The sequence below is a fragment of the Oncorhynchus tshawytscha genome, linkage group LG14 (genome assembly GCF_018296145.1).
Source record: "Oncorhynchus tshawytscha isolate Ot180627B linkage group LG14, Otsh_v2.0, whole genome shotgun sequence".
Classification (NCBI taxonomy): domain Eukaryota; kingdom Metazoa; phylum Chordata; class Actinopteri; order Salmoniformes; family Salmonidae; genus Oncorhynchus; species Oncorhynchus tshawytscha.
In genome coordinates, this window is record NC_056442.1 from 47,448,438 (window position 1) to 47,592,616 (window position 144,179).

Genomic DNA, 144,179 nt, shown 5'->3' on the forward strand with positions numbered 1-144,179 from the left:
CGTCTACAGGGCTCCTCTGTCTCTCTACGTGTAGGCCGTCTACAGGGCTCCTCTGTCTCTCTACGTGTAGGCCGTCTACAGGGCTCCTCTGTCTCTCTGTCTACAGGGCTCCTCTGTCTCTCTACGTGTAGGCTGTCTACAGGGCTCCTCTGTCTCTCTACGTGTAGGCTGTCTACAGTGCTCCTCTGTCTCTCTACGTGTAGGCTGTCTACAGTGGTCCTCTGTCTCTCTACGTGTAGGCTGTCTACAGTGCTCCTCTGTCTCTCTACGTGTAGGCTGTCTACAGTGCTCCTCTGTCTCTCTATGTGTAGGCCGTCTACAGGGCTCCTCTGTCTCTCTACGTGTAGGCTGTCTACAGTGCTCCTCTGTCTCTCTATGTGTAGGCCATCTTCAAGGCTCCTCTGTCTCTCTACGTGTAGGCCGTCTACAGGGCTCCTCTGTCTCTCTACGTGTAGGCTGTCTACAGGGCTCCTCTGTCTCTCTACGTGTAGGCTGTCTACAGGGCTCCTCTGTCTCTCTACGTGTAGGCTGTCTACAGGGCTCCTCTGTCTCTCTACGTGTAGGCTGTCAACAGGGCTCCTCTGTCTCTCGTGTAGGCTGTCTACAGGGCTCCTCTGTCTCTCTACGTGTAGGCTGTCTACAGGGCTCCTCTGTCTCTCTACGTGTAGGCTGTCTACAGGGCTCCTCTGTCTCTACGTGTAGGCCGTCTACAGGGCTCCTCTGTCTCTCTACGTGTAGGCCGTCTACAGGGCTCCTCTGTCTCTCTACGTGTAGGCCGTCTACAGGGCTCCTCTGTCTCTCTACGTGTAGGCCGTCTACAGGGCTCCTCTGTCTCTCTACGTGTAGGCTGTCTACAGGGCTCCTCTGTCTCTCTACGTGTAGGCTGTCTACAGGGCTCCTCTGTCTCTCTACGTGTAGGCTGTACAGGGCTCCTCTGTCTCTCTACGTGTAGGCCGTCTACAGGGCTCCTCTGTCTACGTGTAGGCCGTCTACAGGGCTCCTCTGTCTCTCTACGTGTAGGCCGTCTACAGGGCTCCTCTGTCCTCTACTGTAGGCTGTCTACAGGGCTCCTCTGTCTCTCTACGTGTAGGCCATCTACAGGGCTCCTCTGTCTCTCTACGTGTAGTCTACAGGGCTCCTCTGTCTCTCTACGTGTAGGCTGTCTACAGGGCTCCTCTGTCTCTCTACGTGTAGGCCGTCTACAGGGCTCCTCTGTCTCTACGTGTAGGCTGTCTACAGGGCTCCTCTGTCTCTCTACGTGTAGGCTGTCTACAGGGCTCCTCTGTCTCTCTACGTGTAGGCCTCTACAGGGCTCCTCTGTCTCTCTACGTGTAGGCTGTCTACAGGGCTCCTCTGTCTCTCTACGTGTAGGCCGTCTACAGGGCTCCTCTGTCTCTCTACGTGTAGGCCGTCTACAGGGCTCCTCTGTCTCTCTACGTGTAGGCCGTCTACAGGGCTCCTCTGTCTCTCTACGTGTAGGCCGTCTACAGGGCTCCTCTGTCTCTCTACGTGTAGGCCGTCTACAGGGCTCCTCTGTCTCTCTACGTGTAGGCCGTCTACAGGGCTCCTCTGTCTACAGGGTCTCCTCTGTCTCTCTACGTGTAGGCTGTCTACAGGGTCTCTCCTCTGTCTCCTCTACGTGTAGGCTGTCTACAGGGCTCCTCTGTCTCTCTACGTGTAGGCTGTCTACAGGGCTCCTTGTCTCTACGTGTAGGCTGTCTACAGGGCTCCTCTGTCTCTCTACGTGTAGGCTGTCTACAGGGCTCCTCTGTCTCTCTACGTGTAGGCTGTCTACAGGGCTCCTCTGTCTCTCTACGTGTAGGCCGTCTACAGGGCTCCTCTGTCTCTCTACGTGTAGGCCGTCTACAGGGCTCCTCTGTCTCTCTACGTGTAGGCTGTCTACAGGGCTCCTCTGTCTCTGTCTCTCTACGCTCCTCTGTCTCTCTACGTGTAGGCTGTCTACAGGGCTCCTCTGTCTCTCTACGTGTACAGGCTGTCTACAGTGGCTCCTCTGTCTCTCTACGTGTAGGCCGTCTACAGGGCTCCTCTGTCTCTCTACGTGTAGGCTGTCTACAGGGCTCCTCTGTCTCTCTACGTGTAGGCTGTCTACAGGGCTCCTCTGTCTCTCTACGTGTAGGCTGTCTACAGTGGCTCCTCTGTCTCTCTACGTGTAGGCCGTCTACAGGGCTCCTCTGTCTCTCTACGTGTAGGCTGTCTACAGGGCTCCTCTGTCTCTCTACGTGTAGGCCGTCTACAGGGCTCCTCTGTCTCTCACGTGTAGGGTCTACAGGGCTCCTCTGTCTCTCTACGTGTAGGCTGTCTACAGGGCTCCTCTGTCTCTCTACGTGTAGGCTGTCTACAGGGCTCCTCTGTCTCTCTACGTGTAGGCTGTCTACAGGGCTCCTCTGTCTCTCTACGTGTAGGCTGTCTACAGGGCTCCTCTGTCTCTCTACGTGTAGGCTGTCTACAGGGCTCCTCTGTCTCTACGTGTAGGCCGTCTACAGGGCTCCTCTGTCTCTCTACGTGTAGGCTGTCTACAGGGCTCCTCTGTCTCTCTACGTGTAGGCTGTCTACAGTCTACAGGGCTCCTCTGTCTCTCTACGTGTAGGCTGTCTACAGGGCTCCTCTGTCTCTCTACGTGTAGGCTGTCTACAGGGCTCCTCTGTCTCTCTACGTGTAGGCTGTCTACAGGGCTCCTCTGTCTCTCTACGTGTAGGCTGTCTACAGGGCTCCTCTGTCTCTCTACGTGTAGGCCGTCTACAGGGCTCCTCTGTCTCTCTACGTGTAGGCTGTCTACAGGGCTCCTCTGTCTCTCTACGTGGGCTCCGTCACAGGGCTCCTCTGTCTCTCTACGTGTAGGCCGTCTACAGGGCTCCTCTGTCTCTCTACGTGTAGGCTGTCTACAGGGCTCCTCTGTCTCTCTACGTGTAGGCTGTCTACAGGGCTCCTCTGTCTCTCTACGTGTAGGCTGTCTACAGGGCTCCTCTGTCTCTCGTGTAGGCTGTCTACAGGGCTCCTCTGCGTGTAGGCTGTCTACAGGGCTCCTCTGTCTCTCTACGTGTAGGCTGTCTACAGGGCTCCTCTGTCTCTCTACGTGTAGGCTGTCTACAGGGCTCCTCTGTCTCTCTACGTGTAGGCCGTCTACAGGGCTCCTCTGTCTCTCTACGTGTAGGCCGTCTACAGGGCTCCTCTGTCTCTCTACGTGTAGGCTGTCTACAGGGCTCCTCTGTCTCTCTACGTGTAGGCTGTCTACAGGGCTCCTCTGTCTCTCTACGTGTAGGCTGTCTACAGGGCTCCTCTGTCTCTCTACGTGTAGGCCGTCTACAGGGCTCCTCTGTCTCTCTACGTGTAGGCTGTCTACAGTGCTCCTCTGTCTCTCTACGTGTAGGCTGTCTACAGTGGTCCTCTGTCTCTCTACGTGTAGGCCGTCTACAGGGCTCCTCTGTCTCTCTACGTGTAGGCCGTCTACAGTGGTCCTCTGTCTCTCTACGTGTAGGCTGTCTACAGGGCTCCTCTGTCTCTCTACGTGTACGCTGTCTACAGGGCCTTCAGAAAGTATTCAGATGTCTTAACTTCCACGTTTTGTTCGGTTACAGCCTGAGTTTCTCCCATTCCTCTCTGCACATCCTCTCAAACTCTGTCAGCTTGGATGGGTAGTGTTGACTCACAGCTATTTATTTAAGTGGAGGAGCGAGAGTGGAGAGTTTTTTGTTTGTAGGGGGATTTATTAGTTGTGGCAATTAGACTACCTCTCCGTGTCTCTGCTCCTCCCAGATAAGCTGTTAGGCTGCACACCACAGATGTGTTGTTCCACTGAGAACCTTCTGACATTCTATTTCTATACTCCCCAGTTCTTAGAACCTGTCGCTCACCTACCTAGCAAACTTCATGTGGATTGTTTTGCTCCTGAACAAGGTGTCACTCTTAATTAGGCTAGTGGGATAATAAAAGTGAGGCCCCATTCCTTCACATGCAGACCACAGTTAATTAGATTTTGTGAGACGTTGGATAGTGTGTCATGAAGATGATACATGTGTAGGAGTGTGTCGACTGAAGACAGCCAGTGAAAGGCAGAAGGTTTGGGGCTCTTTTGCACCCCCTTCAACTCTCCCCTACCTACACACATCCCCAACGTACACACACACAAACGCTCACTCACTACACACACACACACACACACACACACACACACACACACACACACACACACACACACACACACACACACACACACACACACACACACACACACACACACACACACACACACACACACACACACACACACACACACACACACACACACACATACACACACACACACACACACACACACACACACACACACACACACACACACACACACACACACACACACACACACACACACACACACACACCTCGGTGGGTTTTAAATGAAGGGGTCTGTTACAGGCCTCGGGGTGGGGGTCGGTCTTCTTGTGGGCTGAGGTGTGTGACCCTTAAACCCTTAAGCCCCCTTGGAGCAGGCAGATCAGTGGTGCCCCATGCTATTGTGTGCTGCTACTCTGACTGGCATAGCTGTCAGCTGACTAGGACCTGAGAGGGGCCGGGCTGCCTCACCCAGTGCCTGAGAACAAAGCACCTCCCCTGGCCTGTAATCAAATCCCTGGGAAATAACAGCCATCACACCCACCTTGTCCTGGATACAGAACACACCTTTTAGTGTGTGGGTGTATGCATGTGTTATTATGTGTCTCTGTATGTATGCATGTGTTAGTATGTGTCTCTGTATGTATTCATGTGTTAGTATGTGCCTCTGTATGTATGCATGTGTTAGTATGTGTCTCTGTATGTATGCATGTGTTAGTATGTGTCTCTGTATGTATGCATGTGTTATTATGTGTCTCTGTATGTATGCATGTGTTAGTATGTGTCTCTGTATGTATGCATGTGTTAGTATGTGTCTCTGTATGTATGCATGTGTTAGTATGTGTCTCTGTATGTATGCATGTGTTGTATGTGTCTCTGTATTCATGTGTTAGTATGTGTCTCTGTATGTATGCATGTGTTAGTATGTGTCTCTGTATGTATTCATGTGTTATTATGTGTCTCTGTATGTATGCATGTGTTAGTATGTGTCTCTGTATGTATGCATGTGTTATTATGTGTCTCTGTATGTATGCATGTGTTAGTATGTGTCTCTGTATGTATTCATGTGTTAGTATGTGTCTCTGTATGTATGCATGTGTTAGTATGTGTCTCTGTATGTATGCATGAGAAAATACCCAGGTAAAAGCTCCGTTTTCTTCTTCTCAGTACGGTTGGGGAGATTGCTGGAAGTAATTTGTGTCTGGAGTAATGCTTCCCCTCTTCCCTGCCTCAGGTGCTCCCTCAGGGAGCTGTGCCTTTCTAGGTTTGGGGAAGGGATGTTTGGCCAGGCAAGCCCTGAGCAGGAACAGACTGTCTGATAAAGCCGTACAAGCCACAGGTTGAATGAGAATAGCATAGAATGGTTGGATAGGTACCGCAGTTAGTACAGTAGTACAGTACTTTGGCTTTCTATCACTGGGACCTCAGGACATACATGGCTCACTAAGATTAATTTGTGAGTTTATACTCCCATCACAACATGACAGATGGAGTTTTTTTAAACACTGAATTCCTTTGGTCATGGTTTTGTGAAGACTCATAACTTCATGGGTGAGGAAATACAGCGCTTTTATACTGAGAGAATGTTTTGCAATGTTAGGCGTGTAGTTTTGTCCTCTCAAGCTCTGACCCTTTCTCTCGTTCCTCAGATCCGGGGAGGAAAGCTGATGATAACCAATGCCAGAAAAGGTGACGCTGGGAAGTATGTGTGTGTCGGGACCATATGGTGGGAGATGGTGGAGAGAGCTCACTGTGGAGAGTCTCTGAGATCGCTGAGCTCACTGTGCTCTGTCTCTGTCTCTGCCTCTGCCTCTTGCTCTCTAACCTTTCTCTCTCGCTCTCTGTCACTGTCACTGCCTCTGTCTCTGTCTCTGTCTCTGCCTCTGCCTCTTGCTCTCTCCCTCTCTTTCTCTCTCTCGCTCTCTGTCACTGTCACTGCCTCTGTCTCTGTCTCTGTCTCTGCCTCTGCCTCTTGCTCTCTCCCTCTCTTCTCTCTCTCTCGCTCTCTGTCACTGTCACTGCCTCTGTCTCTGTCTCTGTCTCTGCCTCTGCCTCTGCTCTCTCTCCCCTCTTTCTCTCTCTCGCTCTCTGTCACTGTCACTGTCACTGCCTCTGTCTCTGTCTCTGTCTCTGTCTCTGTCTCTGTCTCTGTCTCTGTCTCTTGCTCTCTCTCTCTCTCTCTCTCTCTCTCTGTCTCTGCCTCTCTCTGTCTCTCTCTGTCTCTCTCTGTCTCTCTCTCTCTCTCCCTCTCTCTCTCTGTGTGTTTGTGTACAGTGAAGAGCGTCCAGATGTTTTGTTTTGTGTGTGTCTCCAAGGAGACTAAAGGGTGTCATCGACCCATTCAAGAGGAGTGTGACATAGCCTTCAGTTTACCATGAACTGCCCCAGGAGCCCCCTGACCCCCTTTTCTCCCCCAGGAGCCCCACACCTCTCTAATGACCCCCCTTTTCCCCTCTACTGACCCCCCCCACCTGACCTCAGCACCTCTCCTCTGGCCAGCTGTGCCACATTCCACCATGACTGACCTTTGACCCCACAGCTCTCCGTTGTGTCAGTTTATAGTCTCAGTATAGTACTCTGTATTAACTTCTTCAGTCGGCTGAACTTCTGACTGTCCTCTCCACTTCCTCTACTTCCTGTCCGACTAGGCCTCTCATCATCCCCTCCAACAGGGCCCACGCTATCATACACATATTCTTCTTTCCCACGTAAGATACATTATTATATATGGAAATGACTTCAAAGAGTTCAGACCATACCTATGGCTTTGCCTATTTGAGTAAACAACACAACAGAAAAACTCACGACAGCCCCAGAAACTTACTGAGGACTTTTTCAAGCCAAAACTGAAGGGGATGTGAGGAGAGAGGGGAGGGAGAGAGGGGGGGAGGGAGAGAGGGAGGGAGGGACATGAGGAGGGGGAATGTGAGGAGGGAGGGGAGGGAGAGAGCAGAGAGGAGGAAGGAGGGCGGGGAGAGAGAACAAATAGGAGAAAGGGGAGAGAGAGGAAAGAGAAGAAAGGGTAGAGAGTTGAGAAAAGGGAGGTCAAACTATTGAGCTGCAATTGTTGAGCCTTGGGACATATTAAAAAACAAATGTTGGAGGAGAAGGTGATTAAAGGTATTAGGAAATCTGCTACATGTTCCCCATGGAGAAGCTCTGTGTGTTGATTTGTGTCTCTGCTGAGGGGATAGAGGCTGGGGAGGGAGAGGGAGAGGTAGCTGAACTGGACCTGAGGGGGCAGGGGTGGTTAGATGGCTATCTGTTTTCATTTCAGAAGCTTTTTCCAACATTCATTTTTATTTCAATCCCTGCTGGAAGGTTAGGGTAATTGACTGCAACAGCAGGATTTTACAGGACCTCTCAGATAATCAGGACAAAGGGCAACGAGGGTAGCTGTGATTACTAAAACACACTGCTAATGTTAGCACTGAGACTCTGCTACAATATGACTGATCGGCAGGATAGTTCAATCACCATAAAGTGCTAAAGATACAGTCACATACTATAATATGCTATACAATTATATACTATGCAATACTGTGCTATTTGTTTTTACCTTTATTTAACTAGGCAAGTCAGTCAAGACCAAATACTTATTTTCAATGATGGCCTAGGAACAGTGGGTTAACTGCCTGTTCAGGGGTAGAACAACAGATTTGTACCTTGTCAGCTCGGGGGTTTGAACTTGCAACCTTCCAGTTACTAGTCCGACGCTCTAACCACTAGGCTACGCTGCCGCCCCATGCTATGCTATACTATACTATGCTATAATATACTATGATATACTGTACTATGATATACTATGCTACGATATACTATGATATGGTATACTATATTAAACTATGCTATGATATACTATATGATATACTAAGCTATGATATACTATGATATAATATACTATGATATACTATAATATAATATACTAAGATATGTTTACTATGATATACTATGATATGATATACTATACTACAATATACTATACTTCAATATACTATTATATACTATGCTATGCTATACTATGCTATGATATGATATACTATGATATACTGTGCTGTGATATACTATGCTATGCTATACTATGATATGGTGTGATATACTATGCTATGCTATGATATATTATACTATACTATGCTATGATATACTATGATATGCTATGATATACTATACCGTGATATCCTATGCTAAGCTATACTATGCTTTGATATAGCATGCTATACTATGCTATGCTATGCTATACTATGCTATGATATACTATAGTATGTTGAACTATGCTATGCTATACTATGTTATGATATACTATACTATGCTATATTATGTAATGATATAATATGCTATTATATGCTATGATATACTATGCTATGATATGATATACCATGCTATGATATACTATGCGATACTATTCTGTGCTATACTATACTATGCTATGCTCTACTATGCTATGGTATACTATAATATGCTGAACTATCCTATGCTATACTATGCTATGCTGTGATGTGATATACTATGCAATGCAATGATATGTTATGCTATACTACGCTATGCTATACTATGCTATGATATGATAGACTATGCTATGATATACTGTGCTATGACATACTATGCTATGATATACTATGCTATGATATACTACGCTATACTATTCTATGCTATAATATGATATACTGATATGATATGATATGATATACTATGCTATGATATACTATGCTATACTATTCTATGCTATAATATGATATACTGATATGATATGATATACTGTGCTATGATATACTATGCTATACTATTCTATGCTATAATATGATATACTGATATGATATGATATACTGTGCTATGATATACTATGCTATACTATTCTATGCTATAATATGATATACTGATATGATATGATATACTATGCTATGATATACTATGCTATACTATTCTATGCTATAATATGATATACTGATATGATATACTATGCTATGATATACTATGCTATACTATTCTATGCTATAATATGATATACTGATATGATATGATATACTGTGCTATGATATACTATGCTATACTATTCTATGCTATAATATGATATACTGATATGATACGATATACTGTGCTATGATATACTATGCTATACTATTCTATGCTATAATATGATATACTGATATGATATGATATACTGTGCTATGATATACTATGCTATACTATTCTATCCTGTATAAATGCAGATACAGTGTACTGACATGCTGTAGACTTTTTACTGAATAGTCCTGTGCTATGTCTTCTCTCTCTGCAGAGCGACCCAGCTTTATGAAGCGTCCCGGCAGCCAGGTGGTGCTGGTGGACCAGAGCGTGGAGTTCAGGTGTGAGGCCCGGGGCGACCCAGTTCCCACCGTCCGCTGGAGGAAAGAGGACGGAGACCTGCCCAAGGGAAGGTACTGTATGACTCATCTTCTGACCCCCTTTAACACAATTCCTTTCTCTCTTTCTATTTGATGCCTTGCTCCCTTTTGTCTGTCTGATGATCAGCACATACTGTAAGGTATGTGGTGTGTGTGCGCGTGCGTGTTTGACCGATTCCCTGTGAATATTCCAGATATGAGATCCGGGAGGACCACACCCTGAAGATCCGTCGTCTGACCTCTGCAGACGTGGGTTCTTACACCTGCATGGCAGAGAACATGGTGGGCAGGGCGGAGGCGTCGGCCACCCTCACCGTCCACGGTAAGACCACACAACTCTGAAGGTCAACGCACCAGTTAACTTGCACAGTCCTGTACATTGTTCGGTATGGTGGTCCTGTTGTCGAGCCTCTATTGCTGAAAGATATGCTGATTCTTCCAGATGTTTCAGTCTCTCTAGTTATATGGGTTAAGGTGAGTTTTGGCACCTTAGACGTAATTTAGCTCAACCTCAATGCAATTATAACACTCAATTCTAGAGCCTGAAAAGTTATTACTTTCACCCATTCTTTCTCAATTAGCTTATTGATTTGTAATAAAGGCCATCTGAAAATCCATAGAGGATCTTACACTTTACACATGGGAGCTCAATGATAATCAATTCCATTCACGGCATCCATAGGAGCGAGGACATTCCTTTAGAGGCAGCTCTCTGGTCATGTTTAAGATGCTATATCAGTGGTAGGCCTGTGGGGAGCTTCTGTGTGTCTCTCTCCATTGTACATCCTACTAACACAGTGAGAACAGAAAGCAGCTGGTCACAGAGTAGAAAGGAGTCATTCAGTAGAACAAGGGGGCCTGGATCCCCCCAACCTGTAAACTTCCTGGGAGCCACGCAGGTGGAACACTGGGGTCATTTAGCAGCAGGTTAATGTGAATATTGGGGAGCAGAGGGAGGAGGGGGATAGAAGGTGGTTCAGTACACAGGGGATGGGGTTAGCAGGGTAGGGAGGTGTATATTGAGGGGTTGAAGTGAGTCACCACTGGAGCAGAACGAGATGGGAATTGAGCTAGGACGAGCTGGATGGGAGGAGAGTGGGGGGGTTGGGTAGTAGAGGTTTGTGTTGTGAGGTCAGAGTGTAAAATTGTATTCCCAGCAGTCCTCGAGAGCTATGAAGAGATGGGACAGAAAATCCCCCATCACCCCGACACCACCACCCCCTCTCAGTACTAATACAGAACCCAATCTTCACATGTTTGTTCTCTGCAATTATTTATTCCTGCACTACACAGGCCAGTGATGTGTTGATTACTTTGAGGAGCATGATTAGACCCTCCTGTCAATAACTTCATCAATATATCCAGTAATAACTTAATCAACATCCACCAATAACTTCATCAAGAAAAAAAATACAAATACAAATTGCCAATGAGAGATACAGTAGACCTTTATTCAAACAAGCCATTTACCACACAGACCTGCCATAATTCACTTTGAACTGGACTGTGTGTTTACAGGCAGTAGGCCCTGCCATAATTCACTTTGAACTGGACTGTGTGTTTACAGGCAGTAGGCCCTGCCATAATTCACTTTGAACTGGACTGTGTGTTTACAGGCAGTAGGCCCTGCCATAATTCACTTTGAACTGGACTGTGTGTTTACAGGCAGTAGGCCCTGCCATAATTCACTTTGAACTGGACTGTGTGTTTACAGGCAGTAGGCCCTGCCATAATTCACTTTGAACTGGACTGTGTGTTTACAGGCAGTAGGCCCTGCCATAATTCACTTTGAACTGGACCTTGTGTTTACAGGCAGTAGGCCCTGCCATAATTCACTTTGAACTGGACTGTGTGTTTACAGGCAGTAGGCCCTGCCATAATTCACTTTGAACTGGACTGTGTGTTTACAGGCAGTAGGCCCTGCCATAATTCACTTTGAACTGGACTGTGTGTTTACAGGCAGTAGGCCCTGCCATAATTCACTTTGAACTGGACTGTGTGTTTACAGGCAGTAGGCCCTGCCATAATTCACTTTGAACTGGACTGTGTGTTTACAGGCAGTAGGCCCTGCCATAATTCACTTTGAACTGGACCTTGTGTTTACAGGCAGTAGGCCCTGCCATCACTCACTTTGAACTGGACTGTGTGTTTACAGGCAGTAGGCCCTGCCATCACTCACTTTGAACAGGACCTTGTGTTTACAGGCAGTAGGCCCTGCCATCACTCACTTTGAACTGGACCTTGTGTTTACAGGCAGTAGGCCCTGCCATCACTCACTTTGAACTGGACCTTGTGATTACAGGCAGTAGGCCCTGCCATCACTCACTTTGAACTGGACCTTGTGATTACAGGCTGTTGCAACAGTGCGCCTCTAGATCACTAGAACGCATTTGCCAAAAGCCACAAAATACACCTGATTGGATTTCTACAAATATGTAAACACCACAGGAGTCCTCTTACATTTGGGAACTTTACAGTCCTATTGATCAAACAACCATGAAATGGTAGGCTCTCTCTCACTCAGTTATACACATCAACAACAACAAGATCAACAACTGATGCTAACCAGAGCAAGATGAGCTAAAATCTAATGAAGGAACATTAGATAAACCCACTCAGACTTTTTCAGCTTGTTGGCTGTCAAAATTGCACAGATAAAACAATAGGGAATTATAGGCCCCTCATCCTTCTGCAGGTTGTCTGCCAATGCATGCTTGTCCAAACCAAGCACCCAAGCTAACTGGCTAAAGTTGGCTAGCTTGCTAGCTAGCTAATTCCAAACATTCCAAACATTTTGCTTGCCGTAGCAGAGCTGGTTAGGCTGTTTGCATGTTATCTTGAGTGATCTTGAATAACTATTTTTTTTTTGGAATTGTTGCGAATGCAAGAGATATGCTAACTGGATAACAGTCGTTCAAGTCCTTGCTAACAAACCAAATGACACCTGCTAGCTGTGTATAGCCACCAAAAAAAATGATAAAAGGGGAAAAAGTCAGTCATTCACCCAGTCCTTCAATGGCATGACATCGTCCTAGCAGCTAGCTAGCTAGGTATCTAGCTAATGTTAGGCTCTGCGTTTTTAGTTTGCTACATAAAAACATATGCTTGCCTATTAGCCACGTTATGACTGATTTGTGATCATTGCCTTGGTTAGTCTGATTATATTGACAATCCCAGCCTTATTTACATTCATCTGTTTTTGTCCAGAATATTGAGTCATTGAAACTGAAATTGGGATTTACAACCTGATGGCAATATTTTTTGGAATACCAAGAAATGTATTGGTGAATTATATTATTCATGCATTGAACTGTATCCATATTTTATTTATTTTTATTTATTTAACCTTTATTTAACTAGGCAAGTCATGGAACAAAATCTTATTTACAATGACGGCCTACCCCGGTGTCACGGCTTCCACCGAAGGTGGTTCCTCTCCTTGTTCGGGCGGTGCTCGGCAGTCGGCGTCGCCGGCCTACTAGCCATCACCGATCCATTTTTCCTTTTCTGTTTGTTTTCTCTTTGGGTCTTTCACACCTGGTTTTCGTTTGCTTTAATTTCTGTGTGTATATTTAAACCTGTTTCGACGCTTAGGTTTGTGCGGGATTATTTTTCATGTTGCTCGTTGAGGTTTTTTTCCTCAGTTTATTCACATGTACCGTGTGTTAAGTATAGTAAGGAGCGTTGTTTCTTCTCCTTCCGTGAGTAACTGTGTGTTCCCATGGTCTTGAATTGGACTCGCATTGTTCTGGTATCGGTCTTGACTTGGTCTCATACGTCCTGTCCCCCTCCCAGTCTCGATCTTGACTCGGTCTAAGATGCCTTGTCCCCCTCCCGGTGTCCAACCCCCTCTCGGTCTTGACTTGGTCCCGCCCCCCTCTGGTCCCGGTCTAGACACGGACCCAATTTGCTCCGGTCTTGCTCTTGAATCGGTCTCGCTTTACCTGGTCTCGAACACAACACTGACATCCATCAATAACTTCATCAATACATCCACCTTTCTGGTTGACTTTCCTGCTTGCACTGCCTCTCTGATGAAGGCCTAGCTAATTAAAGAGAACAGCATTGATGTTTGTTAATGTTCCTACCAGGAACTGTACCTGTGACTTAACAGCAGGGTTAAAAGTAAGAACCACAATACACTCTGTCCCAAACACACCATTCAGAATTACAGGATCAGGCTAGAGAAAACCAGGATGTTACTGAATTTGACCCATTTTCCCAAAACAATGTATTAATGAACAGCAGTGTCTCATCACCCATGCTATGCCTGTATTAGAGGAAGCATGAGGGATGAGGTGAGACCCTGTATTAGAGGAAGCATGAGGGATGATGTGAGACCCTGTATTAGAGGAAGCATGAGGGATGAGGTGAGGCCCTGTATTAGAGGAAGCATGAGGGATGAGGTGAGACCTGTATTAGAGGAAGCATGCAGGATGAGGTGAGACCCTGTATTAGAGGAAGCATGCAGGATGAGGTGAGACCCTGTATTAGAGGAAGCATGAAGGATGAGGTGGGGCATCTCACAGTATATAGAGTGCATCATCAAAGACTTTGTGCCACTTAATAACTAAAGGAAGTGTTTACCTCCTCTAGCTAGGGAGGTAGAGGAGGAGGGGGATGGGGAGAGGGAGAAGGAGAGAGGATTTTGTCATGTCATATTTGTTTCCGGTCTGATGCTGGTCAGGAGAGCAAGCACATTAAATGACTGATCTGTCACATGTGTTATCGATTTAAAAATGATTATGAGTGTCTTGTCAGATCACAGGGGATGACAGGAAGGAGGGAAGGAACCCAAAGGGAGAGATTAAGGCACAAATAACATGTTTATTTACAAAAACATTCAGGACAGGAAGGCTGCTAATGTGTTGAGTAAGATTTCTTAGACACTTGCCACTGGTTTAATGTAACTTCAGTGGTAGTGAATTGTTGGCTCAGACGGTGTATTACACTGGAGTAAATTAGATATTCTGCTCCTATTTGGAATTAATGTCAACATTCTGAGAATTCAAAGCTCTGCCAGTAACTCCCAGATGAGGGTACTGAAGCCCCATTTAAGTTCTTGGATCTGGCTTGGATCGGGTTTAGATCGGGCTTGGATCGGGTTTAGATCGGGCTTGGATCAGGTTTAGATCGGGCTTGGATCGGGTTTAGATCGGGCTTGGATCGGGTTTAGATCGGGCTTGGATCGGGTTTTCAGGCTTGGATCGGGTTTAGATCGGGCTTGGATCGGGTTTAGATCGGGCTTGGATCGAGAAGGAAAGTTTACAGCGTCACAGTATTATCGACCTGTAGCTGGAAACATGATTCAATATTTTATTGATTACAATATGTTATGTGAACAGTATATTCATTTGAATTGTTTTTGGTTGAATCAAAAGTATTATACTCATTTATCATGACTCCAAAGTGAAATCTTAAAATCGTGATATGCTGGTTTGTTTGGCTCATTCATTCCAGATGGGACAGATAGTGTTTTTGTTCTTCACAACTCTCATGGCCAGATCCTCAGTGAACAATGTCAGCATTGTACCGTGTGCCAGGGGATATTTTTCTTTCTCACTGCTCTGCTCTCATTACTAACTTAATCAGTGAATTAATGTTTTCACATGTGTTTGCCTGTCTGTAACACCTCCTCTGAACTTATAAACACGTAAAGACAAATATTCAATTTATTGACGTAAGAAACACATGAATGGCCACACCATGGGCTTGGTTAAATAAAGGTGATATAAAACTACAGACATCCTGGGAATATATATTAGGAATATATTGGGAATATATTAATAACCAGTAAAATAATGCAGGTCATTTTGCCATAACTTGTGATTTATTTGTGGAGTGGAAGCCCCTAGAGTGGTTTGACTAACAACCCATGGATAGGGACTGGAAAGGAGTGGAAGCCCCTAGAGTGGTTTGACTAACAACCCATGGAAAGGGACTGGAAAGGAGTGGAAGCCCCTAGAGTGGTTTGACTAACAACCCATGGAAAGGGACTGGAAAGGAGTGGAAGCCCCTAGAGTGGTTTGACTAATAACCCATGGATAGGGACTGGAATGGAGTGGAAGCCCCTAGAGTGGTTTGACTAACAACCCATGGAAAGGGACTGGAAAGGAGTGGAAGCCCCTAGAGTGGTTTGACTAACAACCCATGGATAGGGACTGGAAAGGAGTGGAAGCCCCTAGAGTGGTTTGACTAATAACCCATGGATAGGGACTGGAATGGAGTAGAAGCCCCTAGAGTGGTTTGACTAATAACCCATGGATAGGGACTGGAAAGGAGTGGAAGCCCCTAGAGTGGTTTGACTAATAACCCATGGATAGGGACTGGAGTGGAAGCCCCTAGAGTGGTTTGACTAATAACCCATGGATAGGGACTGGAGTGGAAGCCCCTAGAGTGGTTTGACTAACAACCCATGGAAAGGGACTGGAATGAGAAATACAAGCGCTGCCTAAACAACTGGAGAGAGTTAGCAAGGGAACCTACATCATCTAGCCACTCCAATGTGCACAGCAGAGCCTTCTCTTCATTAGCTGTTGTCATATTAATCAAGGAAACCCTCTGTAGTCAGTCATGAAGGGTACTATTACATTAGACCCAGAATAAGCTGTTAGAAGCCAGGCCACACACATTCAGGACTTGTATTGCCGCTTTCCACATCTCCTACATATAAATATCAACAGCATATCAATCTTTATCATGTTACAAATGTAACCAAATAGAAGGATTCATTTATGTTTTCCATAATAATCCTGTACAGCCTTGTGATGGTTACAGCCTGCCAATGTACATACAGCCTGCCAATGTACATACAGCCTACCAATGTACATACAACCTGCCAATGTACATACAGCCTACCAATATACATACAGCCTGCCAATGTACATACAACCTGCCAATGTACATACAGCCTACCAATGTACATACAGCCTACCAATGTACATACAGCCTACCAATGTACATACAGCCTACAAATGTACATACAGCCTACCAATGTACATACAGCCGACCAATGTACAAACAGCCTACCAATGTACATACAGCCTACCAATGTACATACAGCCCGCCAATGTACATACAGCCTACCAATGTACATACAGCCTACCAATGTACATACAGCCTACCAATGTACATACAGCCTACCAATGTACATACAGCCTACCAATGTACATACAGCCCGCCAATGTACATACAGCCTACCAATGTACATACAGCCTACCAATGTACATACAGCCCACCAATGTACATACAGCCTGCCAATGTACATACAGCCTACCAATGTACATGCAGCATGCCAATACACATACAGAATGCCAATGTACATACAGCATGCTTATGGCCTTGTTGTGGAGGATTAGGACAGGTCTAATCGGCTAGTGAAAAAGTGTTTACAGATCTACACACACCTAACACAGACACACACACACACACACACACACACACACACACACACACACACACACACACACACACACACACACACACACACACACACACACACACACACACACACACACACACATATATATATCTGGGACCTGTTGGATCTGACGGTGAGGGCTAGGGCCATTCCCCCCAGAAATTTCTGGGAACTTGCAGGTGCCTTGGTGGAAGAGTGGGGTAACATCTCACAGCAAGAACTGGCAAGTCTGGTGCAGTCCATGAGGAGGAGATGCACTGCAGTACTTAATGCAGCTGGTGGCCACACCAGATACTGACTGTTACTTTTGATTTAGAATCCCCCTTTGTTCAGGGACACATTATTCCATTTCTGTTAGTCACATGTCTGTGGAACTTGTTCAGTTTATGCCTCAGTTGTTGAATCTTGTTATGTTCATACCAATATTTACACATGTTAAGTTTGCTGAAAATAAACGCAGCGGACAGTGAGAGGTCTTTTTTTTTTGCTGAGTTTATAACACACGCTAACAGACACAATGGGAGCTCCGATTAACCAGACTAAAGCCTTAGCATGCATTTCTCTCCCAGTGCTAATATGATCTTATGAACGGCAGCAGCCTTGCTCCAGTCCCTATGAACCACTCTACAGGGGCCCTGGCACACAGAAGACCCCCTCAGTGGGCAGAGGGCTACATGGTCCCCCCACTCCCTCTGATAAGATCACAAATAGAGGCTGACACAGACACAAACACACATACACTCCAGCCCCAGCGCTACGTGCCATTTTAGCCCCCACATAGTTTTGACCCCGACCTCTCCCCAGGTTCCAGACAGGTTTAGAGCTGACCTCTCCCCAGGTTCCAGACAGGTTGACAGCTGACCTCTCCCCCAGGTTCCAGACAGGTTTAGAGCTGACCACTCCCCAGGTTCCAAGGTCCACCACTGTGATCACAGCAGCATGTCAGAGGTAGGGTTGCCTCGTTAAAGGCTTAAATACACATGAATGGAAGTGTGTATGTAGGTAGGTGTGTGTAGGGAGGTGTCTGTAAGGAGGTGTCTGTAGGGAGTTGTCTATAGGGAGGTGTCTTTAGAGATGTGTCCGTAGGGAGATGTCTGTAGGGAGCTTGGTGTAGGGAGAGGTCTGTAGGGAGGTTGAGGTAGGGATATGTCTGTAGAGAGGTATCTGTAGGGAGGTGTCTGTAGGGAGGTGTCTATAGGGAGATGTCTGTAGAAAGGTGTTTGTAGGGAGGTGTCTTTAGGGAGATGTCTGTAGAGAGGTGTCTGTAGGGAGATGTCTGTAGGGAGGTTGGTGTAGGGAGATGTCTATAGGGAGATGTCTGTAGGGAGGTGTCTATAGGGAGGTGTCTGTAGAGAGGTGTTTGTAGGGAGGTGTCTGTAGGGAGGTGTCTGTAGGGAGGTGTCTGTAGGGAGGTGTTTGTAGGGAGGGGTGTCTGTAGGGAGATGTCTGTAGGGAGGTGTTTGTAGGGAGGTGTCTGTAGGGAGGTGTTTGTAGGGAGGTGTCTGTAGGGAGGTTGGTGTAGGGAGATGTCTGTAGGGAGGTTGGTGTAGGGAGTTGTCTATAAGGAGATTGGTGTAGGGAGATGTCTGTAAGGAGTTGTCTGTAGGGAGTTTGGTGTAGGGAGGTGTCTATAGAGAGGTATCTGTAGGGAGCTGTCTGTAGGGAGGTGTGTCTGTAGGGAGGTGTGTCTGTAGGGAGGTGTGTCTGTAGGGAGGTGTGTCTGTAGGGAGGTGTCTGTAAGGAGGTGTCTGTAGGGAGGTGTCTGTAGGGAGGTGGCTGTAGAGAGGTGTCTGTAGAGAGGTGTCTGTAGGGAGGGGTCTGTAGGGAGATGTGTCTGTAGGGAGATGTCTGTAGAGAGGTGTCTATGGGGATGGGTCTGTAGGGATGTTGGTGTAGGTAGGTGTCTGTAGTGGCGTTGGTGTGGGCAGGTGTCTGTAGGGAGGTGTGTGTGTGGGGAGGTGTGTGTGTGGGGAGTTGTGTGTGTGCGTGTGTGTGTGTGTGTTTGTGCGTGTGTGTGAGAGAGAGAGAGAGAGAGAGAGAGATTTCTTCTTGGTACGACACACAGATACACACCTTTTGAAGTGAGCCTTATCTGCATTTAAAGTCTGTGATAAGTGGGGGGAGGGGCGAGGGGAGGGTCATTACTCTGAGTGACAGCGTTTATGTTTCTGTGGGAGCCGTTGAGGCAGACAGATTAGATAAGGTGACTGATTGGCTGGGGAAGATTTATGGTCAGAGAGTGACAGTTAACATTCACCTTGTGGTTTTATGGCATGGTGGTCCATATGCAAGGCTGTACCCTTAGAGGTTGGAGAGGGGCTGGTCCTCAGGAGACTAAAACCTCATTAGTCAAGAGGAGAGGAGAGGAGAGGAGAGGAGAGGAGAGGAGAGGAGAGGAGAGGAGAGGAGAGGAGAGGAGAGGAGAGGAGAGGAGAGGAGAGGAGAGGAGAGGAGAGAGGAGAGGAGAGGAGAGGAGAGGAGAGGAGAGGAGAGGAGAGGAGAGGCTCACCTTCATCTTCTTTCAACCTGGTTGGAGAATAAACACTTTTCAACCTCTGTTTTGTTTTTCTTAAAATGATGTATTTCTTTAGTTGTTGATGTTTCTTTTAATATGTGCTCTTGAGGAAACATGGGTAAACACAGAGTCTTGGAACAACGTCATGCAGAGAATACTGTTGGAAGTGTATGGATGTACTACGTGCTTGTTGTTGCTATTCATTGGTTTTCTGCATGATTTGGACATATGTAATGAGTCATCAATGTGCTTCAGTTCCTGCTGGACTGGCCCCACATGTCTCATATTCATTCAGTAACAATGACATGATTCTTTTTACCCATGGGAAATCCTATTGTTGCCTTCCTTCCTAATCATGTTATTGTATTTCATGGTGTTGTTTATGATTTATTTATTCATCTTTTGCCTTGTGTGTTGTTCTGTTGTCTTTCTGTTTCCTTTTAGTTATGTCTGGTAAGTTGAAATGTTACCTGTCACCTATTCACCCTGACGCCATGACAGAAACAGGAAGCTGTCACAGCACCACCCCCTCCATCCTCCTCCCATCACCCTCCTCCCACCAATCAGCACTCATGTTTCAGTTGTCATGGGCAACAGTGACAAAAGGACATTAATGGGTAACAATCTGCTCTATGGTCTGAGTAATCCAAGGTAAAACCAAATCATTTCATTATACTACCCCCCTTGTTGTGTTGCTTTATGCATTACCAAATATCCCATCTTACCTGTGGACAAATTGTGTCTGTATGCGGAGTGACAGGCTGCAGATTGCTTTTATGTATGTGATACCTGGCCCGTATCAGCGTTAAGATGTCTGGGGCGTAGTAATACTGTATTCTCCAGGCGTACGCACCCGCTGTCCTCTGAGATGAAGGTGTAAATCGCCCAGCCGGTGGCCCTCAGCATTCAGGCTGTGTCCCTCCACACAGGCCTATTAGCACAGTGAGGCCCGGTGTCACTGCAGGGCTCTGTGTGTGACATTGGGCGGTGACATAGCGCTTCACTCTGAAACAGTTTGTCATTAAGATGCATGGATATGCATCCTGGCTGGGCCTGGTCCTGGATGCTCCTATTGGAGGGTGTCAGCTTGGACAGATGGCTCATTTATCCCCCATTTCCATGTAAATGTTTTTGGTCTGTGTCCTTGCCCATGCTAATGCAGACACCCACAGGGGTTCACACTCCTGTTTTCTCTATTCATTAAACTGTTAATATATACACTACACAGCCTGCATTATGGAATGGCCTGACTTTCAGTTTTGAATAATCTTCTGTCCACGCACCAGCAACGCCCAAAGTCTACTCTAAACAGAGACCGCCTGAATCCTTATCCAAGGCTCATTTAAATACAGAGATCATAACTGTTACGTTCAAATTCCTTTGTTTTCCATTCAAATGAAACTGTAATGTCTAATATCACTGTCTGATGTTATTATGCGATGCTGTGTCAGTGTGTTAGTTAACAGCCCGCTGCCTGTCCCCTAGTGCCCCCTGTGTTTGTGGTGCGGCCCAGGAACCAGGTGGTGGCGGTGGGGAGGACCGTCACCTTCCAGTGTGAGGCAACAGGAAACCCTCAACCTGCTATCTTCTGGCAGAGAGAGGGCAGTCAGGTGAGAGGCTCTGGGGGACCTACAGTACACCAGGAACCCAACATGAGCACATGTTGAGGAATGCTTATGGAACAAAAATGAAATACAAATAAGTAGTAAATCATAGTCATATCATAGTCTTCATTATTTTTTTTATGATAGTCCTATATGATTTATATACATTCTATGATTACACCTATAAAACCAGCCATAAAATCAGTGAACATCACTGACCTTCAAACTGATGCTCCAATTGGACCATTCCATTCTACTACCCTTATGGTCTTCCCTACTGTCTATATCTGATCCGTCTATATCTGTCCTGTCTTCTCTCTTTATATCTGCCCTGTCTTCTCTCTTCTCTGTCTATATCTGATCTGTCTGTATCTGCCCTGTCTTCTCTGTCTATATCTGATCTGTCTATATCTGCCCTGTCTCCTCTCTTCTCTGTCTATATCTGATCTGTCTATATCTGCCCTGTCTCCTCTCTTCTCTGTCTATATCTGATCTGTCTATATCTGTCCTGTCTCCTCTCTTCTCTGTCTTCTCTCTTCTCTGTCTATATCTGATCTGTCTGTATCTGCCCTGTCTTCTCTGTCTATATCTGATCTGTCTATATCTGCCCTGTCTCCTCTCTTCTCTGTCTATATCTGATCTGTCTATATCTGCCCTGTCTTCTCTCTTCTCTGTCTATATCTGCCCCGTCTTCTCTCTTCTCTGTCTATATCTGCCCTGTCTTCTCTCTTCTCTGTCTTCTCTCTTCTCTGTCTATATCTGCCCCGTCTTCTCTCTTCTCTGTCTATATCTGATCTGTCTATATCTGTCCTGTCTCCTCTCTTCTCTGTCTATATCTGATCTGTCTATATCTGCCCTGTCTCCTCTCTTCTCTGTCTATATCTGATCTGTCTATATCTGTCCTGTCTCCTCTCTTCTCTGTCTTCTCTCTTCTCTGTCTATATCTGCCGTCTTCTCTATTTTCTCTTTTCTGTCTATATATGTCCTGTCTTCTGTCTTCTCTCTTTATCTGCCATTTCTTCTCTCTTCTCTGTCTATATATGCCCTGTCTTCTCTCTTCTCTGTCTATATCTGCCCTGTCTTTCTATTTTCTCTCTCTGTCTATATCTGCCCTGTCTCCTCTCTTCTCTGTCTATATATGCCCTGTCTTATCTCTTCACTGTCTATATATGCGCTGTCTTCTCTCTTCTCTGTCTATATATGCCCTGTCTTCTCTCTTCTAAGTCTATATATGCCCTGGACGATTCCATTCTACTACCCTAATGGTCTTCCATAGCCTACTGTCTATATCTGATCGGTCTATATCTGCTCTGTCTCCTCTCTTTATATCTGCCCTGTCTTCTCTCTTCTCTGTCTATATCGGATCTGTCTATATCTGCCCTGTCTTCTCTGTCTATATATGCTCTGTCTTCTCTCTTCTCTGTCTATATCTGCCCTGTCTTCTCTCTTTATATCTGCCCTGTCTTCTCTCTTCTCTGTCTATATCTGCCCTGTCTTCTCTCTTCTCTGTCTATATCTGATCTGTCTATATCTGCCCTGTCTTCTCTCTTCTCTGTCTATATATGCCCTGTCTTGTCTCTTCTCTGTCTATCTGCCCTGTCTTCTCACTTCTCTGTCTATATCTGCCCTGTCTTCTCACTTTATATCTGCCCTGTCTTCTCTCTTCTCTGTCTATATCTGCCCTGTCTTCTCTCTTCTCTGACTATATATGCCCTGTCTTCTCTCTTATCTGACTATATATGCCCTGTCTTCTCTCTTATCTGTCTATATCTGCCCTATCTTCTCTCTTCTCTGTCTATATCTGCCCTGTCTTCTCTATTTTCTCTTTTCTGTCTATATATGTCCTGTCTTCTGTCTTCTCTCTTTATCTGCCATTTCTTCTCTCTTCTCTCTCTATATCTGCCCTGTCTTCTCTCTTCTCTGTCTATATCTGCCCTGTCTTCTCACTTTATATCTGCCCTGTCTTCTCTCTTCTCTGTCTATATCTGCCCTGTCTTCTCTCTTCTCTGTCTATATATGCCCTGTCTTCTCTCTTCTCTGACTATATATGCCCTGTCTTCTCTCTTCTCTGACTATATATGCCCTGTCTTCTCTCTTCTCTGACTATATATATGCTGTCTTCTCTCTTCTCTCTCTATATCTGCCCTGTCTTCTCTCTTCTCTGTCTATATCTGATCTGTCTATATCTGCCCTGTCTTCTCTCTTCTCTGTCTATATCTGATCTGTCTATATCTGTCCTGTCTCCTCTCTTCTCTGTCTATATCTGATCTGTCTATATCTGCCCTGTCTCCTCTCTTCTCTGTCTATATCTGATCTGTCTATATCTGTCCTGTCTCCTCTCTTCTCTGTCTTCTCTCTTCTCTGTCTATATCTGCTGTCTCTCTATTTTCTCTTTTCTGTCTATATATGTCCTGTCTTCTGTCTTCTCTCATTATCTGCCATTTCTTCTCTCTTCTCTGTCTATATATGCCCTGTCTTCTCTCTTCTCTGTCTATATCTGCCCTGTCTTCTATTTTCTCTTCTCTGTCTATATCTGCCCTGTCTCCTCTCTTCTCTGTCTATATATGCCCTGTCTTATCTCTTCACTGTCTATATATGCGCTGTCTTCTCTCTTCTCTGTCTATATATGCCCTGTCTTCTCTCTTCTAAGTCTATATATGCCCTGGACGATTCCATTCTACTACCCTAATGGTCTTCCATAGCCTACTGTCTATATCTGATCGGTCTATATCTGCTCTGTCTCCTCTCTTTATATCTGCCCTGTCTTCTCTCTTCTCTGTCTATATCGGATCTGTCTATATCTGCCCTGTCTTCTCTGTCTATATATGCTCTGTCTTCTCTCTTCTCTGTCTATATCTGCCCTGTCTCCTCTCTTCTCTGTCTATATCTGCCCTGTCTTCTCTATTTTCTCTTCTCTGTCTATATATGCTCTGTCTTCTCTCTTCTCTGTCTATATCTGCCCTGTCTTCTCTCTTCTCTGTCTATATCTGCTCTGTCTATATCTGCCCTGTCTTCTCTCTTCTCTGTCTATATCTGATATGTCTATATCTGCCCTGTCTTCTCTCTTTAAATCTGCCCTGTCTTCTCTATTCTCTGTCTATAAATGCCCTGTCTTATCTCTTCACTGTCTATATATGAGCTGTCTTCTCTCTTCTCTGTCTATATATGCCCTGTCTTCTCTCTTCTAAGTCTATATATGCCCTGGACGATTCCATTCTACTACCCTAATGGTCTTCCATAGCCTACTGTCTTTATCTGATCGGTCTATATCTGCCCTGTCTCCTCTCTTTATATCTGCCCTGTCTTCTCTCTTCTCTGTCTCTATCGGATCTGTCTATATCTGCCCTGTCTTCTCTGTCTATATATGCTCTGTCTTCTCTCTTCTCTGTCTATATCTGCCCTGTCTTTCTCTTTATATCTGCCCTGTCTTCTCTCTTCTCTGTCTATATCTGCCCTGTCTTCTCTCTTCTCTGTCTATATCTGATCTGTCTATATCTGCCCTGTCTTCTCTCTTCTCTGTCTATATATGCCCTGTCTTGTCTCTCTCTGTCTATCTGCCCTGTCTTCTCACTTCTCTGTCTATATCTGCCCTGTCTTCTCACTTTATATCTGCCCTGTCTTCTCTCTTCTCTGTCTATATCTGCCCTGTCTTCTCTCTTCTCTGACTATATATGCCCTGTCTTCTCTCTTATCTGACTATATATGCCCTGTCTCTCTCTTATCTGTCTATATCTGCCCTATCTTCTCTCTTCTCTGTCTATATCTGCCCTGTCTTCTATTTTCTCTTTTCTGTCTATATATGTCCTGTCTTCTGTCTTCTCTTTATCTGCCATTTCTTCTCTCTTCTCTCTCTATATCTGCCCTGTCTTCTCTCTTCTCTGTCTATATCTGCCCTGTCTTCTCACTTTATATCTGCCCTGTCTTCTCTTCTCTGTCTATATCTGCCCTGTCTTCTCTCTTCTCTGTCTATATATGCCCTGTCTTCTCTCTTCTCTGACTATATATGCCCTGTCTTCTCTCTTCTCTGACTATATATGCCCTGTCTTCTCTCTTCTCTGACTATATATATGCTGTCTTCTCTCTTCTCTCTCTATATCTGCCCTGTCTTCTCTCTTCTCTGTCTATATCTGATCTGTCTATATCTGCCCTGTCTCCTCTCTTCTCTGTCTATATCTGATCTGTCTATATCTGTCCTGTCTCCTCTCTTCTCTGTCTTCTCTCTTCTCTGTCTATATCTGATCTGTCTGTATCTGCCCTGTCTTCTCTGTCTATATCTGATCTGTCTATATCTGCCCTGTCTCCTCTCTTCTCTGTCTATATCTGATCTGTCTATATCTGCCCTGTCTTCTCTCTTCTCTGTCTATATCTGCCCCTGTCTTCTCTCTTCTCTGTCTATATCTGCCCTGTCTTCTCTCTTCTCTGTCTTCTCTCTTCTCTGTCTTCTCTCTTCTCTGTCTATATCTGCCCCGTCTTCTCTCTTCTCTGTCTATATCTGATCTGTCTATATCTGTCCTGTCTCCTCTCTTCTCTGTCTATCTGATCTGTCTATATCTGCCCTGTCTCCTCTCTTCTCTGTCTATATCTGATCTGTCTATATCTGTCCTGTCTCCTCTCTTCTCTGTCTTCTCTCTTCTCTGTCTATATCTGCCGTCTTCTCTATTTTCTCTTTTCTGTCTATATATGTCCTGTCTTCTGTCTTCTCTCTTTATCTGCCATTTCTTCTCTCTTCTCTGTCTATATATGCCCTGTCTTCTCTCTTCTCTGTCTATATCTGCCCTGTCTTCTCTATTTTCTCTTCTCTGTCTATATCTGCCCTGTCTCCTCTCTTCTCTGTCTATATATGCCCTGTCTTATCTCTTCACTGTCTATATATGCGCTGTCTTCTCTCTTCTCTGTCTATATATGCCCTGTCTTCTCTCTTCTAAGTCTATATATGCCCTGGACGATTCCATTCTACTACCCTAATGGTCTTCCATAGCCTACTGTCTATATCTGATCGGTCTATATCTGCTCTGTCTCCTCTCTTTATATCTGCCCTGTCTTCTCTCTTCTCTGTCTATATCGGATCTGTCTATATCTGCCCTGTCTTCTCTGTCTATATATGCTCTGTCTTCTCTCTTCTCTGTCTATATCTGCCCTGTCTCCTCTCTTCTCTGTCTATATCTGCCCTGTCTTCTCTATTTTCTCTTCTCTGTCTATATATGCTCTGTCTTCTCTTCTCTGTCTATATCTGCCCTGTCTTCTCTCTTCTCTGTCTATATCTCTGTCTTCTCTATTTTCTCTTCTCTGTCTATATCTGCCCTGTCTCCTCTCTTCTCTGTCTATATCTGCCCTGTCTTCTCTCTTTAAATCTTCCCTGTCTTCTCTATTCTCTGTCTATAAATGCCCTGTCTTATCTCTTCACTGTCTATATATGAGCTGTCTTCTCTCTTCTCTGTCTATATATGCCCTGTCTTCTCTCTTCTAAGTCTATATATGCCCTGGACGATTCCATTCTACTACCCTAATGGTCTTCCATAGCCTACTGTCTTTATCTGATCGGTCTATATCTGCCCTGTCTCCTCTCTTTATATCTGCCCTGTCTTCTCTCTTCTCTGTCTCTATCGGATCTGTCTATATCTGCCCTGTCTTCTCTGTCTATATATGCTCTGTCTTCTCTCTTCTCTGTCTATATCTGCCCTGTCTTCTCTCTTTATATCTGCCCTGTCTTCTCTCTTCTCTGTCTATATCTGCCCTGTCTTCTCTCTTCTCTGTCTATATCTGATCTGTCTATATCTGCCCTGTCTTCTCTCTTCTCTGTCTATATATGCCCTGTCTTGTCTCTTCTCTGTCTATCTGCCCTGTCTTCTCACTTCTCTGTCTATATCTGCCCTGTCTTCTCACTTTATATCTGCCCTGTCTCTCTTCTCTGTCTATATCTGCCCTGTCTTCTCTCTTCTCTGACTATATATGCCCTGTCTTCTCTCTTATCTGACTATATATGCCCTGTCTTCTCTCTTATCTGTCTATATCTGCCCTATCTTCTCTCTTCTCTGTCTATATCTGCCCTGTCTTCTCTATTTTCTCTTTTCTGTCTATATATGTCCTGTCTTCTGTCTTCTCTCTTTATCTGCCATTTCTTCTCTCTTCTCTGTCTATATCTGCCCTGTCTTCTCTCTTCTCTGTCTATATCTGCCCTGTCTTCTCACTTTATATCTGCCCTGTCTTCTCTCTTCTCTGTCTATATCTGCCCTGTCTTCTCTCTTCTCTGTCTATATATGCCCTGTCTTCTCTCTTCTCTGACTATATATGCCCTGTCTTCTCTCTTCTCTGACTATATATGCCCTGTCTTCTCTCTTCTCTGACTATATATATGCTGTCTTCTCTCTTCTCTCTCTATATCTGCCCTGTCTTCTCTCTTCTCTGTCTATATCTGCCCTGTCTTCTCACTTTATATCTGCCCTGTCTTCTGTCTTCTCTCTTTATCTGCCATCTCTTCTCTCTTTGTCTATATCTGCCCTGTCTTCTCTCTTCTCTGTCTATATCTGCCCTGTCTTCTCTCTTCTCTGACTATATATGCCCTGTGTTCTCTCTTCTCTGACTATATAAGCCCTGTCTTCTCTCTTCTCTGACTATATATGCCCTGTCTTCTCTCTTCTCTGTCGATATCTGCCCTGTCTTCTCTCTTGATAGCTGTCCTGTCTTCTCTCTTCTCTGTCTACATCTGCCCTGTCTTCTCTCTTCTCTGTCTATATCTGCCCTGTCTTCTCTCTTCTCTGTCTATATCTGCCCCGTCTTCTTTCTTCTCAGTCTATATCTGCCCTGTCTTCTCTCTTCTCTGTCTATATCTGCCCCGTCTTCTTTCTTCTCAGTCTACATCTGCCCTGTCTTCTCTCTTCTCTGTCTATATATGCCCTGTCTTCTCTCTTCTCTGTCGATATCTGCCCTGTCTTCTCTCTTGATAGCTGTCCTGTCTTCTCTCTTCTCTGTCTATATCTGCCCTGTCTTCTCTCTTCTCTGTCTATATCTGCCCCGTCTTCTTTCTTCTCAGTCTATATCTGCCCTGTCTTCTCTCTTCTCTGTCTATATCTGCCCCGTCTTCTTTCTTCTCTGTCTATATCTGCCCTGTCTTCTCTATTTTCTCTTTTCTGTCTATATATGTCCTGTCTTCCGTCTTCTCTCTTTATCTGCCATTTATTCTCTCTTCTCTGTCTATATATGCCCTGTCTTCTCTCATCTCTGTCTATATCTGCCCTGTCTTCTCTACTTTCTCTTCTCTGTCTATATCTGCCCTGTCATCTCTCTTCTCTGTCGATATCTGCCCTGTCTTCTCTCTTGATCGCTGTCCTGTCTTCTCTCTTCTCTGTCGATATCTGCCCTGTCTTCTCTCTTGATATCTGTCCTGTCTTCTCTCTTCTCTGTCTATATCTGCCCTGTCTTCTCTCTTCTCTCTTTATCTGCCCTGTCTTCTCTCTTCTCTGTCAATATCTGTCCTGTCTTCTCTCTTCTCTGTCTATACCTGCCTTCTCTCTTCTCTGTCTATATGTCTTCTCTCTTCTCTGTCTATATATGTCTTCCCTCTTCTCTGTCTATATCTGTCTTCTCTCTTCTCTGTCTATATCTGTCTTCTCTGTCTACCTGTCTTCTCTCTTCTCTGGCTAATCAAATCAAATCAAATCAAATGTATATCGTCCTTCGTACATCAGCTGATATCTCAAAGTGCTGTACAGAAACCCAGCCTAAAACCCCATACAGCAAGCAATGCAGGTGTAGAAGCACGGTTGCTAGGAAAAACTCCCTAGAAAGGCCAAAACCTAGGAAGAAACCTAGAGAGGAACCAGGCTATGAGGGGTGGCCAGTCCTCGTCTGGTTGTGCTGGGTGGAGATTATAACAGAACATAGCCAAGATGTTTAAATGTTCATAAATGACCAGCATGGTCAAATAATTATAATCACAGTAGTTGTCGAGGGTGCAGCAAGTCAGCACCTCAGGAGTAAATGTCAGTTGGCTTTTCATAGCCGATCATTAAGAGTATCTCTACCGCACCTGCTGTCTCTAGAGAGTTGAAAACAGCTGGTCTGGGACAGGTAGCACGTCCAGTGAACAGGTCAGGATTCCATAGCCGCATGCAGAACAGTTGAAACTGGAGCAGCAGCACGGTCAGGTGGACTGGGGACAGCAAGGAGTCATCATGCCAGGTAGTCCCGAGGCATGGTCCTAGGGCTCGGGTCCTCAGAGAAAGAGAGAGAGAGAGAATTAGAGAGAGCATACTTAAATTCACACAGGATACTGGATAAGACAGGAGAAGTACTCCAGATATAACAGACTGACCCTCGCCCCCCGACACATAAACTACTGCAGCATAAATACTGGAGGCTGAGTCAGGAGGGGTCAGGAGACACTGTGACCCCATCCGATGATACCCCCGGACAGGGCCAAACAGGAAGGATATAACCCCACCCACTTTGCCAAAGTACAGCCCCCACACCACTAGAGGGATAACTTCAACCACCAACTTACCATCCTGAGACAAGGCCGAGTATAGCCCACAAAGATCTCCACGGCACAACCCAAGGGGGGGCGCCAACCCTATATATGTCTATATATGTCTATATATGTCTATATATGTCTATATATGTCTGCTCTCTTCTCTGTATTCATCTGTCCTGTCTTCACTCCTCTCCACCCTCTAGAACCTGCTCTTCTCCTACCAGCCCCCCCAGCCCTCTAGCCGCGTCTCTGTCTCCCAGACGGGGGACCTTACTATCACAGATGCAGAGCGCTCAGACGTGGGCTACTACAGCTGCCAGGCCCTCAACATCGCTGGCTCTGTCATCACCAAGGCCCTGCTGGAGGTCACTGACGGTGAGTGACCCTAGAGAGCCAATCACAGAGAACAAAAAATTGCAGTGAAAGAAATGTGGTTTTGATTATCATGGAGTATTCTTGAGACAAGTTGTGAAAATAATTGTTACAAAATTAATGGCCTAGTCTTCAGTAGGAGGGGTTCCGCCAATCAGGGACTCCCAGAATTAGATCTTGGAGACATATTGGTGGTATTGTCACACCATGGCACATAGACATGTAGGGATTTGAATAAATACATAATAATATACTTGTGCTATATTTAAGCGTCTAATGTAAGTATTGAGGTCTGTAGAGTTTTGGCCAGACTGTGCTCCTGTCAGAGGTGGAGACTGTGTGGTGCCTCGTCTTCTCCAGGAGCCTGGCTTGCATCTTGGCTCTGGGCTGTTGGCTCCTGGCAATGTAACATTCACGTTGGCTGGTGCCTCCTCTGGGAGTCTCCTCTCATTAACAGACTAGCCTGCTGGTGGAGGGATCTGACTTTGTGGTGAGACCTGGTTCAGACCTCTAATCACTCAGTCAATGCAGCCAGCCTGGTAGTGTAGTGACCTTGGCTCTAGTGACCTTGGCTCTAGTCCCAGAGTGACTTAGAGACTTACTCAGTCTCTCCGGTGACTACAATTTTGTTTAACTCTCACCTAGGTTCAATCTCTCTAACCAGAATCCTCTCACCTAGATTCAACTCTCTCTAACCAGACACCTCTCAACTAGGTTCAATCTTCTCTCTCCAGACAGGCCTCTTTATTTAGCACCTCCTCCCTTGACCTTTGTGGCTGGGCCTGCTCTCGCTCTCATCCCCCCTCTCCCTCTCCCCCTCTCTCTCTCCCCCCTCTCTCTCCTTTGCACTCCATCCCCCCCCTCTCTCTCTCTCTCTCTCCCCCTCTCCCCCCTCTCTCTCTCCCCCTCGCCATCTCTCTGTGGTTTGGCAGGGCCTGTTAGATGGTAGAAGGAGTTATTAAAGGAGCAGGCCTCTTCTTCTCCCCGGGCAGATCTGGTAATTACAGGTCACAGTGGCAATGTTTTAGTAATTACACCAGCACCAGCACCAGCACCAAAGAGCCAGTCTCCCATGTAATATACTACACTGCATGTGTGTGTAAATATACAGGCTTGTGTCCTACACTCTGTATGTGTATCCCATTTTATAATGGATTGCTATTCCTTTAAGTGCCTGTCGTTGAACTAAACAACCTCATGCTTCTGACTAAATCAGCAGCGCTGGCAAAATTGATTATCAATAGCAGTATTAACATCATTAATGATAACAGCTTCAGTGGTAATCTACATAATGGAGATTTAATGAAGCACATTTAATTAAATCGGTGTGTGTCGACTGGTGAACGCCCAGAGAGAAGGATGAGGGGGAGGATGAGGAGGAGGGAGGGAAAATTCTCCATGGTAAGAACTTTGTCTGCTAGGTATTTAAACGTTTTTTTCCCATGTTCTGGGGGGGCTGTAGGTGTCCATGTCTCCACTGGCAGCCAGGAGTCTGGAGCTGCAGGAAGAGGACTTGTTTCGTAGCCTGTTTTATTTTAATTACACCACATTTGTTTGGCTAAGGTCAACTCCTGCTGCTGAATGATTAGAAAATCACTTCCAGTTGTGGAAATTGGATTTCATTGTCTCTGTCTCTCTCTCTCCATCTACCTTCGCTACCTTCACTCTCTTCAAATACCACATAGCTGCCTTGTGTTTGTGACTTTCTCGCTCTTCTCTGCCTTTTGTGTGTTACTCTGCACACCTCTTTTTCTTCTCTTTTCTTCAATTTCACTCAATATTATTCATTTTTATGTGCTTTCGCTCTTTCTATATTCAACCTCATACAGAACCAGTCAAAAGTTTGGACACACTACTCATTCAACAGTTTTTCTTTATTTTTATTATGTTCTACATTGAAGAATAATAGTGAAGACATCAACACTATGAGATGACACGTAATCATGTAATAACCAAGTGTTAAACAAATCAAAATATATTTTATATTTGAGATTCTTCAAAGTAGCCACCCTTTGCCTTGATGACAGCTTTGCACACTCTTGGCATTCTCTCAACCAGCTTCACCTGGAATGCTTTTCCAACAGTCTTGAAGGAGTTCTCACATATGCTGAGCACTTGTTGGCTGCTTTTCCTTCACTCTGCAGTCCAACTCATCCCAAATATCTCAATTATATTCTCTCCCTCTTATTCACACAGTCTCTAACTCCCCCTGTCTCCATGTCTCTCTCTCTCTCTCTCCCTCTCCCCTCCCTCTCCCTCTCCCTCCTCCCTCTCCCTCTCCCTCTCCCTCTCCTCTCCCTCTCCCTCTCCCTCTCTCCCTCTCTCTCTCTCTCTCTCTCTCTCTCTCTCTCACTCTTGCTCTCTCTCTCGCTCTCTCTTGCTCTCTCTTTTTCTCTCTCTAGTTGTGTCGGATCGCCCACCTCCAGTTGTCCGCCAGGGTCCAACCAATCAGACAGTGTCTGTGGACGGGACAGTGGTCCTGAGTTGCCTAGCAACGGGTAACCCCACCCCCACCCTCCTGTGGAGGAAGGACGGTGTGTTGGTGTCCACTCATGACTCCCGGGTCAAACAGCTGGACACGGGCGCACTGCAGATCCGCTACGCCAAGGTAACACACACACACACACACTGGCACACACACACACACACATTTAAAGACACTCAAACATACACAGACACACACACACTGACACACACACATGCATTTAAAGACACTCAAACATACACATACACACACACTGACACATACACACATATTTAAAGGCACTCAAACATATACACACACACACCCACATTTAAACACACTCAAACATATACACACACACACACTGACACACACACACATTTAAACACACTCAAACATATACACACACACTGACACACACACACATATAAACACACTCAAACATATACACACACATACACACACACTGACACACACACACATTTAAACACACTCAAACATATACACCCACACTCAAAGATATACACACACACACACACACACACACACACATTTAAACACACTCAAACATATACACACATACACACACACACACACACACACATTTAAACACACTCAAACATATACACCCACACTCAAAGATATACACACACACACACACACACACACACACACATTTAAATACACTCAAACATATACACACACACACACACACACACACACAAATAAACTCTAATTTTCACTGTATAAACACATGGGAGCTTTTCTCTCCAAACTTTTCAAAGCATAAACATAAAACAATGTATTAATTTATTGTTTGGTTCAGAGTACTAGTTTTGAGAAAATACATCAAACTGCAGGCTGACTGTGTATGAAGCCTTTATACTACAGGACTGTCTGATCTACAGGGCAACATGTAGGTCTACTGTAGTGTACCAGCTCACATGGAATATCTTACTGAGGCAGTTGGCTGTCAAATCATATCCCCCATTATCCTAATATATGGAAATAAAAACATCATTTCATGGAATTCTCTTTCTATTTGGAGGACAGTTTGACTATTCGAAGACTTCCAAATTGACCTCCGTCACATGTTTACATTTCCAATTAAAGCTCTTCCATTAGCCGAGACATTAATAACGCATTCCCCCAAATCAACTTCACAGCTGTCCTGTATACCCGTCTATACGGCTGGCTGGCTGGCAGGATAACTCCCGCTGCTCGATCAGTAAATAAAGCATGTGATCAGTTCCCTCCTAGCGCCCAGCCAGCCCTCTCCTCTCCTCAGTGAGCTGTCAATCAGCTGTCAGGGATTTTGAAGTGGAGTCTTCTAGGTCACATACACTCTTGTCCTGTCACTCAACCCTCTGAGTGTGACAGGGAGTTGAGTGTAGCAGAACACACTCTCAGGGAGAGACGAGGGGGGTGCCGACGCGTTCTCCAGATGGAGGCGTCAAGGGGTCCGAGTTCTCGTCAGACTGTTGCGATGTCTGTGTGTGTGTTGTGATGACTGCAGGCGTGCTTTGTGTGGTGACAGGGCTGTGGTGAATGGACAACAGTGTGATGTGTTTTCGACCCAAACCTTACCTAAAGCAATTTACATGACCATGTCATTTATGTTTTACAGTGTCTTTGACGTGTGAGGTTTTTTCTTCTCATTGATTTAACATTAGTATAGCAATTAGTATACCTATTAGTATAGCTATTACTTTAGCTATTAGTTTAGCTATTAGCTTAGCTATTAGTATAGTTATTAGCTTAGCTATTAGTATAGCTATTAGCTTAGCTATTAGTATAGCTAGTAGGAAAGATATTAGTATAGCTATTAGTTTAGCTATTAGTTTAGCTATTAGTTTAGCTATTAGTATAGCTATTAGTATAGCTATTAGTATAGCTATTAGTATAGCTATTAGTTTAGCTATTAGTATAGCTATTAGTATAGCTATTAGTATAGCTATTAGTTTAGCTATTAGTATAGCTATTAGTTTAGCTATTAGTATAGCTATTAGTATAGCTATTAGTTTTGTGATGAGGATTTAATGTATTTTTAAGGAGTTTGGTCTGTCTTACCTGTCAGGTTGAACTTAAGATGGACCCTACCTGGAGGCATTTTACAGGACACCCACACTCCCTCTCTCACACACTGAGACACACACTCCCTCTCTCACACACTGAGACACACACTCCCTCTCTCACACACTGAGACCCACACTCCCTCTCTCACACACTGAGACCCACACTCCCTCTCTCACACACTGAGACCCACACTCCCTCTCTCACACACTGAGACCCACACTCCCTCTCTCACACACTGAGACACACACTCCCTCTCACACACTCACACACTGAGACCCACACTCCCTCTCTCACACACTGAGACCCACACTCCCTCTCTCACACACTGAGACCCACACTCCCTCTCTCACACACTGAGACCCACACTCCCTCTCTCACACACTGAGACCCACACTCCCTCTCTCACACACTGAGACCCACACTCCCTCTCTCACACTGAGACACACACTCCCTCTCTCACACACTGAGACACACACTCCCTCTCTCACACACTGAGACCCACACTCCCTCTCTCACACACTGAGACACACACTCCCTCTCTCACACACTGAGACACACACTCCCTCTCTCACACACTGAGACACACACTCCCTCTCTCACACACTGAGACACACACTCCCTCTCTCACACACTCCCTCTCTCACACACTGAGACACACACTCCCTCTCTCACACACTGAGACACACACTCCCTCTCTCACACACTGAGACACACACTCCCTCTCTCACACACTGAGACACACACTCCCTCTCTCACACACTGAGACACACACTCCCTCTCTCACACACTGAGACACACACTCCCTCTCTCACACACTGAGACACACACTCCCTCTCTCACACACTGAGACACACACTCCCCCTCTCTCACACACTGAGACACACACTCCCTCTCTCACACACTGAGACACACACTCCCTCTCTCACACACTGAGACACACACTCCCTCTCTCACACACTGAGACACACACTCCCTCTCTCACACACTGAGACACACACACACCCTCTCTCACACACTGAGACACACACTCCCTCTCTCACACACTGAGACCCACACTCCCTCTCTCACACACTGAGACACACACTCCCCTCTCTCACACACTGAGACCCACACTCCCTCTCTCACACACTGAGACACACACTCCCTCTCTCACACACTGAGACACACACTCCCTCTCACACACATTGAGACACACACTCCCTCTCTCACACACTGAGACACACACTCCCTCTCTCACACACTGAGACACACACTCCCTCTCTCACACACTGAGACACACACTCCCTCTCTCACACACTGAGACACACACTCCCTCTCTCACACACTGACACACACACTCCCTCTCTCACACACTGAGACCACACTCCCTCTCTCACACACTGAGACACACACTCCCTCTCACACACTGAGACACACACTCCCTCTCTCACACACTGAGACACACACTCCCTCTCTCACACACTGAGACACACACTCCCTCTCTCACACATTGAGACACACACTCCCTCTCTCACACACTGAGACACACACTCCCTCTCTCACACACTGAGACCCACACTCCCTCTCTCACACACTGAGACACACACTCCCTCTCTCACACACTGAGACACACACTCCCTCTCTCACACACTGAGACACACACTCCCTCTCTCACACACTGAGACACACACTCCCTCTCTCACACACTGAGACCCACACTCCCTCTCTCACACACTGAGACCCACACTCCCTCTCTCACACACTGAGACCCACACTCCCTCTCTCACACATTGAGACACACACTCCCTCTCTCACACACTGAGACACACACTCCCTCTCTCACACACTGAGACACACACTCCCTCTCTCACACACTGAGACACACACTCCCTCTCTCACACACTGAGACACACACTCCCTCTCTCACACATTGAGACACACACTCCCTCTCTCACACACTGAGACACACACTCCCTCTCTCACACACTGAGACACACACTCCCTCTCTCACACACTGAGACACACACTCCCTCTCTCACACACTGAGACACACACTCCCTCTCTCACACACTGAGACACACACTCCCTCTCTCACACACTGAGACACACACTCCCTCTCTCACACACTGAGACACACACTCCCTCTCTCACACACTGAGACCCACACTCCCTCTCTCACACACTGAGACCCACACTCCCTCTCTCACACACTGAGACCCACACTCCTTCTCTCACACACTGAGACACACACTCCCTCTCTCACACACTGAGACACACACTCCCTCTCTCACACACTGAGACACACACTCCCTCTCTCACACACTGAGACCCACACTCCCTCTCTCACACACTGAGACCCACACTCCCTCTCTCACACACTGAGACCCACACTCCCTCTCTCACACACTGAGACACACACTCCCTCTCTCACACACTGAGACACACACTCCCTCTCTCACACACTGAGACCCACACTCCCTCTCTCACACACTGAGACACACACTGAGACCCCTCCCTCTCACACACTGAGACCCACACTCCCTCTCTCACACACTGAGAGACACACACTCCCTCTCTCACACACTGAGACACACACTCCCTCTCTCACACACTGAGACCACACTCCCTCTCTCACACACTGAGACCCACACTCCCTCTCTCACACACTGAGACCACACTCCCTCTCACACACTGAGACACACACTCCCTCTCTCACACACTGAGACCCACACTCCCTCTCTCACACACTGAGACCCACACTCCCTCTCTCACACACTGAGACACACACTCCCTCTCTCACACACTGAGACACACACTCCCTCTCTCACACACTGAGACCCACACTCCCTCTCTCACACACTGAGACCCACACTCCCTCTCTCACACACTGAGACACACACTCCCTCTCTCACACACTGAGACCCACACTCCCTCTCTCACACACTGAGACACACACTCCCTCTCTCACACACTGAGACCCACACTCCCTCTCTCACACACTGAGACACACACTCCCTCTCTCACACACTGAGACCCACACTCCCTCTCTCACACACTGAGACACACACTCCCTCTCTCACACACTGAGACACACACTCCCTCTCTCACACACTGAGACACACACTCCCTCTCTCACACACTGAGACACACACTCCCTCTCTCACACACTGAGACACACACTCCCTCTCTCTCACACACTGAGACACACACTCCCTCTCTCACACACTGAGACACACACTGAGACCCACCTCCCTCTCTCACACTGAGACCCACACTCCCTCTCTCACACACTGAGACCCACACTCCCTCTCTCACACACTGAGACCCACACTCCCTCTCTCACACACTGAGACACACACTCCCTCTCTCACACACTGAGACACACACTCCCTCTCTCACACACTGAGACCCACACTCCCTCTCTCACACACTGAGACCCACACTCCCTCTCTCACACACTGAGACCCACACTCCCTCTCTCACACACTGAGACACACACTCCCTCTCTCACACACTGAGACACACACTCCCTCTCTCACACACTGAGACCCACACTCCCTCTCTCACACATTGAGACACACACTCCCTCTCTCACACATTGAGACACACACTCCCTCTCTCACACATTGAGACACACACTCCCTCTCTCACACACTGAGACACACACTCCCTCTCTCACACATTGAGACACACACTCGCTCTCTCACACACTGAGACACACACTCCCTCTCTCACACACTGAGACCCACACTCCCTCTCTCACACACTGAGACCCACACTCCCTCTCTCACACATTGAGACACACACTCCCTCTCTCACACACTGAGACACACACTCCCTCTCTCACACACTGAGACCCACACTCCCTCTCTCACACATTGAGACACACACTCCCTCTCTCACACATTGAGACACACTCCCTCTCTCACACTCCCTCTCTCACACACTGAGACACACACTCCCTCTCTCACACACTGAGACACACACTCCCTCTCTCACACATTGAGACACACACTCCCTCTCTCACACACTGAGACACACACTCCCTCTCTCACACACTGAGACCCACACTCCCTCTCTCACACATTGAGACACACACTCCCTCTCTCACACACTGAGACACACACTCCCTCTCTCACACACTGAGACACACACTCCCTCTCTCACACACTGAGACACACACTCCCTCTCTCACACATTGAGACACACACTCCCTCTCTCACACACTGAGACACACACTCCCTCTCTCACACACTGAGACACACACTCCCTCTCTCACACACTGAGACCCACACTCCCTCTCTCACACACTGAGACCCACACTCCCTCTCTCACACACTGAGACCCACACTCCCTCTCTCACACACTGAGACCCACACTCCCTCTCTCACACACTGAGACACACATTCCCTCTCTCACACACTGAGACACACACTCCCTCTCTCACACACTGAGACACACACTCCCTCTCTCACACACTGAGACACACACTCCCTCTCTCACACACTGAGACCCACACTCCCTCTCTCACACACTGAGACCCACATTCCCTCTCTCACACACTGAGACACACACTCCCTCTCACACATTGAGACCCACACTCCCTCTCTCACACACTGAGACCCACACTCCCTCTCTCACACACTGAGACCACACTCCCTCTCTCACACACTGAGACCCACACTCCCTCTCTCACACACTGAGACCCACACTCCCTCTCTCACACACTGAGACCCACACTCCCTCTCTCACACACTGAGACCCACACTCCCTCTCTCACACACTGAGACCACACTCCCTCTCTCACACACTGAGACACACACTCCCTCTCTCACACACTGAGACCCACACTCCCTCTCTCACACACTGAGACCCACACTCCCTCTCTCACACACTGAGACCCACACTCCCTCTCTCACACACTGAGACCCACACTCCCTCTCTCACACACTGAGACCCACACTCCCTCTCTCACACACTGAGACCCACATTCCCTCTCTCACACACTGAGACACACACTCCCTCTCTCACACACTGAGACACACACTCCCTCTCTCACACACTGAGACACACACTCCCTCTCTCACACACTGAGACCCACACTCCCTCTCTCACACACTGAGACCCACATTCCCTCTCTCACACACTGAGACACACACTCCCTCTCTCACACATTGAGACCCACACTCCCTCTCTCACACACTGAGACCCACACTCCCTCTCTCACACACTGAGACACACACTCCCTCTCTCACACACTGAGACCCACACTCCCTCTCTCACACACTGAGACACACACTCCCTCTCTCACACACTGAGACCCACACTCCCTCTCTCACACACTGAGACACACACTCCCTCTCTCACACACTGAGACACACACTCCCTCTCTCACACACTGAGACCCACACTCCCTCTCTCACACACTGAGACCCACACTCCCTCTCTCACACACTGAGACCCACACTCCCTCTCTCACACACCACTAGAGAGTGTCACCGCATCTGTTCTGTAAAGCAGTCCTGTCCCTGGGGGGACGGGGAGATGAGGGGAGGGGGATACGGAGGGGGAGAGGAGAGGAGGTCTCCAATTAGTCTGTGCTCTTGTGGAAATCTTTCCAATTTGACTGGTACAATCCTGCCACTTGGCCATCCCAGCTGCTTTTCCACTTTCTAGAGGGAGAGGTAATAGTGAGATAACCAGGCACTGACGGCTGGCTGCTAGGGACCACACCAGCATGTCAATGAGCAGAGAGAAGCGGAGAGAGAGAGAGAGAGAGAGAGAGAGAGAGAGAGAGAGAGAGGCCTGTGGTGTTGATGGTATCCTCAATGAAATTATCAAATATACAGACAACAAATTCCAATTGGCTATACTAAAACTCTTTAACATCATCCTTAGCTCTGGCATCTTCCCCAATATTTGGAACCAAGGACTGATCAGCCCAATCCACAAAAGTGGAGACAAATTTGACCCCAATAACTACCGTGGAATATGCGTCAACAGTAACCTTGGGAAAATCCTCTGCATTATCATTAACAGCAGACTCGTACATTTCCTCAATGAAAACAATGTACTGAGCAAATGTCAAATTGGCTTTTACCAAATTACCATACAACAGACCATGTATTCACCCTGCACACCCTAATTGACAACCAAACAAACCAAAACAAAGGCAAAGTCTTCTCATGCTTTGTTGATTTCAAAAAAGCCTTCGACTCAATTTGGCATGAGGGTCTGCTATACAAACTGATGGAAAGTGGTGTTGGGGGTAAAACATACGACATTATAAAATCCATGTACACAAACAACAAGTGTGCGGTTAAAATGGGCAAAAAACACACATTTCTTCACACAGGGTCGTTGGGTGAGACAGGGATGCAGCTTAAGCCCCACCCTCTTCAACATATATATCAACGAATTGGCGCGGGCACTAGAAAAGTCTGCAGCACCCGGCCTCACCCTACTAGAATCCAAAGTCAAATGTCTGCTGTTTGCTGATGATCTGGTGCTTCTGACACCAACCAAGGAGGGCCTAGAGCAGCACCTAGATCTTATGCACAGATTCTGTCAGACCTGGGCCCTAACTGTAAATCTAAGTAAGACCAAAATAATGATGTTCCAAAAAAGGTCCAGTCACCAGGACCACAAATACAAATTCCATCTAGACACTGTTGCTCTAGAGCACACAAAAAACTATACATACCTTGGCCTAAACATCAGCGCCACAGGTAACTTCCACAAAGCTGTGAACGATCTGAGAGACAAGGCAAGAAGGGCATTCTATGCCATCAAAAGGAACATCAATTTCAACATACCAATTAGGATTTGGCTAAAAATACTTGAATCAGTCATAGCGCCCATTGCCCTTTATGGTTGTGAGGTCTGGGGTCCGCTCACCAACCAAGACTTCACAAAATGGGACAAACACCAAATTGAGACTCTGCACGCAGAATTCTGCAAAAATATCCTCCGTGTACAACGTAGAACACCAAATAATGCATGCAGAGCAGAATTAGGCCGATACCCACTAATTATCAAAATCCAGAAAAGAGCTATAACCACTTAAAAGGAAGTGATTCCCAAACCTTCCACAACAAAGCCATCACCTACAGAGAGATGAACCTGGAGAAGAGTCCCCTAAGCAAGCTGGTCCTGGGGCTCTGTTCATAAACACAAACACACCCTCCAGGACAGCAGCACAATTAGACCCAACCAAATCATGAGAAAACAAAAAAAAAGAATTAACAAAAAAAACAGAGCAAACTAGAATGCTATTTGGCCCTAAACAGAGAGTACACAGCGGCAGAATACCTGACCACTGTGACTGACCCAAAATTAAGGAAAGCTTTGACTATGTACAGACTCAGTGAGCATAGCCTTGCTATTGAGAAAGGCCGCCGTAGGCAGACATGGCTCTCAAGAGAAGACAGGCTATGTGCTCACTGCCCACAAAATGAGGTGGAAACTGAGCTGCACTTCCTAACCTCCTGCCCAATGTATGACCATATTAGAGAGACATATTTCCCTCAGATTACACAGATCCACAAAGAATTTGAAAATAAATCAAATTTTGATAAACTCCCATATCTACTGGGTGAAATTCCACAGTGTGCCATCACAGCGGCTAGATTTGTGACCTGTTGCCACGAGAAAAGGGCAACCAGTGAAGAACACACACCATTGTAAATACAACCCATATTTATGCTTATTTATTTTATCTTGTGTCCTTTACTATTTGTACATTGTTAAAACACTGTATATATATAATATGACATTTGTAATGTCTTTATTGTTTTGAAACTTCTGTATGTGTAATGTTTGCTGTTCATTTTTATTGTTTATTTCACTTTATATACTCACTTTATATATTATCTACCTCACTTGCTTTGGCAATCCCATGCCAATAAAGCCCTTGAATTGAATTGAGAGAGAGAGAGAGAGAGAGAGAGAGAGAGAGAGGGGGGATGGGGAGGAAGCAGCACTATTTTAGTCCTATTTCACTGATGACAGACCATGACCAGATAGAACCCAGAGCGATCACTAATCTAGTCCCGCTCTCCTCTCTATTTCCTGTCCTCTTTTCTTCTGTCTTACAGATGGGTGACACAGGCATCTACACATGCATCGCCTCCACTCCCAGTGGCGAGGCCTCGTGGAAAGCCTACCTGGAGGTTCAAGGTAAGCCAGTGGGCTGCTGCCTACTGTCACTGTGGCTTCATTCCATAATGACATTGAATTAAACACATTCAGAATGTAATTTTTTGTTGTTGTGTTTGGAATTTCACAATATGGGCACCACCACAGGGAGTGTGCGTGTGAAGGTGTGCGCGAGTCTGTGTGTTTGTGAATGTGCTTAGTATGCCTTCATGTGAGAGACATTTCCATAGTCAGGCATTACTGATAAAGTATTCATTTAGATTTAAACATCTCATGATACTCTCCTCTCTCCTCATTTTCAGAGTTTGGTGTTCCAGTGCTGCCGGCCAGACCCACTGACCCCAACCTGATCCCCAGTGCCCCTTCCAAACCTGAGGTCACTGACGTCACCCGCACCTCTGTCACCCTGTCTTGGAAGCCCAACCTCACAGGAGCCACGCCCACCTCCTACATCATAGAGGCCTTCAGGTAAGAGGATAGGACCAAAGTAAATAAAGTGATGTCACAGAGTATTTGCAATTATTAAGGATCTCCATTAGTTCCTGCCAAGGCAGCAGCTACTCTTCCTGGGGTTTATTATAGATCTCCATTAGTTCCTGCCAAGGCAGCAGCTACTTTTCCTGGGGTTTATTATAGATCCCCATTAGTTCCTGCCAAGGCAGCAGCTACTCTTCCTGGGGTTTATTATAGATCCCCATTTTTCCTGCCAAGGCAGCAGCTACTCTTCCTGGGGTTTATTATAGATCCCCAGTTCCTGCCAAGGCAGCAGCTACTCTTCCTGGGGTTTATTATAGATCTCCATTAGTTCCTGCCAAGGCAGCAGCTATGCTTCCTGGGGTTTATTATAGATCCCCATTAGTTCCTGCCAAGGCAGCAGCTACTCTTCCTGGGGTTTATTATAGATCTCCATTAGTTCCTGCCAAGGCAGCAGCTACTCTTCCTGGGGTTTATTATAGATCTCCATTAGTTCCTGCCAAGGCAGCAGCTACTCTTCCTGGGGTTTATTATAGATCCCCATTAGTTCCTGCCAAGGCAGCAGCTACTCTTCCTGGGGTTTATTATAGATCTCCATTAGTTCCTGCCAAGGCAGCAGCTACTCTTCCTGGGGTTTATTATAGATCTCCATTAGTTCCTGCCAAGGCAGCAGCTACTCTTCCTGGGGTTTATTATAGATCCCCATTAGTTCCTGCCAAGGCAGCAGCTACTCTTCCTGGGGTTTATTATAGATCTCCATTAGTTCCTGCCAAGGCAGCAGCTATGCTTCCTGGGGTTTATTATAGATCCCCATTAGTTCCTGCCAAGGCAGCTACTCTTCCTGGGGTTTATTATAGATCCCCATTAGTTCCTGCCAGGCAGTTATATACAATTAAAAACATTACATACATTTTCACAACAGATTTCACAACACATTAAGTGTGTGCCCTTAGACCACTAATTTATTACCGCATATCTACAATGCCTACAGTCTGAGTGTGTGTATGAACTTTAAACCTGATGTGTCACATCCTGTTCTGTCTTCTCTCCTAGTCATGCGTCAGGCAGCAGCTGGCAGACCCTGGCAGAACATGTGAAGACTGAGTCGTATGTACTGAAGGGCCTGAAGGCCAGTGCTGTCTATCTCTTCCTGGTCCGAGCTGCTAACGCCTACGGCCTGAGTGACCCCAGCCCCATCACTGACACCGTCAAAACACAAGGTGGGTCTCTGCTCTCTCTTAATGCCTTCAAATGGGCCTCTTTAAGCTTCTGTCTAGACCTTGTCCTGTCTAGACCTTGTCCCTGTCTAGACGTTGTCCCTGTCTAGACCTTGTCCTGTCTGGACGTTGTCCCTGTCTAGACTTTGTCCCTGTCTAGACCTTGTCCTGTCTGGACGTTGTCCCTGTCTAGACTTTGTCCCTGTCTAGACCTTGTCCTGTCTAGACCTTGTCCCTGTCTAGACCTTGTCCCTGTCTGGACCCTCTGCTGTTCTTACTGTGTGTATGTGTGTGTGTGCAGATATCCCCCCCACCAGTCAGGGAGTGGACCACCGTCAGATCCAGAGGGAGTTAGGAGAGGTGGTCATCCACCTTCACAACCCCACCATCCTCTCCTCCTCCTCTGTCAGAGTGCAGTGGACGGTGAGTGGTTATCTCTGCTTCAAAACAGGGCTTTAGGGATTACAATCCCAATGAGTGCCTCTTGTAAACTCATGTACTGTATGCATATGGTTTATGTATTCATTTGATACCTATTGTGTATTTTGTATGTTTTAGCATAGATTTTCTTTGCTCCAAAGTCACCATGTGGAGTGGCAAGGTCTGGAGCGCTCTGGGCTCACGGTCAATTTGTTTGGCCACTCAGCAGTGCTAATGACGGACACTGCACTGCAGAGACAGAAAACAGAGAACAGACTGAAACCCTGTCAAAATTCTGTCCATCTGGTCAGGGCCAGTCACACTGGCCAGCACTGCTGCTGTAGGTCCTGTCTGCCTGTCAGTCTACCTGTCTGTCTGCCTGTCTGTCTGTCTGACTACCTGTCTGTCTGTCTCTCTGTCTCTCTGTCTGTCTTCAGTCAGAGCTACACCAACCCACCACGGTCCACTCAAAACACTCCACAACACACAGTCCACTGCATAAGCCGCCCAGCAGCGCAGCTAGCAAGCCTGTGCCCTCCCAGATTGAAAACACCTGACTGCTGTTAAATTAATACAAGTGAGAAGGAAGAGGCGGCCAACTAGTGCTCTCAGGATGAAGTAGATTGTAGATGTGGTAGGAGGGGGTTGTAGATGTGGTAGGAGGGGGTTGTAGATGTGGTAGGAGGGGGTTGTAGATGTGGTAGGAGGGGGGTTGTAGATGTGGTAGGAGGGGGTTGTAGATGTGGTAGGAGGGGGTTGTAGATGTGGTAGGAGGGGGTTGTAGATGTGGTAGGAGAGGGGGTTGTAGGTGTGGTAGGAGGGGGGTTGTAGATGTGGTAGGAGGGGGTTGTAGATGTGGTAGGAGGGGGTTGTAGATGTGGTAGGAGGGGGTTGTAGATGTGGTAGGAGGGGGTTGTAGATGTGGTAGGAGGGGGGTTGTAGATGTGGTAGGAGGGGGTTGTAGATGTGGGGAGGGGGGTTGTAGATGTGGTAGGAGGGGGGTTGTAGATGTGGTAGGAGAGGGGGTTGTAGGTGTGGTAGGAGGGGGTTGTAGATGTGGTAGGAGGGGGGTTGTAGATGTGGTAGGGAGGGGGTTGTAGATGTGGTAGGAGAGGGGGAGGTTGTAGATTTGGTAGGAGGGGGGTTGTAGATGTGGTAGGAGGGGGTTGTAGATGTGGTAGGAGGGGGTTGTAGATGTGGTAGGAGGGGGGGTTGTAGATGTGGTAGGAGGGGGTTGTAGATGTGGTAGGAGAGGGGGAGGTTGTAGATTTGGTAGGAGGGGGGGGTTGTAGATGTGGTAGGAGAGGGGAGGTTGTAGATTTGGTAGGAGGGGGTTGTAGATGTGGTAGGAGGGGGTTGTAGATGTGGTAGGAGAGGGGGGGTTGTAGATGTGGTAGGAGAGGGGGAGGTTGTAGATTTGGTAGGAGGGGGTTGTAGATGTGGTAGGAGGGGGGTTGTAGATGTGGTAGGAGGGGGTTGTAGATGTGGTAGGGGGGGGTTGTAGATGTGGTAGGAGATGGGGGGGTTGTAGATGTGGTAGGAGGGGGGGATTGTAGATGTGGTGGTAGGGGGGTTGTAGATGTGGTAGGAGGGAGGGTTGGAGATGTGGTAGGAGAGGGGGAGGTTGTAGATTTGGTAGGAGGGGGCGGTGTAGATGTGGTAGGAGGGGGTTGTAGATTTGGTAGGAGGGGGTTGTAGATGTGGTAGGAGAGGGGGAGGTTGAATATGTGGTAGGAGAGGGGGGAGGTTGCAGATGTGGTAGGAGAGGGGAGGTTGCAGATGTGGTAGGAGAGGGGGCGGTGTAGATGTGGTAGGAGGGGGGTTGTAGATTTGGTAGGAGGTTGCAGATGTGGTAGGAGAGAGGGGGAGGTTGAATATGTGGTAGGAGAGGGGGAGGTTGCAGATGTGGTAGGAGATGGGGGAGGTTGTAGATGTGGTAGGAGAGGGGGAGGTTGTAGATGTGGTAGGAGATGGGGGAGGTTGTAGATGTGGTAGGAGAGGGGGAGGTTGAATATGTGGTAGGAGAGGGGGAGGTTGCAGATGTGGTAGGAGATGGGGGAGGTTGCAGATGTGGTAGGAGATGGGGGAGGTTGTAGATGTGGTAGGAGAGGGGGAGGTTGCAGATGTGGTAGGAGAGGGGGGAGGTTGCAGATGTGGTAGGAGATGGGGGGAGGTTGTAGATGTGGTAGGAGAGGTGGAGGAGAAGGAGAAAAGACGAGAATAAGGGCAGCTTGAAGAGGTATTAGGAAGTCTCTGCTGTAAGATAGTGGATATCTTATTAAACACTGGCTCCATCTCTATCTATTCTATATTCTGTTGGGCTGAAGAGAAGAACAGTATAATGTACACCTCACTAGTTGCATTAGACATACTGTATTCTATAAACGGGCGTCTCCCAGTTACCATGTCTGACAGCCCGTCTCCCAGTTACCATGTCTGACAGCCGTCTCCCAGTTACCATGTCTGACAGCCGTCTCCCAGTTACCATGTCTGACAGCCGTCTCCCAGTTACCATGTCTGACAGCCGTCTCCCAGTTACCATGTCTGACAGCCGTCTCCCAGTTATCATGTCTGACAGCCCGTCTCCCAGTTACCATGTCTGACAGCCCGTCTCCCAGTTACCATGTCTGACAGCCCGTCTCCATTTCTGACAGCCCGTCTCCATGTCTGACAGCCCGTCTCCATGTCTGACAGCCCGTCTCCCAGTTACCATGTCTGACAGCCGTCTCCCAGTTACCATGTCTGACAGCTGTCTCCCTGTTAGCATGTCTGACAGCCGTCTCCCAGTTACCATATCTGACAGCCGTCTCCCAGTTACCATGTCTGACAGCCGTCTCCCAGTTACCATGTCTGACAGCCCGTCTCCCAGATACCCTGTCTGACAGCCGTCTCCCAGTTACCATGTCTGACAGCCGTCTCCCAGTTACCATGTCTGACAGTCGTCTCCCAGTTACCATGTCTGACAGCCGTCTCCCAGTTACCCTGTCTGACAGCCGTCTCCCAGTTACCATGTCTGACAGCCCGTCTCCCAGTTACCATGTCTGACAGCCGTCTCCCAGTTACCATGTCTGACAGCCCGTCTCCCAGATACCATGTCTGACAGCCCGTCTCCCAGTTACCATGTCTGACAGCCGTCTCCCAGTTACCATGTCTGACAGCCCGTCTCCCAGTTACCATGTCTGACAGCCCGTCTCCATGTCTGACAGCCCGTCTCCATTTCTGACAGCCCGTCTCCATGTCTGACAGCCGTCTCCCAGTTACCATGTCTAACAGCCCGTCTCCCAGTTACCCTGTCTGACAGCCCGTCTCCCAGATACCCTGTCTGACAGCCGTCTCCCAGTTACCATGTCTGACAGCCGTCTCCCAGTTACCCTGCCTGACGGCCTGGTGCACAGCTACCCTGTCTGACAGCCCGTCTCCCAGTTACCATGTCTGACAGCCCGTCTCCCAGTTACCATGTCTGACAGCCCGTCTCCATGTCTGACAGCCGTCTCCCAGTTACCCTGTCTGACGGCCTGGTGCACAGCTACCCTGTCTGACAGCCCGTCTCCCAGTTACCATGTCTGACAGCCCGTCTCCCAGTTACCATGTCTGACAGCCCGTCTCCATGTCTGATAGCCCGTCTCCATGTCTGACAGCCCGTCTCCATGTCTGACAGCCGTCTCCCAGTTACCATGTCTGACAGCCCGTCTCTCAGTTACCATGTTTGACAGCCGTCTCCCAGTTACCATGTCTGACAGCCCGTCTCCATGTCTGACAGCCGTCTCCCAGTTACCATGTCTGACAGCCGTCTCCCAGTTACCATGTCTGACAGCCGTCTCCCAGTTACCATGTCTGACAGCCGTCTCCCAGTTACCATGTCTGACAGCCCGTCTCCCAGTTACCATGTCTGACAGCCCGTTTCCCAGTTACCATGTCTGACAGCCCGTCTCCATGTCTGACAGCCCGTCTCCATGTCTGACAGTCGTCACCCAGTTACCCTGTCTGACAGCCTGGTGCATAGCTACCCTGTCTGACAGCCCGTCTCCCAGTTACCATGTCTGACAGCCCGTCTCCCAGTTACCATGTCTGACAGCCCGTCTCCCAGTTACCCTGTCTGACAGCCCGTCTCCCAGTTACCATGTCTGACAGCCCGTCTCCCAGTTACCATGTCTGACAGCCGTCTCCCAGTTACCATGTCTGACAGCCCGTCTCCCAGTTACCATGTCTGACAGCCGTCTCCCAGTTACCATGTCTGACAGCCCGTCTCCCAGTTACCATGTCTGACAGCCCGTCTCCCAGTTACCATGTCTGACAGCCCGTCTCCCAGTTACCATGTCTGACAGCCCGTCTCCCAGTTACCATGTCTGACAGCCGTCTCCCAGTTACCATGTCTGACAGCCCGTCTCCCAGTTACCATGTCTGACAGCCGTCTCCCAGTTACCATGTCTGACAGCCCGTCTCCCAGTTACCATGTCTGACAGCCCGTCTCCCAGTTACCATGTCTGACAGCCGTCTCCCAGTTACCATGTCTGACAGCCGTCTCCCAGTTACCATGTCTGACAGCCCGTCTCCCAGTTACCATGTCTGACAGCCGTCTCCCAGTTACCATGTCTGACAGCCCGTCTCCCAGTTACCATGTCTGACAGCCCGTCTCCCAGTTACCATGTCTGACAGCCCGTCTCCCAGTTACCATGTCTGACAGCCCGTCTCCCAGTTACCATGTCTGACAGCCGTCTCCCAGTTACCATGTCTGACAGCCGTCTCCCAGTTACCATGTCTGACAGCCGTCTCCCAGTTACCATGTCTGACAGCCCGTCTCCCAGTTACCATGTCTGACAGCCGTCTCCCAGTTACCATGTCTGACAGCCGTCTCCCAGTTACCACGTCTGACAGCCGTCTCCCAGTTACCCTGTGTGACGGCCTGGTGCACAGCTACCCTGTCTTACGGCCTGGTGCCCAGTTACCCTGTCTGACGGCCTGTTGCACAGCTACCCTGTCTGACGGCCTGATGCCCAGTTACCCTGTCTGACGGCCTAATGCCAGTTACCAACTAGGTTTTCCACCATTAGTCACTAACAACTTTACATGCACTCTTTACATGGCCGTGGTTTGATCGTTTTGGGGGGTTAAATCCTATCTCATGGCAGTTTCTGGCTTGTTTGTTGTTCTTATGTGTTTCTGCTTAACGCTTGCACATTTCTGAGCCTAATGAAGACCACCTGAGCTGACAGCACATTTTATAGGAGGGATAAAAAATAAATATCTAAAACTTTATAAGCCAGTTCTGCCTGCCTTACACAGGGATGATAATACACTACACTACACTAGAGTACACTACAGTACACTAGAGTACACTACAGTACAGTGCACTGGAGTACAGTACAGTAAAATACGCTAGAGGACAGTACACTACACTAAGTTACAGTGCACTAGAGTACAGCACACTACAGTACAGTAAACTATGGTACAGTACAGTACACTACAGTATAATACAGTGCACTAGAGTACAGTACACTACAGTACAGTAAACTACAGTACAGTACACTACAGTATAGTACAGTACACTAGAGTACATTACAGTAAAGTACATTACAGTACACAACAAATCAAATCAAATCAAATCAAATTTTATTTGTCACATACACATGGTTAGCAGATGTTAATGCGAGTGTAGCGAAATGCTTGTGCTTCTAGTTCCGACAATGCAGTAATAACGAACAAGTAATCTAACTAACAATTCCAAAAAAAACTACTGTCTTATACACAGTGTAAGGGGATAAAGAATATGTACATAAGGATATATGAATGAGTGATGGTACAGAGCAGCATAGGCAAGATACAGTAGATGATATCGAGTACAGTATATACATATGAGATAAGTATGTAAACCATGTGGCATAGTTAAAGTGGCTAGTGATACATGTATTACATAAGGATGCAGTCGATGATATAGAGTACAGTATCAACGTATGCATATGAGATGAATAATGTAGGGTAAGTAACATTATATAAGGTAGCATTGTTTAAAGTGGCTAGTGATATATTTACATCATTTCCCATCAATTCCCATGATTAAAGTGGCTGGAGTAGAGTCAGTGTCATTGACAGTGTGTTGGCAGTAGCCACTCAATGTTAGTGGTGGCTGTTTAACAGTCTGATGGCCTTGAGATAGAAGCTGTTTTTCAGTCTCTCGGTCTCAGCTTTGATGCACCTGTACTGACCTCGCCTTCTGGATGACAGCGGGGTGAACAGGCAGTGGCTCGGGTGGTTGATGTCCTTGATGATCTTTATGGCCTTCCTGTAGCATCGGGTGGTGTAGGTGTCCTGGAGGGCAGGTAGTTTGCCCCGGTGATGCGTTGTGCAGACCTCACTACCCTCTGGAGAGCCTTACGGTTGAGGGCGGTGCAGTTGCCATACCAGGCGGTGATACAGCCCGCCAGGATGCTCTCGATTGTGCATCTGTAGAAATTTGTGAGTGCTTTTGGTGACAAGCCGAATTTCCTCAGCCTCCTGAGGTTGAAGAGGCGCTGCTGCGCCTTCCTCACGATGCTGTCTGTGTGAGTGGACCAATTCAGTTTGTCTGTGATGTGTATGCCGAGGAACTTAAAACTTGCTACCCTCTCCACTACTGTTCCATCGATGTGGATGGGGGGTGTTCCCTCTGCTGTTTCCTGAAGTCCACAATCATCTCCTTAGTTTTGTTGACGTTGAGTGTGAGGTTATTTTCCTGACACCACACTCCGAGGGCCCTCACCTCCTCCCTGTAGGCCTTCTCGTCGTTGTTGGTAATCAAGCCTACCACTGTTGTGTCGTCCGCAAACTTGATGATTGAGTTGGAGGCGTGCATGGCCACGCAGTCGTGGGTGAACAGGGAGTACAGGAGAGGGCTCAGAACGCACCCTTGTGGGGCCCCAGTGTTGAGGATCAGCGGGGAGGAGATGTTGTTGCCTACCCTCACCACCTGGGGGCGGCCCATCAGGAAGTCCAGAACCCAGTTGCACAGGGCGGGGTCGAGACCCAGGGTCTCGAGCTTGATGACGAGCTTGGAGGGTACTATGGTGTTGAATGCCGAGCTGTAGTCGATGAACAGCATTCTCACATAGGTATTCCTCTTGTCCAGATGGGTTAGGGCAGTGTGCAGTGTGGTTGAGATTGCATCGTCTGTGGACCTATTTGGGCGGTAAGCAAATTGGAGTGGGTCAAGGGTGTCAGGTAGGGTGGAGGTGATGTGGTCCTTGACTAGTCTCTCAAAGCACTTCATGATGACGGATGTGAGTGCTACGGGCGGTAGTCGTTTAGCTCAGTTACCTTAGCTTTCTTGGGAACAGGAACAATGGTGGCCCTTGAAGCATGTGGGAACAGCAGACTGGTATAGGGATTGATTGAATATGTCCGTAAACACACCGGCCAGCTGGTCTGCGCATGCTCTGAGGGCGCGGCTGGGGATGCCGTCTGGGCCTGCAGCCTTGCGAGGGTTAACACGTTTAAATGTCTTACTCACTTCGGCTGCAGTGAAGGAGAGACCGCATGTTTCCGTTGCAGGCCGTGTCAGTGGCACTGTATTGTCCTCAAAGCGGGCAAAAAGTTATTTAGTCTGCCTGGGAGCAAGACATCCTGGTCCGTGACTGGGCTGGGTTTCTTCCTGTAGTCCGTGATTGACTGTAGACCCTGCCACATGCCTCTTGTGTCTGAGCCGTTGAATTGAGATTCTACTTTGTCTCTGTACTGGCGCTTAGCTTGTTTGATAGCCTTGCGGAGGGAATAGCTGCACTGTTTGTATTCAGTCATGTTACCAGACACCTTGCCCTGATTAAAAGCAGTGGTTCGTGCCTTCAGTTTCACACGAATGCTGCCATCAATCCACGGTTTCTGGTTAGGGAATGTTTTAATCGTTGCTATGGGAACGACATCTTCAACGCACGTTCTAATGAACTCGCACACCGTATCAGCGTATTCGTCAATGTTGTTGTCTGACGCAATACGAAACATCTCCCAGTCCACGTGATGGAAGCAGTCTTGGAGTGTGGAGTCAGCTTGGTCGGACCAGCGTTGGACAGACCTCAGCGTGGGAGCTTCTTGTTTTAGTTTCTGTCTGTAGGCAGGGATCAACAAAATGGAGTCGTGGTCAGCTTTTCCGAAAGGGGGCGGGGCAGGGCCTTATATGCGTCGCGGAAGTTAGAGTAACAATGATCCAGGGTCTTTCCACCCCTGGTTGCGCAATCGATATGCTGATAAAATTTAGGGAGTCTTGTTTTCAGATTAGCCTTGTTAAAATCCCCAGCTACAATGAATGCAGCCTCCGGATAAATCGTTTCCAGTTTGCAGAGAGTTAAATAGAGTACAGTACACTACAGTACATTTGTTGAAGGAATTTATTTCCTCTGTTTTAATTCCCAATCAAAATGAAACACTCTGTCAATTCATAAGACTTTGTAAGACCCTTATTGTATAGGAATGGACAGAGCCCGGTCTTAAAAGTCAAGTAACAGCCTTTAATCAAGAGAGTACTGCCACAATACAGGTTACCACAGGTTATAAACTGAAAATGACGTCCTTAGTTCCAGCCCCAATCCGTGCCACAGCCGTTCCAGTACAAAGGCTGTCTCTCCAGCCTTCCCACATCCACCTCCCTACCAATTTAATATAATTTATGACTCAAGGCCTTTTCGAGTAGATAAGCATTCAAATAGCAGTCTGAAGATTTGAACCAAGGAACAGACAGTCATTGTTCTAACTTTTGCCCACGTTCACACACATTATTTTCAGTACTGGGATCAAGAAAGAAAACTCATACATATACAGTAACATTTAGTATTCTGATGAGTACCTATACAGTAACATAATAGTATTCGGATTAGACAGTCCTGATTGAAATGTATACATAATTAGTCATCATTGATAAAAATTCCCTTAACAACATTACAGTACAGTACACTACAGTACACTACACTAAAGTATAGTACAGTACACTACAGTACATTACATTGCAGTCCACTACAGTACAGTACACTACAGTATAGTACAGTACACTAGAGTACATTACAGTACAGTACACTACAGTATAGTACAGTACACTAGAGTACATTACAGTACAGTACACTACAGTACAGTACAGTACACTACAGTATAGTACAGTACACTAGAGTACATTACAGTACACTACAGTACACTACAGTACAGTATAGTACACTACAGTGCAGCACATTACAGTATAGTACAGTACATTACAGTACACTACAGTATAGTACAGTACACTCGAGTACATTACAGTACAGTACATTACAGTACACTACAGTACAGTACACTGCAGTATAGTACAGTACACTAGAGTACATTACAGTACAGTACAAATACAGTACCTTACACTACAGTATAGTACAGTACACTAGAGTACATTACAGTACATTACAGTACACTACACTATAGTACAGTACACTACAGTATCCTTCTAGTTCACACCGATAGGTTGTTTTGTAAAATTCATACATTCAATAGAAGCAAATGAATTGATGATGTCAAGTTCGCTAACACGTCATCAGCAATAACTGACTTTAACTGACTGTAAGTGACTGTAACTGGCTATAACTGACTTTAATTAACTGACTTTGACTGACTGTGACTGACTATAACTGACTGTAACTGACAATGACTGTCTGTGACTGACTATAACTGACTATAACTGACTGTAACTGACTATGACTGACTATGACTGACTGTAACTGACTGTAACTGACTATGACTGACTATAACTGACTATGACTGACTGTAACTGACTGTAACTGACTGTGACTGACTTTAACTGACTGTGACTGACTATAACTGACTGTGACTGACTATAACTGACTGTGACTGACTGTGACTGACTGTGACTGACTGTGACTGACTGTAACTGACTGTGACTGACTGTGACTGACTATAACTGACTATGACTGACTATAACTGACTATAACTGACTATGACTGACTATAACTGACTGTAACTGACTATGACTGACTATGACTGACTATGACTGACTATGACTGACTATAACTGACTATAACTGACTGACTGACTGTGACTGACTGTAACTGACTGTAACTGCCTGTGACTGACTGTGACTGACTATGACTGACTGACTGACTGTGACTGACTATGACTGACTGACTGACTGTGACTGACTGTGACTGACTATAACTGGCTATGACTGACTATGACTGACTGTGACTGACTGTGACTGACTATAACTGACTGTGACTGACTATGACTGACTGTGACTGACTGTGACTGACTATAAGTGACTGTGACTGACTATAACTGGCTATAACTGACTGACTGACTACAACTGACTGTGACTGACTATAACTGACTGTAACTGACAATGACTGCCTGTGACTGACTATAACTGACTATAACTGACTGTAACTGACTATGACTGACTATGACTGACTGTAACTGACTGTAACTGACTATGACTGACTATGACTGACTATAACTGACTGTAACTGACAATGACTGGCTATAACTGACTATGACTGACTATAACTGACTATAACTGACTATGACTGACTATAACTGACTGTAACTGCCTGTGACTGACTATGACTGACTGACTGACTGTGACTGACTATGACTGTGACTGACTGTGACTGACTATAACTGACTATAACTGACTATGACTGACTGTGACTGACTGTGACTGACTATAACTGACTATGACTGACTATGACTGACTTTAACTGACTGTGATTGTGACTGACAGTGACTGACTGTGACTGACTATAACTGACTGTGACTGACTATGACTGACTGTGACTGACTGTGACTTACTATAAGTGACTGTGACTGACTATAACTGGCTATAACAGTTATAGTACAGTTATAGTACTATGACGGACTATAACTGACTGTGACTGACTATAACTGACTGTGACTGACTGTGACTGACTGACTGACTATGACTGACTGTGACTGACTGTGACTGACTATGACTGACTATGACTGACTGTGACTGACTATGACTGACTTTAACTGACTGTGACTGACTGTGACTGACTGTGACTGACTTTGACTGACTATGACTGGCGGCAGGGTAGCCTAGTGGTTAGAGCGTTGGACTAGTAACCGGAAGGTTACAAGTTCAAACCCCCGAGCTGACAAGGTACAAATCTGTCGTTCTGCCCCTGAACAGGCAGATAACCCACTGTTCCTAGGCCGTCATTGAAAATAAGAATTTGTTCTTAACTGACTTGCCTAAATAAAGGTAAAATAAAACAATAAATAACTGACTATGAATGACTGTGACTGACTTTAAATGACTAACTGACTGTGACTGACTGTAACTGACTTTAAATGACTAACTGACTGTGACTGACTGTCCAGAACATTTCTAAATATATATCCACCTTTACCAATATACAATATGATGTTTGCCATCAAGGCTCTCTCTGTACCATCAGCCTGATGTGTGTATGTCAGTTAGTATGAGAGGCTGCACTGTCCCCCTGATTCTAGACTACAGTTCTCAGTAAGTCAGGAGGAGACTGGCCGGGCTGTTCTGGGTGCCCTTTTCTAGCCCCCTCTAACCAGGACCAGACTCTCAGGAACCTCTGGGCTATGATCTCATGGTGCATTGCGGGTTCCACACATCGCTGACGCTCCAAACGGATCCGCTCCACTGGCCACACACAGACGGAGGGATGGAGGGATAGATGGGTGGATGGGCCATTTGATGAGTTAGCACTCCTGTCCCCACTAGCCAGCCAGCCAGCCAGCCAGCCAGCCAGACAGCCAGGGACGGCCACGTTAGTTAAACTGGCCTAAAGCAACAACTGAACTGTCTATTGATAATGAGTTCCAGAACGATGAAGAGAGACTTTCCACTGTAGAGTCACTCAGAGCACCTAAATAGAGTCAAGCTGACCTGTGTGTCTGTGTGTGTGTATATGTGTGTGTGTTGTCTTCTCCCCTGGCCACTAGGTGGAGCAGCAGTCTCAGTACATCCAGGGTTATAAGGTGATGTACCGAACCTCTCCAGAGGGGCATCAGAGGAGTGACTGGACTGTGTTTGAGGTGAGAACCCCAGGGGAGGACAGTACTGTGGTAACCCAGCTCAGGAAGGGAGTCACCTACGAGTTCAAAGTTCGCCCCTTCTTCAACGAGTTCCAGGGAACAGACAGTGAGGTCAAGATAGCCAAGACCCTGGAGGAAGGTGGGTGGACATGTCTGTCTGTCTGTCTGTCTGTCTGTCTGTCTGTCTGTCTGTCTGTCTGTCTGTCTGTCTGTCTGTCTGTCTGTATGTCTGTCTGTGTTTGTCTATGGAGAGCAGCTCTGTGTTTGTGAAGGATTGCCAGTCCATGTGATTAGTGGTAGGACTCATTAGCATCTGGGTTTCCTAGAAGTTCACCACCAGACCACTCTCTCACTGGACATATACAGGACCACTCTCTCACTGGACCTATACAGGACCACTCTCTCACTGGACCTATACAGGACCACTCTCTCACTGGACCTATACAGAACCACTCTCTTACTGGACCTATACAGGACCACTCTGTCACTGGACCTATACAGGACCACTCTGTCACTGGACATATACAGGACCACTCTCTCACTGGACCTATACAGAACCACTCTCACTCTCACTGGACCTATACTACCACAGAACAGAACCACTCTCTTACTGGACCTATACAGGACCACTCTGTCACTGGACCTATACAGGACCACTCTCTCACTGGACCTATACAGGACCACTCTCTCACTGGACCTATACAGGACCACTCTCTCACTGGACCTATACAGAACCACTCTCTCACTGGACCTATACAGGACCACTCTCTTACTGGACCTATACAGGACCACTCTCTCACTGGACCTATACAGAACCACTCTCTTACTGGACCTATACAGGACCACTCTGTCACTGGACATATACAGGACCACTCTCTTACTGGACCTATACAGGACCACTCTCTCACTGGACCTATACAGAACCACTCTCTCACTGGACCTATACAGAACCACTCTCTCACACTACAGGACATATACAGGACCTATACAGAACCACTCTCTCTCACTGGACCTATACAGAACCACTCTCTCTCACTGAACCTATACAGAACCACTCTCTCACTGGACCTACAGGACCACCTATACAGAACCACTCTCTTACTGGACCTATACAGAACCACTCTCTCACTGGACCTATACAGGACCACTCTCTCACTGGACCTATACAGAACCACTCTCTCACTGGACCTATACAGAACCACTCTCTTACTGGACATATACAGGACCGCTCTCTCACTGGACCTATACAGAACCGCTCTCTCACTGAACCTATACAGGACCACTCTCTCACTGGACCTATACAGAACCACTCTCTCACTGGACCTATACAGGACCAGTGGCAAACAGGCAACCACTTGTAACTTAACAACAAACACTCCCAAACCAAACAACCTGTCCTGTGTCCCGAGTTTGTCGGTGACCTTTGCGACTCTGCATGTGTGTGAGAACAACAGCTGTTCCCAGCAGACGTTGCGATTAAAGGATCATATTATGTCCTGTGGTGTTTTCTGCGTGTTAGGGCCAGATGTTGTACTGTTTGAAAACGTCCTGTGATACCCAGAGGTTGATGAACCCAAATGCTATGTTCACATCTGTGCTAATCAAATCAAATCAAATTGTATTGGTCACATACATGTGATTAGCAGACACACAGTTATTGCGAGTGTAGCGAAAATGTTTGTGCTTCTAGCTCCGGCTGTGCAGTAACATCTACCAAGAAATATCTAACAAATATCTTTGTTGATAGGTTGTGATTGTTTGATTGTGGAAATCTTCCAGGGTTATGGGTGCATCCCAGAGTGAAGCATCATGATAGTCATGTGGAATGAATGAGAGAGGAGCTGACTGAAATAAAGATCGTTTGCCAAAATGTGTGTGTGGGTGTGTGTTTTCATTTCTCCCTGTTGCTTTTGTGGCTAATTCTGTTGCTAATTGTTTTCAGAGTTCAAACACGATGCCCTCACTCTCAGAAATGCGTGATTTCATTACAGTGAATCAGAACGAGATTAAGAGTGTTATGCTGTATGTTGTCATGATTAAATCACTTTAGTTATGCTCATTAGTGTAGAATCAACACACACCCCCTCTAAGCGTAAACATTGCAATCATCGTTCTCCTTGTTTGAAAAAACAGTGATTTTCTTTCATTTCCCCAAATACTTTCTCTGAACAAAGAAAAACAGTCATTTTAGTACCGACACCGAGTGAAGAGAGACAGTCCGTGCCTCTGTTATTTCTGTTCTCTTCTGGATAGGATCCATTTATGAGAGCAGTAGAAGTGAGGAGAGAGCAGACAGTGTGTGTTACTGTTGATGGTGTATTACATTAACGTGTTATTGTGTCCGTCTCCAGCTCCCAGTGCAGCCCCTCGTGGGGTTACCGTCTCAGAGAGCGGGGACAATGGGACCGCCATTGTGGTCTCCTGGCAACCGCCTCCAGAGGAGGAGCAGAATGGGGTGGTCCAGGAGTACAAGGTGAGAACACTGGCAGGGACTCCCAAATTCCCCCTACATACTCTGAGAGTGGTCAAAGGTAGTGTACTGGGGTACAGTAGTGTACTAAGGTAGTGTAGGTAGGATATATCTACTATAACAACATGTTGATCTACAGGATATATCTACTATAACAACATGTTGATCTATAGGATATATCTACTATAACAACATGTTGGTCTGTAGGATATATCTACTATAACAACATGTTGATCTATAGGATATATCTACTATAACAACTTGTTGATCTGTAGGATATATCTACTATAACAACATGTTGGTCTGTAGGATATATCTACTATAACAACATGTTGGTCTGTAGGATATATCTACTATAACAACATGTTGGTCTATAGGATATATCTACTATAACAACATGTTGGTCTATAGGATATATCTACTATAACAACATGTTGGTCTGTAGGATATATCTACTATAACAACATGTTGGTCTGTAGGATATATCTACTGTAGCACCATGTAAATATTTGTATCACAGAGTGAGACAAAGGAGATACAGACGGTATGATAATGGTATGATAATAATATGTAATGGTATGACACATAGGTAGAGGTTATCTTCTTCCTTTGTGCCTAGTGATCCCAGGTGTAGAAGAGACAGTAGGATGTTACTGTGTGTTGGCGGTTGGAAATGGTTGTGAAACAGTGTCATCTTGTGGACTAGATAGTTGTATACAATGTCTGAGTTGTCCTGGAAGGCTCTCTCTGTTCCTTAGTGCAGGGGAATTCAACTCTTACCCTACGAGGTCCAGAGCCTGCTGGTGTTCTGAAGAATGGGAGCGGGGGGGAATTGCCCACTGGTCACAGATGTAACTTCCAGATTGATTCAACATAATTTCATTGAAATTATGTGGAAACAGCATTGATTTCAATTTGAGGGCCTTAGTGGATTATTATTATTCACTAGTAGGCTACTCAAGGTCTAGACTACCTGATGTATTATCTATACAGCCATACATTATAGCCCTATATTATAGCCATACGTTATACCCATACATTATAGCCATACATTATGCCCATGTATAGTATCCATACATTATAGCCATACATTTTATCCATACATTATAGACACACATTCTAACCATACATTGTATCCATACATTAAAGCCCTACATTATAGCCATACATTGTATCAATACATTATAGCGATACATTATGTACATCATTATAGCCCTACATTATAGCCACACATTATATCCATGCATTGTATCCATACATTTTAGCCCTGCATTACAGCCATACATTATATCCATGCATTGCATCCATTATATCCGTACATTATATCCAGTCATTGTATCCATACATTATATCCTCACATTATATCCATACATCGGATCCATACATTATAGCCAAAGATTGTATCCATACATTATAGCCCTACATTATAGCCAAAGATTGTATCCATACATTATAGCCCTACATTAAAGCCATACATTATAGACATACAGTATAGCCATACATTAAATCAATATGTTAAAGCCATAAACTGATCCATACATTATTGGCATACATTATATCCAGTCATTGTATCCATGCATTATAGTCATACATTGTAGCCCTACATTATATCCTAACATTATATACATACATTGGATCCATACATTATAGCCCTACATTATAGCCAAAGATTGTATCCATACATTATATCCCTGTATTAAAGCTACACATTATATCCATACATCATAGACATACAGTATAGCCATACATTAAATCCATACGTTACATCCATCCATTATATCCATGCATTACATACCTACATTATAGCCTTACATTATAGCCATAAACTCTATCCATACATTATAGGCATACAGTATAGCCATACATTATATCCATACATTATAGCCATAAACGGATCCATACATTATTGGCATATAATATATCCATACATTATATCCTTACACTATATCCATACATTGTATCCATACATCTCTCTGCCCTCTCCTCCACACCCTCCTCTCTCTGCCCTCTCCTCCACACACCCCTCTCTTTGCCCTCTCCTCCATACACCCCTCTCTCTGCCATCTCCTCCATACACCCTCCTCTCTCTGCACTCTCCTCCACACCCTCCTCTCTCTGCACTCTCCTCCACACCCTCCTCTCTCTGCCCTCTCCTCCTCTCTCTGCCCTCTCCTCCACACCCTCCTCTCTCTGCCATCTCCTCCTCTCTCTTCCCTCACCTCCACACACCCTCCTCTCTCTGCCTTCTCCTTCACACCCTCCTCTCTCTGCCTTCTCCTCCACACCGTCCTCTCTCTGCCCTCTCCTCCTCTCTCTGCCCTCTCCTCCACACACCCTCCTCTCTCTGCCCTCTCCTCCTCTCTCTGCCCTCTCCTCCACACACTCTCCTCTCTCTGCCCTCTCCTCCTCTCTCTGCCCTCTCCTCCACACCCTCCTCTCTGTGTCCACACATCAGTATGTTTTTTATTGCCCCCTCTCTGCGGCCAGCACACTCCTCATATAACATGCTGTGTGAGTACGGCCATTTTAATTGGAAAGGGTTTTTTTGTCACAGGGAATGTAGTTTAGTGATGGAAGGGGAGATACTGCACAGTCTGTTTAAAAGTTAAGCCACTGTTCATTTTCCAGGTAAATGTTTTCTGGCGATACGGTTTAGAGTAATTTCATGGTTGTTAAATCCGACGCGGGGAGCGTTCCTCGGTCATTACTGCGTCTCGTCCCTAGCGGCACTTCTTCCAACCGCAATTCCTCAAACAGCCACACAGGCTTCTGGGGCTTTCCAATACCTACTTACTTACTTACTTACTTACACACACACACACACACACACACACACACACACACACACACACACACACACACACACACACACACACACACACACACACACACAAACCTCAAAATCAGGTCTGTGTGTGAGGGTTGTTATCTTATGGGAGGGGGTGTTGGATGTTGGGGTTAGCCAGGTTCAAGATGTTGGGGTTAGCCAGGTTAAAGATGTTGGGGTTAGCCAGGTTAAAGATGTTGGGGTTAGCCAGGTTAAAGATGTTGAGGTTAGCCAGGTTAAAGATGTTGGGGTTAGCCAGGTTCATGATGTTGAGGTTAGCCAGGTTAAAGATGTTGGGGTTAGCCAGGTTCATGATGTTGGGGTTAGCCAGGTTAAAGATGTTGAGGTTAGCCAGGTTCAGGTTGTTGGGGTTAGCCAGGTTAGAGATGTTGGGGTTAGCCACCCTCACGCTGAGGTGAATGTATGAAGCTCTGTGTGACCCTGGATTGAGTTAGCCTGAGAGAGCCCTGGGTTGAGTTAGCTAGAGAAATCCCTGGATTGAGTTAGCCTGATAGAGCCCTGGGTTGAGTTAACCTGAGAGAGCCCTGGGTTGAGTTAACCTGAGAGAGCCCTGGGTTGAGTTAACCTGAGAGAGCCCTGGGTTGAGTTAGCCTGATAGAGCCCTGGGTTGAGTTAACCTGAGAGAGCCCTGGGTTGAGTTAACCTGAGAGAGCCCTGGGTTGAGTTAGCCTGATAGAGCCCTGGGTTGAGTTAACCTGAGAGAGCCCTGGGTTGAGTTAACCTGAGAGAGCCCTGGGTTGAGTTAACCTGAGAGAGCCCTGGGTTGAATTAACCTGAGAGAGCCCTGGGTTGAGTTAACCTGAGAGAGCCCTGGGTTGAGTTAACCTGAGAGAGCCCTGGGTTGAGTTAACCTGAGAGAGCCCTGGGTTGAGTTAACCTGAGAGAGCCCTCTCTCCTCCCTGTGAGTGGCTGCCAGCCCTGAGCTGCTGCTGCAGTAGGATTATGGAGGTGATTACTAATCCACACTTAGTTTTTCATGGGGTTAGGGTTCACTCACTGAGGCAGAGGGTTATGGCTACCACAGATAATACTGACTCTGTGTGGAACACACCCCAAAAAAACAGAAAAATGTGTCCCAGTATTTTTATATGTGGAATACTAGGGTGGAATAGTTCAATCTGCACTGTGTGCTGAAATGTTGCTTTAGCATCAACCAGCAACTTGACATACTTGTCACACCACCATCAGAACACAGTTATAAGGTCTTCTCTCCCTCTGTCCTTTCAGATCTGGTGTTTGGGGAATGAGAGCAGATACCATATCAACCGTACGGTGGACGGCTCTACCTTCTCCTTGCTGATCCCCATCCTGGCTCCAGGGATCCGTTACAGTGTGGAGGTCGCAGCCAGCACTGGGGCAGGCCAAGGGGTCAAGTCTGACGTCACCTTCTTCCAGATAGGTGAGTGGAGGAGAACTCTGGTCTGCAGTTCTCTACAGGAGTTTCAAGTACGATTATGCTCCCTCAGGTGGAAGAGGAGGAAGAGGAGGGACATGTCCTTCTTCTATGTGTCCTCACTTGTTAACTTCGTACAGCGTGGATTCCAAGGCTTACTGCCTAATAACTTCCCCACCTTCTTCAACCGCAACGGCTGGAATATAGTCAATGGACATTTTGTAGTATTGACTTCCCTTTGATCTCAGTCTGAAGAGCACACTAATCCATGTTTTCAGTTGTCATATGAATGTTAAAGGAGTATTATGTCATTGTTCCATTCCTTCGTGCCCCTGCCTGCTCTCCTGTTCTGTCTAGAACAGTGGTTAGATGTGTAATTGAAATGATTACCGTACCAATTATATCCACGTCAGCCCTCATAAACAATCCTTGATGAGCATGACTGACAGTGACACTCATAATGATCATCTCTTTTAATGCCGTGTTTACCACTCTGTCAGTGTACAGCCTCTACGGTTTCCACCTGACTGACAGTGACACTCATAATGATCATCTCTTTTAATGCCGTGTTTACCACTCTGTCAGTGTACAGCCTCTACGGTTTTCACCTGATTGACATTGTGATGAAACGTTACATGAGATTCCTGCTTGGCCGCCCCACCCTGCTGTGATCTGCTCTGCTCCGTTCTGTTCTCCAATCAAGGAGGCAATGTTCTAGTGTTTAACAAGAGCAATAAAACCAGGAACTTTAGCACAAGTGTGTGTTTTGTGATGGCATGTTTTTATTTAACCCTTTATTAACTTGCCTGTCAAGATCACGGTACTGGAGGGGCTGGAAGATCCAATGTAGCACGTCAGTCCTGCCTTTACGTCCTTACACAGGATCCATTATAGCTACATGGGATGAATACAATTCAGTCTTCCCTCTTATAGCCCAGGCTATTTAAGATCCTACGTTAGAATAATCCACAGATCTGAGCTGCCACAAATCTGCTCACGGTAAAGGAGGAATAAATGATAACAACATGAAACAGCAGTGCAGAGTGCTTGGTAGAGGGGCAGCTGTGTGTCTGTGTTGTGTTAAAGTGGGCTGTGATGGGAGAAGCAGGAAGCTGTGTGCTTGGTAGAGGGGCAGCTGTGTGTCTGTGTGTGTTAAATGGGCTGTGATGGGCATGGAGAAGCAGGAAGCTGTGACTGATACCATTTCTTTCACTTGAGGACTTCCATCGGCGCCTGTTGAGTGTAGAAACGCGCCTGCGGGACCAGCGCTTCACCCTAATGCATTTGTCACACTTTGGGCTTGTTTGTGTCATGGCACAGCAGCCCAGATACCTGTAAAGTCCCTGAGGATTGTTTAGTCACATTCGTACTCTGCTTCCCTCCTCAGAGAAACAGGCATGAAATCCACATAGTAGTGGGGGAGGAGAGACAAGAGAGAGAGGGGGGAGAGAGAGAGAGGGAGGAGAGGCAAGAGAGAGAGAGAGGAGGGAGGGAGGGGGAGGGAGGGAGGGAGGGAGGGAGGGAGGGAGAGAGAGAGAGAGAGAGAGAGAGAGAGAGAGAGAGAGAGAGAGAGAGAGAGAGAGAGAGAGAGAGAGAGAGAGAGAGAGAGAGAGAGAGAGAGAGGGGGGGAGGGAGGGAGGGAGGGAGGGAGGGAGGGAGGGAGGGAGGGAGGGAGGGAGGGAGGGAGGGAGGGAGGGAGGGAGGGAGGGAGGGAGGGAGGGAGGGAGGGAGGGACTTTGGGAGATCCATTTGCCTCTGACAGAGTGAGTCTGTAAATATTAAAGTGGTTGCAACATAAAACAAGAGAGAGAGAAAAAAGAGATGAAGAAAGTTAGAAACCAAGTTGAACATGAAGAAATTGCTTAGGGGAGACAAATGAGCACTCTTTCATGTGAGGCATGGGAGAGAAACACAGAGAGACTAGACACATGAAGAAAACAGGCCTTTGTAGTGTGATCTCTTGTTCTGACGGCTCATTTTGAGTAGTAGAGAAGTAGCAACAGAAAGACATACCCAAGTTGCACATTCAAGTGCTATAGTGTGCTAATGACTAGTACTATGTTTATATTAATACTACTGTGACCTCATTCGGTGTAATAATAACTCATAGAATATTACTCAGTGTGTTGTCATACTTCTTTAAGTCTTCCTGGGTGTGTGGAACATTCCAGGTAGTGTGCTTCCTGGTTCAACTCTGATACGAATAGCTCATGTTTAAATCTCCTGGGTTGAGACCTTTTGTCTATTGATCTGCTATTGTTGACTGGGCTCCGTTCTGGGCTCCGTTCTGAAAGCCTTTTATAATGCAGCGAGCCCGCTCCATCTCTGCAGCTCCACAGCCCAAGCCCAGCCGTACCCTCATCTGCAGAGAAGAAAGACGTCTTTTGTGTGTCCGAAGAAAAGAGAACGTTCATATTTCTGCCCTTCGCTGACTTCATTTAGCTTTTTCTACCCCCTCCTTCATATCTTTCCCCGTTTCAGGCTTTTCCACTCGTTCTGAAGTTTTGCAGCGGTCTAAGGCACTGCATCTCAGTGCTAGAGGTGTCACTGCAGACCCTGGTTTGATCCCAGGGTGTATCACAACCGGCAGTGATTGGGAGTCCCATAGGGTGGCGTCGTCCGGGTTTGGCCAGGGGTAGGCTGTTATTGTAAATAAGAAGTTGCTCTTAACGGACTTGCCTAGTTAAATAAAGGTTAAATAAACATTTTAAAATGATCATGTTAAGAATAACATGCCCTTTCTTGTCTTTCTCCTTTCTTTACTGCTTCCCATTTCCTCCCTTCCTTTTTCCTCCCTTGTTCTTTCCTTTCCTTGTTCTTTCCGTCTCTGACACTCGACCTGCTCTCGCCCTCTGTCATTCCTGACCGTCTCCCTTCACTCCTCCTTTCCGCTTCTGACACTCGACCTGCTCTCGCCCTCTGTCATTCCTGACCGTCTCCCTTCATTCCTCCTAATCCATTCTTTGCATCTTCACCATCTCTTACTGTCCCCTCTCTGCCTTTTAATCCCCATTCCATCACTGTCTCTTTCCTCTTCCTCTCATCTCCTTACCCTGCACCCCTCTCCTTACCCTGTACCCCTCTCCTCACCCTGTACCCCTCTCCTCACCCTGTACCCCTCTCCTCACCCTGTACCCCTCTCCTCACCCTGTACCCCTCTCCTCACTCTGTTCCCCTCTCCTTACCCTGTACCCTGTACCCCTCTCCTTACCCTGTACCCCTCTCCTCACTCTGTACCCCTCTCCTCACCCTTCTCTCCCCCTCTTTTTCTCTTACCCTTTCCTATTCCTGCCCTCTCTCCTCTCACCTCCTCACCCTCCACCATCCCATCCTCTCTACCCCTCTCCTCTCACCTACTCACTCTCCACCATCCTCTCCTCTCCTCTCCTCTCCTCTCCTCTCCTCTCCTCTCCTCTCCTCTCCTCCTCTCCTCTCCTCTCCTCTCCTCTCCTCTCCTCTCCTCTCCTCTCCTCTCCTCTCCTCTCCTCTCCTCTCCTCTCCTCTCCTCACTTCCTCATCCTCCACTTCTATTTCACCCTTCTCAAATTCCATCCTCTCTCCCCCTGTAGACTCATCGGGGCGTATGACAGAGGGTGTGTTGGAGCCAGAGAACACCCTGTCCCAGCAGATCAGTGAGGTGGTGAAGCAGCCGGCCTTCATAGCAGGGATAGGAGCGGCCTGTTGGATCATCCTCATGGTGTTCAGTATCTGGCTCTACCGACAGCGTAAGAAGAGGAATGGCCTCAGCACTAACTACGCAGGCATCCGCAAGGGTCAGTACAACATGCCTCATCTAATGGCAGCACACTGGAATCACGTGCTCAAAGTGTCCTCAAGCACTGATCTAGAATCGGGCTAACAAACACCAAATGGAATAGTTAATAGGATGAAGAATAGAATAGCTTGTCTTGTATCAGTGATTAAGGGGCATTATGTGATTCCTACTACTACTCCATCCATGTAGGGACTCTCATCTGAGCTCTCAATTGCAGCCCTCCATCCCCTCCGTCTCCCCAGCAATCCCTCCGTCCCACCCAGCAATCCATCCATCTCCTCCGTCCCCCCAGCAATCCCTCCATCCCGCCCAGCAATCCATCCATCTCCTCCGTCCCCCCAGCAATCCCTCCGTCCCACCCAGCAATCCATCCATCTCCTCCGTCCCCCCAGCAATCCCTCCATCCCGCCCAGCAATCCATCCATCTCCTCCGTCCCCCAGCAATCCCTCCGTCCCGCCCAGCAATCCATCCATCCCCTCTGTCCCCTCCATCCCCTCCGTCCCCTCCATCTCCTCTGTCCCCCAGCAATCCATCCCCTCCGTCCCCTCCATCCCCTCCGTCCCCTCCATCTCCTCTGTCCCCCAGCAATCCCTCCGTCCCACCCAGCAATCCATCCATCTCCTCCGTCCCCCCAGCAATCCCTCAGTCCCCTCCATCCTCCCATCAATTCCCTCAGTCCCCTCCATCCCCTCAGGAATCCCTCCGTCCCCCCAGCAATCCCTCCGTCCCCCAGCAATCCCTCCATCCCACCCAGCAATCCATCCATCCCCTCCGTCCCCTCCATCCCCTCCGTTCCCCCAGCATTCCCTCAGTCCCCTCCACCCCCTCCATCCTCCCAGCAATTCCCTCAGTCCCCTCCATCCCCTCAGGAATCCCTCCTCTCATATGAAAGTCTTGCATCATACAGTGCCATTTCAGTTGAGGTGAGGTCTATCATCTGAAAATAGTCCCTAGTACTTTGAGAAAGTTTAAAGCCCTTGAACATCTGCAGGTGAAAAATGGACCTGTCTCCTGCAGTGGTGTCTCTCTATTCTGTTTCATATTTCTCTCTCTCTGATCCTGCCAGGGTGTTTTTGTGTGTGTAGTTCTTCTTTTGAAGTGCGTCTTCCGGTCCCACCAGTTTCTGTTAGCAGTTCCCATCGGAATGTGTCTGGGAAGACAGAACAACCTGCTACGACGAGCATAAATCAAGGAGAAACTAAAAAATGTTAAGCTTGAAGTATACTTTTATAATAGTTTTCAGTGAAAGCCTTTGATGCAAATGACTGTTAGAGTTTGAAACATTGTGTCATACTGTTGCAAGAGATTCCTTACCATACCACTGTGTTTTTCATTCTCTATCCAGATGCTCTGTGCTCTCTAGGAGAGGACACTGCTTACCTCACCTGCAGTGGGTTTACCTGTTTACCTGACAGGGTTCAGTACATGCCAAACCTCTGCCCACAATAGTTTAAGGATTTAAAGGCTCTCATTTCTGTGCTGCCTGGTTTAATATGTGGCTAGCTGCAGGCGATGCAGCTGCTGCCTGCCCCATACCCTCCCCAAACCCCTACCTCCTTCTGCTGGGCTCAGGTACACTGTTGACTGCCAGGGTCAGGAGATGTACGCCATTCAACATAGAGACACGGACAATATACTGGTTTAAGTCTGAATCGACCTCTGTCATCCTGATACTCTGACTATTGGGAGTAATGGAAACCTGGACTCATCTAGAAACTCTGTCCTTGCTTTGGAAAACCTTTGTTTCTGGCCTTGGTGGTTCATACCTTGGAGCTCTATCATAGTTGAACATTAATATGGGTTTATAGTGAACATACTGGAGTTTGGTATCTCTACAGACTTACATAACTTACAGCAGAGGCCTTGATTTGCATAAGGAATAAGGTCTCTGTGTATATCTTGGATGCTGACTGCATTGTGTGCTACAGTAGTGTGATTAAGTTCTGCTCTGTGTTGCTATGGTGAGACAGATGAAGAGGTCCCAGGTTGGTCATCTTCATGGGAAAGGATTGTGTGGTATGTTAAAAATAAATCAGTGCCCACATGTTATGCCCACATACAAGGCTTTTAATACAAGAACAGCCTGGCCTCAAGGGTCATCAGTTTCAGCCAATGAGCAGTCATTTTGACTGCAACGTTCTGACAGTGTAATACATATATTCAATATATGCTTTCACAAAAATAATATTTTGGTTGTTAGAATTAGAATATAAAGATGCCTTTTTTCAAAGAAAACAATAGCATTTTCATTAGTTTATGTTACTGTAGAATATCTGCTGCCGGGTACTCAGGTGTAAAGTCAGTGATATCAAAGGGCAGTCAGAGCAGAACTTGTAGCCACACAGTAGGACCTCTGAAGACTTGGTGAGAACAGTAATCTGCTGTGCCCGGAGGCTGGAGAGAGAGAGGCTACTGTAGAGGCTGAGGTTGGGAGAGAGAGAGGGCTACTGTAGAGGCTGAGATTGGGAGAGAGAGTGAGGGGCTACTGTAGAGGCTGAGGTTGGAGAGAGGGAGGCTGGAGAGAGAGAGAGAGAGAGAGAGAGAGAGGCCACTGTAGAGGCTGAGATTGGAGAGAGAGAGGGGCTACTATAGAGGCTGAAGTTGGAGAGAGAGAGGGCTACTGTACAGACTGAGGTTGTTGAGAGAGAGAGAGAGGGGCTACTGTAGAGTCTGAGCTGGGAGAGAGAGGGGATTACTGCAGAGACTGAGGTTGGGAGAGAGAGGGGCTACTGTAGAGGCTGAGGTTGGGAGAGAGAGAGGCTACTGTACAGGCTGAGGTTGAGCGCGAAAGAGGGGCTACTGTAGAGGCTGAGGTTGGGAGAGAGAGAGGGGCTACTGTAGAGGATGAGATTGGGAGAGAGAGGGGCTACGGTAGAGGGTGGGGTTGTGAGAGAGAGAGGGGCTACTGTAGAGGATGAGATTGGGAGAGAGAGAGGGGCTACGGTAGAGGCTGAGGTTGGGAGAGAGAGAGAGGCTACTGTAGAGGGTGGGGTTGGGAGAGAGAGAGGGGCTACGGTAGAGGCTGAGATTGGGAGAGAGAGAGAGAGGCTACTGTAAAGGGTGGGGTTGGGAGAGAGAGAGGGGCTACTGTAGAGTCTGAGATTGGGAGAGAGAGAGGCTGCTGTAGAGCCTGAGATTGGTATACAGAGATAGGCTACTGTAGAGGCTGAGGTTGGTAGAGAGAGAGGCTACTGTAGAGGCTGAGGTTGGTAGAGAGAGAGGCTACTGTAGAGTCTGAGGTTGGTAGAGAGAGAGAGAAGCTACTGTAGAGGCTGAGGTTGGTAGAGTGAGAGAGGCTACTGTAGAGCCTGAGGTTGGTAGAGAGAGAGGCTACTGTAGAGGCTGAAGTTGGTAGAGAGAGAGACTACTGTAGAGGCTGAGGTTGGTAGAGAGAGAAGCTACTGTAGAGGCTGAGGTTGGTAGAGAGAGAGGCTACTGTAGAGGCTGAGGTTGGTAGAGAGAGAGGCTACTGTAGAGGCTGAGGTTGGTAGAGTGAGAGAGGCTACTGTAGAGGCTGAGGTTGGTAGAGAGAGAGGCTACTGTAGAGGCTGAAGTTGGTAGAGAGAGAGACTACTGTAGAGGCTGAGGTTGGTAGAGAGAGAGGCTACTGTAGAGGCTGAGGTTGGTAGAGAGAGAGGCTACTGTAGAGGCTGAAGTTGGTAGAGAGAGAGACTACTGTAGAGGCTGAGGTTGGTAGAGAGAGAGGCTACTGTAGAGGCTGAGGTTGGTAGAGAGAGAGGCTACTGTAGAGGCTGAGGTTGGCTCCACACACCTTTAAGTAGCCCTTCCTTCTTCCAGAGGAGCCCAGCAGTGCATCCGTGTTTCCTCACATTAACTCTGTAACTCTCTGAGCTCATGTGGGCACAGCAGGCAAATATGTCTTTCTCTCTCTCTCTCTCTCTCTCTCTCTCTCAACCCCCTCTTTTTGCTCTTTAAAACCACAAGAGGCCATGGTCTTTGTTGGAACTGGTAACCAAGAATGTTTTGAGAAGAGAAGAAGAGGATAATTGCAACCACATGAAGCAACAAGCTGCACTCAGTGTGAAGTGGGTTGAATTGGAGTTGTGGAGAATTAGAAGAGGAGATATAGGTGTGTGTGTGTGTGTGTGTGTGTGTGTGTGTGTGTGTGTGTGTGTGTGCTCGTGTGCGCGCGTGTGTGCGTGCCTATGCACCTGTGTTTGTTCTTGGGTGTGTGCGTGGGTCTGGTGGGTCTGTGTGACATTAGTAACACCGCCAAGATGTCTCATCCAGCCAGTGAATAAGCTGTCTGTGACGGTCTCTTGTCACTGTGGTTATTTGATTGATTTCAATCATGTTAATGTTTCTCACGAGCACCTCGCATGCCAAGTGTCAATCTCTCTCCTCTTCAAAGTCGAAACGCAAACAGATAAAAGAGTCCAAACGGACCAATCTATTCAGCTGCTCTGAGCTTCAAGGGGAAAAGAGCAGGAATCCAAACAAGAGGAAATAATTGTGGCATTAAAGGGACATTTGAAAGGTTGTGTTTACATGAATAAAAGGAGCTGAAGAGGTGAGGACCGCTGTACATCAGTGATAGCTACTGTGCCTTCAGAAAGTATTCATACCCCTTCATACTTATTCCACATGTTGTTGTGTTACAGCCTCAATTCAAAATGGATAAAACATTTCTCACCCATCTACACACAAAACCCCATAATGACAAAGTGAAAATATGTTTTTAGACATTTTAGCAAATTTGTTGAAAATTAAATGCAGAAATATCTAATTACAAAAGTAAATATTCACACCCCTGACTCAATACTTTGTAGAAGCATCTTTGGCAGTGATTACAGCTGTGAGTCTTTCTGGGTAAGTTTCTAGGAGCTTTCCACACCTGGATTGTGCAATATTTGCCCATTTATTATTTTCACAATTATTCCAGCTCTGTCAAATTGATTATTGATCATTGCTAGACAACCAGTAGATTTAAGGCAAAACTGTAACTCGGTCACTCAGGAACATTCACTGTCTTCTTGGTAAGCAACTCCAGTGTAGATTTGGCCTTATGTTTTAGGTTATTATCCTGCTGAAAGGTGAATTCATCTCCCAGTATCTGGTGGAAAGCAGACTGAACCAGAATTTCTTCTAGGATTTTGCCTGTGCTTATCTCAAATTAATGTATTTTTCATCCTGAACAACTCCCCAGTCCCCATGATTACAAGCATACCCATAACATGATCCAGCCACCACTATGCTTAAACATATGTGGAGAGTGGTACTCAGTAATGTGTTGTGTTGGATTTGCCCCAAATGTAACAATTTGTATTCAGGACAAAAAGTGATTTGTTTTGCCAATTTTTTGCAGTATTACTATAGTGCCTTCTTGCTAACAAGATTCCAGTTTTGGAATATTTTTCTGTAGAGGCTTTCTTCTTTTCACTCTGTGATACCTAGTCAGTTGTACAATTGAATGCATTCACATGTCTTCCACATTTAACCCAAGGTTAGGAACAGTGGGTTAACTGCCTTGCTCAGGGGTGGAAAGACATATTTTTACCTTGTCAGAGTAACTCAAATGTTGTTGATCCATCCCCATTTTGCTCCTATCACAGCCATTCAACTCTGTAAGTGTTTTAAAGTCACCAATCTCTGAGCGGTTTCCTTACTCTCCGGCAACTGAGTTAGGAAGGATGCCTTTAACTTTGTAGTGACTGGTGTGTTGATACACCATCAATAGCATAATTAATAACACCATATTCAAAGGGATATTCAATTATTCTGGGGTGAATTGAAATTGGCAACAGCAAAAACAACAACTAACATGTACTTAATAAAAATGAATGACATTTTTTAAATATATAAATAATAATAATAATCCAACCTAATACATTTTATAAGAGGATAAACAAAGATAGAGAAAATTGAGTCATTGAACTCATTTGAAGTTGGGTTTTAATCTCCTTGCAATCTCCTCCTATCTTGTTTGAAGAAAGAATGGTACACTTCCATATGAGTATTAAGCATCTTGTTGTGATATGAGGTGTAATGGATCATGATGAACGGACATCAAAACCGTCGGGCAAAATTACGTTCAATGATGAGACAACCCATTCCCACAAATGTTTCATGTTTAATATGTGCTGCCAGTTACTGCTGATGGATTGAGCACAGTGCACAACAATGCCTGCCAAAATGGGTTAAATTGGCCAATGATCAGATACATACTGTATATACATTAAAATACTCAGATCTAATTCTGTACTAGTCAGGATTTGAAACATCGTAGTGGTGTTAGAAGATTTAGAGAGAGGAAATGGCACCAACAGAGAAGGTAACTAATCCTGCATTAAACAAGACTTGAATCACCAAAATAGTGTTTTCAACCTTTTACGGTAGAGCTCTTAGTCCCTGGCAAGGTGTTGCACAAGTAATGTTACAACACACCATGTAATGTTTCAAAACATCTCAGGATGATGTGTTTCAATACTCCAGCAAAGTTAAGGTTTGTCTCCTTTGCGTTAGTTTTGATGTTACAAACACAATGAAGAGAACCCTGTTGTGTGTATCTCATTTGATTCAAGAGGAATATACATGTTGCTATTTTATATTAATGGTGTTTTTCTCTCTCCTTCCTCTTTCTTGGGCCTCTGCTTCAATCTACAGTGCCATCCTTTACCTTCACTCCTACAGGTAAACACTCCTGAGAACTCTTCATTTCATAACACCTTCTCTATAAAATATCATAACAGTCTGCCTTTCAATGCAAGACTGCACACACTGAGCCACACAGTGATGGCCTGAACAGCTCTAGCAGTCATTCTGCTCAGTCAGTCGGAAGAGACACTCTTTAGTTAAACATACTAAGCCACAAGAAAGGGAGCAGTGTGGTGTCAGGTTTAAAGAACTATAACAGAGATGTTTTACCAACTGGTGCAGGCAGTGCGTTCAGAGGTAAGCACTTAAAGAGGAGCGAGCCGTGCCATCCACGCTACTAAGAAACTGTTACAACTGGCGGGGACTTGATCAAAGGGCTGCTGCTGCCCGCCTCTCTGCCTCTGATGGCATTTAGGATGATGACACATCTCCAGTCACATGGACCGATTAGACAGAGCTGTGGATAGGGAGAAAGGAGCGACTGAGGGTAGATGTGAACTGGACAGACACGGACATAACAGAGCACTCTCTTTCTCTCTCTCTCTCTCTTTCTGTGTGTTTATCTCTCTCTCTCTCGCACTCCCTCTCTTTATATCTCTCTTCTCACTCATTCACTCTCTCTCTCTCTTTCTATCTCTCTCTCCCCCCTCTCTCCTGCCGAGATGCATGTGTAGTTGGCACTTGTGTCATAACACCTGTGCTCATCCTTGTAAATCAGAGAGAGAGCAAAAGAGAGTGAGAGGAGAGAAGAGAGAGAAGAAGAGAGAGAGGGGGAGGGTTATGTGAGGCTTGTGGTTATGATGACTAATCCCATCTGTGTAGAGCAGAGGCTGTATCTAAACTGTGCGGGTTGTTTTTCTCCTCCTCGTCAGCTTCAGGCCCTAGGATCACGTCTAATAGTTTGAGTGTTTCAGTCCTCTACTCTGAACTGTTGGAACTCTTTCAGGTGAAACCTATTGAGTCAGCTGGTTAGTTTTGGACCAGTTCCTTAATGCTTGAGGTTAGTGTTTCTGCTTGTTGAAGTTTACAATCCTAGAAGCTGCCATGACGCTGAAGGAAAAGGCAGGATGTTGTCAGTGCTAATCTTCCACTAGATGCTGATTTGAGAGGCACTACATGGTTTTTGTTGTGGAATTCCTGAATGCCCTATATACAGATGCCAAATGTAGACTTTCTCTCTCTCAACAGGAGAGGGGGAGAGCGAGAGAGAGAGTGAGAGACTTTTTGTCTTTCTTTAATGAAACATTCTAATTTCATTAAAATCTCATCCCCCTTAAAATAAAACACCGAAATATATCCTGTACTGCATACATGTACCATACTCACCTTTCCCTGTACACCACGATACAAAAACACACCACACATCACAATATCCAAAAAACCTTGCCACTTCTACAAACATATTTCCGAAACATCTTCCCCAGCCCACCATACTCTCCGCCCCACATACCCCCTGCCACTGATGTGCCTTCACTCCTGTTAGGCTCCTAATGTTCCTCACTTTAATGCAGAGGTTGTAGAGGACTTTAAATCCCACCCCTCAAACTTCCCCAGGCTCAGTGGTGGAAACATTGGTGGCCCCTTCCTCTTTGGCCGCTCAACCACCCTTTACCGGCTCAGACAGTGCCTCCTGGACCTCCTCCAGGATTCTCTCCAGCAGCCTAAGAGGCATTATTCCTGTTTGATGTGCCAGGACTTCCGGGGTTTTCCACCCTCCTCTCTCAGCAGTTGCAGGTCACTCAGCCTTTGTAAACCCGCTGCCATCAGCTGCCTCTGCAGGTTGGCCGACTGAACCGATCTCAAATGAATGGCTGGGTTGTGGAAGATAGGCTCCATCCCTGTCCATCACAGAAACTTAATCTGCATACGCTGACACTGCTATGCCTGTCACCACACCCATACCGGTCCAGCACACTCCCTGCAGTCTCCTGTGTAGCAGGCCCAAAAAAGGCTCAATGGCTAGTGTATATAACTGCCCCGATAGAGGGCATCCTTGTCTAATGCCCCGTCTCACCGAGACTGGCCTACTGAGCCCCCCTCCCAACTTGACCATACATGACGCCCCAGCATACAACATCTTCACAAAGTAAAAAACATTTCCCCAAACCCAAAACCAGACATCACATTAAACAGATACTTATGGTTCACTCTATCAAAAGCCTTCTCTTGATCTAAAGAGACCAGTCCAAAGTTCACATTAGAACCTCTTGACAAGTCCAGCATGTCCCTGATTAAGAACAAGTTGTCTTCACCGCCCTGTCTTTCAGGCAGTTAATCCACTGTTACTAGGCCGTCATTGAAAATAAGAATTTGTTCTTAACTGACTTGGTTAGTTAAATAAAGGCAAAAAATAAAAATCTGGAAAAAACTTCCCAGGTCCCTACGTAATTCAGCTAAATTAGTCTGGAGGCCTACATTGCCTTGCCCCACCAGCTCTACCTCCACATCACTGATACAACGCTCTAGTTCCCCCAATTCTCTCCTAGCCTCTGAGAGAGCTGTAAACTGTTTGGACTTTCCCCACATCCTACCATTGACTGAGAGACTCATAATACTCTCTTCGCTGCCCCCACCTTTCCCAAAAAGTCTGGAAACCTGAGCACAAAGTAGCATCTAGTAAGAGCTTCACATTAAACTTCCAATAGGATGCCTGCTGGGGCCCTGGTGAAATAGACAGCTGAGCCATGGTTATGTGATGATCCAAAAACCCCACCAAGAGAATGGTACCAACAGCCCATTGCTCTGATTCCTGGACACGTAAAAATGTATACTGTCTTGTGTTGGGATGTTTAGTTCTTCAAACATCCACTAGGTTGAACTGATTAATGATGTCCCTTAACACTCCCAATGACACTGAATGAGGCTCTTCCCCATTTCTGTCTTTCGTAAAAATCCATTGTACAGTTCCAGTCCCCGCCGACCACCAGCGTCTCCTCAGGCGCTATCTGTGAGAGTTCCTGTCTAAGACCCAAATAGAACCCCCTTCTCTCATCCCTGTGTTAGGTGCATACACATTTATAAAGACAAAACCCATGTTGTTAATTTCTGCTTTTACAACAAGCAGCCTACCCCTACACACCTCCTTTGAGGAGCACATTTTTACAGACAGACCCGGTACAAAAAGGACTGCCACCCATGCACTAGGATTTGTCCCACATCACGTTGTCTCCTGCAGAAACAACACATGTACTTTTTTGTTTTACATATTCACCCAACACACTTGTCTTTCCCGCATCTCTGGTGACATTTATATTGATCGAGCCTACCCGAAGATTCTCCATAAGAAGTGGGAGAAAAGCCAGCAAAGAAAGAGATCAATAGCAAAGCTCAAAAAGCCCCAGTGCCAGGAGGGAACTAATCAAATCAAATCAAATCAAATTTTATTTGTCACATACACATGGTTAGCAGATGTTTTAATGCGAGTGTAGCGAAATGCTTGTGCTTCTAGTTCCGACAATGCAGTAATAACGAACAAGTAATCTAACTAACAATTCCAAAAAACTACTGTCTTATACACAGTGTAAGGGGATAAAGAATATGTACATAAGGATATATGAATGAGTGATGGTACAGAGCAGCATAGGCAAGATACAGTAGATGATATCGAGTACAGTATATACATATGAGATGAGTATGTAAACCAAGTGGCATAGTTAAAGTGGCTAGTGATACATGTATTACATAAGGATGCAGTCGATGATATAGAGTACAGTATCTACATATGCATATGAGATGAATAATGTAGGGTAAGTAACATTATATAAGGTAGCATTGTCTAAAGTGGCTAGTGATATATTTACATCATTTCCCATCAATTCCCATTATTAAAGTGGCTGGAGTAGAGTCAGTGTCATTGACAGTGTGTTGGCAGTAGCCACTCAATGTTAGTGGTGGCTGTTTAACAGTCTGATGGCCTTGAGATAGAAGCTGTTTTTCAGTCTCTCGGTCCCAGCTTTGATGCACCTGTACTGACCTCGCCTTCTGGATGACAACAGGGTGAACAGGCAGTGGCTCGGGTGGTTGATGTCCTTGATGATCTTTATGGCCTTCCTGTAGCATCGGGCGGTGTAGGTGTCCTGGAGGGCAGGTAGTTGGCCCCGGTGATGCGTTGTGCAGACCTCACTACCCTCTGGAGAGCCTTACGGTTGTGGGCGGAGCAGTTGCCATACCAGGCGGTGATACAGCCCGCCAGGATGCTCTCGATTGTGCATCTGTAGAAGTTTGTGAGTGCTTTTGGTGACAAGCCGAATTTCTTCAGCCTCCTGAGGTTGAAGAGGCGCTGCTGCGCCTTCCTCACGATGCTGTCTGTGTGAGTGGACCAATTCAGTTTGTCTGTGATGTGTATGCCGAGGAACTTAAAACTTGCTACCCTCTCCACTACTGTTCCATCGATGTGGATGGGGGTGTTCCCTCTGCTGTTTCCTGAAGTCCACAATCATCTCCTTAGTTTTGTTGACGTTGAGTGTGAGGTTATTTTCCTGACACCACACTCCGAGTGCCCTCACCTCCTCCCTGTAGGCCGTCTCGTCGTTGTTGGTAATCAAGCCTACCACTGTTGTGTCGTCCGCAAACTTGATGATTGAGTTGGAGGCGTGCGTGGCCACGCAGTCGTGGATGAACAGGGAGTACAGGAGAGGGCACAGGGAGTACAGGAGAGAACTATACATCTAAACAGTGTCTGAAGGTTGACCTTTACGCACTGTTGTGACCCACTTCCAACCTAAAGCGTTTCCTGGGTGAGAGGACACCATGCCCCTAATTTTTCATAGCATGTTGTACTGATCTTACAAACTTTCTCGGATCAGAAAAAAAGCCTCAAGATGAACTTTTTTCCCCTTGGTCTCATTCAGGAACTTTGTCAGTTCCCTCAACGTGTACTTTGACACTTCTGCTTGACTGGCTGACAGCTCCGGGACCCATTGAAGAGGAGTCTGAAAAAAAGGCCTCCTCATCATCCTCTTCCTCAGACTCACTTTCCTCCTCATCTCCATCTCCCATCCTGACCACCTGCCCTTCCTCTCTGGTCAGGACCGCCCCCCCAGCACCAGGCAAAGGTTCCATGGTGACTTTGACCACACCAGCCTCTCCCCTCCCACCTCCTTTCTTCTCCCCCTTTTCCTTTCTGCTAGACACCCCCCCCCCAGTCTCTTACACTTCCCCACTAAACTCTCCTCATCCACTAGCATAACCTGACTAGACCCAGCCTCATCTACACCACCATCTGTAGCCTGACTAGACCCAGCCTCATCTACACCACCATCTGTAGCCTGACTTGACCCAGCCTCATCTACACCACCATCTGTAGCCTGACTAGACCCAGCCTCATCTACACCACCATCTGTAGCCTGACTAGACCCAGCCTCATCTACACCACCATCTGTAGCCTGACTAGACCCAGCCTCATCTACACCACCATCTGTAGCCTGACTAGGCCCAGCCTCATCTACACCACCACCCATAACATGACTAGACCCAGGCTCATTTACACCACCATCTCTAGCCTGAATAGTCCCAGCCTCATCTACACCACCATCCATAGCTTGACTAGGCCCAGCCTCAGCTACACCATCATCCCTGGCATGACTAGGCCCAAGCTAATCTACTCCATCATCCCTGGCATGACTAGGCCCAGCCTCTGCTGTCTGTGTCTCATTGCCCCTTGCACGTTGACCTCGATTACCCCCAATGGCACTTGTACCCTCACCTTGTCTATGACCTTATGTGGGCACGCAAAGCTTTTATGCCCCAAATCCCCACACTCAAAGCACCGTAGACTATCTGTGCTGGCAACCCCTGCATAGAGCCCCTCCCCATGCCTGACTTTAAAATGCACATTTAGCTGTTGCTCATTGTTATTCAGAAACATAAACACTTGCCTCCGGAACGAAACAACGTGCTTAACAGCATCCGCCTGAAAGCCTGCTGACAGAACACGAAAACCGCTAGCAAACTTACCAAAACGACTCAGCTCTTTCCTGATTTGATCATCCGTAATAAACTGAGGCAAATTTGCAACTACCACCCTTGTCAAAGGGGTAGAAAGAGGCAAAATTGACACCAACACAACCCTTACAAGTATTTCACTAGCAATTGACCTACCAACCCAATGTCTTTTCATGAACACAAGCAGAATGTATAATTCCAGCTCCTACCTGCTCACCGACCGTGAGCAGAACCTCCTCCACCTTAACTCCGTTCTCAGGAACACACCTGAATTCATGCCGTAACGACAGCATCTCCTCCGCACTAGGCTGAGAAGCCATCGCGCACACCACACCTTCCAAACCCCAGGAAACTAACTGTCCTCTTCCTCCCTTATTTTGAAAAAATCTGTGGATACCGCTGAAACAAATAGTGCATTAACCCTCCACCATAGAAAATAACAATGTAAAGAAAAGGCCGAGACAGAATCCAGAAAAAGGTTAGGACAGAGCGCTCCACACCAAACACTCAAACTCCCAAAAACTCCCAGCATGCACTGCGAGAGAGAGAGAGAGGCAGAGACTGTGGGGAAGGTTACTTACCGACCCCAGGAAACTAACTGTCCTCCTCCTCCCTAATTTAGAAAAAATCTGTGGATACCGCTGAAACAAATAGTGCATTAACCCTCCACCATAGAAAATAACAATTTTAAGAAAAGGCCGAGACAGAATCCAGAAAAAGGTTAGGACAGAGCGCTCCACACCAAACACTCAAACTCCAAAAAACTCCCAGCATGCACTACGAGGGAGAGCGAGAGGTAGAGACTGTGGGGAAGGTTACTTACCGAGCACAGTGAGCTCAGCGATCTCACTCTCCCTCTCTCCCACCATATTGGTCCCGACACACACATACTTCCCAGCGTCACCTTTTCTGGCATTGGTTATCATCAGCTTTCCTCCCCGGATCTGAGGAACGAGAGAAAGGGTCAGAGCTTGAGAGGACAAAACTACACGCCTAACATTGCAAAACATTCTCTCAGTATAAAAGCGCTGTATTTCCTCACCCATGAAGTTATGAGTCTTCACAAAACCATGACCAAAGGAATTCAGAGTTTTTAAAAAATCCATCTGGCATGTTGTGATGGGAGTATAAACTCACAAATTAATCTTAGTGAGCCATGTATGTCCTGAGGTCCCAGTGATAGAAAGCCAAAGTACTGTACTACTGTACTCACCCAGCCAGCCAGCCCAAACCCCCCCCCTCACCCTTTCCTCAGAGAAGAGATTGTAATTAAAGTTGGAGTTTATCTCTCCTTCACACCTGCAGCTTAAAGCTCCTTGAAAGAGTCCAACTTCCAGCGTGCTGAGCTTCAAACACACGCCAGCCATGGCAGGAGACCAAAGCACTGTGCAGCCCCTAAGCCTTTCACACACACACACACACACACACACACACACACACACACACACACACACACACACACACACACACACACACACACACACACACACACACACACACAGTGACTCAGTCTCCATCGATCTACACACAGGGTGTAGTACACACTTACATACATGCGTAAACATGCACGCACACTATCAAAAATACCACACACCGCACGCATACAAAACACAGGCTTACAGGAGAGCCAAACACACTCCACAGTCCATGTTATTGTGTTTTGATAAGCCTGTTACTCTGATGACGATTGTGATTATGGTGTTCATGTCTGTACCTTTTCTCTGTTCTCAGTGGCGTACCAGAGAGGGGGAGAGGCTGTCAGCAGTGCTGGAAGGTGAGAATACATGTCTACTATGAGAGGGGTGTTATCTACATGTATATTCATCTCTTCTGTATGAATATGAGACATCAATTAAAATAACATAATATATGGATCATAGTATCATATTCCAAGAGACAGATGAACATTTGGTGAGGAGTGGGTACATGGTAGAATGTGAGGGAAGGTGTACCTTCCTCTGAAGGGCACTAGGGGGAGGGCTTTTACTTCATAAAGCTTACAGCACAGGCAGAGGTGGAGATGAGAGGAGAGGGGAAGTGAAGGGAGGAGAGGAGAGGGGAGGGAGAGGAGGAAGGAAATGGGAAGGAGAGGAAAGGGGAGGGAAGGGAAGGGAAAGAGAGGAGGGAGGGAGAGAGTGGGAGGGAGGGGAAGGAAAAGAAGGGAGGAGAGCAGAGGGGAGGGAGAAGAGCAGAGGGGAGAGGAGGAGAGGAGAGGGGGAGGGGGAGGAAAAGAAGGGAGGAGAGCAGAGGGGAGGGAGAGGAGCAGAGGGGAGAGGAGGAGAGAAGAGGGAGGGGGAGGAAAAGAAGGGAGGAGTGCAGAGGGGAGAAGAGGGGAGGGAGAAGAGAATAGAGGATGGGAGCGGAGGAGACGGGAAGGAGGTGCAGAAAGCACTTTGATACCAGCAGGAACAAATGATTTTCTCATTTGCCCAAACCCCTATCCTCCTCATCCCACAGAGAAGAGCACCATGTCTGGCCACAAGGCTGTGCCATAGCATCATCTCTAACATACACAGAGATGACGATAGTTGAGTTTGCACACACCCTACTCTTTAGAATGGAGGGCCTTATGTAAATAGATGGGAGGATTGATACACGAGAGGGTGTGACAGTAACCAGTAGCCTATGTGTTGTTTTCCAGACTACCTACTCGTCATGCGTACTGAGACACTCGTACATTCAGACACTGATGTTATAGTCTCCTCAATCATCTAGAACCCACGTTGATGGCAGTGTATCTTCAGACTTGTTTGAATTAAAGCAGTGTTTTGGTATTGTCCCCTCTTTGTGCTAAAGGTATCTCTCTGGTTGCTTATTGTTCTACAGCCGTTATGTGTCTATCTATACAAACATGTTATTACCCTGCTCTGTGATTGAGTCAGGTCTGCAGCCTGAACATGGGAGCTCTGCTCAACGACAATGTCCATTCTCTACATATCTCCACTGACCCACTCAGATGATTGAGGAGCCATTTTGAGATTGTATTTGTCTCTCCAAGACAAATGTGTTCACTACGCAAAATGAATGTGGAGACTGTAAGCGGAGACTAAGTCATCTGAATAGGAAATGGGGAAAAAAACTCAGCACAATGCGAATGTCTGACAAGTGTGATTGTTTCAGTGGTAGTGATGGGACAGTTAAAGGCTTTTGTGATGTTGTGCTAGTATAGACTTTGGGCTCTAATAAATCACCCAATTTCATGAGAATTATAACGCTATTTAGTCCGGCTGCTTCAAATGTAAAATGTCAGCCCTGGGTTCATGATGGGGAAGTGTGGACGAGAAGCTGGGCTGACCCCAATTAGTCGACTGGTCGATTGTTTGATTGTTTGGTCGTTAGGCTGTTGTTTTAGTTAGGCTGATTGTTTTAGTTGAGCAGTAACATATATGTATGTATGTATGTATGTATGTATGTATGTATGTATGTATGTATGTATGTATGTATGTATGTATGTATGTATGTATGTATGTATGTATGTATGTATGTATGTATGTATGTATGTATGTATGTATGTATGTATGTATGTATGTATGTATGTATGTATGTATTAACGGCATCCGCCTGAAAGCCTGCTGACGGTACACGAAAACCTCTGCTCCTATGTATGTATATACAGTGTATGTATGTATGTATGTATGTATGTATGTATGTATGTATGTATGTATGTATGTATGTATGTATGTATGTATGTATGTATGTATGTATGTATGTATGTATGTATGTATGTATGTATGTATGTATGTATGTAACGGCATCCGCCTGAAAGCCTGCTGACGGTACACGAAAACCTCTGCTCCTATGTATGTATATACAGTATGTATGTATGTATGTATGTATGTATGTATGTATGTATGTATGTATGTATGTATGTATGTATGTATGTATGTATGTATGTATGTATGTATGTATGTATGTATGTATTAACGGCATCCGCCTGAAAGCCTGCTGACGGTACACGAAAACCTCTGCTCCTATGTATGTATATACAGTGTATGTATGTATGTGTGTGTGTGTGTGTGTGTGTGTGTGTGTGTGTGTGTGTGTGTGTGTGGGGGCACAAATATATATACACTACCGGTCAAAAGGCTTTTTCTTTATTTGTACTATTTTCTATGTTGTAGAATAATAGTGAAGACATCAGAACTATGAAATAACACATATGGAACCATGAAGTAACCAAAAAAGTGTGAAACAAATCACAATATATTTTATATTTGAGATTCTTTAAAGTAGCCTTTGCCTTGATGACAGCTTTGCACAAAGTGACGTTTTCTTCACCTGAAACAGCAAACAAAGTCTATTTTTTACATGAATTGAGAATTACAACAGTTCCTCGATGTATTTGAAAAATCTTTCCATCTCTCTCCGTTTCGATAACCACTCAGCATGAAAGGGAAACATGTCATACTCTGATCCAGTGGAAATGTCATTAAATAGGCTTCTTATCTTGACTTGGACTGAAATAGGTTCCGGTACTCATTTTGGGTGTTGGTACTGTTTATGTTTAGGTCCAGGAGATCCACAATACTTTTGAGCTAATATTCTATGAGAAGAACAGGAGCCCAAGCAGTAGAACATTTGAGGTGCTGGTACTCAGCTCTGGTGAGATCCTGCCCAAGTCAAGCACTGCTTCTTATCCCTTGCGTGCAAATAGCCTACAGCTGTGTCTGTCCCAAGCTCACTGACAGGGAAACTCTGAGGGACCAGAATTTTTTATACAATGTTGCAAGTTTGCTTGCACAATCTTTGGGCTGGACCCAAAGTTGATATAATGTTTCAAGTTTGTTGCAGACAGGCCATGTGTAGCCAATATGATTCATAGGATATTTATTTTTATCAGGATATTTTCTACCTGCAGTGCAAGCTGCAATGATTTTATATAGTTGACATTAGAAGATACTTTTTAGGTTTGTGTCATTTTCATTTACATGTAGATATAATATTTATTAACCACATGACAGTAATTTTGAGATATGAAGACGTTATTCAAAATGAAATTAAACTGTTTTATAAAAATGTGCATGCGAAGACCATACCTGGCACGCAGATCGGTACAAATGTAGAGTTCTATTTCAAGGCCATCAGACTGTTAAACAGCCGTTTCTAACACAGAGAGGCTGCTGCCTACATGCAGACTTGAAATCCTTGGCTATTTTAATAAATAGATTACTAGTCACTTTAAAAATGCTACTTTAATAATGTTTACATATTTTCCATTACTCATCTCATATGTACAGTGTGGAGAACAAGTATTTGATACACTGCCGATTTTGCAGGTTTTCCTACTTACAAAGCATGTAGAGGTCTGTACTTTTTTATCATAGGTACACTAAAACAAAAATCCAGAAAATCATATTGTATGATTTTTAAGTAATTAATTTGCATTTTATTGCATGACATAAGTATTTGATACATCAGAAATGCAGAACTTAATATTTGGTACAGAAACCTTTGTTTGCAATTACAGAGATCATACATTTGCTGTAGTTCTTGATCAGGTTTGCACACACTGCAGCAGGGATTTTGGCCCACTCCTCCATACAGACCGTCTCCAGATCCTTCAGGTTTCGGGGCTGTCGCTGGGCAATACGGACTTTCAGCTCCCTCCAAAGATGTTCTATTGGGTTCAGGTCTGGAGACTGGCTAGGCCACTCTAGGACCTTGAGATGCTTCTTACGGAGCCACTCCTTAGTTGCTCTGCTGGCTGTGTGTTTCAGGTCGTTATCATGCTGGAAGACCCAGCCACGACCCATCTTCAATGCTCTTACTGAGGGAAGGAGGTTGTTGGCCAAGAATTCACGATACATGGCCCCATCCATCCTCCCCGCAATAGGGTGCAGTCGTCCAGTCCCCTTTGCAGAAAAGCATCCCCAAAGAATGATGTTTCCACCTCCATGCTTCACGGTTGGGATGGTGTTCTTGGGGTTGTACTCGTCCTTCTTCTTCCTCCAAACACGGCGAGTGGAGTTCAGACCAATAAGCTCTATTTTTGTCTCATCAGACCACATGACCTTCTCCCATTCCTCCTCTGGATCATCCAGATGGTCATTGGCAAACTTCAGACGGGCCTGGACATGCGCTGGCTTGAGCAGGGGGACCTTGCGTGCGCTGCAGAATTTTAATCCATGACGGCGTAGTGTGTTACTAATGGTTTTCTTTGAGACTGTGGTCCCAGCTCTCTTCAGGTCATTGACCATGTCCTGCCGTGTAGTTCTGGGCTGATCCCTCACCATCCTCATGATCATTGATGCCCCACGAGGTGAGATCTTGCATGGAGCAACAGACCGAGGGTGATTGACCGTCATATTGAACTTCTTCAATTTTCTAATAATTGTGCATACGGTTGTTGCCTTCTCACCAAGCTGCTTGCCTATTGTCCTGTGGCCCATCCCAGGTCTACAATTTTCCCCCTGATGTCCTTACACAGCTCTCTGGTCTTGGCCATTGTGGAGAGGTTGGAGTCTGTTTGATTGAGTGTGTGGACAGGTGTTTTTTATACAGGTAAAGAGTTCAAACAGGTGCAGTTAATACAGGTAATGAGTGGAGAACAGGAGGGCTTCTTAAAGAAAAACTAACAGGTCTGTGAGAGCCGGAATTCTTACTGGTTGGTAGGTGATCAAATACTTATGTCGCGCAATAAAATGCAAATTAATTACTTAAAAATCATACAATGTGATTTTTGGATTTTTCTTTTAGATTCCGTCTCTCACAGTTGAAGTGTACCTATGATAAAAATTACAGACCTCTACATGCTTTGTAAGTAGGAAAAACTGCAAAATCGGCAGTGTATCAAATACTTGTTCTCCCCACTGTCTATACTGTATTTTTATACCATCTTTTGCACATTGCCTATACCGCTCGGACATCGCTCATCCATATATTTATATGTACATATTCTTATTCCATCCCTTTAGATTTGTGTGTATTAGGGAGTTGTTGTGGAATTGTTAGATTACTTGTTAGATATTACTGCACTATCAGAACTAGAAACACAAGCATTTTGCTACACTCGCAATAACATCTGCTAGCCATGTGTATGTGACCAATAAAATTGGATTTGATTTGATTTTGCAGAATCTGTGAAAGCCAGCCGGAGTTGGAGGAGAATAGTTGGGTCAGGTTTAGTTTTTTTTTTCTGGTTATCTACATCTCTGGTGCCCTCTTGAGGCATCAAACCGTAAGCTTAAAGCATCAGACAAGCTCAATGCATGTAGTTAATTTGATTAAAACCCATAGGGTGTGTCTATATATGGAAAATGACACATTTAAAAATTTTAAGCAAAAAAAAGCCAAAGATTTTTTTTAGTCGGGGACAGCCCTAACGAGCAGAGAGCTGGTAGTCTGTTCAGACAGTAGTGAGATGGTAGTCTGTTCAGACAGTAGAGAGATGGTAGTCTGTTCAGACAGTAGAGAGATGGTAGTCTCTTCAGAGAGCTGGTAGTCTGTTCAGACGGTGTAAAGGAGATGGATATCCATCCTACTCCTCTTCTGAAGCATGTAGTGGGAAAGTTGAGATGTCCATGACCTCCTTTGATCTCCGTGCTGTTCAGTACTTTCAGTCCTTGACTGGAGTTGTGTATTTATACTAAACTTTAAAGGATGATAAAGATGTTCTGTGACACCATGGAATCTGCTGGCGGAGCGTTTGTGGTGCATGCCGGGAGTGAATTCTATCTGGCTTTCTAATCCGAGCGGATCGCTAATGCTCACGAGGGCTCAGTGAAACAGTGTCATTGGCCATGGACAAGTCAAGCGCACATAATCTATTTAGCTGAGCTCTCCTCTAATACGCATCCAAGGCCAATGGAGCAGGGAGAGAAAGGTGAGAGAGAGCGAGAGAGAGAGAGAGAGAGAGAGAGAGAGAGAGAGAGAGAGAGAGAGAGAGAGGAGAGGTGAGTGATATTTTCTGTAAAACAACAGCCTAGGACCTAGCCATAGGGAAGTGTGACAATTTCAAAATTATAATTTAGTATTGACTGAATCCCCATCGATCTGCCTAAAACCTGGGTTTACAGTGGGGCAGCATGTTCCATTGTTAGTCAGTGTTGACTGTTTTGTGCCCCATCCTTCCAGGCCAGGTTTGCTGAACATTGGGGAGTCTGCTACCCAGCCCTGGTTGGCTGATACCTGGCCCAACTCCTGCTCCAATCACAATGACTGTAGCATGAACTGCTGCACCGCAGGACAGGGCAACAGTGACAGCAACCTGGCTACATACAGCCGCCCAGGTGAGTACGCTACGCACTGGAACAACACACCCAAACATAAACTGGACTAAAACAGTTATCAAAATAACTCTGAGGCATCATGCCCATAGGGGGCACAGGGGCACGTGCCCCCTCAGGTGGTTTGTCATGTTACATTTTTTTAATAGTAATAATAATAATACTACCAGTAAAAAGTTTGGACACACTTACTTATTCAAGTGTTTTTCTTTATTTTTACTATATTCTACATTGTAGAATAATAGTGAAGACATCAAAACTATGAAATAACACATATGGAATCATGCAATAACCAAAAAAGTGTTAAACAAATCAAAATGTATTATATACAGTGCCTTGCGAAAGTATTCGGCCCCCTTGAACTTTGCGACCTTTTGCCACATTTCAGGCACGCCCAATTTTTCAGTTTTTGATTTGTTAAAAAAGTTTGAAATATCCAATAAATGTCGTTCCACTTCATGATTGTGTCCCACTTGTTGTTGATTCTTCACAAAAAAATACAGTTTTATATCTTTATGTTTGAAGCCTGAAATGTGGCAAAAGATCGCAAAGTTCAAGGGGGCCGAATACTTTCGCAAGGCACTGTATTTGAAACTCTTCGAAGTAGCCACCCTTTGCCTTGATGACAGCTTTGCACACTCTTGGCATTCTCTCAACCAGCTTCATGAGGTAGTCACCTGGAATGCATTTAATTTAACAGGTGTGTCTTGTTAAAAGTTAATTTTGTGTTATTTCATAGTGTTGATGTCTTCACTCTTATTCTACAATGTAGAACATATTACAAATAAATTAAAACCCTTTTATGAGTAAGTGTGTCCAAAATGTTGACTGGTACTGTACATATTATTATTAATTTATTTTGTGTTAGTTTTTTCTTTGTAGTACTACTAGCCTTGTTAAAAGTTGTCTTTAGCCCAGATAGGTTCCCAATCTCATAACAAGGTTAGAAGACTTCAGAAAAGCAAGCAATAACTAAATATATTGAAAAATATTTTACCCAGATTCTAGCAGAGATAAAGTGAAGCATATTTAATAAAACATTTTTTTAAAGAACTACCTGGAGGATACAGACAGAGGTATGCTTAGATATGCATACAAATAAACATATTTCAGGGTCATGGGGCCTAGCCCCCTCAGGACCACCACCCAGCCATTCTCACAGACTTTGTGACTCCTCAGATATTCAGGTTGCATGACTCACGCACCTGCTCTCAAAACCAAGCATAGATAAGAATCATCAAAACAAGCGGATCTATTTGGTAGAAAACAGAGAGAAGTGAAATCTCATATCTGGGTTAGCTCCCTGGAGTCTCTCTATACCTCTCTCCTTAAGAGGTCTCTAGAAGAAAAACCTGGGATATGTGGCTTAGGAGTAGGAGTAGTGTGTGTGTTTGATTTATTTCAGGTTAAAGCAGGGTTGTTTTAGGCAGGAAATAAAAGGAGTGCCCTGGAAGGTCCTTATTGGTTTACTCTGCTGCAAATCGAATTGCTCTGCTAATTTCCATACTGTTGTTATAGCCAATAATGTCATTCCCACTAAGTGCTCAGTTATTTAAGAAATGTGGAGCAATGGTTGAGGTCAGGGCAGGACTGCAGACTACAGCCAACACTGGATGGAGAGATGGAGAGATGGGTGGAGAGAGAGGGGGGGGTACCTGGAAGAGTGCATAGAAATAAAGGGAATGGGGGAGGAAAAAGAACGATGGATGGAGGATAAGTAGCATAAACAGAGATAAAGGAAGAGAGAAAGAGCGAGGGAGTGGGGAGGAAAGTAAAGAGAGCAGACGAGATGATGGACAGTGATGGAGACAGAGAGGGAGTTATGGTACACACCCAGATGGCCTCTCAGTCAGCAGTACTTTCTATAAACAATACAGAGTGAGTTTGGCTCTGAAGTCCGATGGGCACACACACACACACACACACACACACACACACACACACACACACACACACACACACACACACACACACACACACACACACACACACACACACACACACACACACACACACACACACACACACACACACACACACACACACACACACACACACACACACACACACACACACACACACACAATCGAAGGAGCAAAGTTTCCACACTGTACAGAGATAAAGGACCAACAGCTGTCAGAGAGGGGAGAGGTATGGCTCTTGGTGCAGAGTGGGGACAAGGGATTTGAGGTTACACACACATGGGTCGGACTTTACTACAAGCCTTGGACCCGACCCCAGGCCTGAACCTCCCTTTGACATACAGTAGGCTTAGAAGTTGAACTGAAGTAAAAGAGACGTGGGTATACAGGACAGTCGTTTGAACATGTGACACATACTACATTAGTATTGCCTACCCACTCATTGATTAATTTACATGGTTGGCTTCAACTGTCTCCCCAAACAGCCTTACGCACTCTCTTATTGTAGTAGATGTAGTGTTGTACTAAGTGCTGTGCTACTGCTGGGTTAAGCATCTTACCCACTCTCTTATTGTAGTAGATGTAGTGTTGTACTAAGTGCTGTGCTACCACTGGGTTAAGCATCTTACCCACTCTCTTATTGTAGTAGATGTAGTGTTGTACTAAGTGCTGTGCTACCACTGGGTTAAGCATCTTACTCAAGGACAAAGAAACACTGTACCCATCAAATACATACCCAACTTCTAAAGTTATCCATGACAGTCAACAAGAGAAAACCTAATCCAACTTTCCATTCCGTGCTGTGTTTTACATTTCCCTAACATTGTGTGAGTTTGTTTGTGAAGGGGTAATATGCTAAAATCACTTCTCACTCATCCCCAGTATAAGACGTTAAGGAGCATGCCTGGTGCTGGCTGCTTTGTGTGGCCAACCTAAACCCTGTGAAGGTTTAACAGGATCAGCGGCTAGGTGACAGAGCCGAGGGATACGAGTTAATGTCCCTTTATCTACCACATAGAGGCCCTTTCTCCACATCTGCCTCTGAAGTGCTTCAGATATCCCTCGCTTCTTGGAAATGTGAGGCTCACGTGCGCTCGGTTGTTCCACCTACAGCCGTCCTTGATATTTACCGCAAGGCTGTCTCTCAGATCTGCTGGAGGATTTGAATATTTTATGAGCCAGAGAACATTGGATCTGACAGTGGAGCTTTGTTCTTTGCTGCACGCTTCCCTCCAACCCTCTGATACAGACATGTTCCACTGTCCTTCTCAATGAGCAAAGCCTCCTCGCCTGGCGTCTGACAGGGAGGATAGACACGCCACCCACGTTGAGCTGTGGATAAGATGGAGGCATTATTGAGACAGAAGGACAGAGAGAGCAGACAGTGGAAGTATAATAAAGCTCCAGTCAACTGAACCAGATGGGGATATCTGACATAATGAACTGTAGTTTGCACTGAAATATATATATATATGTCTAGACTGAAGGCACAGTGATCTGTTGAAAGGTACAAATGCCTCAGGCTGATTTATTTCTGTGTCATTCTGAAATGTTAATCTTTTCATCTTATTTTTTATCGGAATGTGATGCCAGTGAATGCAACTGAATACAACTGAATACAATGCCATTCGTGCCGTTCGTGCACTTGGCAAACCTCTTCTTCTGAACCTAGCTATAGAATCTAGTCTGGTCTTTGACTAAACCCTGCACCCTGCACCCGCTCCCCATGTTATCCAGCCGACTGCATCGCCAACTATAACAACCAGATGGAGAGCAAACAGACCAACCTGATGGTGCCGGAGGGAGGAGTGTACGGAGACGTGGACCTCTCCAACAAGATCAACGAGATGAAGACCTTCAACAGCCCCAACCTGAAGGACGGACGCTTCGTTGGGCCGGGTGGACCAGGGGGACAGCCCACCCCGTACGCCACCACACAGCTCATCCAGTCGTCTATCCTGGGCAACAACATAAACACAGACAGAGACAGAGGGAGAGGAGGAGGAGGAGGAGGGGAGATGAACGAGAAACACGGCTGGAAACCCACCCCGGTTCAGCTGCAGAAGCAAAAGGAAATGACCTCACAGCTCCACCAGTATAACATCATGGAGCAGAACAAGCTAAACAAGGGTGAGTGTGTGGTGGGAATCGGTGGAGGTTAGGAGGTCACAACATAGCCGCCTTCCATCTTTCTTTCTTCCCTTCTTTCTTTCCCTTTATCTCTGTGGATGGACCCACCATGCTGAAGAATGTTCCTTTTTTCACTCGCTTCCCTGCTGCCCCACATTCAATCATATTGATAGAGACCATCATCAGTCTCTCTCTCATTGTCTGTTATGCATTTACTTAGCTGCTCTTTCCTCTCTGTGTTCATATATAATCTCTGCTCTACATTCTGGGTCAGTTTCTGTCTTTTCAGTCTGGGTTGTTCTTCATGGGTAAAGTCACGTTGCAACAGGTGTAAGGATTTTCTCCAGGTGTCAGGTATCTGAAGGAGAGAGAAACATTTCTGTTGGAACTGACAGGCACTGATCTAAACTGTCGTCACCTTGTTCTTACCTGCAGGAAAGAGCTGCTGCTTTAGTAACACTGTTTACAGTTTGGTCATGGTCTCTTGTGTGGAACAGAAATTGCATGTCTTCTCTTTCAGCACTATTAGGAAGACAACATCATGTTATTGCATGATATTACTCCAGACTGTTTGTTGTGACAGTTTAAAATTACATTTCAACTTATTAGAGGTGTATGACACACATTTAAACACATCGCTGGTTAAGATCATTATTTAGATGTGTTGTTACAATGTTAGGACTAATGTTAGCCTAACTGTGATCATTAGTCAGTTAAACTCAAACAGTCTCTATGCATCTTTTGATATCATAATGTTCCCTTCTGTCATTCATTTTCATAAGCTATCTGTACTTTTCTAATGCGATAATGTAGTGCATGCTGCCCTGCGACCCACCTTCATCATGCTTACCATCCTCCTCCTCTCCCCTACCAGACCACTATAGAGGAGGGGACAGTCCCATGGCTACCACCATCCTCTATAACCAGGCCCACGAGACCCACACAGGGGGATCCTACAACAGCTCTGACCGTGGCAGCAGCAGCACCTCTGGTGAGAGAGAGGGGAAGGAGGGGCAGACAGGGGTTATCATATCCACAGCCAGATGGCTGGTGTTTTACTGCCTGGATGTTCACTCAATCGCTCTTGTTGTTGTTGTTTCCAGTTCATTATTATTTCTATAAAACCACTTAATCACTTTCAACCCAGAAGCTCCATTTCTAAATCATTATTTTCCTCAAAAGCAATAAATCATAGTGGGACTAATAATGCATGATGCTTTAAAATGGTAATTTTGATTAATTTCCATGTCAGTCTCTGGAAGAGGAATGAAAAGCAGCTTTCAGTGGAGGGAAAAGGGAGAAAACAAAGAAAGAGAAAAGAAACGTCAGGTTTCAGTTCCCATTCTGTGTGTTCCCATTCTGTGTGCTCCCATTCTGTGTGTTCCCATTCTGTGTGTTCCCATTCTGTGTGCTCCGATTCTGTGTGTTCCCATTCTGTGTGTTCCCATTTTGTTTGTTCCCATTCTGTGTTCCCATTCTGTGTGTTCCCCTTCTGTGTGTTCCCATTCTGTGTGTTCCCATTCTGTGTGTTCCCATTCTGTGTTCCCATTCTGTGTGTTCCCATTCTGTGTGTTCCCATTCTGTTTGTTCCCATTCTGTGTGTTCCCATTCTGTGTGTTCCCATTCTGTGTGTTCCCATTCTGTGTGTTCCCATTCTGTGTGTTCCCATTCTGTTTGTTCCCATTCTGTTTGTTCCCATTCTGTTTGTTCCCATTCTGTGTGTTCCTATTCTGTTTGTTCCCATTCTGTTTGTTCCCATTCTGTGTGTTCCCATTTCTGTTCCCATTTTGTTCCCATTCTGTTCCCATTCTGTGTTCCTATTCTGTTTGTTCCCATTCTGTTTGTTCCCATTCTGTGTGTTCCCATTCTGTTTGTTCCCATTCTGTTTGTTCCCATTCTGTGTGTTCCTATTCTGTTTGTTCCCATTCTGTTTGTTCCCATTCTGTGTGTTCCCATTCTGTTTGTTCCCATTCTGTGTGTTCCTATTCTGTTTGTTCCTATTCTGTTTGTTCCCATTCTGTTTGTTTCCATTCTGTGTGTTCCAATTCTGTGTGTTCCCATTCTGTGTGTTCCCATTCTGTGTGTTCCCATTCTGTGTGTTCCCATTCTGTGTGTTCCCATTCTGTGTGTTCCCATTCTGTGTGTTCCCATTCTGTGTGTTCCAATTTTCTGTGTTCCCATTCTGTGTGTTCCCATTCTGTGTGTTCCCATTCTGTTTGTTCCCATTCTGTGTGTTCCCATTCTGTGTGTTCCCATTCTGTGTGTTCCCATTCTGTGTGTTCCCATTCTGTGTGTTCCCATTCTGTGTGTTCCCATTCTGTGTGTTCCCATTCTGTGTGTTCCCATTCTGTGTGTTCCCATTCTCTGTGTTCCCATTCTGTGTGTTCCCATTCTGTTTGTTCCCATTCTGTGTGTTCCCATTCTGTGTGTTCCCATTCTGTGTGTTCCCATTCTCTGTGTTCCCATTCTGTGTGTTCCCATTCTGTGTGTTCCCATTCTGTGTGTTCCCATTCTGTGTGTTCCCATTCTGTTTGTTCCCATTCTGTGTGTTCCCATTCTGTGTGTTCCCATTCTGTGTGTTCCCATTCTGTGTGTTCCCATTCTGTGTGTTCCCATTCTGTGTGTTCCCATTCTGTGTGTTCCCATTCTGTGTGTTCCCATTCTGTGTGTTCCCATTCTCTGTGTTCCCATTCTGTGTGTTCCCATTCTGTGTGTTCCCATTCTGTGTGTTCCCATTCTGTGTGTTCCCATTCTGTGTGTTCCCATTCTGTGTTCCCATTCTGTGTGTTCCCATTCTATGTGTTCCCATTCTGTTTGTTCCCATTCTGTGTGTTCCCATTCTGTGTGTTCCCATTCTATGTGTTCCTATTCTGTTTGTTCCCATTCTGTGTGTTCCCATTCTGTGTGTTCCCATTCTGTTTGTTCCCATTATGTGTGTTCCCATTCTGTGTGTTCCCATTCTCTGTGTTCCCATTCTGTGTTTTCCCATTCTGTGTGTCCCCATTCTGTGTGTCCCCATTCTGTTTGTTCCCATTCTGTGTGTTTCCAGTCTTTGAATTTCCAGTCTGTCTGTTTCAAGTCTGTGTGTTTCCTGTCTGTGTGTGTTTCCAGTCAATTTCCTGTCTGTGTGTGTTTCCATTCTGTTTCCAGTCTGTGTGTTTCCAGTCTGTGTCAGTTTCCAGTCTGTGTCAGTTTCCCAGTAAGTGTCAGTTTCCCAGTAAGTGTCAGTTTCCCAGTCTGTGTCAGTTGTCCAATGTGTCAGTTTCCCAGTCTGTGTGTGTTTCCAGTCTGTGTGTGTTTCCAGTCTGTGTGTGTTTCCAGTCTGTGTCAGTTTCCCAGTCTGTGTCAGTTTCCCAGTAAGTGTCAGTTTCCCAGTCTGTGTCAGTTGTCCAATGTGTCAGTTTCCCAGTCTGTGTGTGTTTCTAGTCTGTGTGTGTTTCCAGTCTGTGTCAGTTTTCCAGTCTGTGTCAGTTTTCCAGTAAGTGTCAGTTTTCCAGTTAGTGTCAGTTTTCCAGTTAGTGTCAGTTTTCCAGTCTGTGTTCGTTTTCCAGTCTGTGTCAGTTTTCCAGTCTGTGTCAGTTTCCAGTCTGTCTCAGTTTCCAGTCTGTGTGTGTATACATATGCTGAAGTTGAAGTGTGTGTGAGCAAAATTCAATCCCATGGGTTGTTAATTAACAGAAAATGAAATACCTCGTTTGTGAGTGTTTTTCTGTCGTGTGAGCTAGTCACTGGACGTTTTATTTGGTTCTTCCTTGTTGCTCAGACAGTTTTTTGTAAAAAAACATTAATTACCGTCCCCTTCATTCCGGCAAAGAGGAGGATAATCTCATCAGAGCTGCAGTGTTTGTTTCTGGACAAGGACTAATGACACACACACATTCCAGAGGGAATGCAACACTGCCTCCATAACGCCCAGGATCCATTCTGATATTGTATATGAAGTTCAGCTCATTAAAGAGCAGCCCTCTGTGCTCGCTGAGCTCACAGCTCATTGGTTTCTCATTCTAATTGGCTGCTGTTAATTGGCCTCTGATGTTTTCTGCTTTTTTTCACGTTTTTCTATTTTCTCTTGGCATTGGTGAACATTAGTTGAAAAATGACTGTGTTTTTGATGGCATGGCTGGCATTAATTACACATTGAGAGATAATGTGCGTGGTGCATTTTCGCAACGTCCATAAAGTAAGGGGTTGCCATTAGCTGACATGCTCTCGTGTAAAATTATATATTTTTTTATCTGTGTAAATCCCACGCTGTAATTAGCCCTGTTTGTTCCTATTCTATTATCTGCTGTCGATGTATTCATTTCACTGCTGATTTAACATTATTCAACTATGTAGATGGTTGTGAGACAGAGGAGGATGTGGGAGTGGGGATGTGTGTCTGCATGCTTTCGACTGAAGGAGTTCTTTGTTCATGTTTTTCCAGGGAGTCAAGGTCAAAAGAAGGGAGTGCGCACCCCCAAACTACCCAAACAGAGTGCAATGAACTGGGCTGACCTTCTGCCTCCTCCCCCTGCTAACCCACCTCCCTGCCGCAACATGGAGGAGTACTCCCTGTCTATGGACGAGAGGTGGGACATGTCTACACACACACACACACACACACACGCACACACACACACACACACACACACACACACACACACACACACACACACACACACACACACACACACACACACACACACACACACACACACACACACACACACACACACACACACACACACACACCTCCCTGCCACTCGACCCTTTCCTTTCATTTACTGAAAGAGTGTTAGATTTGTCCTAAGCATTTTTGTTCTATTGTGTATCAATGCTAGGTTCATGTCAAACCTTTTCCTTTACCTTGGTAGCAGCACAACATGACTATATACTAGTGAAATTGTTCCAGCTATGAATGTTATTGTCACGTTGAGTGACATCCAACTAATCAGTGTGTTTCACTGTGTTGACAGCTATGACCCAGACATGCAGTGCTCCCTGCCCCCCTCCCGCATGTACCTGCAGCCAGACGAACTGGAGGAGGAGGAAGAGGAGGAGGAGGAGATGGAGAGGGGTCCCACTCCACCTGTCAGAGGGGCTGCCTCGTCCCCCGCCGCGGTGTCCTACAGCCACCAGTCCACAGCCACCCTCACCCCCTCGCCCCAGGATGAGCTGCAACCCATGCTCCAAGACACTGCAGACAGCATTGGCTCTGGACACGAGCGCAGGTACTGGGAGGTGTTATTCTGGATTAAAATAGACTCTGATTGGCTGGTATACAGTGGGTATCATAAGTATTCACCCTCCCCCTTAGATATTTTAACAGTCTATTGTGTTACAAAGTGGGAATGAAATATATTTAATAGTGATTTTTTTTCGGGGTCATTGATCTACACAAGATACTCCATAATGTTAAAGTGAAAAGAACATTCTATAAATGTACAATAAAATAAAAATATGGTCGTTGCGTAAGTATTCACCCCATAAATGAGTTCAGTTAGACCTAAATGACAGACTGAAACATATACAGAATCAAGTATACTGAATCAGAATATAGCAAAACATGTGTCCTTTATGGAGCAAGGCACTAAAGTCATGCAAAGAGCTGTTTCTGAAGTATATTGTTAGTACTTATTTATTCAAGGTGTATTATTGATTTATCTTTCATTCATCTTTTGTTTTGATCGTTGACAAAACACGATACTAAATATATTTTATTCCCACTTTGTAAGACAATAAATGGGTGATACCCACTGTAGTAATGATTTCAATAGTCTCTGCAAAAAAATGCAATCATTTTATAATTGATTTCTATAATTGATTTCTCATACCCTACATTAAGAACATGTCTCCTGCTGTTTCAGACGCCATGCAGTGAGCCCCCCTCCCCGACCCCTCTCCCCCTCACACACCTACGGCTACATCTCCAGCCCCATGTCCCTGGACACAGACGGCATGGAGGAAGAGGGGGAGATGTTGGAGGAAGAGGAGGAGGAGGAGGAGGAAGGGGACGAGACAGACGCGGAGGTGGCTAAGGTGCACCATCACCACACCCACCCTCACCACCCCCACCACCCCCAGCAGATGCACCCCAGGAGGCTGCTGCTGCGGGGTCTGGAGCAGACCCCAGCCTCCAGCATGGGGGACCTGGAGAGCTCTGTGACGGGCTCCATGATCAACGGCTGGGGTTCGGCATCCGAGGAGGATAACGCCTCGTCAGGGCGCTCCAGCGCTGTCAGCTCCTCAGACGGATCCTTCTTCACAGATGCCGACTTTGCCCAGGCAGTCGCGTCTGCTGCAGAGTACGCAGGCCTGAAGGTGGCCAAGTACACCAACCCCACGCAAGGCCAGGAGGGAGGCCCCGGAGGTAAGCACATCTATTCCTCACTAATATAACGTCACTTTATCAAGAAGAAGAGAATACAAGATAATGAGCACCTTAATTCCTTAGAGTCTAAGACGTTGGGGGAGGGTGGGTGCTAAGCTGACAAATGGTATTGATATAGGGTATGATGGTCATACTATGGATCATTTAGCTATTTTATTTTTTATTTGAGGGCCCCTTTAGGTATACATTTTTTGGGGGAAAAAATATTGATTTTGGTCTTTACTACTAAAGCCAATGGAAATGCATTGAACTACAAATTCATAAATGGCAAAATGGGCAGTAAAAAACTAAATCATAAGAAACAAGGTTTTGAAGTGTCTGTCCTAAATCTAAGAGAAATTAAAAATACAGTATACTGTATATATTTATTGACACATATTTAACCCATGTTTTTAGGTAGGCACAAAACTACCTTCAAACTTCCATAATAAAAAAAAAAACGTGATTACCTTCAGACGAGTCACTTGACACTTGTGGGGGTCGTAGAGCCAAATGGAGAACACCATCGTGTTCGTGAGAGTCTCCCCTTTCCATAGAATAGTCAGAATAGTTTGAATGCTGTTCGGACACTACAGATGTTTTTGTGAGAAGACTGATTTTCGGGACGTCTCATGATCTGACAAACACTGCACCTTCACCGCAGATGCGGAAGTGTGACACTGGAGGACGCGGTGGATTGAGACGCAGCCAATACAAAACAGATATCTCTATCTTAAACGGATATCTCTATCTTAAACGGATATCTCTAGCTTAAACTGATATCACTATCTTAAACGGATATCTCTATCTTAAACGGATATCTCTAGCTTAAACGGATATCTCTATCTTAAACGGATATCTCTATCTTAAACGGATATCTCTATCTTAAACGGATATCTCTATCTTAAACGGATATCTCTAGCTTAAACGGATATCTCTAGCTTAAACTGATATCTCTATCTTAAACGGATATCTCGATCTTAAACTGATATCTTTATCTTAAACGGATATCTCTAGCTTAAACTGATATCTCTATCTTAAACTGATATCTCTAGCTTAAACTGATATCTCTATCTTAAACTGATATCTCTAGTTTAAACGGATAAACCTGCCTTATTATTATTCGACCATGCTGGTCATTTATGAACATTTGAACATCTTGGCCATGTTCTGTTATAATCTCCACCCGGCACAGCCAGAAGAGGACTGGCCACCCCACATAGCCTGGTTCCTCTCTAGGTTTCTTCCTAGGTTTTGGCCTTTCTAGGGAGTTTTTCCTAGCCACCGTGCTTCTACACCTGCATTGCTTGCTGTTTGGGGTTTTAGGCTGGGTTTCTGTACAGCACTTTGAGATATCAGCTGATGTACGAAGGGCTATATAAATAAATTTGATTTGATTTGATTTGATTTGATCTCTATCTTAAACTGATATCTCTATCTTAAACAGATATCTCTATCTTAAACGGATATCTCTAGTTTAAACGGATATCTCTATCTTAAACTGATATCTCTATCTTAAACGGATATCTCTAGCTCAAACTGATATCTCTATCTTAAACTGATATCTCTATCTTAAACTGATATCTCTATGTTAAACTGGTATCTCTATCTTAAACTGATATCTCTAGCTTAAACTGATATCTCTATCTTAAACTGATATCTCTATGTTAAACTGGTATCTCTATCTTAAACTGATATCTCCAGTTTAAACTGATATATCTAGCTTAAACTGATATATCTACCTGAACTGATATCTCTATCTTAAACAGATATCTCTAGCTTAAACTGATATCTCTAGCTTAAACTGATATCTCTATCTTAAACTGATATCTCTAGCTTAAACTGATATCTCTAGTTTATGAAACTGATATCTCATGTTTATGAATCTCTTATTCTGAAAGCCCACTGACAGAGGGGAAACCTTTTCATGGTTTCATGTACCTTACCAAATGTGTATTTTCCTTCAGGACGAAAGTATCAAATGACCCCTTCAGGCCACCGTCCTGGCAGCCCCCTGTCCACAGACAGCAACATGAGCACGGCCAACATGCAGAAGAGGCCTCCTAAGAAGCAGAAACAGCACCCTGCAGCGGGCCACCCAGGGCTCCAGCGACGAGAGGCCTACCCTGAAGGTAAAGTACAGAACCACACTCTGCTTATTAATCACTAAAGTACTGTACGAGGTGAAATATCATAATGAGGACTGGAGTTGTACCATGGATTAATTTGTAAACTAGTCCACTAATTCTGTAATACCTCATAATGAGGACTGGAGTTGTACCATGGATTCATTTGTAAACTAGTCCACTAATTCTGTAATACCTCATAATGAGGACTGGAGTTGTACCATGGATTCATTTGTAAACTAGTCCACTAAATCTGTAATACCTCATAATGAGGACTGGAGTTGTACCATGGATCCATTTGTAAACTAGTCCACTAAATCTGTAATACCTCATAATGAGGACTGGAGTTGTACCATGGATTCATTTGTAATCTAGTCCACTAAATCTGTAATACCTCATAATGAGGACTGGAGTTGTACCATGGATCCATTTGTAATCTAGTCCACTAAATCTGTAATACCTCATAATGAGGACTGGAGTTGTACCATGGATTCATTTGTAATCTAGTCCACTAAATCTGTAATACCTCATAATGAGGACTGGAGTTGTACCATGGATTCATTTGTAAACTAGTCCACTAAATCTGTAATACCTCATAATGAGGACTGGAGTTGTACCATGGATCCATTTGTAATCTAGTCCACTAAATCTGTAATACCTCATAATGAGGACTGGAGTTGTACCATGGATTCATTTGTAATCTAGTCCACTAAATCTGTAATACCTCATAATGAGGACTGGAGTTGTACCATGGATCCATTTGTAATCTAGTCCACTAATACTGTCATATCTCAGTACCCAGCCCCACCCATGTGATGTATGGCATGGTGCCTGCCTGAGACAGTGTCCAGGACTGAGTGTGAGTGTGTCATAAGTCAGAGCTTTTAATCATCTTCCCCTCGTGTGTGTGAGATCACTTCCAATCTGTGGTGGTGCTGAGCAGAGCAGCCTAGATGGTAGGGGTATGGAGGGGGCCTGTCTCAGGGGACTACTGTCCAGTTCCAGCCCGTTCTCCTGCTGCTGAAACTGGGATGTCTTCCACTCCAGCCAGCCACTAATGAAATTACCCCAGGTGCTCTGGCTCTTATTGAAGTGGCCCCCTGGCCTCCACTCCAGAAGCCAGGAATAAACAAAGCAGGGGCTAACTACAGAGTAACAACGCACAGCACCGGGAATATGCTTATCCTTGTCAAAATGAAGGTTGTCAACTTTAAGGGTATTTATTGTTGCTTTATTTGTGGCCTATGTGTTAGTTTTAGTTCTGTTTTCCTCTGGGATTGTGTGTGTGTGTGTGTGTGTGTGTGTGTGTGTGTGTGTGTGTGTGTGTGTGTGTGTGTGTGTGTGTGTGTGTGTGTGTGTGTGTGTGTGTGTGTGTGTGTGTGTGTGTGTGTGTGTGTGTGTGTGTGTGTGTGTGTGAATGGATGCGTGTAGGTGTGTGTGTCTATGCATTGTTTGTGTCTGTGTGTGTGTGAATGGATGCGTCCGTGCGTGTGTGTGTGCATATGCGTGCATATGTGAGGTGTCCTTGTGTGTTGGAAGCACTTGACAGGCAGATTTAATATCCAGCCCCACTCTGAGCCAGACCAGCTATCACTGCACCAAATCCTACCCCTTGTCCCTTCATCCCTTCATCCTGCCTTCCACCCCATCCCCTCCCTTTGAAGTAAACTCTCCATCCCTCACTCTGCTCTCTTCCAGCTCCCTCCATCTCTCCTCCCTCCCTCCTCCCTCACTCCCAATCTTTGTTCCCTATGTGTGTCTGAGAGGAGTGAGGAGGAGAGGAGAAAAGACAGTTCTCCAGCCCCAGTCTGGTCTGGTCGCTGATTGTATTCCATCTGAATATATTGATTGCACTGTAGTGGAGTGACAGAGAGGTGATAGGGAGGAGAGAGGTGATAGGGAGGAGAGAGGTGATTGGGAGGAGAGAGGTGATTGGGAGGAGATAGGTGATGGGGAGGAGATAGATGATGGGGAGGAGATAGGTGATGGGGAGATGAGAGATGATGGGGAGGAGATAGGTGATGGGGGGGAGAGGTGATGGGGAGGAGAGAGGTGATGGGGAGGAGAGAGGTGATGGGGAGGAGAGAGGTGATGGGGAGGAGATAGGTGATGGGGAGGAGATAGGTGATGGGGAGGAGATAGGTGATGGGGAGGAGACAGGTGATGGGGAGGAGAGAGGTGATGGGGAGGAGATAGGTGATGGGGAGATGAGAGGTGATGGGGAGGAGAGAGGTGATGGGGAGATGAGAGGTGATGGGGAGGAGAGAGGTGATGGGGAGGAGATAGGTGATGGGGAGATGAGAGGTGATAGGGAGGAGATAGGTGATGGGGAGGAGAGAGGTGATTGGGAGGAGAGAGGTGATGGGGAGGAGATAGGTGATGGGGAGATGAGAGGTGATAGGGAGGAGAGAGATGATGGGGAGGAGAGAGGTGATTGGGAGGAGAGAGGTGACGGGAGGAGAGAGGTGACGGGGAGGAGAGAGGTGACGGGGAGGAGAGAGGTGACGGGGAGGAGAGAGATGACTGGGAGGAGAGAGGTGACGGGGAGGAGATAGGTGATGGGGAGGAGAGAGGTGACGGGGAGGAGAGAGGTGATTGGGAGGAGATAGGTGACGGGGAGGAGAGAGGTTGATGTATCTTCATGTATTTATTTCCATAGTAGTATGATGATTGCCCCCCCCCTGCTAGCTGTGTCCCCCTGCTGTCCATTGCACTGGAGGTCAAAGCGAGAGCAGTAATCCACCCAGGACAGGACAGCCATAAATACCCAGAAGCATCAGTTAGCAGGGAAATTAAAAGACAGGGGTACAAGTTGACCAAACCCCCTCTCTCCACTCTCCACCCCCTTCCCCCTCTTTGATTCTCATTTAGTCCTGTTTGCTCAGTGGATGGTGAGATGACCAGGTTTGAGGTTATTTCCCCATGTGGTTCACATGCTGGTGTAATGCCTGTTTTAACTTCCACACTCAAGTTAACCCTTTCCATTCCGTCTTTGCTAAAATCTTAATTTAGCATACGTCTGTATAGGCGTCCAATGTGGGAAATAAATCTACATACTTGGTGGTGTATTCTCTTACTAACTGAGCCATCGTTGAGTCTCTCTTTAAAACTTTTTAGGGATAAGGGACCGTATTCAGAAGTTTGGATGACTGAGGTGCCCAAAGTAAACTGCCTGTTACTCAGGCCCAGAAGCTAGGATATGCATATAATTGGTAGTATTGGATAGAAAACACTCTAAAGTTTCCAAAACTGTTCAAGTGATGTCTGTGAGAATAACAAAAACTGATATGGCAGGCGAAAACCTGAGGAACATCCATCCAGGAAGTGGAATTTTCTGGATGTGGGTGCTTTTCAATTGAATGCCAATACGGTATCTAATGGGTTAGGACCCAGATTGCAGTTCCTACGGATTCACTAGATGTCTTTAGACATTGTTTCAGGCTTGTTTTCTGAAAAATTAGTAAGAATGAGACTTTTTGGTCAGTGGACTGCGGAAGCATGCAGTGCTGGTTTTGCGCGTGACTAAGTGCGCACCCTTTGTTGTTTTTCCTTTCTATTGAATACGCTATTGTCCGGTTGAAATATTATCAATTATTTAGACAATTGACAACCTGAGGATTAATTATAAACATCGTTTGACATGTTTCTACGAACATTACCGGTACTATTAGGATGTATTCATCTGCATGTTTTGACCACCTTTGAGCCAGTGGATTACTGAACAAAACGCGCCAACAAAACAGAGTTTTGGGGATATAAAGAGGGACTTTATCGAACAAAACAAACATTTATTGTGTAGCTGGGACTCTTGTGATTGCAACCAGATGAAGATCATCAAAGGTAAGTGATTCATTGTATCCCTATTTCTGACTTTTGTGACTCCTCTCCTTGGCTGGAAAATGTTTGTATGCTTTTGTAAGCGGGGAGCTGTCCTCAGATAATCCCACGGCATGCTTTCGCCGTAAAGCCTTTTTGAAATATGACACAGCTGCTGGATTAGTTAATCTTTAAACCGATGTATAACACTTGTATCTTTTATGAATGTTTATTATGACTATTTCTGTATTTTGAATTTGGTGCTCTGCAATTTCATCGGATGTTGTCGAGGTGGGTCGCTAGCGGTACGCCAATCCCAGAGAGGTTTTAAGCACCTCGGACTCAGTGAGCGTCTGTGTAACAGTATAACTTTAGACCGTCCCCTCACCCATACCCGGGCGTGAACCAGGGAACCTCTGCACACATCAACAACAGTCACCCGCGAAGCATCGTTACCCATTGCTCCACAAAAGCCGCGGCCCTTGTAGAGCAAGAGGAATCACTACTTCAAGGTCTCAGAGCAATTGACGTCACCGATTGAAACGCTATTTAGCGCGCACCGTTTCACATCCGTTACACCTGCACAGAGAAATGTTGTAGCGGGGCAGGGGAAAGAGAGGGAGGAGAATCGGGGCTAGACGCAATAGAAGGGGTGGGAGATGAGGAAATGTTGAAATGCAAGGAGACATGGCTGAGTCAAATAGGAATCCTGACTTAATGAAGTGGTGATTAAAGAGCTCAGCCATGTGCTTCTTGTCAGTAACAACCACATAATCAACAGTGGATTACATGGGCAGCTGTGGGACATGGGCAGTTGTGAGGAGGAGGGTTTACTGTCCAGGTCTTTAACCTCTCTGGGATATTTGGGACTGTAGCGTCCCACCTCGCCAACAGCCAGTGAAAGTGCAGGGTGCCAAATTCAAAACAACAAAAATCTCATAAAATTCCTCAAGCATACAAGTATTTTACACCATTTTAAAGATACAATTCTTGTTAATCCAGCCACAGTGTCTGAGTCACAAAAAGCACAAAATAGAGATCAAATTGATCATTAACCTTTGATGCTCTTCATCAGATGACACTCATAGGACATAATGTTACACAATACATGTATGTTTTGTTCGATAAAGTGCATATTTATATAAAAAAAATCTCATTTTACATTGGCGCGTTACGTTCAGTAGTTCTAAAACATGCAGTGATTGTGCAGAGAGCCACATCTATTTACAGAAATACTCATTATAAATGTTGATGAGTTTATACATGGAAGTAGAGATGTACTTCTCCTTTATGCAAACACTGTGTCAGATTTTTTTTAAACTTCACGGAAAAAGCAAACCATGCAATAATCTGAGTACAGCGTTCAGACAACTAAGCAGCCAAAAAGATATCCGACATATTGGGTGGTCGACATAAGTCAGAAATAGCATTATAAATATTCACTTACCTTTGATGATCTTCATCAGAATGCACTCACAGGAATCGCAGTTCCACAATAAATGTTTGTTTTGTTCAATAATGTCCATCATTTATGTCCAAATAGCTTATTTTGTAAGGGCGTTTGGTAAACAAATCCAAAAACGCGTTCAGGTCCAGCCGAATGTCGGACAAAAAGTTCCGTTACAGCCAGTAGAAACTTGTCAAACTAAGTATAGAATCAATCTTTAGGATGTTTTTATCATAAATCTTCAATAATGTTCCAACCGGAGAATTCCTATGTCTGTAGAAAAGCAATGGAACGAGAGCTAACTCTCTTGTGACTCTGCCAGATCACGGTCGAACCAGGGGCTGAACCTGTTTTTAATTCTATTTTTCTTTATGGGGTCGTGTTTGTTTACAATACCACAGAAAATATCAAAACAAGGTTGAAGCGTCTACGACAGAGGGGATCAAGCTGATTCTATTTCAATTTACAGAGGCCAGGTAATGAAGAAATACTTGCTCATTAAAGTTTTTAAGCAAGTGTCTATGACAAATCAGGACAGATCATTTCAATGAGCAATTCTTACGAACACAGGCTATAAAACAGTGATCACTAAGGTCGTTACAGAAAACACCAGACTGATACCTATCAGGATTATTTGTGAGGATAACATTAAGGAGTTTAGCTTTTTCTGGGTGTTTGGAGTCATACCTTGTGGGATTGGTAAAAGTCTGAGAAAGATTTAGGGAGTGCCATTGCTTTAGGACTTGGTCAGGTGGTTTAAGCATGTCCCAGTTTAGATCACCTAGTAGGACAAATTCAGACTTAGTGAAGGGGCCAGGAGAGAACTTAGGGCATTTAAGGTACAAGCCGGTGCTGATGGTAGACGATAATAGTCAACAAAGAGCTATTTGAAAGTTTAATGCTTATAACCAGCTAATCAAATTGTTTGGGGACAGACTTGGTGGAGACAACCGAACACTGAAGGTGATCCTTGGTAAAGATTGCCACTCCACAACCTTTGGAAGATCTGTCTTGCCAAAAAAGTTTATAACCAGAAAGGTTAACATCAGTGTTCAAAACACTCTTTCCTAACCACATCTCAGTAATGACCAACACATCTGGATTGGAGCTGTGAACCCACACTTTCAATTGATACATTTTAGGTAATAAGTGCAGAAAACCCAGGCTTTTACAAGAGCAGAAATCAGTGAAGCAGATATCAGAGCACAAGGCAGAATTGGGGCTAGCTACTGTAGATTGGCCAGGGTGTACATGCACATTTCCAGATATCATCTACAGTAATACAATCTCCTGCTATTGTTGGCCTCAAGGGCACCTCACACTTCACAACTCAGTGCAGCCGGATCAGTTCTGTCCTAGCAAGCCTTCACCTATCACATTGGTTAAAAAAGGTTATACATGCCAACATATTAATCAAGAATTAGGCAAAGTGATCGTGTCAGGCAAAGATTTTATCCATCTTTTTGAGCATTGCAACATTTGATGTAAAGTCACTTTCTCTGTGGTTGTCTCACGTGTCTATAGTGTTCACAGCTGCCGATGTCTCATCGGGATTTGTTATTCCCCAACATTTGCAACTTGGTCATTGAGCGTCATCACTATCTTTCCTTTGCGGTACGTCGATCATGATTACCAGCTGAGTTAAACTTTTATGAGTTGATTTTACTCCTGCCTCAGAGCTTATGTGAGCAGTGTCTTAATGTCATCCTAAAACCTACTCTGAGCTGAGAGTTTTTTAAGTCTTAAAAGAGGTTTTTGTCCTCACCTCCATGTGTCCATAAATCTGCCTGGCTGTCCTCTCCTCTCCTCCTCCTCCTGTAGGGGGCTATATCTCACAGACAGTGGCATTGATCGGATCCTGACTGAGGTAGGAGGCAGGGAGACATAAAAGACACTGCAGACACTTTGTGCCGTATGATATCGACTGACTCAATGTTTATTCAGGAGGTGTGTTGTTTTTTTATTTTATTTTTATTTCACCTTTATTTAACCAGGGATCCTGGCTATCTTTAACCAGGGTTGAGAACAAGTTCTCATTTACATCTGCGACCTGGCCAAGATAAAGCAAAGCAGTGCGACACAAACAACAACACAGAGTTACACATGGAATAAACAAACACAATAGGAAAATCTGTATACAGTGTGTGCAAATGAAGTAAGGAGGTAAGGCAATAAATAGGGCCAATAGTGACGAAGTCATTTCAGTTTAGCATTAACACTGGAATGATAGATGTGCAGATGAGGATGTGCAAGTAGAAATACTGGTGTGCAAAAGAGCAGAAAAAACTAAAACAAATATGGGGATGAGGTAGGTAGTTGGTTGGATGGGCTATTTACAGATGTGCTGTGTACAGCTGCAGCGATCGGTAAGCTGTTCTGACAGCTGACGCTTGAAGTTAGGGAGGGAGATATGAGTCTCCAACTTCAGTGATTTTTGCAATTCATTCCAGTCATTGGCAGCAGAGAACTGGAAGGAACGGTGGCCAAACGAGGTGTTGGCTTTGGATCGTCAGTTTTACGAGGGTATGTTTGGCAGCATGAGTGAAGGAGGCTTTGTTGCGAAATAGGAAGCTGATTCTAGATTTAATTTTGGATTGGAGATGATTAATATGAGTCTGGAAGGAGAGTTTACAGTCTAGCCAGACACCTAGGTATTTGTAGTTGTCCACATATATATACACGTCCAGAGTAGTGAAGCTAGTCGGTTGTGTGCGTGCGGGTGCGGGCAGCAATCAGTTGATGAGCGTTCATTTAGTTTTACTAGCGTTGAAGAGCAGTTGGAGGCCACGGAAGGAGAGTTGTATGGCGTTGAAACTCGTTTGGGGATGTGTGTATTAGACCTTCCTGATTCAACCAAAGCTCCATAGTAAAAACGCAATGGCAACACCTTTAGACCCGAGTATGTAAAAAAGTTCCTACAGTGTGATTCAGCTCACAGCATACACAGTGGAACAGTGGGGGAAAACATGATGGACTTTGGGATGCTGGGTGTGAGTGGCATTGGGATGCTGGGTGTAATAGACATTGGGATGCTGGGTGTAATCAGCATCGGGATGCTGGGAGTAATAGGCATTGGGATGCTGGGTGTAATAGGCATTGGGATGCTGGGTGTAATCAGCATCGGGATGCTGGGAGAAATAGGCATTGGGATGCTGGGTTTAATAGGCATTGGGATGCTGGGTGTAATCAGCATCGGGATGCTGGGTCTAATAGGCATTGGGATGCTGGGTGTAATCAGAATCGGGATGCTGGGTGTAATAGGCATTGGGATGCTGGGTAATATCAGCATCGGGATGCTGGGTGTGAGCGGCATAGGGATGCTGGGTGTAATAGGCATTGGGATGCTGGGTTGGAGTGGCATAGGGATGCTGGGTGTAATAGGCATTGGGATGCTGGCGGTGAGCGGCATAGGGATGCTGGGTGTAATAGGCATTGGTATGCTGGGTAGGAGCGGCATAGGAATGCTGGGTGTGAGCGGCATAGGGATGCTGGGTGTGAGCGGCATAGGGATGCTGGGTATGAGCGGCATTGGGATGCTGGGTGTAATCAGCATCGGGATGCTGGGTGTGAGCGACATTGGGAAGCTGGGTCTAATCAGCATCGGGATGCTGGGTGTGAGCGACATTGGGAAGCTGGGTCTAATCAGCATCGGGATGCTGGGTGTGAGCGACTTTGGGATGCTGGGTGTGAGCGACATTGGGATGCTGACTGTGAACAGTATTGGGTGTGAGCAGCAATGGGATGGTAGGTGTGAGCGGTGTTGGGATGCTGGAAGTGAGCGACGGGAATGGCTGATTGCTATGTTTATTAACTTTGTTATCCTGTGTGGATTATGGGCCGTGCCGGCCGACAGAGCTGACCCGTCACTCAACTGGGAGGCTGATTAAAAGATGAAAAGCCATCGATCGAAAGCAACGCAGACAAGGCTTTTCTCAGGCAGCTTGTTTTGCTTGGACGGGTGTGTCTGTGTGTGTCTGTGTGTGTCTAGATGTTTGAGCACTCAGGCAGCCCACCAGTCAGGCTCATATGAATAATGGCTCAAGGACAGACATCATTGATTCATCGACAGGGGAAGTGGAGCAGGTCAGAAAGCCAGCTGCTGATCGTCACGCTCTCCTCCATCTCTCTCTCTCTCCTCTATCTCTCTCTCTCCTCCATCTCTCTCTCTCTCCTCCATCTCCATCTCTCTCCTCCATCTCTCTCTCTCCTCCATCTCTCTCTGTCTCTCCTCCATCTCTCTCTGTCTCTCCTACATCTCTCTCTCTCTCTCCTCCATCTCTCTCTCCTCCATCTCTCTCTCTCTCCTCCATCTCCATCTCACTCCCCCATCTCTCTCTCTCCTCCATCTCTCTCTCCTCCATTGCTCTCTCTCTCATCCATCGCTCACTCTCTCCTCCATCTCTCTTTCTCCTCCATCTCTCTCTCCTCCATCTCTCTCTCCTCCATTTCTCTCTCTCTCCTCCATCTCTCTCTCTCCTTTATCTCTCTCTCTCCTCCATCTCTCTCTCTCTCCTCCAGCTCTCTCTCTCTCCTCCATCTCTCTCTGTCTCCTCCATCTCTCTCTCCTCCTTCTCTCCTCTGTCTTCTTTATCTCCCACCTCTGCTTCACCTCTATCTCCCCTTCCTCTCCTCTCTCTCATCTCTTTCCCTTCACTCCTCTCTCCCTTCCTCCATATTCCATTTATCCCTCTCTTCCTGCTATTCCACTTTATCTCCATACCATCTCCCCTCTCTGTCGTCTCAGAGCCTCCATATCTCTCTGGCCTGGCTGTGTGTACACACTATAGTCCAAAGTCCTTCCACTTCTACTTGGCCAGGCTGTGTGTACGCAGTTCAGTCCTGAGTACTTCCACTTGGTCAGGTTGTGTAAACACAGTAAATTCCAGAGTACTTCCGCTCAGCCAGTTTGTGTAAACACAGTAAATTCCAGAATACTTCCGCTCAGCCAGGTTGTGTAAACACAGTAAATTCCAGAGTACTTCCGCTCAGCCAGGTTGTGTAAACACAGTAAATTCCAGAGTACTTCCGCTCGGCCAGGTTGTGTAAACACAGTAAATTCCAGAGTACTTCCACTTGGTCAGGTTGTGTGAACATAGTATAGCTTTTTTTGGTCTCACCTTGCAGGTGCAAGATAACTGAGTGATCGTTAATGTACAGTATGTTAGCTGGTAGCTCTAATGGGTTGTCTCTAATGGCTCTAACGGCTCTTATGGCTCTAACGGCTCTAATGGCTAGGCTCTAAAGGCTAGGCTCTAATGGCTAGGCTCTAATGGCTCTTATGGCTCTAACGGCTCTAATGGCTAGGCTCTAATGGCTATCCTCTAATGGCTAGGCTCTAATGGCTAGGCTCTAATAGCTCTTATGGCTCTAACGGCTCTAATGGCTAGGCTCTAATGGTTAGGCTCTAATCCAGAGCATATTGACTCATGTCTCTTACATCACACACCCTAACATGAGTTTTGAACTGAGTATCTAATAATGTCCTCCTCTTCCTGTCTTTATCTTCCAGATCTGCCCCCCCCTCCCATCCCCCCTCCAGCGGGACTCAAGTCCCCCACACACCCCTCCAAGACAGCCCTGGAGACCCGGGGGGTGATGTCCCCCAAGGCAGGCGAGGGCAGGGACAGGAGAGGGGGCTCAGGAGGAGGGTACCGGCCACGGGAGGGATCGGACCCCCGTACCAGCTCCTCAGAGCGCCGGGAGACCCAGGACAGACAGAAAAACCCTCGCACAGGGAAAGGGAACAAACAGGAGGGGGGCAGCACCAAGGCACGCCAACACCCAGGTACAGAGAACACCTAGGGACATGGAACTAATGACATTTAACCTAGCAGTGTATTGTTCTTTCTGCTCTGTAGACATGCCGCTCTGACAGTGCAACTTTAGATTGGGAATAGCTGTATGTATTGTGTTGAAGGACATGAGTTCTCAATGTGTCTTCTCTCCTCTTTTGTCCCAGGGCCAGAGGACATCCTGCCCTACAGCCGCCCTTCCTTCCCCACGGTCCACAGTCCCCGAGACATTGACCCCAGATCCCCCAGCTCTATGTCCTCCCGGGGCTCAGGGGGACGGCGGAGAGGAGAGGGGGGGACAGGGGCCCGCAGGAACCCTAACGACATGGGCCTCAACACCTTGGGAGCCTTCCAGCCAGGAGACGATGACTTAGAGGTACAACACTTGCTGACTGGCTAACTCGGTGTTACCGCAGATTTAGTATTGGTAGGTTACTGAGCAATGGCTTAGATTACATGCTGTGTGTATCTGTATTTGTATGCTTGCTGAAATGTCTGTTTTGTTGTGTCTTTCCCCAGATGGTGGAGAGCTGAAGTACTAGACGGGATGAACAGGAAGTACTGTCCAGAATTAAGTTTCCAAGAAGAGGAATGCTGTGATCGTTCCTCTGCCCCTTTTAAATATCTCAGTATCTCACCATCATGTTTGCTGAAAAATACTGTACATCAATTGTGTTTCAATACATCTGGAAAAATACCAATTGTTTTTCTAGTTTATCGTTTTCTATGTCCATTTTAAACAAGAAAAAAAAAATGCCAAGCAAAATACCCAGTAGTATGTAATATTTTATTCCAAGGCAATAGGGAGTAACAGTGGACTCCAAGTATTGACAAGATCGACTTGGCTTGCCTCGGCAAGCACTGTGGGAAGCCTTGACCTTACAGCCAGGTGTTAGTGTAATGAGATGAGCTACAAGCAGACTGTCTTGTAAATATACCTGTACACATAATGTCCTTTTGTATAGCGTCCATCGTGGTACTTCGTTTTCTTTGTGTTCTTCGTTTTATTTTGTGAATTATTATTTTATTATGCCCGTAAATTTAATTATTTTATCATTTTCCATCCATGTTGTAAATCGCTATATTATTTAGCTGTCCCAAGAAAGTGCCACTTTGGGATTGTTCTTTTTCTAATGCACTGTTATTTTTTGTGTCAATGTTTATTTGTTTTACTTTGGTTTTAAAAGCACAATCACTAAACTTTATTTTAAGCCATTTTATCTATGAACCTTTTTGTCTTACTGGAGGAATACAGGTATGACAAAAGAGTCTTGTTAATCCTGATGATGACGAAGATGATGATGATGATGATGATGATGGTAAAGGTGATAGTCTGTTTATGATGGGCGTGGATTGAAAGGAGACTTCCTGTGTCATGATTGGCTCATTTCAGATTCTGATGCTAGCTCATGTGAGGACCTTCAACACAGACAGTTATTGTGGTTCATAGCAGCAATGTAAATGTCTTTTTGAATTGACCGTAGTTCCAGCCATTGCACATTAATTCAAGCGGTGACATTGTCTACTAATGCACTTAAAAGAATGTAACATACAGAAAATGGGCGACACCTTGTGAATCTGGAGAGGCCGTGATTGGACAAGGAGAGTCTCTTTTCCAGAGAAGGGTTTGGTCGGTGGATCCCTTCTCTGAGGAGAGAGGGTTCTGTTGTTTATTTGTAGGACATCTGCAAACATTTGTTTCGTAAAGCAAAAAGCTAAATAACTTTATGAATAAAAAATGTTCAAACTGTTAGCGCTCCCTCCTTTTTTTCTGATATCAGAAGGACATGGGGGGACTGCATGTCCCCTAGGGTGTCCCCTGGGGTGTCCCCTGGGGCCTCTCTCTCGCTGAAGCTCTCCTGGCTACATTTGAAGATCAGAGCTCAGGCATTTTGGTTGATATTTGAAGTGTGTGTGACGCCTGGGTCTGCTACTCCTAAATCAAATCAAATGTATTTATATAGCCCTTCGTACATCAGCTGATATCTCAAAGTGCTGTACAGAAACCCAGCCTAAAACCCCAAACAGAAAGCAATGCAGGTGTTGAAGCACGTTGGCTAGGAAAAACTCCCTAGAAAGGCCCAAAACCTAGGAAGAAACCTAGAGAGGAACCATAGCATACAACACTATTCATCAAATTAATAGGAAAATAATATTCTGACAGATGACACTACTTGTATTGACATTTTCATCATAGGTATAATGAAAAAGCAATTGAAATCCATTCGAGTCTTCCTTGTGTTGGTCAATTTCTTCAACAGATAATCAGGTCTATATAATTATCAAACATACATTAGTAATAGAAATGAAACATAATCTTTGTTTAAGTATTAAAATGATCCTTTAGTAATACAATTGTAGGCAGAAAGTTGGTACAGAATACAGTATATGGTAGCTCTCCCCAGGTTCTGTAAAATGTCTACGATATCCTGTAACTCATATAGCCTCCCCAGTCCCCCTTGTTTCCCTGGCAACAACATTTTAATAAATCTAACTTCCCACTGACAGCAGCAACCATCTTGTCAGCAATTAAAAGCTCAGAAGTGGGTTTGACCGCAACATGACCTTTCATCACAAGTATATGGTCATAACAAGGTGAACAAGTCTAAGCATCTTCTGTCAGGTGGCTGTTTTCATCAGGTCTGCGGCAGCCTTGTGTTTTCAGAAAACCAGTCGTATTCTCAGAACCGCAGATAGCCTGGTGGGGCCCAGACAGGAGGAGTATGAGCATAGGAGGTTTCCACCTTCTGATAGTGTCTGAAGGGCACAACACTCAAAACAGGTGTCATCACACACAGAGGTCTCCTAAAGAGGAGACTTTACAGTTTATCATAACACAATTTATTAACCCTATAAAAGGTATGAGGCCTTGGTTTAACCCCTTCACTTGCCTCAAAGGCTACAGTACACTGTAGGATTAGAACACCACCCTGACACACAATATATTGTAGAATCAGAACCCCACCCTGACCCACAATATACTGTAGGATCAGAACACCACCCTGAACCACAATATACTGTAGGATCAGAACACCACCCTGAACCACAATATACTGTAGGATCAGAACCCCACTCAGGCAATATGCTAATGTGAATGAGAAACTATCAAAAACATAGAACAAAACAAGATAATAATCTTACAACATAATAATATAAAATATAAGACATACCATGCCAATTCCATGATTCCATTCCATTATTCACGATATCTCTTTTCTTATGACATGTAATAAACCTATATTGAGCCATAGCGAAGCTTATTGACAAGCTTAGATTGTTTTCAATTAGGCGTATGGGGCCAAAGTGCTTTTATGAGGTTAAGTGCCTACAGACAGTAGTAGCCTTCCCATTGAAGCTGACTGGTCTCATCTCTCCATCACTTGCTGTAGCTGCTGACTTAGCTAAACAAACTGTCCATGAAGATGAAAGATGCCAGTGTCTCCATAGTGTGACTCTGGATAGTGGTTTAGCCTAATTGGAGAGGGAAATGCATTTGTTCCAGTTTATTGAACCTAAACCTAGCTTCTCTCTGATCGCACAGTGGCCATAACCTCACCGTTGGGACTCCTGTGAGGACCGCTTTCTCTGTCTGGGGTAATTTAAAAACCATTCACTGAATTGATAAGGACTCATGTCCCGTTATCATGCTCCCTTCTGGGCTAGGCAGAATTGGATGGAAGTTGTGTTTTCATAAGCGAATAATCAGTACCGCACACCTCTGCTGGGGGAGGCCTCTGAAACTCCTAATTTATTATTATTTTTTTTTTATTTCACCTTTATTTAACCAGGTAGGCTAGTTGAGAACAAGTTCTCATTTGCAACTGCGACCTGGCCAAGATAAAGCATAGCAGTGTGAACAGACAACACAGAGTTACACATGGAGTAAACAATTAACAAGTCAATAACACAGTAGAAAAAAGGGGAGTCTATATACATTGTGTGCAAAAGGCATGAGGAGGTAGGCGAATAATTACAGTTTTGCAGATTAACACTGGAGTGATAAATGATCAGATGGTCATGTACAGGTAGAGATATTGGTGTGCAAAAGAGCAGAAAAGTAAATAAATAAAAACAGTATGGGGATGAGGTAGGTAAAAATGGGTGGGCTATTTACCGATAGACTATGTACAGCTGCAGCGATCGGTTAGCTGCTCAGATAGCAGATGTTTGAAGTTGGTGAGGGAGATAAAAGTCTCCAACTTCAGCGATTTTTGCAATTCGTTGGCCCAGCACAATTAATAGAAACCGATCAGAGAGAGAAGTGGATTCTTCAGCTATCTCCAACAGACTGAAAGTTAAATGTACAGGTCTTAATACAATGGTAAGATGTGCACAATTAATAGTATGAACATAACCATATAAATAATTAAACAGCAAAAAATCCATCCAAAGCAGGAGTCTGCTGTCTATTCTAAATGCACTGCTCAGTGGGCTTAATGCAGTTATTCTAGGCCAATATGTATTCAACATGTCCCCAAAAATATTGCTGTTTTTTAACTATATTATTTAACAACAATATGAACATTTAAAGTCAGTAAGGTACTGTAGTATTGTGGTGGTCTCCAATATATTTCCCCTCTTCCTACTCCTCCTCCTCCTCCTCCCTTTTAGTCTGTGCTCTGAGCCGGCCACTCCCCCACCATTCCCCCAGGTGTTCCCTAATAAGCACCTTTCTATACGAGAACACATTTTGAGCGGGGCAGAGCATCCCTTATGCCATCATCCGTCATTCTAAAGAGCAGAGGGAAGGAGGGAGGGGTGTGTCCACACCTCTCAATGAGATGCAGGTGATTACTGACATTTTATTTAACCTTTATTTAAATAGGCAAGTCAGTTAAGAACACATTCTTACTTTACATTGACGGCCTGCCCCGGCCAAACCCTCCCCTAACCCGGACGACGCTGGGCCAAACCCTCCCCTAACCCGGACGACGCTGGGCCAATTGTGCGCTGCCCTATGGGACTCCCGATCATGGCCGGTATGATACAGCCCCGGATCAGCCCAGGGTCTGTAGTGACACCTCTAGCACTGAGATGCAGTGCCTTAGGTTGCTGTGCCACTTGGGAGCCCATTAGACAGATAGATACACGTACAGGCTGACTGGGCCGGGTTACACTGCAGACCAGACCACCCATAAGGACTTGAATATGCAGAAGGTTAAGAGATGAGGCAGGCCTGGCCAGAGCATTCATACATCCTGCTTGGGCATTATGAGTTCGTACAGGGGTTTTCAAACCTGGGACCCCCAGACATTCCATGTATTTGAACGATTCCACAGCTAGCTCACCTGATTCAACTGGTAACTAATCATCATGCTTTGAATGGGTGAATCAGATGAGCTAGTTCCAACTGAATTGTGAGGAGATGTTTGTTAACCAGGAGATAGTATATAGAGCCTATCTGTCTGCTGGTGGAGAGGGATCAAGATTGATTTTCAGGACCCAGTCTTTCAAAAGGTGTCGAATTAATAGAACCAATCAAGACAATGATTTGTCCATTCTATTTGTTTTATTTCTATGCATGTAATCCTATCCTATCCAAAATCCAGGTAGATAATTTTTGAAAAACTGGGCCCAGGACCCAGCTCTCTCTACGATGGACTCTTGTCAGAATACAAGAAGATGCACACATCCCATGAAATGATGATCTTCCTCTTGTGGTACTTTTTAATACTTAGCTACCTTTTAAACTTTTAAAAGTTAAACTTTTTGTTGACACATTTCCCCAAAATGTTTTACTAGGAGATATTTGAGACCTGTCGCTCCCCAACTAATTCCACTAATGGGAAAGTAATTTCCTTTGTGTAAATTCAGGAGATCTTTCTGTTTTTCGTTTCCAAACTGCTTCATTAACCTCGTTCCCAACCTGCTGGGTAATTAGCTGAACAGCTGTATGCTGTCTGACAACTCTTCCTCCAGTCTTCCTTCCACCCTCCACCACCATGCCAGGGAAGGATCCATCACATGTGCACACTGTTTAGACAGCTTTTAGCAGTATTCATACACAACCTTTCACCATGCAGCTGGAGGGCACGCCCCAGTCTCAGTGGCTGCTTCGCAAGCTAATCAATCAGAGCTCATAGAAATGGGTTTGCCTTCACACACCTGTCTCCTCATCGATGTTCTTATGGATTTACACACTGAAGAATATTTCAACTTAACTTTTGAAAGTAGAGTTTGAGTAATTGTAAAAGATAGCCATCAGTTGGCAGTTTCCTTCATGTAACTGAGAGGGTGATTCTGGAAGAGGGCCAGCTCACAGTTTTTTTAATAACTGAAGTAATCTCAGTAATTTGTACATCCATTTGTCACTTAGCCAGTCATTCTAACCATCCTTATTTAGTGCCCACGGGGTCCGCACAATTAACCCAGAGTTATATAGCCTCCCTGGCCCGTCCTCAGCCCAAAGAATCTTCTCTCTCTCAGCTCTTTTTCTGCTATCCCCCTGCTGTCTTGCTGCATCTGTAGGCTGACGTCACCCTTACTATTAAAGTCCCAGTGAGTCATGGGTACACCTTCCATCAATATTCATGTTATAAACTGCCTCTCTTTTACCAACCAGACATCATATGAAGTGATTAGTCAGACTAACTGCACCAACAGTCTGCTGCCAAGATCTGGATGTACCGACCTACACTTCAATGGATTGACAACCGCTATATCATCTTTTTGTGGACTCAACTTTTTCTTAACTCTCCCTGTAGCTTTGGTAACAGAATAAAAACTGTTCTAAAAGTTATTTTAGAATAGGGATGAATCAGCAAGTAGAGACGGCTCCTCCCTGAATAACTAAATAAATAAATGTCAATACATCATTTAACTTTAATCACTGTACATACAGCTGGTAGGTAGGTATCGCCGTAGTGCTAGAATTAAAGTAACCCTTGAACCCGTACGATTCTTCCGGGTTAGGAATGTCCAAAGCAAACATACAATCAAGCCATTGAAAATGCTCTGTTTTTGTAACAACATTGTCAAACGTGCCTAGCGAGACCTTGACACAAGCAATCAGAGAGATGTAGCACAATGATGACAGAAGGTCTGGTAGGTCTTAATGCTGAGTGCTGTGTGGCTACATAATAGGTCTCAGTTAGTGTTTCCTCAGTCAGACGACCTGGGAGAGGCGGTGGGGATGTGAATGTCAGGCACTGATGGATGGGAGGTGAAGGCAGGGGTGAGTGGGCAGCAGAGGTGTTAAAGGATTCAGAGAGGTGGGGGTACTACTCTTCCCCTGCCTCTACTCCTCCCCACATATCCCCTCCAATGTGCCAGCCCCTCCCCCACTCTCTCTCTCATTTTCAAGGTAAGGGGATATATTGGCATGGGAAACATGTGTTTACATTGCCAAAGACAGTGAAATAGATAACAAACAAAAGTGAAATATGCAATAAAAAATGGACAGTAAAATTTATGCTCACAAAAGTTCCAAAATGTACTTCCGGCGCCGACAAAGATGGCCGCCTCGCTTCGCGTTCCTAGGAAACTATGCAGTTTTTTGTTTTTTTACGTGTTATTTCTTACATTAGTACCCCAGGTCATCTTAGGTTTCATTACATACAGTTGAGAAGAACTACTGAATATAAGAGCAGCGTCAACTCACCATCAGTACGACCAAGAATATGATTTTCACGAAGCGGATCGTGTGTTCTGCCTTTCAACCAGGACAACGGAATGGATCCCAGCCGGCGACCCAAAAAAACGACGCCGTAAAAGAGGGAAACGAGGCTCTCTTCTGGTCAGACTCCGGAGACGGGCACATCGTGCACCACTCCCTAGCATTCTTCTCGCCAATGTCCAGTCTCTTGACAACAAGGTTGATGAAATCTGAGCAAGGGTAGCATTCCAGAGGGACATCAGAGACTGTAACGTTCTTTGCTTCACGGAAACATGGCTCACTGGAGAGACGCTATCGGAGGCGGTGCAGCCAGCGGGTTTCTCCAGGCATCGCGCCGACAGAAACAAACATCTTTCTGGTAAGAAGAGGGGCGGGGGCGTATGCCTTATGGCTAACGAGACGTGGTGTGAACACAGAAATATACAGGAAGTCAAATCCTTCTGTTCACCTGATTTAGAATTCCTCACAATCAAATGTCGATCGCATTATCTACCAAGAGAATTCTCTTCGATTATAATCACAGCCGTATATATTCCCCCCCAAGCAGACACATCGATGGCTCTGAACGAACTTTATTTGACTCTTTGCAAACTGGAATCTCTACATCCTGAGGCTGCATTCATTGTAGCTGGGGATTTTAACAAGGCTAATCTGAAAACAAGACTTCCTAAATTGTATCAGCATATTGATTGCGCAACTAGGGCTGAAAAAACCTTGGATCATTGTTACTCTAACATGGCTATTCCAACTTCCGCAACGCATATAAGGCCCTGCCCCGCCCTCCTTTCAGAAAAGCTGACCACGACTCCATTTTGCTGATCCCTGCCTACAGACAGAAACTAAAACAAGAAGCTCCCACACTGAGGTCTGTCCAACGCTGGTCCGACCAAGCTGATTCCACACTCCAAGACTGCTTCCATCACGTGGACTGGGATATGTTTCGTATTGCATCAGATAACAACATTGACGAGTACGCTGATTCGGTGTGCGAGTTCATTAGAACGTGCGTTGAAGATGTCGTTCCCATAGCAACGATTAAAACATTCTCTAACCAGAAACCGTGGATTGATGGCAGCATTCGCATGAAACTGAATGCGCAAACCACTGCTTTTAATCAGGGCAAGGTGACTGGTAACATGACCGAATACAAACAGTGCAGCTATTCCCTCCACAAGGCTATCAAACAAGCTAAGCGTCAGTATAGAGACAAAGTAGAATCTCAATTCAACGGCTCAGACGCAAGAGGTATGTGGCAGGGTCTACAGTCAATCACGGACTACAAGAAGAAAACCAGCCCAGTCACGGACCAGGATGTCTTGCTCCCAGGCAGACTAAATAACTTTTTTGCCCGCTTTGAGGACAATACAGTGCCACTGACACGGCCTGCAACGAAAACATGCAAACTCTCCTTCACTGCAGCTTAGGTGAGTAAGACAGGCCCAGACGGCATCTGGCTGCAGGCCCAGACGGCATCCCCAGCCGCGCCCTCAGAGCATGCGCAGACCAGCTGGCAGGTGTGTTCACGGACATATTCAATCAATCCCAATACCAGTCTGCTGTTCCCACATGCTTCAAGAGGGCCACCATTGTTCTTGTTCCCAAGAAAGCTAAGGTAACTGAGCTAAACGACTACTGCCCCGTAGCACTCACTTCCGTCATCATGAAGTGCTTTGAGAGACTAGTCAAGGACCATATCACCTCCACCCTACCTGACACCCTAGACCCACTCCAATTTGATTACCGCCCAAATAGGTCCACAGACGATGCAATCTCAACCACACTGCACACTGCCCTAACCCATCTGGACAAGAGGAATACCTATGTGAGAATGCTGTTCATTGACTACAGCTCGGCATTCAACACCATAGTACCCTCCAAGCTCGTCATCAAGCTCGAGACCCTGGGTCTCGACCCCGCCCTGTGCAACTGGGTACTGGACTTCCTGACGGGCCGCCCCCAGGTGGTGAGGGTAGGCAACAACATCTCCACCCCGCTGATCCTCAACACTGGGGCCCCACAAGGGTGCGTTCTGAGCCCTATCCTGTACTCCCTGTTCACCCACGACTGCGTGGCCACGCACGCCTCCAACTCAATCATCAAGTTTGCGGACGACACAACAGTGGTAGGCTTGATTACCAACAAAGACGAGACGGCCTACAGGGAGGAGGTGAGGGCCCTCGGAGTGTGGTGTCAGGAAAATAACCTCACACTCAACGTCAACAAAACTAAGGAGATGATTGTGGACTTCAGGAAACAGCAGAGGGAACACCACCCTATCCACATCGATGGAACAGTAGTGGAGAGGGTACTAAGTTTTAAGTTCCTCGGCATACACATCACAGACAAACTGAATTGGTCCACTCACACAGACAGCATCGTGAAGAAGGCGCAGCAGCGCCTCTTCAACCTCAGGAGGCTGAAGAAATTCGGCTTGTCACCAAAAGCACTCACAAACTTCTACAGATGCACAATCGAGAGCATCCTGGCAGGCTGTATCACCGCCTGGTACGGCAACTGCTCCGCCCACAACCGTAAGGCTCTCCAGAGGGTAGTGAGGTCTGCACAACGCATCACCAGGGGCAAACTACCTGCCCTCCAGGACACCTACACCACCCGATGTTACAGGAAGGCCATAAAGATCATCAAGGACAACAACCACCCGAGCCACTGCCTGTTCACCCCGCTATCATCCAGAAGGCGAGGTCAGTACAGTTGCATCAAAGCTGGGACCGAGAGACTGAAAAACAGCTTCTATCTCAAGTCCATCAGACTGTTAAACAGCCACCACTAACATTGAGTGGCTGCTGCCAACACACTGACTCAACTCCAGCCACTTTAATAATGGGAATTGATGGGAAATGATGTAAATATATCACTAGCCACTTTAAACAATGCTACCTAATATAATGTTTACATACCCTACATTATTCATCTCATATGTATACGTATATACTGTACACTATATCATCTACTGCATCCTTATGTAATACATGTATCACTAGCCACTTTAACTATGCCACTTTGTTTACATACTCATCTCATATGTATATACTGTACTGCTGCTCTGTACCATCACTCATTCATATATCTGTATGTACATATTCTTTATCCCCTTACACTGTGTATAAGACAGTAGTTTTTTTTTGTTTGTTTTTTTTGGAATTGTTAGTTAGTTAATTTACTTGTTGGATTATTACTACATTGTCGGAACTAGAAGCACAAGCATTTTGCTACACTCGCATTAACATCTGCTAACCATGTGTATGTGACAAATAAAATTTGATTTGATTTGAAATCATTTCTAATGTCATATTATGTCTATATAGAGTGTTTAATGATGTGCAAATGAGGGAAATAACTGTATGGGTTGTATTTACAATGGCGTTTTCTTATGGCAGTATCTATTCACCCAATAGATATGGGAGTTTATCAAAATTACATTTGTTTTCAAATTCTTTGTGGGTCTGTGTAATCTGAGAGAATGTGTGTCTCTAATAAGGTCATACGTTTGACAGGAGGTAAGTTAAGACCCAGATGCAGACCGGGTCAAAGCAACAGTTTATTACAGCAACAGGGGCAAAGGTACAAGACGACAGGCAGGCTCAGGGTCAGGGTCAGGGTCAGGGTCAGGCAGAGTGGTCAGGTGGGCAGGTTCAACGTCAGGACAGGCAGGGGAAAAACAAGTTTCATTTCTCTGTAGGTGATAGCTTTGTTATGGAAGGTTTGGGAATCGATTCCTTTTAGGTGGTTGAATAATTTCACAGCTCTTTTCTGGATTTTGATAATTAGCGGTTATCGGCCTAATTCTGCTCTGCATACAGGGGATCTTTTTGCAGAATTCTCAAGTCTCAATTTGGTGTTTGTCCCATTTTGTGAATTATTGGTTTGTGAGTGGACCCCAGACCTCACAACCACAAAGGGCAATAGGGTTCTGGTAATGATTCAAGTATTTTTAGCCAGATCCTATTTGGTATGTTAAATTTTATGTTCCTTTTGATGGCATAGAAGGCCCTTCTTGCCTTGTCTCTCAGATCGCTTAAAGCTTTATGAAAGTTACCTGTGGTGCTGATGTTTAGGCTGAGGTATGTATAGTTTTTTGTGTGCTCTAGGGCAGCAGTGTCTAGATGGAATTTGTATTTGTGGTCCTGGCAACTGGACTTTTTTTGGAACACCATTATTTTTGTCTTACTGAGATTTACTATCAGGGTGCAGCAGACTGTTCTAGTGCCCTCGGCAATCCGTTGATATATATGTTGAATAGGGTGGAGCTTAAGCTGAATCCCTGTTTCACCCCACGGCCCTGTGGAAAGAAATGTGTGTTTTTTGCCAGTTTTAACTGCACACTTGTTGTTTGTGTACAAGGATTTTATAATATAATACGTTTTTACCCCAACACCACTTTCCATCAATCTGTATAGCAGACCCTCATGCCAAATTGAGTCAAAAGCTTTTTTGAAATCAACAAAGCGTGAGACGACTTTGCCTTTGTTTTGGTTTGTTTGTTTGTCAATTAGGGTGTGCAGGGTGAATACGTGGTCTGTCATACGGTAATTTGGTAAAAAGCCAATTTGACATTTGCTCAGTACATTGTTTTCGCTGAGGAAATGTACGACTCTGCTGCTAATGATAATGTCGAGGATTTTCCCAAGGTTGCTGCTGATGCATATCCTCCGGTAGTTATTGGGGTCAAATGTGTCTCCACTTTTGTGGATTGGGGTGATCCGTCCTTGGTTCCAAATATTGGGGAAGATGCCAGAGCTGAGGATGAGGTTAAAGAGTTTAAGTATAACCAATTGGAATTTGTGGTCTGTATATTTTATCATTTCATTTAGGATACCATCAACCCCAAAGGCCTTTTTGGGTTGGAGGGTTTGTATTTTGTCCTGTAGTTCAGTCAATGTAACTGTACACTCCTGTGGGTTTTGTTAGTCTTTAATAGTTGATTCTAAGATTTTATTTGATCATATACAGTGGGGAGAACAAATATTTGATACACTGCTGATTTTGCAGGTTTTCCTACTTACAAAGCATGTAGAGGTCTGTAATTTTTATCATGGGTACACTTCAACTGTGAGAGACGGAATCTAAAACAAAATTCCAGAAAATCACATTGTATGATTTTTAACTGCAGGACAGTTTGAAGAGGTGGGATCAGACTCACTCAGGATGGGGGAATCGTCACAGGGAGAGAGATTTTCCTGCTGAGCTCACTCTTTGATGCTGTAAAAGTCCTGCTGGAACTGCATGAGGATGCCCTGCACCATTACTGACCCAGACTTGTACACGTTGACAGATGTTGTTTCAATTTCCTCAATGTCTAGTATTCTGGGCCAATACCCTCTCTCTCTTGACATAGGGGTAATGTGCTCTTTTAGCACTGTTCCATGATAGGGGACGGTCTGTGTGGAAAATTAAGTTATCCCTCTTTGTAGCAGTCAGCAAATACTGTCTCCAGTTTGGTAGATTAGTTTACAATTATTGTATTTTAATTTTTGGCTTCAGAAGTAGCTTCACACTGAATATTACTCAGTTTGTGTTGGATGGTTTTTCCAGGTTCTGCTTTGTTTCTTCTGCAGGTTTTCTTTTGTCTGAAGTTTTTTAATGATAGTTCTTGGTAGTAATAGTCCATTCAGGTCATTTTGTCCAAAATCAAGTTTTTAGGCCTGGAATTCTGTTTTGGATTGAAGGTTTTAATGTTGAGGTTAGTATCCTGTATAAGTCCTTGTGAAATTCTAGTTGATCTACATTTATCCAACTATAACTCTATATTTTTTGCAGAAGAACTCAGGAGCCCACGAGCTCACCCCCTCTCTCTCTCCCCTCTCTCTCTCTCTCTCTCTCTCTCTCTCTCTCTCTCTCTCTCTCTCTCTCTCTCTCTCTCTCTCTCTCTCTCTCTCTCTCTCTCTCTCTCTCTCTCTCTCTCTCTCTCTCTCTCTCTCTCTCTCTCTCTCTCTCTCTCTCTCTATATTCCATTCAATTCAATTCCAGGGGCATTAATGGCATGGGGAACATATGCTTACATTGCCAGAGCAAGTGAAATAGATAATAAAATGGCTATACACAGTGTTGTAACAATGTGCAAGTATCTCTCTTGTCTCTCTGACAGGTTGGTGACTGACAGGGAGAATAGACACAGCCACTGCACGCTTTGTTTGGCCTTGGAGATGTTTTCTCTGTATGTAAAATGGCTGTCAATGCTCACAGCTTTTCCCCCACTGCTTTATCTTCACATACTTGTTTCACTAGTTGGGGCATAATTCAAAATTTTGAACTACTTCAGAGTAGCATTGCTATTCTCTCTCTCATTTTTCCTTTCATATGATGTCTGTCTGTATGGTAACCTAAGTTAATGCGGAACATGTGTATAATTGCTTAGGGCAGTACAATAGCCTATTATCAATGACTAAAGGATGTGATCCAACAGACTGCAGAGTATTTCAGACAATGTCCAGACCTTATATCGAAAAACACCAATGAGGGCCAGTATTTCCACCAGAAAGGTTAATACAATATTGAAATGTCAAGAGATTAATGATATGTTTTGTCCCCTCATGTTCCTGCAGAAGAGGGTGACAAATGCTTTGCCCTTTTCATTCTGCGCCTCTCTCTCTCTCTCTCTCTCCCTCTCTCTCTCTCATTACAAAATCTTGGAGTTGGTCCCCCTTGCTGCTTTAACAGCCTCCACTCTGATGGGAAGGCTTTCCACTAGATGTTGGAACATTGCTGTGGGGACTTACTTCCATTCAGCCACAAGAGCATTAGTGAGGTCGTATTGTCTGGCAATGTGCTTTGAATGTAAACTCTGCGAACGTCTGGAAAAATGCCTCTAAAATGCACATTGTTTTCTGTCCATTGCTCTATAATTGTGCAGTCAACCCTTCTACCTGGTCTTGATTTTGGTGATACTATTTATCAAAGTGCAGCTGCCTCTACTCTTAAACCCCATGGATGATGTTTTTCATAGCGCCCTTCGTTTTATGACAGGAGACAGTTTCATTATTTATCACTGTATTCTTTACCAAAAGGTTGGCTGGACCTCTTTGAAGTCACGTCGGTCACATCATTATGCTCTTATTGTTTACAAAGCCCTGCTCCACAAGCTTCTGACGTACCTAACTTCACTGTTAAGATTTAAAATGACTAATTATCAAACCTGTTCACAGGGTTGGTTAACTCTTGAGACTCCTTTGGTGTCTACAGAGTTAGATAAGTCAGCCTTTAGTTGACCTCAAAAATACATTTAGAATAGATGAGTTAATGTCCCTAGGGGCAGTTCGGGCAGCAGACAGAGGATTCTTATAATGAACAATGTCTTTGTTTTAGTTGACTGTGTTTTGTGTATATTGTGAATATGAATGTGTGTCTGTGCAATATGTGTTGTGCTGTAGCTTATTTGTTTTATATTGTATTAGATGTTTGATGTATTTCATCAAATTGTATATGCAGGGCTCCCTTGTAAAAGAGACACTGGTCTCAATGGTGATTCCCTGATTAAATAAAGGTACATAACAATGCGTCTTGGACTGAATCCCGGCCTTTGGCCAAAATGTGCGTAAAAGACCATGGCACTGAGACAATAGAGGAGATGGGTTTGCATGCCTCTTGTGTTAATGTCAGTAAATTTATAGCATTGATCTATCTTCATTAGTGGGCTGTGAGATTGGAACCACAAGGACTCTGTTGTGGAAGAAAATTGATATGTCTTCCGGCACCAACAGTCTGGTTTCTCTTCTGTCTCAACTCTGAGGCCATAGAGAGACTCAACCTCCTGTCTCAACTCTGAGGCCATAGAGAGACTCAACCTCCTGTCTCAGGTCTGAGGCCATAGAGAGACTCAACCGTCTCCCTCACTAGTACCACATCATTGTTGTTTTCTTGTGTCATGCAGTCGGCCGTGTAGTAATGGTCCTGTTCCTATCTGTAAAAGAGGACTCCTCCCACTTCCTTCCCAGCGGTCCATGGAGTGGTCTCCAACTTTTAATCAAGTTGGCTTAATTGGAGTGATTTCCTGTCTTTCTGTATATTTCAATCCATCTGTATAATTAGGCTGAATTAATGTCTGTCATAGTGAGCATAGAGGGAGAGGGCTACGGTAGACCCTCCCCTGCCCATTCACCTTCTATCTGTACCACACACAATTACACACCAGCTTGACAGAAAGAGGAAATTACCTTCTTTGTCATCTCATTTTTCACTGGGGGGCTCAGCACGCAAAGCTCTATTCACTGTTACTTAGTGTCAACTGTAATTAATGCATTGTAACCTGGGCTTGTGAATATCTCCCATATCCATTTCAATATGACACATCAGACAATTACCACCACACTCTTAGCAAACCACTCACAGATCATTTATTGTGTTAAGATCATCTGCATTGCCTCAGGACCATCGTGTTGGGGAACAGGAAAGACAAGCATCACATTGCAGGTGAACACAGGTCTTCATTTCTCTGGGTGGGTAACAGCCCTTGGGTGAGTCATTAGTGTGATATGTCAACGTCAACAGTCGATGCTGTTAGAAACAGTACCACTGTTGGACTTCATGGTATCCTGGTGTCATGTGCTTACTTCCTACCCCAATACATAGTAAATCATTCATTTGATTAGTTAAACTTATATTTTTTATATGGGTAAAAAAAAATTGTAAGGTAAACATATTTTTGAATTGTGTAAACGTAAAATATTTTTTGTTAGGTAAAAATATATATTTGTATCAGGGAAACATATTTTTGGGGTGATTGGCTGCTTGCCGAATTCTTTGGATGCCTATTCCCAATAGCTAAACAACCAAAGCTCTGCGCATGCTCGGGATTGTCTATTTTACACACAGGTTATTTTGCATAGCTGCTGGTTGGGGTTAGGATGAGGCTTGAGGTTGACACGGGAACAGGACTCCCGTTGGGTCTTGCGGGGGTCCTGCAGGAATGGGAGTGAAATTGAATAGTCAAGTTCTGGACAGGACGGGACAGGATAAAAAGTCCACAGGAACGGGTAGATCAGGAATAATTCAGATTTTTGTTTGTTTTTAAGCAGTTTTGATAGGACATATTGTTTTGAATGTTTTTCTCCCCTGGCCCTCCTTCCAACTGTAGCACATATTTTTCAGTCTTCACTATTTCGGTCTTTATCTGTTGGCAGGGAAATGAAAAGTAGCTATCTAAGAGCAAGCTAACAGTTCGCTCTCTCATCTCATCTCTAGAGCAGCCCAAAACGGAGCCGTTGCTATGGAAACTCACACATGCAGCAGAGTGCAGGTAGGGGGGCAGGCAGAGACAAGCAGCTAATGGAGAAGGTATTTCTGGAGTGGAGTGATTTTTATCAGGACAGGACAGAAAAGTTGTCGGTTTATAGAACTGTTGCAGGATTGGGACAGTACGAGAAAGATTTTACAGGACAAGTCGGGACAGAAATACATTTTCACTCCTGTGTCAACCTTTAGTTGAGGCTATGGTTAGGTTGAACCGGGGCATGGACATGAAGCTAGGGTTAGGGTTGAACCGGGGCATGGGCATGAAGCTAGGGTTAGGGTTGAACCGGGGCATGGACATGAAGCTAGGGTTAGGGTTGAACTGGGGCATGGACATGAAGCTAGGGTTAGGGTTGAACCGGGGCATGGACATGAAGCTAGGGTTAGGGTTGAACCGGGGCATGGACATGAAGCTAGGGTTAGGGTTGAACCGGGGCATGGACATGAAGCTAGGGTTAGGGTTGAACCGGGGCATGGACATGAAGCTAGGGTTAGGGTTGAACCGGGGCATGGACATGAAGCTAGGGTTAGGGTTGAACCGGGGCATGGACATGAAGCTAGGGTTAGGGTTGAACCGGGGCATGGGCATGAAGCTAGGGTTAGGGTTGAACCGGGGCATGGACATGAAGCTAGGGTTAGGGTTGAACCGGGGCATGGACATGAAGCTAGGGTTAGGGTTGAACCGGGGCATGGACATGAAGCTAGGGTTAGGGTTGAACTGGGGCATGGACATGAAGCTAGGGTTAGGTTGAACCGGGGCATGGACATGAAGCTAGGGTTAGGGTTGAACGGGGCATGGACATGAAGCTAGGGTTAGGGTTGAACAGGGGCATGGACATGAAGCTAGGGTTAGGGTTGAACTGGGGCATGGACATGAAGCTAGGGTTAGGGTTGAACCGGGGCATGGACATGAAGCTAGGGTTAGGGTTGAACTGGGGCATGGACATGAAGCTAGGGTTAGGGTTGAACCGGGGCATGGACATGAAGCTAGGGTTAGGGTTGAACTGGGGCATGGACATGAAGCTAGGGTTAGGTTGAACCGGGGCATGGACATGAAGCTAGGGTTAGGGTTGAACCGGGACATGGACATGAAGCTAGGGTTAGGGTTGAACCGGGACATGGACATGAAGCTAGGGTTAGGGTTGAACCGGGACATGGACATGAAGCTAGGGTTAGGGTTGACCCGGCAAGTAGCACTATCCCTAATCTTCACCCTAACCCTAGATTGGTACTTACAGTAGTAACACTAACACTAGTAACCATAGCTTCATGTCCACATGTTGGTTAAACCCTAACACTCAACCCTAACTCTAGCCTCAACACTAACCCAAAACTTAGCCCTAACCCTCAACCCTAACCCTAGCCCTAACAACCAGCCCTAACTCTAGCCCTAACACTCAACCATAACCCTAACACCCAACCCTAACGCTAGCCTCAACCCCAACCCAAAACTTAGCCCTAACCCTCAACCGTAACCCTAGCCCTAACAACCAGCCCTAACTCTAGCCCTAACACTCAACCATAACCCTAACACCCAACCCTAACGCTAGCCTCAACCCTAACCCAAAACTTAGCCCTAACCCTCAACCCTAACCCTAACCCTTGCCCTAACAACCAGCCCTAACTCTAGCCCTAACACTCAACCATAACCCGAACACCCAACCCTAACTCTAGTCTCAACCCTTACACTCAACCCCTAGCCCTAGCACTCAAGCCTAACCCTCAACCATGACTCTAGCCTCAACCCTAACTCTAACCCTCAACCCTAACCCTCAACTCTAGCCTCAACCCTAACTCTAACCCTCAAACCTAACCCTGAACGCTAACTCTAACCCTCAACCCTAACCCTAACTCTAACTCTAGACTCAACCATAACCCTAACACTCATCCTAACCCTAACCCTCAACCCTAACCCTAACCCCCTTCCTAACTCTAACACACAACTCTAACTCTAGTCTCAACCATAACCCTAACACTAGCCCTAACACTCAACTCTAACACTAACACTTAACCCTAACTCTAGCCTCAACTCTAAATCTAATACCCAACCCTAAATCTAGCCTCAAACCTAACTCTAACCCTCAAATCTAACCCTAACCCTCAAATCTAACCCTAACCCTCAACCCTAACTCTAACCCTCAAACCTAACCCTCAATCCTAACTTAACCCTCAACCCTAACTCTAGGCTCAACTCTAACTCTAGCCTCAACTCTAACTCTAACCCTCAAAGCTAACCCTCAACCCTAACTTTAGCCTCACGCCTAAAACTCATCCTAAACCAAAGCCTCAACCCTAATCCTAACACTCATCATAACCTTAACCCTCAACCCTAGCCCCAGCCCTAACTCTAACACTCAACCCTAACTCTAGCCTCAACCCTAACTCTAACCCTCATTTCTAACCCTCAACCCTAACTCTAGCCTCATCCCTAACTCTAACCCTCAAACCTAACCCTCGACACTAACTTTAGCCTCAAAACTATCTCTAACCCTCATTCCTAACCCTCAACCCACAACCATAACTCTAACCCTCAACCCTATATCTAGCACTCAAACCTATCCCTCAACCCTAACCCTCAAACCTAAACTCCACACTGACTATTGCCTCAACACTAACTCTAACCCTCATCCCTTACCCTCAACCCTAATCCTAACACTCAACCCTAACTCTAGGACTCAACTCTAACCTTCAAGCCTAACTCTAGCTCTAATCCTCAACCCTAACCCTCAACCCTAAACCTCAAGCCTAACTCTCAATGCAAACTCTAGCCTCAAACCTAACTCGAACCCTCATTTCTAACCATCAGCCTAACTCTAGCCTCATCATATCTCAAACCCTCAACCCTAACCCTCAACTCTAACTCTAGCCTCCAACTCTAACCCTCATTCCTAACCCTCAACCATAACCCTATCCTAACCCTAACCCTCAACCCTAACTTTAGCCTAACTCTAACCCTCATTTCTAACCCTCAACCCTACCTCTAGCCTCAACCCCAACGCTAACCCTCAAACCTAACCCTCAACCCTAACTTTAGCCTCAAACCTAACTCTAACCCTCATTCATAACTCTCACTCCTAACCCTCAACCCTAACCCTCAACCCTAACCCTCAACCCTAACTCTAGCACTCAACCCTAACTCTAGCCTCAACTCTAACCCTCAAGCCTAACTCTAGCCCTAACCCTCAATCCTAAACCTCAACCCTAACCCTCAACCCTAACCCTCAACCCGAACTCTACACCTCAACCCTATCTCTAACCCTCAACCCTAACCCTCAACTCTAACTCTAGCCTCTAACCCTCAAGCCTAACTCTAGCCTCAACCTAACCCTCACCCTCAACTCAACCCTCAACCCTAACTCAAGCTTCAAACCTAACCCTTAACCCTAACCCTCAACCCTAACCCTCAAGTAGAGGTCGACCGATTATGATTTTTCAATGCCGATACCGATTATTGGAGGACCAAAAAAGTCGGTACTGATTAATCTGAATTTTATTTTTAATTTTTTTAATAATGACAATTACAACAATACTGAATGAACACTTATTGTAACTTAATTTAATACATCAATAAAATCAATTTAGCGTCAAATAAATAATGAAACATGTTCAATTTGGTTTAAATAATGCAAAAACAAAGTGTTGGAGAAGAAAGTAAAAGTTCAATATGTGCCATGTAAGAAAGCTAACGTTTAAGTTCCTTGCTCAGAACATGAGAACATATGAAAGCTGGTGGTTCCTTTTAACATGAGTCTTCAATATTCCCAGGTAAGACGTTTTAGGTTGTAGTTATTATAGGAATTATAGGACTATTTCTCTATACCTTTTGTATTTCATTAACCTTTGACTATTGGATGTTCTTATAGGCACTGTAGTATTGCCAGTGTAACAGTATAGCTTCCGTCCCTCTCCTCGCTCCTACCTGGGCTCGAACCAGGAACACATTGACAGCAGCCACCCTCGAAGCAGCATTACCCAAGCAGAGCAAGGGGAACAATCACTCCAAGTCTCAGAGCGAGTGACGTTTGAAACGCTATTAGCGCGCACCCCGCTAACTAGCTAGCCATTTCATATCGGTTACACCAGCCTAATCTCGGGAGTTGATAGGCTTGAAGTCATAAACCGGGTTGTGCTTGCGAAGAGCTGCTGGCAAAACGCACAAAAGTGCTATTTGAATGAATGCTTATGAGCCTGCTGCTGCCTACCACCACTCAGTCAGACTGCTCTATCAAATCATAGACTTAGTTATAGCATAATAACACACAGAAATACAAGCCGTAGGTCATTAATATGGTCGAATCCGGAAAATATCATCTCGAAAACAAGACGTTTATTCTTTCAGTGAAATACGGAACCGTTCCGTATTGTATCTAATGGGTGACATTCATAAGTCAAAATATTCCTGTTACATTGCACAACCTTCAATGTTATGTTATAATTACGTAAAAAATTCTGGCAAATTAGGCGGCCCAAACTGTTGCATATACACTGACTCTGCGTGCAATGAACGCAAGAGAAGTGACACAATTTCACCTGGTTAATATTGCCGGCTAACCTGGATTTATTTTAGCTAAACATGCAGGTTTAAAAATATATACAGTGGGGAGAACAAGTATTTGATACACTGCCAATTTTGCAGTGTTTCCTACTTACAAAGCATGTAGAGGTCTGTAATTTTTTATCATAGGTACACTTCAACTGTGAGAGGGAATCTAAAACAAAAATCTAGAAAATCACATTGTATGATTTTTAAGTAATTCATTTGCATTTTATTGCATGACATAAGTATTTGATACATCAGAAAAGCAGAACTTAATATTTGGTACAGAAAACTTTGTTTGCAATTACAGAGATCATACGTTTCCTGTTATTCTTGACCAGGTTGGCACACACTGCAGCAGGGATTTTGGCCCATCCCCCCATACAGACCTCCAGATCCTTCAGGTTTCGGGGCTGTCGCTGGGCAATACGGACTTTCAGCTCCCTCCAAATATTTTCTATTGGATTCAGGTCTGGAGACTGGCTAGGCCACTCCAGGACCTTGAGATGCTTCTTACGGAGCCACTCCTTAGTTGCCCTGGCTGTGTGTTTCGAGTCGTTGTCATGCTGGAAGACCCAGCCACGACCCATCTTCAATGCTCTTACTGAGGGAAGGAGGTTGTTTGCCAAGATCTCGCGATACATGGCCCCATCCATCCTCCCCTCAATACGGTGCAGTCGTCCTGTCCCCTTTGCAGAAAAGCATCCCCAAAGAATGATGTTTCCACCTCCATGCTTCACGGTTGGGATGGTGTTCTTTGGGGTTGTACTCATCCATCTTCTTCCTCCAAACACGGCGAGTGGAGTATAGACCAAAAAGCTCTATTTTTGTCTCGTCAGACCACATGACCTTCTCCCATTCCTCCTCTGGATCATTCAGATGGTCATTGGCAAACTTCAGATGGGCCTGAACATGCGCTGTCTTGAGCAGGGGGACCTTGCGTGCGCTGCAGAATTTTAATCCATGACGGCGTAGTTTGTTACTAATGGTTTTCTTTGTGACTGTGGTCCCAGCTCTCTTCAGGTCATTGACCACGTCCTGCCGTGTAGTTCTGGGCTGATCCCTCACCTTCCTCATGGTCATTGATGCCCCACGAGGTGAGATCTTGCATGGAGCCCCAGACCGAGGATGATTGACCGTCATCTTGAACTTCTTCCATTTTCTAATAATTGTGCCAACAATTGTTGCCTTCTCACCAAGCTGCTTGCCTATTGTCCTGTAGCCCATCTCAGCCTTGCGCAGGTCTAAAATGTTATCCCTGATGTCCTTACACAGCTCTCTGGTCTTGGCCATTGTGTAGATGTTGGAGTCTGTTTGATTGAGTGTGTGGACAGGTGTCTTTTATACAGTTAACGAGTTCAAACAGGTGCAGTTGATACAGGTAATGAGTGGAGAACCGGAGGGCTTCTTAAAGAAAAATTAACAGGTCTGTGAGAGTCGGAATTCTTACTGGTTGGTAGGTGATCAAATACTTATGTCATGCAATAAAATGCAAATGAATTACTTAAAAATCATACAATGTGATTTTCTGGATTTTTGTTTTAGATTCCGTCTCTCACAGTTGAAGTGTACCTATGATAAAAATGACAGGCCTCTACATGCTTTGTAAGTAGGAACCCCTGCAAAATTGGCAGTGTATCAAATACTTGTTCTCCCCACTGTACATCTGTGTATTGATTTTAAGAAAGACATTGATGTTGTTTATGGTTAGGTACACATTGGAGCAACGATACGCACCGCATCGATTATATGCAACGCAGGACACGCCAGATAAACTAGTAATATCATCAACCATGTGTAGTTAACTAGTGATTAAATTGATTGATTGTTTTTTATAAGATAAGTTTAATGCTAGCTAGCAACTTACCTCGGCTTACTCCACTCCTCGTGGAGTGCAATGTAATCAGGTGATTACATTCCACTCCTCGTGGAGTGCAATGTAATCAGGTGATTAGAGCGTTGGACTAGTTAAAACTGTAAGGTTGCAAGATTGAATCCCCCGAGCTGACAAGGTAAAATTCTGTCATTCTGCCCCTGAACGAGGCAGTTAACCCACCGTTCCTAGGCCATCATTGAAAATAAGAATGTGTTCTTAACTGACTTGCCTAGTTAAATAAAGATTAAATAAAGGTGTAAAAAATAAATAAATAAATCGGCCAAATCGGTGTCCAAAAAAATACCGATTTCCGATTGTTATGAAAATGGCCTTAATTAATCGGCCATTCCGATTAATCGGTCGACCTCTACCTTCAACCCTAACTCTAACCCTCCACCCTAACTCTAACCCTCAACCCTAACTCTAACCTTAAACCTACCCTCAACCCTACCCTCAACCCTAACCTTGCTGTCTCTGCCTGGCCCGTTCCCCTCTTTCCACTGGGATTCTCTGCCTCTAACCCTATTACAGGGGCTGAGTCACTGGCTTACTGGGGCTCTCTCATGCCGTCCCTGGAGGGGGTGCGTCACCTGAGTGGGTTGATTCACTGTTGTGGTCATCCTGTCTGGGTTGGCGCCCCCCCCCTTGGGTTGTGCCGTGGCGGAGGTCTTTGTGGGCTATACTCAGCCTTGTCTCAGGATGGTAAGTTGGTGGTTGAAGATATCCCTCTAGTGGTGTGGGGGCTGTGCTTTGGCAAAGTGGGTGGGGTTATATCCTTCCTGTTTGGCCCTGTCCGGGGTGTCCTCGAATGGGGCCACAGTGTCTCCTGACCCCTCCTGTCTCAGCCTCCAGTATTTATGCTGCAGTAGTTTATGTGTCGGGGGCTGGGGTTAGTTTGTTATATCTGGAGTACTTCTCCTGTCCTTTTCGGTGTCCTGTGTGAATCTAAGTGTGCGTTCTCTAATTCTCTCCTTCTCTCTTTCTTTCTCTCTCTCGGAGGACCTGAGCCCTAGGACCATGCCCCAGGACTACCTGACATGATGACTCCTTGCTGTCCCCAGTCCACCTGGCCATGCTGCTGTTCCAGTTTCAACTGACCTGAGCCCTAGGACCATGCCCCAGGACAACCTGACATGATGACTCCTTGCTGTCCCCAGTCCACCTGGCCATGCTGCTGGCCTGACTGTGCTGCTGCTCCAGTTTCAACTGTTCTGCCTTATTATTATTCGACCATGCTGGTCATTTATGAACATTTGAACATCTTGGCCATGTTCTGTTATAATCTCCACCCGGCACAGCCAGAAGAGGACTGGCGACCCCACATAGCCTGGTTCCTCTCTAGGTTTCTTCCTAGGTTTTGGCCTTTCTAGGGAGTTTTTCCTAGCCACCGTGCTTCTACACCTGCATTGCTTGCTGTTTGGGGTTTTAGGCTGGGTTTCTGTACAGCACTTTGAGATATCAGCTGATGTACGAAGGGCTATATAAATAAATTTGATTTGATTTGATTTGAACTCTATCCCTCAACCCTAACTCTAACCCTCAACCCTAACTCTAACCTTAAACCTAACCCTGAACCCTATGTCTAACCCTCAAACCTAACTCTAACCTTAAACCTAACACCCAACCCTAACTCTAACCCTCAACCCTAACTCTATCCCTAACTCTAACCCTCATCCTAAACCTCAACCCTCAAACCTAACTCTCAACCCTAACTCTAACCCTCAGCCCTAACTCTAGCCTCAACCCTAATTCTAACCTTATCCTAAACCTCAAGCCTCAAACATAACCCTCAAACCTAACCCTCAACCCTAACTCTAACCCTCAAGCCTAACCCTAACCCTCAACCCTAGCTCTAGTTTCAACCTAACCCTAACCCTCAACCCTAGCTCTAGTTTCAACCTAACTCTAACCCTCAGCCCTAACTCTAGCCTCAACCCTAACTCTAACCCTTATCCTAATCCTCAAGCCTCAAACATAACCCTCGACCCTAACCCTCAACCCTAACTCTAACCCTCAGCCCTAACTCTAACCCTCATCCTAAACATCAAGCCTAAAACGTAACCTTAACTCTAACCCTCAGCCCTAACTCTAACCCTTATCCTAAACCTCAAGCCTCAAACATAGCCCTCAACCCTAACCCTCAACCCTAACTCTAGCCCTCAGCCCTAACTCTAACCCGCAACCCTAACTCTAACCCTCAAACCTAACTCTGACCCTCAACTCTAACTCTAGCCTCAATCCTAACCCTAACCCTCATCCTAACTGTCAACTCTAACTCTAACCCAAGCCTGTTTGTCCACGATTGCAATATAGACCTAAATGGCTTGAGAGGAAACAATTGAGGATATGCACCCCCTCGATGTGATCCAACTTATCTTCATTTGTTGTCCATCTCGCTTGTATTTTTCATATCCTGGCTGTAACATCAATCCCAAACTCGCCAGTATGTCTGTTCTCATCCTAACCTGTAGTACAACCCCCAGGCCAGCAGTTTGAAACTGACCTCTGTCTCCCTCTCTCCGTCAGCCCACTCCCAGCTAATTTCCTGGCGCTCACCACTTTCCCAACGGCGTGTGTCTGACAGCCAATTTTCACTGTGGCAGGGTACATCTATCTCCTGTTAGGCTGCATAGTAAAGGACCTGGTCAGAGGTGAGATCCCCCAGATACCACCACTCAGACTCACAACCAAGGACCCTCCACATCTTCATCAGACCTCTTTGGCCTCATAGGACTCTGGGGTCAGCTCTACTCTATGTAATTTCTTCTGTGGGATCCAGGTCACAGCACAAATATCATACATAACTCAATCCTGTGTTAGCCAGCTATGCTGAAACCAAGATGTTAGCCAGACGATATTGTCAGTGTAACCTGGTTTTCATTATCTAATGACTATAAGATTGTTAACATTACAAAACTAAAACAAGATTGATTCAATTATAATAGCTAAACAGAGATTCATGAGTTTAAGGACAAGACATGAAATGTGTTTAGGATATTTATTGAGGAAATTGAATGGATGGGGGAATGAGGATTCAATGGGGAAATGAGAATGGACAAGACAAAGCCAAGGGCTGCAGAGAAAGGATCCGGAGGTGTTGACTCTGTAGGGTTTGGCTTGGAGTCTCAGGTAGACATCACTGTCTGGCCATGGTAGTTAGGCTGCTGTGGCAAACTCAAACCACCCCCCCAAAAGCTCCTTGACACAACCTAAGTGAAAGGAGGAGGGATGCGACACAAAACAGAGAGGAGGAACGACTGTTCGGTCAGGTTTAAGTAGGATGGGAGTGGTAATTAAAGAGAGTAAGAACAGGTGTTGAGGCTGATTAGCAGTTAGTAGCAGCTGGAGCTTGTTTGACGAGTTACGTTTGAGGCAACTAGTAACAGTAAGTGTTGCAAACAGTAGTTGAGGCTGATTGGTTAGCAGCTGGTACTCGTTGAGTTGCTAGGGAGCTGCGTTCAAGGCAGCTACAGTAGTTCATTGTTAAGTTCAAATCTGGTCCTTTCTTCTGAATTTTTGTTCATCATTAACACTATAAACAGATCAAATTCAAATTAACATATAAATGGTACTTCAAGATCTAATTTTTAGCATTTTGATATCGAGATATTGGCAAAACAGAGAAGAGAGTGCATGCTAAATCCTTTAGTTTGGGGCAGAGAGAGAGCAGTTTAAAGTATGAAACAGAAGAGACATTTTGACAGCAGCATGAACACAACTCCCAGAGGCCCTCACTGACTAAAGGCTGTTTGTGTTACCAGTGAGTTGTGTGTCAAAAAGGAGAGATGCCAGACCAAAATCACTTTTTAGCCTAATGCACGGTGAGATAAATTGGTTGTATAAATTTGAAAATCCTTTTTAGTAATTGTATGCAACCTTTTAGTGCAGGTCCTTGATTCATAAAACCTGCCATACTCTATACAGAGTGAATGTCAATTTATCTTTGAATACATTACAATGGAATAAGCTAGATATTTCTCTCTTCATTCTTCCAACTTCATTCTCAGTCAGTCCTCCTGTCCTCCAGCTACACTCAGCTCTCAGGGTAAAAGCAGTCATTGGATGTGACCCCCAGTTCACACATATTAGCGTCCTACTCAACCTCACTGGTCCGCACCTCAGCATCACCACGATTGGCACTGACTTCCTGGTTATCCAAGCACCCCTCTGTTACTCCAGGCATGACATGTGTGCTGTCGCATAATCAGAGTGCTGTAGTGAGCTAGCAGTACTGCTGCTGCTGCAGTACAACAAGCTGTAAATGAAGGGCAATGGTCAGTTTACACTACAGCCTAACAACTCAAAGCAATCTAAGGATTTGTTCTTTCAATACTTTTATGTCTGTAGTCTTTGATCCTCTGTTATGATGATATAGGCCTATTGTTATGAATAATGATCTAGGCGTAATGTTATGATGTGATGATATAGGCCTATTGTTATGATGTGATGTGATAACGAATGCCTGATGATATAGTCAAATTGTTATGATGTGATGATGAAGGCCTATTGTTATGAAGTAATGATATAGGCGTATTGTTATGACGTAACGATGTAGGCATATTGTTGTGATGTGATGATGAAGACATATTGTTGTGATGTGATGATGAAGGCCCATTGTTTTGCTGTAATGATGAAGTCCTATTGTTGTGCTGTGATGATGAAGGCCTATTGTTGTGCTGTGATGATGAAGGCCTATTGTTATGCTGTGATGATGAAGGCCCATTGTTATGCTGTGATGATGAAGGCCTATTGTTGTGCTGTGATGATGAAGGCCTATTGTTATGCTGTGATGATGAAGGCATATTGTTGTGCTGTGATGATGAAGGCCTATTGTTATGCTGTGATGATTAAGGCATATTGTTATGATGTGATGATGAAGGCCTATTGTTATGCTGTGATGATGAAGGCCTATTGTTATGATGTGATGATGAAGGCCTATTGTTATGCTGTGATGATGAAGGCATATTGTTATGATGTGATGATGAAGGCCTATTGTTATGATGTGATGATTCAGGCCTGTTGGATGTCACAAATGAAAGTCCTAGAACAAACAGAGTCATGTAATTATCTGTCATATAATTCAGTAAAGATGAACTTAAGGTCAGTTAAATTAGGGAGACTCATGCTTGAGTTTGTATCTGATCGTTAGGACAGTGGGAAGACCAGATAACTTGGGCATTAAAAGTAGATCATAAAGTAATGAATACAGGAACACATTTTCCAAAAGAAGAGTTCAGTTATCATGGTGGCTACACACAGACACTGTAAATGAGTGTAAATATTTTCAGAATAAAGGGGACAAATCAAGTTACATTTTTTTTTTGTCACGTGAAGCATTTTTTTCCAATTAGTGATAGTAATTGGGGGGTGTGTGCAGGCAGCGCCCAGACACACAGAGGATAATCTGGCCTTTCTGTATTAGATGGGAAGTGGACCGTGAAAGTAATTGGTGAGTGTACCACAAATTGGATCTTAGTGTGATGTGGTTTTTATTCCTCTGAGGAAATATTTGCAAAGTGATTAGAACAATGCTGCTGCTGCAGATTTTCAATATGTTTTATTACATATGTGTAACATTTATGATCAAACGCGCTTAGCAGGTTTAGTAATCACTCAACTGTTTCCAAACTGTTTCCAATTAGAATTCAGATTAGACTGCTCTGAAATAAACTGGCAAATCAAGCATAACAAAAAGGGATGTCAGGGTTGTTTTACTAGGAATCCCACAGAGACTAAAAAGGCTTATTTCTGTACCAGGGGTTCCTGTTAGGGCTGTTCTAAAACAGGTTTGAACCATCAAACGCTGTGTGAGGACTTTACAAATAACACGATTAGAGACAGATTCATTAGGCGGTATTACCGCGGTAACACTGTTGGGTAATGAGATGTGGTGCTGGAGCGGTAACCACCAGGGGTTTGGTAAACCTGCCTGCCTCACACTGCTGTGACCCTGCAGCCGACGGAACACCATGGAACACCAAGGAACACTTAGGAACACCACAGGACCCCTCCAGCTGATAAATGGTAGTTATCACCTCGGCAAACCAAACCATGGCCAGCAGACATGTCTGGCTGAATACTGAACAGCTATACTGAATACTGAATACTGAACATGTTCTGCTTAACAGAGTTTTCCCCCTCAGAGAGAGGAGGTTGTGTTGTATCTGTATTGGGGTGTGGATGTCGTCTGGAGTAGAGCTGTTGAATAAGCAGGGAGCTTCAGAACGGATCTCTGAGTTGAGAACTGAACTACAGACTCCACACAAGAAGATACTGTAGGTTTAAAGGATGAGATAATTAACCATTGCATACATGTTTACTGCAATCTCCATCTTTCGTTGTTTTCAGTTCATTCCTAATCTTATTGCTGAGAATGAATTGTTGCCTGTGGCTGTAAACCCCCTTCACTGACCTGCATTATGTTTCATGCTGACCCCAAGATATGGCACTGCACACACTGGCACTTAGGAGTAGATTATATTATATCCGCACTAGCCGACAATGGTATAGCAGCTGTTCTGGTGTCGGAGATGGAAATGCATTACAGTGGGTTTTCACCAACAAGAGAAGGGCACGCAACGAGGGCACGCAGAGAAATGTACAGGGGATTGTGGGAAGGTGAGCGCCGAGAACCCTGCTAGCAAAGCTGTAGAGCTCTGCTCTACTTTATGCAAATGGAGTGAAGCGTTGGAGCAAAGTGTTGTCAAGAGGAGGTGCTGCCTCTGGTCAAAAACCATGCAAATGGAGTGAAGCGTTGGCGCAAAGTGTTGTCAAGAGGAGGTGCTGCCTCTGGTCAAAAACCACTGTTACAGCTGTCAAAGCCCGAATGTCTCCAGGCATTATTCCTAAACCAGACATTGACATTGGCTGCACAGAGTTGCATTAAGAAAAATCCCATGCAGAAGTCTGAACACTGGAATGTGAGATGTAATCTACACCTCAATTAGGCTAATAGAAATCCTCATCCATAGATTAGGATCTAATTAATTAATTCAAAATGACTAATTTCCTTAAATGAACTGTAACTCAGTAAAATTGATTACATTGTTGCATGTGTTGTTTATATTTTTGTTCAGTATATATAGCCTACACTTTCTCATTCGGAACTTCAACGCGTGTTGGATGGTTGTGGCTTTGTGACAGTGACCACACAAGCAGCTGCTCACTGATTTGACATCTCTAAAGCAGTTTGACCTCCGACACTGCCAAAACATCAGCTATGCGGGAGTTGGCTGTCACAGGTTAAAACTTGATCTGATTGAATCTTACCCACACACACAAACGCATGCACACACACACACACCCAAACACGCGCACACATAAATAAGTACCCACGTGCGCGCACACCACACATGTATGCACACACACACACACGCACACCCACATGTACGCACACACACACACACACACACACACACACACACACACACACACACACACACACACACACACACACACACACACACACACACACACACACACACACACACACACACACACACACACACACACACACACGCACACTCACAGTAAGGCCTGGACATGCAAAGAGGGGGAAATGAGAAAACCCCTGACAGCATAAATTACTGGGTGGAAAAAGGTGAAAGCTCTGTACATATATCAAGCCTTGTCTCCTGTCACACAGGGCAGAGAGGAAAACAAAGGGAGGAGGAGGAGACTAGCAGAGAGAGAAAAAGAGCAGGACAGAGGATGAGCCAGAGGTAGGGAAAGAAAGGAAAATGAAGGTAGAGAGGGTGGACAGAATGTGGGAGACAGCCAGCTAGCGCATAACGTTCTGAGAACCTTCTGTTTCTTAGAGCTTGGTGAAAGCATGGTTGTCCTATGGTTATTTTGCATCCAACCTTTCCACAGCGTTCTGAGGATGTTGAAGGATAGTTGCTTGACTTTCACTGTTGGTAGAGCATGGCACTTGAAACGCCAGGGTTGTGGGTTCGATTCCAACGGGGGACCAGTACAAAAATGTATACGCTCACTACTCACTAAGTCACTCTGGATCAAAACGTCAAATGTAAAACAGACAGGGGAAGCCTCCAGTATTGGAGACAGTCTCTCAGCCGGTCAACAGAAAGGGGAAGCCTCCAGTATTGGAGACAGTCTCTCAGCCGGTCAACAGACAGGGGAAGCCTCCAGTATTGGAGACAGTCTCTCAGCCGGTCAACAGGCAGGGGAAGCCTCCAGTATTGGAGACAGTCTCTCAGCCGGTCAACAGGCAGGGAAGCCTCCAGTATTGGAGACAGTCTCAAGGCCAGTCAACAGGCAGGGAAGCCTCCAGTATTGGAGACAGTCTCAAGGCCAATCAACAGGCAGGGGAAGCCTCAAGTATTGGAGACAGTCTCTCAGCCGGTCAACAGGCAGGGGAAGCCTCCAGTATTGGAGACAGTCTCCCAGCCAGTCAACAGGCAGGGAAGCCTCCAGTATTGGAGACAGTCTCTCAGCCGGTCAACAGGCAGGGAAGCCTCCAGTATTGGAGACAGTCTCTCAGCCGGTCAACAGACAGGGGAAGCCTCCAGTATTGGAGACAATCTCTCAGCCGGTCAACAGGCAGGGGAAGCCTCCAGTATTGGAGACAGTCTCAAGGCCAGTCAACAGGCAGGGGAAGCCTCCAGTATTGGAGGCAGTCTCAAGGCCAATCAACAGGCAGGGGAAGCCTCCAGTATTGGAGACAGTCTCTCAGCCGGTCAACAGGCAGGGAAGCCTCCAGTATTGGAGACAGTCTCAAGGCCAGTCAACAGGCAGGGGAAGCCTCAAGTATTGGAGACAGTCTCTCAGCCGGTCAACAGGCAGGGAAGCCTCCAGTATTGGAGACAGTCTCAAGGCCAGTCAACAGGCAGGGGAAGCCTCCAGTATTGGAGGCAGTCTCAAGGCCAATCAACAGGCAGGGGAAGCCTCCAGTATTGGAGACAGTCTCTCAGCCGGTCAACAGGCAGGGGAAGCCTCCAGTATTGGAGACAATCTCTCAGCCGGTCAACAGGCAGGGGAAGCCTTCAGTATTGGAGACAGTCTCTCAGCCGGTCAACAGGCAGGGAAGCCTCCAGTATTGGAGACAGTCTCTCAGCCGGTCAACAGACAGGGGAAGCCTCCAGTATTGGAGACAATCTCTCAGCCGGTCAACAGGCAGGGGAAGCCTCCAGTATTGGAGACAGTCTCAAGGCCAGTCAACAGGCAGGGGAATCCTCCAGTATTGGAGACAGTCTCCCAGCCGGTCAACAGGCAGGGGAAGCCTCCAGTATTGGAGACAGTCTCTCAGCTGGTCAACAGGCAGGGAAGCCTCCAGTATTGGAGACAGTCTCAAGGCCAGTCAACAGGCAGGGGAAGCCTC

At 45.5% G+C, this 144,179-nt stretch overlaps 1 protein-coding gene and 1 pseudogene across 1 annotated transcript; both read left to right on the top strand.

Annotated features, from left to right (window-relative positions):
- Positions 1-6,662, top strand: part of LOC112267462 — a 208,682-nt pseudogene extending 202,020 nt beyond the window's left edge.
- A 2,749-nt stretch (positions 6,663-9,411) lies between these two features.
- Positions 9,412-113,318, top strand: LOC112267459 (roundabout homolog 1-like). The gene is made up of 26 exons (XM_042297600.1): positions 9,412-9,545; positions 9,707-9,834; positions 19,892-19,900; positions 20,933-21,057; positions 29,725-29,896; positions 32,296-32,501; positions 42,509-42,590; positions 42,872-43,037; positions 44,097-44,263; positions 44,562-44,683; positions 56,618-56,849; positions 59,062-59,183; positions 63,256-63,427; positions 66,991-67,194; positions 73,822-73,848; positions 81,487-81,529; positions 87,829-87,983; positions 91,640-92,032; positions 92,907-93,023; positions 96,459-96,603; positions 96,991-97,245; positions 97,882-98,384; positions 100,352-100,516; positions 111,283-111,558; positions 111,733-111,941; positions 112,085-113,318. The coding sequence occupies exons 1-26, from the start codon at positions 9,421-9,423 to the stop codon at positions 112,097-112,099; spliced, it is 4,335 nt and encodes a 1,444-aa protein (XP_042153534.1). The 5' UTR covers positions 9,412-9,420; the 3' UTR covers positions 112,100-113,318.
- The last annotated feature ends 30,861 nt before the right edge of the window (positions 113,319-144,179 follow it).

Excerpts from the sequence above, each read along its gene's own strand:
- LOC112267459 (XM_042297600.1), top strand. The coding sequence starts at position 9,421 with ATGAAGCGTCCCGGCAGCCAGGTGGTGCTGGTGGACCAGAGCGTGGAG. Across the intron at positions 92,033-92,906 it reads GCAGAACAAGCTAAACAAGG|ACCACTATAGAGGAGGGGAC; the intron begins GTGAGTGTGTGG and ends CTCCCCTACCAG. Across the intron at positions 93,024-96,458 it reads TGGCAGCAGCAGCACCTCTG|GGAGTCAAGGTCAAAAGAAG; the intron begins GTGAGAGAGAGG and ends ATGTTTTTCCAG.